We start from the raw sequence: 140776 nt of genomic DNA, 5'->3' as shown, positions 1-140776 counted from the left end.
AACAAATACTCATAGGTATATCATCAGTGTTAGCCACGCACAGAGGCGGAGCTCTGACCTTGTTTGCAGGTCTGCCTCCATCCTCTTGTGCCCCCTTGCACCATTATCTTGCTGGGATGGTGTTGGAATAGGGCACACTGATAAATCTGCTTCAGACGCGTTACTCTCTGTAGTATCATCTGTCATCCTGCGAAGCAGAGCAGTGCAAAATTAAACATTTAAATCTCATACAGATGGTAGGAGAAACTAGCTCCTCGGAAGGAAGGAATGCCAGAGGGGAGGCAAGGTTTCTTGGCTCTGCAAACCCGGCGCTCAACCCAGACAGGCCTCCAGACACGCTTGAATTGATTGAACAGGATCAATCAGCATGCACAGAAATGTCAGGAGGTATTTAAATGCATTCACAGTGTGCAGGAGTATCGTGTTCTGCGCTCTGCTAACCCTGGCATCGATGGAAACGGGGTTCCCTTCACCCTGTGGAACACTCACCGTGCGCTGGTTATAAACACACAAACACCACACACAAACACTGAAACCACCACAAACCAGCGCACACACAAAGGCAAACCGCACATACAGAGCAAACGCTAAGCCTGGGATACGAACAGTGCCAAGAAAAGCTGCCGACTTGCACTGGAGGAATCAGACTTCCCTGTGTCAGATGCCTGCGTTACCTGTTCTGCTCTCTTCAGGATGAGGAAAACAATGAGGGTTGCTTCCACTCCGTAATTAGAAGAAGCCCATGCAAGTGACCTTTACAACCTCTGAGTATAGAACTGCAAGATGTGTGAGTTTTCATACTGCTGGAGCCAACAGACACCAACCCCTTGGTGTGACACAGCCCCGTGACTGGTGACAGTGACACCTTTCCTTATAACCCACCCCTGGTTTCGTTGTAGGTGGCGCTGCCACGATGCTTCGCACTGACGGAAACCCCAAAGCAGAAAGAAGAGACCAAGTTTCTTAATTAGGTTTCTGTACTGGCCATTACAAACACGACTTCCTAAAATTGTCACCATGAACACCTTTGGAGGGTCCATTACAATAATACCCAGATGATAATGCAGACATGTCAGGGAATAAAAAGGACAGCATTTGGAATCTGATAAGGCATTTCTGTGGCTGTTATTGCTATCACCAACATCACTGCAAAGTCATTTAAATGTTTTAGACCACAAAAGGCCCTCCTTGGAGGTGGCACAGGTGGACAGTGATGGGTTTGTGTTTGCTGCATCGGGATGATGGTGTTTAGCAATGCTACCATCAGTGCTACTGCTGCTTCTGTGCATTCCCAGCTCAGGAAATGAAAACCGGTTCTCTCCACGGCAGCAGGGACAGGCCAAGGGGAATGGCTTTAACCTGCCCGAGGGGAGACTGAGATGAGCTCTTAGGCAGAAGCTCTTCCTGTGAGGGTGCTGAGGCGCTGGCACAGGGTGCCCAGAGAAGCTGTGGCTGCCCCATCCCTGGCAGTGTTCAAGGCCAGGTTGGACACAGGGGCTTGGAGCAAGCTGCTCCAGTGGAAGGGGTCCCTGCCCGTGGCAGGGGTTGGAGCTGGATGGGCTTTAAGGTCCCTTCCAACCCAAACCAGCCTGGGATTCTGTGATTCCATGATTTTATAACTCTGAGATGATTCCAGAGGAGGTGCAAAGGAACCTCCCTGGCAGAGGAGAGACCTTCTCCACGGGATCTGCTCCAGTGGGAAGCACTGGTTTAAATTCACGTTTCCCACAATGAGCAGGTTCTCAGACGGCTCCTCATGAGCGGCTCGGTGAAGCCCTCCCGGCTGTGTGCTCTACCTTGCTTTAATCAGATCATTAACTTTCATAAAGCTGTAGGAAGGAGGAGTGGCGGCACTTCAAAAGAGCTCAAAACAAGAGGAGTTTCAAACTTCAGACTTGTCATTGACTTAGCCTTTCATTGAGCCAATTATTCATGACATATTTGACGAAATCCAGAGCAGAAAGCAGCTGAAATCTGCATATCTGCTTGGCTGCAGCAGAGCTACTACTACAGCTCCAACCAGGACCGCGAGCGCGGGGCTCTGCTGGGTGCGGGAGCGCCCACAGCGCTTCAGTGAGCAGCAGCGGGGTTCCACACAGGTGCATTTGTTCACATCCCACTTTTCTTACACACACCATGTTTCAATGAGCTCTCAGGACATCCGCCTCAAGGCAACGTGCCCGACGGGTGCTGAGGGTGCTGGCACCCCATGGTGGGCCATGTCCATGGGGCCACGTTCAGCTCTTGCTCTCCCCTCGCTGCCAGGGGGCTGAGCCATGGGGATCCCGCCGGGTACCCACACCCCGGTAAGCAAACAACGGGGATCCTGCGGTTACCCCCGGTTCCCTGAGCTCCCCGGGGCAGGGGCTCTGGCTCCATGTCCGCACCGGGACGCGATCCCCCCCCCCCCGCCCCAATCCCACCCCGGCTCCGGCCCCGCCGCCGAATCCAGGTCCGGATTTTCGCAGCCGCCGCCGCCGCCGGGCAGCCCCTGCGGCCGCGCCGCCCGCCCATGGCCGCCGAGCGCCGCGGGCGCACCCGGAGCTGCCCGCCCGGCGCCGCGGGGGCCGCGTAGGCTGCGAGCCGGGGGGGGGCGCCGCGCCGGGCGGCCCTGCCGCCGCCATGGGCCCGGCGAGGGCGGGCGAGCACTGAGGGGCCGCTGCGGCGCGGCGGGGGCGGTGCGCGGCCCGGGGGGGGTTTCCCGCCCGCCCGCCCCGGCGGCCGCGGGCTGAGGGCGCGCAGGGCCGGCGGCGAGCCCCGGGCGCGGAGGGCGGGGAGGCGGCCGCTGCCCCCCCCCGCCCCGCTCACACGCGCACACGCGCAGCCGGGAGGCGCTCGGCGGCACCGGCGGAGGGGGAGCGGGAGCCGCCGCCTCCCGCCGCCAACCCCCTGCCTCGGGGGCGGCTGCCCCGGCGGAGCCTCCATCTGCAGCCCGGCGGCGGGAGCGGGAACATGGCGGACCTGGAGGCGGTGCTGGCCGATGTCAGCTACCTGATGGCGATGGAGAAGAGCAAGAGCACCCCGGCGGCCAGGGCCAGCAAGAAGATCACCCTGCCCGAGCCCAGGTACGGCCCGCCCCGGCCCGCGGGGCCCCGGCCCGGTGGCCTCCCCTCCGCGCCGCTGAACATAACGGTCTGGCGGCCTCGGGCGGCCCGAGCGGGGAGCGGGGCCGGTGGGTGCGAGGGCTTGGAGCAACTTGTGGGACGCCTGCGGGCAGGTGGAGGTGCGGAGAACGCGGCTTCTCCGGGGGAAAACGACCACCCCGCGACCGGGCGTTTGTTCGAGCCTAAACTTGATGCTTCATTGAGCGGGTGAGAGCAGCAGCGGTGAGCTCCATAGGATGGTAAACCCGAGCGGAGTCACGCTCGCTGTTGTGCTCCGCAGAGCTGTTTTCAAGGTGGTTTGACCACAGAGCAGGGAGATGCGGGGCCAGACTCGGCGGGAGGCTTTTCCCTTCGCAGGCAGCGCTCGGAGCAGAACTGGTGTGTGCTCAGCCATGAACCGGGGCACGGCTCGGGCTCACGGCCGGCTCCATCACTGTGGGTCCTGCCGGGCAGGGGTGGTTTGCTTGGGGCCTGGAGCAACCTGCTTTAGTGGAAGGGGTTGGAGCTGGAGGAGCTTTAAGGTCCCTTCAACCCAAATCAGGCTGGGATTCTGTGAGAAGCATCTTTTTTGCTGAACGACAGCCCTTGGTTATGCACGGGTTATAAAATCACCTGAGCATCGCTTAGTTATTTACTGCTGAAATGAAAAGTAAGCTTTCACGGCTCTCTGTGTGCGTATATATATATATGTATATATACGTGTATGTGCAAAATGATGTTTTAGCAGGCAAGCTACAGATTGCAGCAGAAAAAACCAACCCCCCCAATGCGCTGCAAAGCGTGTAGGCAGTTTGCATGGCTGCTGGTGGCCTAGCCCAGCTCTGCCGCGAGCGGGGGCTCACTGAAGCCCTCTCGCACTTGGTCACTTGTTTTTCTGCCTTTATGCTTGGATTTCAGGCAGTGTGGAAGGTGAGGGGCACGGGGGTGCTCGGCCTGTGTTAACCCCCCTTACAAGGGTGTGAAACCTCAGGCAGAGGGGTTTGGCAGTGGGTTTTAGGGTCCAGCTGAGGATGGATTGGGGAGCAGATGAAGGTGCCTGGTTTTCTCCTGATGTGTGGAGATGCTCATGAAAATAATGCCCATAACGTTTAGCCTGCTGTTAGCCTGAGGTGCTGTGTGTTTACTGGAGTGCTGGTAGCTTCACATTCCTCAGTGCTGCTGTCCTCGGTGGCAGGGATGTGCAGTGGGGTTCTGCCTTTGCAGCAGGGACGGGACCCCTCTGAGGAGGTAGAAGGTGGGATGTGGAAGGGTGCAGAGGAGGAAGGGTCCTTCCAGCACCCACATGAACAAACAGCAGCACTGTTGGAGCTTGTGGGGAGGCTCAGAAGCTGCTGCTGGTACCGATATCCCATTGCCCAGAGTGCAGAGCAAGCCTCGTAGCCCAGCACAGGCCTGGCGCACCCGCGGCACCGTGCGCTCCTCCTCCAGGACCCGCGTTTGGCCGATGTTTGGTCGTTGCCCTGAGATGGTTCAGCCGCGTTCGGGAAGCGGCTGCCCGGTGCAAGAGGAAGTTTGGTGGAGTAGGAGGAGAGGTGAAGGGTGAGGTGGGTGCAACGCCTCGCTCCCGGGGCTGCGTGTGGAAGAACCTGTTTGCAGCTTACATGCGATATTAAAGGAAAAGGATTGTTTGCCATCCCCCCCGGACCGTCGTGCTCTGCACAAGGCGAGGAGCCTTCAGCAAGGGATTGGTTTGTGAGCGGTGCCAGGGTGCTGTGGGACGGACAGGACAGCTCAGGAAATGAATGAGAGGAAGCGTGGACATAAATGGGAGCAGACTTACCTAAGCCTGGGACCGCAAACGGCTCTTAGGTTGCTTGAAATGACTGAACTTCTCAGCTTCTAACTGAAACCAGGGATTTCCTCATGCAGTAGGAAATTGTGACCGTTATTCGGGTGTCAGATGTCTTCCTGCTGGCTTCTGGTCGGGACGTTTTTTTGGTCCCTCTCATTAAAACAGACACAGTGTGTTGGCTATACTTAAATATTCTGTATCGCTGGCAAAGTGATTCATTTAAAATTACATAAATCGGCTGGTTAATGCAGGTTGATATAGTAACAGTAAAAAAATACAGCACACAACGTCCTCCCTTATACGAGTTTGAAATCAAACAACATTTCCAAATATACATTTTCATTTTGGGGTGTGAGAGCAGCTCCGCAGAGGAGCTCAAGCACTGGCTTGTAACGCTGCGAGCAGCATCCTGGCGTTCGGCTCCTGGCTGCCAGCGGGACAGATAGCAGGAAGGTCACTGGAATATCACATCCACGCCTGACAGTCCGCGGCTCTGCCTTATTGCAGCAGGAATGTGTTCCCTGCCGGTTTATCTCCAGCGGGCAACCACTGCCCAGGCACGGCATCCTGTGTGCTGACGTTACCTCCTGGGGATGTATCACAAAGGTTTTCCCCCCTGTGCTGCTTTGTCTCTTTGCTGGAGCCTGGCACACCTGTAGGCACCGTTTTATATCGCTGAGATAAGAGCAAATGAAGTAAATGAGTTTACTGTAATGCAAATTTGAGGGGGCTTCCTGTTTACAAGGAAATAGCTGTAGTGCAGCAGAATGAATTCCAAGGCCGCAGGCCAAGGCTTAGCAGCAAATAAACTATGAGGGTGAAGAGTTTATTGGCCGTGGGGCTGATTAGTGCTGAGTTTACATGGAGTATCCTCAGACTGTTTCTGTACCGAACATGTTAAATATCACAGTTTGGGAAGAAGAAGGCCAGCGAGCACTGATGAGACAAGAAGTGCCCAAGGAAGAGGCTGAGGGTGTTTTTGTTGTCTTAAAGCACCAAAACAAAACGACCCTTTTTCCATCCTCTGTCATCTGCTTTTCCTTCCCTTCTTGCGTTTCCTTTCGTTCCAAAGGGCCTTGCCAAGGCCTGGGAAAGCTGCGGTATCCTTGAGTTCTACGTTGTTCCTTGGGAGCTGCTTTGTGGGTGGATTCGCATGGGTGGACAGAAGGGTGTCAAAGGCAGAATGTCCTGCACAGATAGGACTGAAACGGAAAAGCAGATGTGTTGAAACATGAGCAAATCTGAAACCTTGATCATTTTCTGCACAATTAATGTCCAGTATTTTTAGCTTGGGGGGAAGGAGTAAATTCACTGCCTTCCAGTTTTTAGGCTATTCAGCAGAGTTCTGAAGGTCTTCACTTTTCCATGTAAATTTTAGATTTCCCTTATTTTGATCAAAGGGAGTGGAAGAACACTACAGAACAGCTCCTTTTATTTGCTAGCAGCTTCCTCTGTTCTGAGTAAAGGATTTTCATTATGTGAAATAGAGAAAAATGGTCCAAGAAATCCAGTAACTGGAATCAAAGAGGGTGCGGGGCTTGCAGTGGGTTCCATCCAGCTCTGCTGTCCTCCTGTATGCTTCTGAATCGTGCCCCTTGGGGAAAAAGGAGCATGTTGCTGTCGTTTCTGTAAAAGCCATGCTTTTAACATGTTTTTCCTCAGGTATCATCCATCCTCGCTTTACCTTTAGAGTTGAAGTGAGGCACTGGTACCCCGCTGCTTCTTCCTGAGGCAGGTTAGTCTGGGATGTGCTCTTTGCTTTCCTACCTGGTACTCAAAGCAACTCGTGTAAAACCAGTTGAGGTTCACTGAATGCATGGAGGTTGCTTTTTCTTTCCCAGTTCTATCCTGAGCTATTTGTGCTTTGCTTTCTTCATGTCACAGTGCTGAAAACCCAAGCACATCTCTAGCTGGGAGTTAAGCATCTCTATCCTCGATCCTTCTGGTTTTCAGTTTTGTTCTCTTGGCATTGCTGTACACTTTCTCTGAATTTCAGTTGTTTCTTCATGTTCCCTCCAGCGTTTTCTTGTACCTCTTGAAACCTCTGTAGCATCTCTAAGTTACAGGCTAAACCTCTGTCTCTGTCAGTCTCGGTTACTTTGATGGTGTTTTCTCTGGCTTTCTTTAACATTTTCTTGTGGTGCTTATTCATGTAGAGTGCTGTCTCTACCCAAATCTTCCTGGCAATTGTTTGTGTAATTTTCATCCTTGTTGCTATTACACTCGCGTCATCCCTTTCCATCTTTCTCTAGGTGCTTCTCTGTTGCTCCAAGCGTACCCCTGGGTTTGAGCTTCTGCTTTGGCACTTCACTCGCTGAGCATCTCTTGCTTAGTGTCACGGTACCGGGAACTGCTGCAGCTTCTGTTGCCCGATGCGAGGTGAGGGGCACAGGCTTTGGTCCCTGCTGATCCTTGCCTTCAGGTCTACAGAGCTCCTTCCTGAATCCCTCATTGAAACACCCTGTTTGTTATGAGGCTCTGAGGTTTATTGTGTTTAATCTCCCGGTGCTTGCAGTGCTGAGGCAGTGGTTGCTCTGTTTACCTGTGGTGTTTCCCTGTCGGCTTCTCTCTACACATTTGCATTTGCTTCCCTCCGATGGCACGTGTGGGACCTGGAACACCTTTTGTGTTGCTGGGCCGTGGCATGGCAGGGTCTCACCAGTGACATTAACACCAAACCCCTACTTTTTACACAGGTTGTTTAGAGAATGTGGCAGCTCCAGGAAGTCTTGTGCTGTATCACGCTTCTTCCCCACTGTCTGAATGCAAATGGTAGAAATCTTCAAAGTGCTGTTTTCCTGTTTGCAGAAGAGCACAGGCCCAGATTCTGCAAAGGCTTATGCATTTCCGGGGCTTTGCACAGAAACGTGCCAATGAATGCAGAATCAAACAGGAGATGCTATGGAGGATTAAGGATCTCATGCTTAATTCGGGTGAATTTAGCTCTGTAAGTTGATGGTGCTTCACTGGAGCATGTTCCATCTGCTTGTGCCAATAATGACTGTAAATTATTTGAATAGAATTTCTTAAGCTTGGCTGTGTAAAACTGCAAAACAGTTGAGGGTTTTGTTTGACATTTACAGGTTTTTAGTTAAGTGTTTCTTGGTATTTTTATGCCATTTCCAGGACTTACTAAATATTGAATTGAAAAATCTGAAGTGAGAAATTAAAACCAGCATGCAGGACCCTCAAACTGTTCAGTATGGTTCCATCGACACACAGTTGGTGAAATACAGAAGGAAAAAGGATTCTGAATGAAATGGGTTTAGGCACTCATTTATTGTCCTGCAGCTCTACTGCATCTCCTTGTTTGAGGTGAACATTTAAGTGAAGAATACAGGAGGCAAAGCTTGGTGAGAGCTGGGGATGGCTGAATGTGTGGTGAACACAAGGCAAGGATTCCAGCAAGTGCTGTAGGTGACCCTGGAGTAGGTGTGTGTTGGAGACAAGCAGTAGGGACTTTCCACGGCCAGAGTGTTGCTGTTAAATGGAGCTTCTCAGAGTTCACTGGGCACTGTCGTGAAACAGGTAGTAAACTACTCGTGTGGATGCATTATTCCATGCTACTGTACTTCTGCAATGCAGCTGACATTTCTGAGACGGTGTCTTCTCATTTCAGTGAGACAGCAGAGCATCTGCCCAGTTTTCAAGTGCTAAAAATACCCATGAGGGTGTATTTTTACATATTTGAGACACTCCAGCATGCCTTTTGTCCCCTGCCTCAAGCAATAATGCTGTTGGATGCCTGGGAAGCAGCGTGAGCTCTGCACTGGCCCATCCTGCTTGTCTTAGGCTATTTTTTATTTCCTTATTTAATGTAGTAAATTACTATTGACAAGTACGGTCAAGAAGGCAGTTGTTCATTTAGTTTAGTGCAATTCAAAGCGAGGTGTGTGTTTCAAAGGTTAGTCTTCCTGTTCAGCAGTGATGAAGTGTGTAGACCGAAGCTTCCATCTTACCTCGCTTGGCTGAAAAGGGATGCTTGAATATTCACATGGTAACTGGTTGAGGAGGGGTTAAAACATGTTTTTTTTCTGAGCTAGCATTACAAGAAGGACTGAACAGTTGTGGTTTTGTTGTGGAAGAGCTCAGCCCTGTGCGGGGTGAGGACAGATGACAGTAGTTAGATTTTCTTTAGTGCTTCAGCCTCCTAAGTGCTGTCAGTAGAAGTGTGTGGTTGGGAAGGTAGTAAAAAGATGGGTTTCTCAAAATAGTTTCGTATACATACGGGAGGCTTGGGGCTGCTGACAACGTGTGCTTGCTTTTTGTCTCAGCTTTGTGCTGCAGGACCGGCTTAGGGAAAACACAGGCTTTCAGGATGGATGTGGACTGTCAGTGCTGGAGCCTGTGGAGCAGGGCTGTGGATGCTGCTCCCAGCACCAGTTGGGTGTTCTCTGACTTGGGAATTCGGGCTATAATTTGTTTATCTGTTTATCTGCAGTGACACATTAATAAAAGACAGGCCTATGTGGAAGAGCATGGGAGGACGAAGGTCCTGTGGCAAGGCTTTAATAGATGAGAAGTGAGAGTCTGAAGGAAGGGCCCTGGTGCTACCTGTGCTCTACAGATCAGAAACTGAGCCTGACAGAAAGTAAACGTGTACCTTTGGTCACTTGTAGGACCTTTGGCAGATGCAGGGATTGCAGTTTGATTTTCCAAGCTTTGGATAAGCAGTGAGGCCCTGGACTGTCTCGGCTCCTGAGCACACTGTGCTCGGCGCATCTCTGTGTGCAGGCAAGAGAGCTCTGGCCTCGAGAGAGATGCTCCAATTAGCTCTCCTGTGGGGATGCTGTGAGACTGAAGCTTATGTTTTGAAACATAGACCTTCCCTCGGGTGTCATTACTTTAATTAAGAAAGAAGGTAAATGAGGTTGATCTGGGAAGGGATCAGTGTGCAATCTGCTGATGCTGTGCTGAAAAGAGGGGTGTTTCCGGGAGCGTTTTGAGAGGAAGCTCCTATGGTGTGATGTTGCATTGTAGCTGTGGTGCGTCTGACCAGCTGCAGCACACAGAGCGCACATGGTGTTCCTGGTGGGAGATGTGGACAGGCAGATTTGCCTCTCCAGTGAAATTAATAGCCCCTGCTCCTTGCACAGGTAGGACAGCTTTACAGGGCCCGGGCCTTCCCATGTGAAATGCTTGGCAAAGCTCTGGAACTATAACATCAGGACATGGATGTATGCAGCTCTCAGTTTCTTTTCAGGTGAAATCCTGTGGAATGGCCTGGTTTAATCTTCTTATCAATAACAATGTTATTATTTCTTTTTTTGTAATTAGTAGAATTAGAAAAAAGCCAATCAGGAGCCGTCAGGTCCAGGTGCGTAAACTGAATAACACAATTTAATTGAACTAAATTGAGATAAAAGCAGCAGTTCCTAGCTTTAGAAAATACAGCTGCTCCCCACAGCAAGAGCTTCACCCCATGCTTGTTAGTTTCTGCAAGAAAATAATCCCAGTACTGAGTAAACACCTATATAAATATGCCTTTCATAAATAATAATGTCTGAGAGGTTGGGATACATGTAGACACCCCCCCGGTTCATGCAGAACCCCCCCAGTCCCCTTGCAGTGTGCCAGGAATTCATCCTGTCAGCGTGTGTCATGTCCTGTGGAGAAGGGAACTGGGGAAAGGGCAGGTTTCTCAGGTAGAGCTCTGCAAATCAAAGCCTTTATTAGAGGCAAACAGCAACGCAGCCCGGCCGATGCCGTGTGTTGGTGATGCACAAGCAAGCACCAGCTCCTGTAGTTTGAACTTGTTTAAAAGACTTCTGGGAAGAGGTGATTCTTAGGCCACATATTATGTGAAAGGTTTCACTTTTGATCCGTTTTGCATTACTAAACCTTTTAAAGGCACTTCTCTAAAGAAGGAAGGGTTGGCTGCGCTGGCGGTGTGCCAGTCTGTCCTTGCTTTGAGTTGGGCTTGTTGACCCTGTCATGCTGGCAGTTCAGAGGCCTTTGGGGCAGGATCTGTGGTCCAGTTTTAGCAAGTTTCTGATGGGTTTGGATAGTGCAAATAAACACTGATGTCTCTGTACAATTGCATCCGGAGACTATAAATGAATAAATAAATCACAGGCGAAAGAAAACGTTGGCCGTAGTTTGTGGTAGCTCACTTAATGTTTATGGTTGCACACTGCATTTAAAGAAAGATCTAAACATTTTATAGATATGGGAAGATAAGATTAAAAAAAGATTGGCACGTCTTCAGTGTTTTGTATTTGTTTAAGAGCAAGAATGATGAGTGACAAATTACTTAATTGCAGGAGCGAGGAGATGCAGTTTTGCTCCAATTTCTCCTCCTTGTACTCTCTCAGTCGCAGCGTTCTGGTGGAAGGGCAAGTCGTTGACATTACCAGGCAGTGTAATTATTCCTGAAAAATTCATGTACTTAGAGGCTTTTATGTTAGTCTCAGATTCCAGCAATGATAATGCAGCCGATCCTCAAGGAACACGAGGATAGTGCATATTTTGACATCATCACTATGCAGCTCTTGCTTTTGGCTCTCTACTTGTGAACTTGCTCCATTACTACAATTTGCATAAGTGAAGCTGCTTCATCTCCTGGATGAGATGCATGCACTGGAGGGGGGGAGGTGGGAATGTGTGGCTGAGCTTCATTCCCTTCCATCATCAACAGGGTGGAATACGCTGTTAATTGTCCTTGACAGGTACAAGAGCATTAGTTGGCTGCAGTGAGTGACTTGGCAGTGGGCTTGGCATCAGCTTCAGAGGGTGCGGAAGGGCAGAAAATTGGGTGGAAGTAGGTGCCAGTTTCCTTCCCTTTCTGTTTTCTATCCCAGTTCTTGTCCTTTGTGACATCCATGCAGGAATGACCAGGACCCATGCTGCAGGTGCCTGTGCTGCTGCGTTGGTGGAGGGAGATGAAGTTTGGTTTCCTTCACGTTATCTGTCAGCTGATGAGACTAAGATTAGGATGAGTGTGTGCTCTAATTAATGTAGCACCAACCATCGCTTTTATTTCTCTATTAAATAATGAAGTCAACTGGATGTTGCATTGCCATCAAGGGTATTGCAGTAATAGGCTAGGATAGTATAGGATGCTCAGAAGCAAAAGAATAGAAGGAACATATATTTCCCATGTTATTTCATTGTTGTCCAAAAATGTTTGGATTTTGTTTTTTTTTCTACAGTCTTCTCATGATTTCTTTTCTCTCCGCATATGGAATTTTACAAGTAAGGAATACGTAGTTGGTCTCATGGTCCCTTCTAGCTTTACATGCTGGGACTTTGCCCCATTAACCGCTCGAACAAGTGTTGCGATGTGTAAAATACATTTTACAGGATCTGAGAACAAAATAATTTGGAGAAGTATTAACTTCTGCTGAACTTTGAGCTGGGTGCAAGGCTGAGAGGAAGCAAAATGAAATGGCTTGAGTGGTTTGTGATGTGTTCACCATCTCTTTTACCTCTTACACAGGAGGGAAGCTGATTCTTTTTTACTGGTTGCATCGAGTGTCTGCCCTTTGCCTTCACCCCTGAAGTGGAGCATGAAGCTGAGCTGGGGGCTGTGATCCAGCGATTGTTGCCGTTTAGTCTCGTTCACGGGGAATTTTCTGTTCAGTTGGAGCGATTCTTCATGCCAGTGATGAATATACTACAAGAAAATAACAGCACCCTTAGTAATCAGTCGCACAGATTTACTCATTATGTTGAGATGTTTCCTTTCTTCTCCCTGTCGCCTTCTGTTATGTGACTTGTTTTCTTTCCTTCTCCACAAAACCTCAGTAAAAATACTTGTGAGGAGAAGCTGTATTACTGATGATGCATTGGTAGGATTATACTTCAGGCTTCCAGATTTTCTCCTCATTTGAAATTGAGTCTTAAGTGAGCTCAGTTATTTTCTGACTGCAGCAAGCTCAGGTCTTTGGGAAACTTTACCTGCGGGCGCGGGCTGGAGTATTTGTGCAGAAAGAGAAGGCAAAGAGGAAAGCAGAGATGGAGGGATGGGATGAGGGGATGTGATGAACACAGTGAGCAAGGTGAGAGCAGGATGAGAGAGAGGTTGGGAAAAAGGAAATAGGGGGTAAGAACAAGAAGGGAGAGGAGAAGGCAGATGAGAATAAATGGAAGGTGACTGTCCAGCGTGGAAACGGGATGCTGGAATGGGGAGAGTGGGAAGGTGGTGCCTAAGGTCGGCAGCCAGAGGCAGTGGTGGTTTAGCTGCTGAATATCTTACATTCTCTTGAAATAATTATTAGCATCTAAGCAGTTCTTGAATGTGCCAGGAGCCATCAGGAACTTGTGCTGGGTACAGGATACGCACATGCAGAAGGATGCTACTGCCCTGACAACAAAGAGGAGGACGAAAAGAAACCCAGCTTAATTTACAGACTGGAGAGCTGAGGCAGAGAATGTTCAGGGCTTGCCCAGGATGGTACAGGAAATGATGGCAGAGTCGTATACTGCACTCTGCTCTCAGGCCAGCCTCCCTAAAGCTGCCATTTCATTCTTGGTTTGGTTTTCTGTTCCCCTTTTTCTGATTCAGCCTATAGGTGAATGTAGTAGTGAGTGTAACTGTGGATTCCTAACGTGGGTACGATTCTTTAATGCTTGCAATAAAGCCATTTTTCTCCTCGAGCTGTTGGGTGCATCTCTGCAATATATAATAGCCCACAAACCTGAACTGTTAGTGATTTATAAGAAAAAACAATGGCCTTTTATGATAAATAATTAAAAGCTCCTTTAAGATATAGTAAGGCCAATAGCAAATAGCTTCTTGATCGAGTTCCAGTAGTATGTATTCACACACGTACCATCACATTTTTCTTTACCCTTTTCATTTCCTAGGTGCAAGATTCTTTCAGAAGAACTCCTGCACAATGCAGTGTATCAGACCTGCAGGGAGAGAATCCATGCAGCTTTGAAATTAAGAGCACAACTTCTAGGAAATGCTAAAATGAATGCTGTTCATTTTGCCCTCCTCCCTAACTTCTGTTTCTGCTTATGCCCTCATCCTCACCCTGCTCTTCAAGGGACCTCCTGGTTTGCTACTGCTGGTGTAGCTCACCAGGGAGGGGGAGGGCTGTGGGTGAATGATGCCTGTTCCATACACATCCTTTTCTGTCTTAAATAGAACATAATGTTTTCTTCCTGGTTTTCAGATGCTGTGATTTGAAGTAGACAAGTTCCGCCTGTACCGACCTTGGCCCCGCGGCAGTCGGCTATGTCCTGTCAGACCATGTGCCACCACACATGCTGGTAGACAGCGAGAGCTTTTGAATTGCCAAATGTGTTTTAACCTGAAGGTTGCTTTTCAGTGTGTTTCTTTGATCAAGTCTGGAAGACAGAGATGCTGGCTGTAGTAACTACAGCTTCAAGATGTAGCTAAAAGCTCCTTTGAACAGATTCTTCAGCTCATGCTTGTAACAAACCCCTCTCCTGGGGCAGTGGAGGAGCTGACCAGGTTAGAGTGACCTGTGCTGCTCACAGAGTTATAGTTAGATATCACTGTCATCCACCTGCCTGCTCCTGGGCAGGCAGTACACTCAGAGCTGCTGGGTTGTTCAGCCTTTGCTTTAAGGGCAGCTTCTCCTGTGGGGCTGCCAGAGATGAGTGTGTCAAGTGCCTGCAGCATCCCGTTGACCTCCTCAACGTCAGCATGAGGCACTACGTGGGTATAGTCTGCAGTGCCAAGAATGGAGGTGACTGCCTTATCTGCAATGAAGAGCTCTCCCAAAACTTGGCTGGTGGGTCACCTCTGCATTAGTTGTCTCTGGCTGACCTTGGCACAGTGCAACTCTCTTCCCTGCCTCGTCAAGGGCAAAGGGCTGCATCATGCTCCCAGATCCCCACTTCAGTTCAGTGCTGGTTAAACCAGCAATGAAGTGTCCAGAGTCCCTGTTGCATTTCTCAGAAAATCTTAAACTTGACTTGTGATTTCCCCTAAATGGACTTGTTATTTCAGTTGCCCTGTGGTATGTGGACAGTGAACTGAACCTTTCTGATGTTTCTGTTTGCTATTCTCTATTTCAGAAAGGAAGAAGATACATGGACAGGTTTTGCCGCTGCGCAGTCAGATACGCTTTTGTTTCTGAATTTAATTTTTATCCAGCTTTTGTTTCTGCTTCTCCTGCGTGGTGCTATTAAAGTAGATCATGCTGTGAACTGAGATGAACTTGTGCAAAGAAGTCCACTTTCGCATTAGTGCGTGGTTTGTGCTGAAAGCACATGTGGGTATAGAAAGCTTTTCAGAAATGGTTACCTCTCTGTGAAACGCAGCTTTTAACCCAGATTGTTTGTGTGTAGGGCAACTGATGATTCAGTGTATGGAAGCAGAGAGGCTTCTTCCTTCCTGTTTATGGAATGTGCTAGGCTCCATTTCAAGATTTTCCATCCTTCTGAAGCATACGTGGACTCTGCTTCGTTTCTTTTGAACACAGAAGGATTTCTACCTTTGACGTCTGTGTGAGAGCTGAAGGTGGTGATTCGGGGTAGTCATAATCTAGTCCATGTCCTTTATTCCTCTTTATTCATCTGGATAAGGAGAAGTGCTTCTGAAGGGGTGGCAGTCTGTGTTCAGAGGCTGGAATGCAGTGTGGACTCCCGGAGCCTGTGATCATTTTACAGATTTGTTCAGATTCTGTAGCTGCCAAAACATTTTGTTCCTTTGACATGTTATCCACCAGACCAGAAGCGCTGCGTTTCGAGGGAGAGGGGGAGGCGCACTCCTTTGTGCCTATCACAATCAGAGTGTTTTCCTGGCCCCTTCAGTCACACGTTAAGTATTTCATTCTCTCCTCCTGTTGTCCAGACTGGGCTGTGTTTGTGTAGTTTCTTGCAGTGCCCTTGTTGGAGCAGAGAAAAGCTTTCTTGGTGTCATTATTATTAAAAGGGCTCATTCTGTTACTAACGGTCTAGTGGTCAGTGGGAACGGGACGTTGCACAAGAGTGCTCCAAGTGCAGGCGCTCTGATGGGCTCAGGTCAACCAGGAGAGAAGTTTGTGGTCTATGGTGATGCTCACCGTAGTCATTTATGAGCCCTCCGTAAGCATGGAGAAACAAGGGGAAGGGCTGGTTGGGAGAAGCGGGATGCAGAGCAGGCCATGCTGCCCGTGCTCACTGGCACATGGTGGTATCAGTTACAGCTGGAGGTATTTTGCCATCAATGTGCTCGCATTTTATGTATTTATGACAGAATTAAGTTTTACCATCACTATTTTAAACATGTTAAACTTGAATGTATATTTTTAAAAGCCTACCCATAGAACAGGCAGCCAAACTTGGAAGTTCTGCCACTTCTGTGAGAGATTTTCCTTTACTACCTTGCTTTTCCTGAGTACAGAGCCACAGTCTCTATCTACTGCTTCCTCTTTGCTTGGAATCAGTATTTTGTTTAGATTGTTAAAATACGCAGAGAGGAGGCATAGTTTTTAATGAGCAGATAAAAAGATTAGCAAGTTCGTCACTGAATAATTTATAACCTTGAACCCGATTAACAACGTTCAGCCCTCCCCGTTCTTGTTTAAGTTGACGTGGTGCTTACCCTCTAGAGTGCTCGCCTGGGATCACAGTGTTCGTGGAGCTGTGTTCCAGGCGGGGCTTTGAGATATACATAAAAACTATTCATAGAGAGATTCCCTACGCTGGGGTTTAAGCCTTCCAGCTAATTCTTGGCTTTTATTAGAGATGTTTTTCTGGTCAAGTCATGCAGATTTCATGCCTCAGGTCCTCATTTGAAGAGGATTGCAGCTACTTTCCTCCCTCAGAGATGATGGAAGAGATGCTGGTTGATATTTGATGGGTTTTCAGAAGCTCTGGTGATGGGTCCTTGTAGAGACACACAGGGCTGGGGATGGTCTCAGCCCTTTGCTTTTTCAGGCAGGGCTCTGCTGCTTCAGGTAACCCAGAGCAGTTCTGAGGCCACATTTTACAAGGATAAGGTGCTCAGTCTTTCTTCTGCAGGAACCTGAGTGATATTGAATAGTCTTGTTTAAGACATGAGCACTTTCTACAGGGCACTTGTGGTACTTCTCAGAAAAACAAATAGAACATATGAAAATAGCAATAGTAAAATCGGAACAGAAAAGGTCCAGTGGAATTTTGGCTTCGTGCTATGACAGGAGGGTTGGTTTACCAAGATGCTGCTGGGCTGCACTGATTCTCAAATTTATGAACTTGTATTGTTGCCCCTATGGAATTTTTATGGGCATTATATTGCAATGAATATTGAGGTTACTTGACAAATAAAGGAAATCTTTGTTAATGTGGTTTAAATGGGTGATTGTGACATTATAAATTAGGCAAAGTAGATGTTAAGTGCATTGCAGCCAAGCTAGGGGCCTAATGGAGCTTGTGTTGGCTCGTTTTCTGAATGATAGATGGCAGTTGCAGTGCTAACAGCCTGCTCTAGCTCTGAGTGACTTATACACTTGTTTTACATGGTGCAAGCTAAAACCTGATGCAAGAATACAGAAGTGATGACCAGAATGTCCCCTGGGAAGTGCTGTGACCCCGAGGCAAGGGTCCACCTGGTGCTGCGTATGAGTTTCTGCTACAGTTTCTGTGTCTGAGGAAGAATTGGTGCTCCTGCTCCTGCTGGCAGCCCTATACCACCCTTCAGTTCATCCCACAACTATCTAACTGGGATAAAAACTCTCATCTTGCATGAGTCTTCTACACTAATGTTTCATTTTAGAGATCTGTTTCTCCAAAGGATGCTAAAGGTCTGGTTTAAAATAAGCAGTTTCAAGTAACTCTTTTTTTTCCCCCCTTCTTTTTCAGTATCCGCAGTGTTATGCAGAAATACCTTGAGGAAAGGGGTGAATTAACCTTTGGCAAGGTGTTTCATCAGAAAATTGGTAAGTCATAGTTAAGTGAAATGTTCCTCATGTAAATACTAAGACCTGCTTGCCTGCCACCTCTCTGTAACGACTGCTGGAAACCAGTGTTGGAGATGGTCTGAGGAGCACTGGAGTAGGGACAGGACGCAGTCAAACAAAGGTCTTCAATAAAATGAAATGCTGTGGAAGGGAAGAGGATGAAGCAGAGCAATCTGTCAACTTCAGGGGCTGGAAAACTACTGGGAAAATAATTCAATTATTGGAAACATCAAGGAGAAAATTGTATTACGTGGTATGGGCTTGTCAGCAATGTAATGTGTCACATCAGTTACACTTTTCTGTTTTCTCTGCAGGGCTAATACACCTTCTTGATAAGGGAGCAGTAGTAGAAAAGATCCTGTATGTGTTGTCTTGACTATCTGACATTATGCTTTTGCTGGGAACGGAGGGAGATGTGGCCTGGGTGAACCTGCTATGTGATGGGGCAAGCTGCTGGGGAGATGGGCTTGAGGAACAGGTAGTGAGTGCTTCCATGGGAACGTGGAAGGAGTTTGCACCAGAGCATCAGGGATCAGTTACTATGCAGCATTTTACGTAATGGTGTAAAAGTTGGGATGAAGAACCTCTGTATGCTGTGTGTGTGACTCTGTTGACTAGAGGAGGGGGGAAAATGTGATGCTTCTCAATCAAAACCAGCAGTGCCCTCTATGTCTGTGCTGGAGAGATCACACAGATCCAGGGTGGAGAGCCGCTGCTCAGGTAGACGCTGTTAACTGCCTTGGCTGTTACACTGAGGTTGTATTGTCTGCGCTACATCATACGACTGAATATAAAAGCAGGATCATAGACAGTGAGGCATGTGAAGTAATCCTCTTTTGGCAGAGTATTGTGTCCATCCTGGCACTGGACTACAAAATATACATGGACCTGCTGGAGAGAGGCCAGGAAAGAGCAGTGGGAATGAGCAGACCTTACTTAGCAGTGTGCTAAACACAACCTACAAGGAAGTATTGAAAGAGGGTGTTAATATAGGCTATAAAAGAGAGAAGTGAGGTTGAACAATCTTCAAAACCAGAAAAGCTGTTGCAGAAATGGTGAGGTTGGTCAATTTTCCAGGGGCTTGACATATGAGTTATAGAAGAATCTGGATATGACTGAAACAGTTTTAGTAGTAGGATGGGTGGTGAAGCAGGGGAACAGATTTCATGAGGGGCTTGTGAAATCCTTGTCCTTTGGCATATGTCTGCTGGGATAATACAGCTGCTCTTGTCTTGCAAAATGGGAACAAAACCATAAAGCAGGCTGGGAAGATTTGAGGAGGTCAATGGATGTATTTCTGTCTGAAGTACACCAAGACTGTAGCTAACAGTGGAAGCAAATGCCCATGAGCAAGGTGCCATGCACATTGTTGCCCAGGGAGAGTGGTGCAATGGGGGCATCTTTGGGCTGGTTGAGCTTTAGCTGGGTTTCATGGCTGGAGCAGCAAGGTCCAGCCTTCCTGGTTGCCTAGAAATGTGCAGCTCAGTAGGTGGGAGAATATTCCAGAGTGGGAGTTTTGAGCATTGCCAGGTTGAGTATTTACAGATTGTCATTAATGGATTTAATTGCTTTGTGCAAAGAGGGTTGTGGAAGCACCAGTCTAAAGGATGCATTCGTAGCAGTCTCAAGGAGCTTTCCATTGTGTTACAGTAGCTGAAGTGTGGTCTGTCTTTTTGTACATAAAAGCTATCACTTTATTCTGGCCTGAAATGTTGCACTGTAAATACCTCGTTTGCTTGTACTGACGTCTCCCAGCGTGTGCTTCAGTTTAGATGTCTGTGCTGACTCATTAGGATTTGCTCTAGCATGACAGTTGCAAAATAAGTGGAATTTTAAGGAGGCCGACGCAGCCTGGCTCTGACTGTTCCATTCTCCTTGGTGGCAGTGAAGTGGAGTTGTCTTTTTTTTATCTCCTTAGACCCAGAGCAGCTTCACTGTAACCGGTATTTCTATTTCTGCAATGGGATACGTTTCGTTCAGCGTTGGTTCCAAAGAACAGTGAAGAATGCTGCTGTTATTTAATAAGTTAGGGCAATTACAGTTGGGTAACTGTAGCCTTGGAAGGATTCTAGCTTTGTGTTCTTCTGTCCCCCATTCTGGTGGCCATTGAGCCTGGCGTTTGAGAGCCCCTGGCCATTTAGAGACACCATTAACACACCAGTTCGTGTCCCTGGTCTCGAGGTGCACAGCTCGCAGACGTGCAGGGAGCTTTCCTCTCCTCTCCCCGTGGTACAAGCAGCGCTTGCCCTTGTTACCTGGCAATGGGGAGGGTGCCCGTGACCACTTTGGTGCCGTTTCGGTTACTTCTGCAGCTGCTTTCTTCTAAAGTAGGATTTAGACTGCAAGAAAACAAAGATTAAAGAGAAACGCGACTGTTTTTACCAGAAGACTTTGCATTGCTCTGGAAAATGTTGTATTTCCTTACTGCGGTGGTTCATTTGAGTTTGATTGCATTTTCTAGCTTGTTCTTTGCCATTGAATGAGTTCTTTTTCCAGACGTTAGCATAATTGCTTGTGGTGAAGTGCCTTCGTTTTTAGGCAAGCGTGGTGCGGGAGGCTGTGAAACTAAATCTGGTGAGGTCATTAAAAAGCCTGATCACTTTTTTACTCTCATTGTTACCTCTTGGCATGGGGGGGATGCGGCTCAGGCTGGGCCCCGGGCCCGGGAGGCAGCTCCTGCTCTGAGGAGTTTCAGTCAGCCGGAGCCGGATGAGTGTCGGGTCCTGAGCTGTAATTCTGCTGCTGCACCCCCTTGCTGCTGGCTCTTCCTGTGCCTTTATTTTCTCAGTTAAAGAGCTGTCTAGTATGCAGTGTTTTATCCTTGTACACTGATATAAAGCTTCATCAAGGCACCTATTCTTTCCTTCAGCAAGCATGTAGATAAGCACTGTTGGGCTGTTTTTCTCCCCAGAGCACAATTCTTTCTTGCAGCCCCAGGTCATTGTTTTCTCTGGTTTTCAGTCTCCTCCTTTCAAATGCAAACCCCAGGGCTTTGATCAGTTGTTTGATATGATTCTTTCTGATGTCCTATGTGGATGTTTTCCTACCAGTATGTCTAATTATGGTGCTGTTCTTATCAGGTGCAAGTGCTTATCTTTAATGAGCCCTTAAATCCTTTTAGGATCAGTGTTTTCCAGGGCCCACTCTAAAAGATTGGCCTAAATTCCCTCCCTGCCACCTTCCCCAGGTGTGCAACTGCAGGGACAGCTTGAGCTTGGAAACCAAAACCTTAGCTCTGCCCTTTGGAATCACAGTAAAAGCAGGAACTCCATCAGCAGGCAATGGCAGCAGCCTTCCAGGGGTGAAACTGGCCTGGAGGCTTCATAAGATCTGCCTAAACAAGTGTCTGTCCTCTGTATCTTTGTCTTCATGAAGGCAAATGGGTTGCTCTCCGCTCTCGAAGAGGGGATGACTGCTTGCAGGAGCGATGCTCCAGAATGATCTTGAACTCTAAGAATCTCCTAATGACTCAGAGGACATGAAGACACAGAAAAGCACTCTGGCAGTACTCAGTAGCCCAGCAGCCGGCTGTTCCCACAGAAGCTGCTTCCTCCACAGCAGAAGCTTCATGGGGGAAGTACAGGCTGCCTCGAAGCGGAGTGCGTAACCACCTCTAGCTAGTTTTCATTTTACCACATCCTGTTTGCTACACACCAGATTATGGGCTTGCTTTAGCAAGAGGGACGTGTTCTGGTATCCCCGTATCTATCACTTCCGTGTAGGACCCACTCTTGGTTCACGATTGAGTTGTCCTCGTGCTGCGGGGTGGGCATGCCTGTGACAGCGCCGCTTCCAGAGGGCAGTTTGGGAATGAGCTGGAACGAGTGTAGCTGCTGGGTGGATCAGGGTCTGCTCAGGCAGTGCAGCTGCCGAGCGTGAACTGGAGTGAATTAGGTCATAGTGTTGCTTTAGAACAGGATTATCGAGGTTATTAAAGTTAAGTGCTTTGGAGCAAACTTGTTGCTGGTTATAGTTCAGGGACTCTTATGTCTGACACTGGACTTACTGACAAATTGCATCTAGCTGGTAGGCAGTGAACAAAATCGGCTTAGGACTTACGGGATGTGACAGTTAAGCATCCTGCAGCTTCAGGTCCTGGTTTGGTTCAGCCTTGGGTTCTCTGGTAACGGCTTGGGAGCTGGTGGGTTGTGGCGGTTTGTCTACACCCATCTCGGTTTCTCATCGGTTACAGAGAGCCGTTGAGTTTGGGTCGTGGGGAACGATGAGACCAGAAGGTGTTTGAGCTGTTTCAGCAGCTGGTCGTGCTGCAGTTTCAGCATTCACCTTGCCTGGGAAGTGGCTTGCATGGGTTTTTTTTCCCTGAAGCTGGATCTAATTTCTGGTGTATTTTCTTGAAATACACTTGCAAAAAGAACCAATTAAAACCCGTGTAGTTGATGTAACAAGTTACAAACAGGGTTTTTTTTCCTATTTACCATCTCCTTTTGCTTAGTGAGGAATGATCGTTCTTGGGTGATTCATTTAACTGTCTTTCATATCCTCTTAAATCAGCAGGCTCCAAGTTGGAGGTCTTCCCAGCCAGGGTGAGCATTTTGCCATCTGCATCAGTGCTTCTTCCTACACATGCACGTCTTCTGCGGGGCTCTCGCTTCTTATCTGCTCCCTTTACACTGCAGCAGCTAAGTATAGCTAATGTATATTCCTTTTAGCTGAGTTTCCAGAGCAGATGAGCGTTGGGTCTCTTGTAGTTCCTCCTGCACAGACAACCTCCATCTGCAGGGAGGGACTTTTCTGCCTGCCCTCTGCAGTTAGAGGGAAACGTGCTCCTGGCCGTTGTGGCTGCTGTTTCCTCCAGCTCTGTCAGTGACAACGTTGAGAAAAGCCCAAACCCCTCCAAACAAGGGTGAGAACAGCTAAAGAGGTTTTTTTTTTAGGGCAGTGAATCACGCTTTCTGTTGCTTGTTTCTCTACTTATGGACCCAGTGTATTTGATTATTTCAGAATCTCAAGGCTAATCACTAGGTGGATCTTGAGTGAAAATCTGTTGAGAAAAACATTCTTGCTCTTCCTCTTTCTGTTGCCAGTGTGGTAGCACAGCGCACTGCGCTCCCCGAGATGCCTAAAAATAACAGGCTGGGAAAAGCACCTCCCTGGAGCATTATTTAAGCTATTGTTTAGTTTAAGCATCAGATCTATGTGCTGTTGGCATTCTGAACTAATTAAATAGGCCCCTGAGGACAGAACAACGAAAGCGGTAAAACTTGGTTGGGAGTAGAGAAAAGCACCTGAGGTTTTTACTGTTAAATGAGCAGGGGATGACAAAATTATTAGCAGATCTTGCTTCTAGTCTGCTTGAGATGGCTCTGAAGCTGCAGCTTGGACGTGCAAGTGGTGGGGCTGGCTTGGGCGTGCTGGGAGCTGGTGGTGGACTGAAATCCTCTGTCCTTCCGGGGAGAGGACTGTGGTGAGCAGGAGGGGCCACCCAAAACCCCATGCTAAGTGTTTAAAACCAGATTGTTTTGAGAGCCAAAGTCACCTACAGGTTGTACATTAGCTACTGACCTAAGACTTGAGTGAGGGGGGAAGTGTCAGAGCCTTGGGTTTCTTTCTTAACATTGTCCATGAGACTTGTAGCACTGTGATAATTTTACTCTGTTCCGGTATGTTGATGTTGAATGAAGTGCAGCCATATAATAGGGAAAATAGGTACATGCTTGGTGGGTTTTCTGTACAAGCAAAAAGGCAGGTTAGTTGTTGAAGTGCTTTTCTCCTGAGATTCTGTTTCTGACCTGGGGAAACAGCCACCATACAGAAGTAGGCACCATCAAAATTAGGAAGTAACTAGATGAGCAAAACCCCCCTATTTAAAACACTGCTTGAAGACTGATCTTCTTCTTTCTCATGTTACTTCTTATTTTCAGTTCAAGTTTAGACTAAAACCTGGATTCTGGAGAGCCTGCGGGAGGGTTTCTGAATCCGTTGAACTCGTGCTCTCCTTGCACCATTGATAGGATCAGTTAAAAACGGCACAAACCCCAAACCGCAGGTCGAGGTCGGAAACTGGGTGACTGTAAACTGAAACAGAAATGATTCATGTCAGATGTTTCATAGAATCATAGAATGGGTTGGGTTGGAAAGGACCTTCTGATCATCTAGTTCCAACCCCCAAATTCCAGCCAGTTTCACAGTGATTCTCCACTTGTATCAAACTGGGGTGTGGGCAGTGAAAGAGAGAAAATGCGTACTGTGTGCGGTCTCTCTTCACCAGAGTAGGGTTAGGTATGAGATCTAGTTTCTGTGTCATGATTTAAATGTTACTAGATGCTAAATTTCTTTAAACATACTTTGTTTTGTGGTAAAGTAAAAGTGATACTTGCATGAATGACACTGAAGATCGTTTAGAGGGATATTGATGAACATTCCCACTGCAGATTTTATGTGCAGGCAGCTTTAAGGAGAAGTCTGTCTTTTGTGTCAGGGTCAAATAGTATCCAAAGTCACTATAAAAAATGTATGTATTCATTTTGGGTTTTCTTCTGGTCATAAATAATTGAGCATTTCTTTGCTGGGATGCAGCCTGATGTGCTTCCATGCGTGCTGGTGCAGAGGGGTTGGAAATACTCAATTGTGTGATTTCCCAGAGGAGTTGCAGATTAATTCTGGGCTTTAAAGTAGAAAAAATATATATCCTGTCCTCTGGAACTTCGTATAATGGATAATGTACTGAATAGCTTTAACCTGCCAGAGGGGAGACTGAGATGAGCTCTTAGGCAGAAGCTCTTCCCTGTGAGGGTGCTGAGGCACTGGCACGGGGTGCCCAGAGAAGCTGTGGCTGCCCCATCCCTGGCAGTGTTCAAGGCCAGGTTGGACACAGGGGCTTGGAGCATCCTGCTCCAGTGGAAGGGGTCCCTGCCCGTGGCAGGGGTTGGAGCTGGAGGAGCTTTAAGGTCCCTTCCAACATAAACCAGTCTGGGATTCTGTGAAACTCATCTTTCGTATACTGCAAAGTGACTTCTGTACCAAAGATGGTTTTTTCTACCTTCTTGTTTGAGCTTTCTTAGCCCATTTCTGATGGGATGTTCTCCTCGTGTACCAGCAGTGATGGTGTGTGGTCATGATTTCCCCTCTCTCCTCCCCAGCAATTTCTCAGTCAGTCCAAAACGTTTGCACTCCCATGGAGTTTTTATCAACGTGCCTTGAAACAATTCACCCACTAATGAAGCCTCTGAACACCACTGGGAAATAGGTAAATATTAGTTTCCCATGTCTGTAAGGTGGCATGGTAACAACTTTAATGAGATTCACCTGCACAGCTCTCTACTCCTAATAAGCAGATTCTGTGGTCCTGCCAGTGCTACTCGTTCGTCTCAGTGGGATAACTCATTAGTAACAGGAGCAAAGCTCAGGAAGAAGGGAAGAAGTAAGTAGACCCTGAATTACTGAAGCTCTTAAGTCTTCTGACTTTCAGCTTTTAAGAGACAGAGCAGTTAGTCACAGAGCGGGGAAGCTGGAGGGCTCTGGCTGTCAATTTCCTCATCGATTTGTTTGTGGAGCAGATTTTACTGTAAACCTTTCAAACGCTTTTATTCTATACCAGTATCTGTCCTCTAACAGAATGAGGCATAACAGGACTTGCAAACCCCCTGGGGGATTTGTCCAGATTTCCAAGGTTCTTGCCGCAGAGCATCCCTTGGTGATGGTCAGGAGGTGAATAACACGCCATCAGAACATGAATCTTCACACTGTGTAGGGGAGCAGAGCAGTAACTTTGTGGGGTTGCTGCTTTTCTCTTTCCTGGCCTCCTTCCCCTGACAGCATCGTGTCCAGCCAGTGCCTCCATAACTTTCTGCTCTCAGATGTGTGCACGTCTGCAGTGGTTGGATAGAAAATCTGCAGTCAGAAATCTGCAAAACAGTTTCTTAATGCTTCTAGATGCCTCTGTCATTAATGTCTTTGATTTAATGGGGAAAGAGGCTGAAGAGAAGTAGAACCATCTGTTTCTGAACCTCCGGCTCTCAGCAGCTTTCTTAGAGTGCACAGAATGAACCAGAGGAAGGCTTTAAAATTCATGTAGGAGAATCATCTGTGCTCTGTCACTGTTGTTTTCGCGGTTTTGCTCCTCTTTACCTAAGTGCTGCGTGTATTTACTAACTGAATACTACTGCTTTTGTGTTCTGATTCTAACCACAGTACAACAGACTTCCTAGATGCTGTGGCAGAACGGTTTGGATCGTTGCAGAGGTTCACATCCTGAACAGTCCTGGCTAAGGTGAATACTGGCATCAGAAACTTGAGAATCCCCTTTTGCTGTGAACTTATTCCATGTCTTCAATAAATGGTGTTAGTGCCTGGCTCTTCCACAAGCAAAGCCGCACTCAGGCCCTTCCTCATAAGTAGAAATACACCTCCCAGTGGGCTTCGTGTGCTTAATAATTCATACTGGTGAGCGGCTCATGGTGTGGAGAGGTCAGAAGAGACAGTGTGCTTTCCAATAGTGAGGGATGGTGCCTTGCATTATGTAAGCAATTTGCAAAGGTTATATAATGGGAAAACACTGATCAAGAAAATGATGACTGGCACGTCCTTCGTGGGGACTGAGCATCCTTGTGACGTGGGGAAAGAGCTGCTGCAACAAATAACAGCCGTCGTGACGTTTTTAAGCTGCTCATGCTTGTTAGCTTGCTCATAGCTTGCTAGTAGCTGCTAATACCACTTCCAAAAGCGGTGGGAGTTTCTTCTATGTACAAGTGAAAAGAGAACAAAACCTCAAGTGCTGTATATTTCTTGATGAGCTTCAGTGAAGGAATTTAATCATGTTCTTTGCAATAACTGATGGATTGAAATGAAATGCTTCAACTCTGTGTTTAGTTGTCCTTTTAAAATTAGAATAGTTATATGTGATACTGGCCCATCTTTCAGAGGAAGGTTTTCTGATGTACAACCCTCTTTTTTCGTTCACCTTTGGTATGTGAATCCATACTTGACTTCCTCACCCCTGGCTTGTTCAAGGCCAGGTCGGACAGGGCTTGGAGCAACCTGGTCTAGAGGAAGGTGTCCCTGCCCGTGGTAGGGGCTTTGAACTGGATGGGCTTTAAGGTCCCTTCCAGGCCAAACCATTCTATGGTTCTGTGATTCTGTGACTTTAGTCAAGTGGAATTCTGGAGACCAGAGTATGAGAGATATGTCCTAATATGGTTCAGCTATAAGTTTTCCTTGTTCTTCTATTTTCATGGCTTTAAGTAGTGATTTATTGCATGTTAGGTATTCAGAGGTACATTTCATGAGGACATTAGGGTGATAACCTGGTGATTTTGGGGGTTTTTTGAGGTAAAGATCCAGTGGCAGTTGCCACAGTTGCTGGTGAAGCACAGACATGGCATTTTTAATGGTTTACAGCTGTGTGTTAAAGACAGAGCACATTCTCCTTTTGCTTAGGAGCCCTTTTATCCTGTGAATTGCTGTGCCGCCACTTGACATCTTGACAGCTGCTGGTCCTGCCCTTTGGAAGTGCTGAGCTCCTGGCTGCTGTCAGGAAGGGTATTTACAGTGCACCTTCTTGTTTGAGATGCAGGCTCTCTAATCCACCTCAGGTATTTAGCTCTGAGCTGCTCTGCGGGGCTACAAGCAGAATGGTGATTGAATGCTGTTGGTAAGACAGTGCATTATCTGCTTAAGATGCTCTACCTTGCGGGCCTGGATTGAGGATTAACACACAATCTGTGAATACTCCTCCATCGTGTCCAATACATGTGTGCTGGAGGAGGTGAAGGCACGCACAACTCTGGGTTTTTGGGACCAGGGCTGACCACATTGTAACAAGTGTTGGTGATTTCATAGGGGGAGAACTATAGGAAAACATGTCTGGAAATGAGGATTTTCTTTGAAGACACTTGGAACCTTGTAGCCAAAGTTTATTTTCATATAATGATTTATAGGCATCATTAAGCAAGCTACCTGGCAACTTAGTAATGCTGAGCTCAGTTGCGAGTCTGTTGTAGGGAGGTTGTTCTGTGCTCCTCCTCACTGTATGCGAGTCCTGTCTTGGAAAATACAATTTGTTCTTTCACCCTGCTTTTTATGCACACAGATATGTTTTAATTTGTTGTGATGTATTTTTAAGGAACAGTGAATGTACTTTAGGCTCTATTAGGAAAAATAGGTTAAGGACAAACAGCTCGTAATTGGAAAGTGAAGTAGTGAAATCTGTGGTGCCTTCTGGGCTGGGAGGATTTCTGTGGCTTTGTACCTAGCCCAAGCTGTGATTCCTACGCAGATGAGTTTTCCCTGGTAGTAGCAAGTCTCTTTGTTCCTGAACAAGGAAATCAGTGGTTCTCTCAATTCTGGAGCTTTTAGGTGGTCTTAATTATGCTGTGCTATGGCAACTGAGCGCATGTAGCGTACAGAACAAGATCCTGAACTTCACTGGATATGCCTTAACAACTGCAGCCTGGTTCGAATCACAGCTTTTACATGGTTTAGTAACAGAGTCTACCCCTAATGTTTTGTGTCCGTGACCCAGATCTGTTACTGCTACCTGTGGTGTTCACTGTGGAGTGTTGGTTGAGGTTTGCTGTTACTGCATCCTGCAGGTTCCTTGGCAGTCCTGCACAAGAGGCTTTGCTGGAGGCAAGTTGTCTGTGTCCCTGTGGTTCTGCTCCTCTGCTTCTTCAAGGTGTTGTCTGAATTCAGCCACATAAGAAATATCTGGAGATTCTTGGAGGGTCTCAGGATAGAGACATTTAAGGGCCCTAAATGAGGAAAACTCCTTGTGTTGCATGGTTCACACCAGCCTGGTGTTGGGAAGCTTGTGCTGAAGCTTCCTCTGCCTGGAGTTGGAGCCATTCGCTGCAGCCGAGGTCTGAGGAGCCTGGTTCTGGTGCAGATGTCACTGCTTGCTGGGTTGTCGTTATTCTCTATTTATACACAGCACATTTAGTTAGGATTTGGAAGCAGCTGGATATTTTTGTTTTCTAATTTGCTATTTTGCCTGCTTGAAAGTGTCTACATCAGCATTTTGGACCACATTCAGGTCTGCTGTAAATAGCTGCAGCTTCCTTTCAGTCAGTGACATTGTGAATACTTACATCAGGGCGGAATGTGCCTATTTTTAGCTCTGCTGTCTTACCTAGTTGTCTCTGTTTGTTTTAATAAGGTTGTTATTTACTCCCGTTAAAAGGGTATTCGGATCAGATATGAATAAAATTCCTGTTAGAATGAGATAAGTCGTTCTCTGCAAGGTTTGTTTCATTACAGAGTTCCGCATTAATTGTGTTATTATTGTCCCGTGCTCTCAATTAATTACATTCTGGTGAAGATCAAGGTACAGTGTTGTGAGTGCAGGAGTGACCTTGAGCAGGCAGAAGGCCAGCGCTGTCCCCTCGCCTGGCCTGCGGCGTGGCTCTGGCTGCTGTCCTGCTGCCCGGTGCTGGCAGAGCTGAACCTGCTGATGAGGCAATGCCTCCTGCTTAAATAGCACTGGTAGCAGGGCAGGAAGATGACATGGAGCTGTAAAATGAGAAGGTGGCTTTTGTCCCTGCAAGTGGAAAGGGCAGCATTTCTTTATTAAAACTGTAAGAGAAGGGTTTGACATTGCAGGGTGGATACAGCCCATGGGCATCGGCCTCACTGCAGAACAGGTTGTGAATGTTTGAATATTGCTGTGTTCCTTTTTAGAAGACATGGGTTAAGCTAAGTCCGTTCCTTGTCCTTTTCCAAGCTGGTGAAACCAACCTTGTCTGGTGGGGGATGAGTTCTGGGAATGGGCTGATGGATCGAGAGGATGCCGGGGTCATCACCTCAGTCTCCCCATCTGTCCAGTTAAGACTGAGCTGCAAACTCCAAGTGTTGTCTTTATCCCTCCTTGAAAGACATTTTGTCTTGGTTATTGGTTAGTGCAGTTAATGGCATTTGACAAACTTACCTGCAAAGGATTGCCCATCAAAAGATAAGGGGAAAAAGATACTGTCTGGAGAGTGGGGAAGTTGAGGCTTGCACTCGGTCTGTCTTGTACTCCAGTGTGTGCATTATGGGTACCATCCAGCGCTGTGGTGGTATCAGAAAAAGCTGTTAAGAGTTATTTTTCTTTTCCCTTAACAAGCAGTGATGTGGTTGTTGCAGAAATTACATAGTATAGAGGAAGAGATCTTTAAAGCTAAAGCTGTCAGCATCTTGATTTCATAAATAATTGCTGGTTCCTTTTATCTGTTACTTAACGCTATCATTTTTCTAATTCCTGCTTTCTGTTCTGGGTCTGATTTTTCGGTGTGTAGTTAAAGGTGCTTATTGTGCTCTGCGTCAGTTCTGCCTGAACTTCTTCAAACTCCTGTCACTTCTTCACTGCTGCATCTGTCAATTAGTTCTGCAATTATGTGAGAGCTGCAGTTTCTGGCTAGTAATTTTTCACTCAATCTCAGCACAGCAATTGGAGAGATTTCCTTTTTCCTGCAGTAGAAATGCAGACACGGGGAGGTCACAACACAAACACTTCCAGTGTGGAGAGCATCAGGCTCTCACTGGATTTGTTTGAGATCAGGATGGTGGGAAGAGGTCACATGTGCTGATACCTGGGGATGTGGATTGAACAGTCAAGACAAGCTGCACATGCAACAGGAGGGAGGAGTAGGATGTTTGTGTTTGCATTGCTGCTGTAAAAGAGTTTAAGGCAAATCATTCAAGGAAAGGTTAAAATCACAGAATCTCAGACTGGGTTATGTTGAAGGGAGCTTAAAGCTCCTCCAGCTCCAACCACAGGCAGGGACCCCTTCCACTAGAGCAGGTTGCTCCAAGCCCCTGTGTCCAACCTGGCCTTGAACACTGCCAGGGATGGGGCAGCCACAGCTTCTCTGGGCACCCTGGGCCAGCGCCTCAGCACCCTCACAGGGAAGAGCTTCTGCCTAAGAGCTCAGCTCAGTCTCCCCTCGGGCAGGTTAAAGCCATTCCCCCTGCCCTGTCCCTACGGGCCCTATGTTTTCATGCTATGATTTATTTTACTGCAGTATTGTTAATAATTTATTTTTTTACCATAGGCTTTAAAATGCAGCTGTAATAATTCTGCTCATGTTCACTGGAGCTGGGTAGCAGCATTTTCTCATACTTGTTATGGCTGTAACATATTATGACTATATCAATCATCTCTAAAGGTTCCTAACTTCTCATTTGGGATGTCTTTATTTTCTTGCACAGCAGCGCAGTTTAGAACAGAGCCCTGAAGAGAAGCAGCTTTGCAGCGTGAGCAGCATCAGCCTCCTCTTGTTCCCTGCCATAATGAAATTAAACAGTTTGGAGAACACTGAGCAGGGCTCCGATGTGTGCCAGGGCATTGTTGAGGGCGCGTGTTGGTGTATTTTCACACTCCTCCCACAGTTGTCTTTGTGGGTTGGGTTTTGTTGTTTGTGGGTTTGTTTGGTGACCAGCCAGTGGCTGGGACCTCGCCAGGGAATTTTCTTTCAGTGCATTCATTGCTGTTTGTGCTGCTCTTTAGTCTCTTAATTACACGACTGTAATCTTCTTTGGTTCGTTGTCCAAGGGAAAGTTCAGTCAATTCAGCAGTGTTTTGCTCGATGGTGCTGCCGCTGCTTCCATCCTGTGTAAAGTAAGGAATTGGATTTGTGCCCTCAGTGGCAGGTTTTGCTGTGAGCCACGTTTGTGCCGCGTTCACCTTGCTCTCGAGGTGCCAGGAGCAGCTTTAGGGTTTGGGCAGGAGAAGGGACAGTCTGGGACCTGCTCAGAGTCCTGCGGGAGGGACCCCTCGTGTCCTCACTGGGGACTGGGTGAGCAAGATCCTTCGCATGCAGCGTGGGGATCGCAGGAGCTGCTCTGGTGCTGCGCTCCTGTCCCTTCTGCAGCGAGAGAAACAGCTCCCCAAGAGTATTCCCAGCAGAACAGGAGCTGAGACAAGGCCTTAAAAGAGAAGAAAGCCCCAGTGTGAGCGCAGATTGCTGCAGGGAGTAGCAAATTCGGGGTGGGTTGCTTTGTTTTCAGAAAAGCGTTTTTCTTTGTGAAATATTTCAGGAATGATTCTTTTTTGTGAGAATAATGAGAAAGTTTGGAGGATCTCGGAAGGGAATCTCGTCATCTGATTTCTGTCCTCCTTCAGGGAACAAACCCCACTTTGTGTAACCTTTGAGATACCACCCTAACCAGCTAAATGAGCTGAGCGAAGTATGGGAGCTGCATGGTCATAATCCCTTTGCTGGTGTTCTGATTGTGGCAAAGAAATCCAGAGGACCCCAGGAAAACAGGTGCTTCCAATAGGAAATGTAACTTGGGATCTGGATGTATCTAGAGGGGCTATCAAAAAGCTGATCAGTGTTTTCATTATAAATAAATTAAAGCTTTTGTTTGCCTGATTAGCAGTGCTTTATCTGCTGGGACTGAGGGGTTTGCTGCTGAGTAGCTGGTGGATTTCTTCTTATTTAGGTCCTTGATCAAATCAGGTGATAGTGAGTTGAAAGGACACGATGCTCATAACTGACAGTTAATGCCCTCCTGTACATACTACAATGGAATTACTGGGTAGTATAGTCTGGAATACAGGAGATGTTGTAGGTGGTTGTATTATTTCTTAGTCGAGCGTATAATTTTGCTGTATAGTTCAAATTACAACGACGTTGTTAATTAAATCAGGTCTTCTGTATGTATAATCCCTTCTCTGTGTTCTTATAAATATTAATATTAAATATTGTGTATATTTTGAGTTGCAAAGGCGCATTTTCTGTCTCCACATGCTGCTTTTTTTGGAAGGAAAAGGAGCAGGGAAGCGATGGAGCGGTGCCCAGCCAGTGTCAGCCCTTGGCTCAGCCGCTCTGCTGCTTCTTGCTCCCTTTGCTATTCGAGTTCATGTTTTCCTGGTCTTACCTCCAAAAGATGGCTGTGATTTCCATAACCAGCAGTAACTCTAAATAAGGAAAGGTATTGCCTGGTGTGGTGGAGTGAGACCTGGTTCATTTACAGCTCTGAGGGGCTGTAAACTCAAAGCATGAGCTGCAGCAGCAGATACCCATGTAAAGTCACAGGGTAGCAGGTACCAGCCCGGGCGTGCATAAGGACACCACTTCCATGAGACTCAGCTTGTCACGGTGCATGGAGATGCTTATAATGGAAAATACTCATCAGCAGGCTGCAGAGGTCATGCTTTAAATTACTTGTAAAGGAGCTATAAAGATTCTGATGTAATTTATTGTCTTATAAAACCTATTAGGGGTAACATTAACCAGTAATTTTAAACTGGGAATGCAGAAGAGGTTGTTTTTTATCAATAAAGTGTAGGTAACTCTATTTCAGAACCAAACCATGTGAATAGTATTTAGTCTTTACTCTGGAAAAAGGAACAAAATCTGATCCTTTGAGAGGAATGGGATATTCCAGTGCAGTATGGAAACATTTCATACAATTCTCAGCAGGTAGAAATTGGAATATGCTTTATGGGAGGTAAGTGAGGTTTATGATCCTTTTCTGTTCTGAATGCTGGTGATGGGAATTGCTGAGCCTTGGGACCAGGGGCTCTGTAGGTATAGATAATCCCGGATGTTACCTGGGGGCTGTATCCCTGTTGACAGGTTACTGCAGTGATGATATGGCATTTTCTGATTTTATTTTTCCCTTTTCTCTTTCCTTTCCAGGATTTTTGCTGTTTAAAGACTATTGCTTGAATGAGATTGATGAAGCTGTCCCTCAACTGAAGTTTTATGAAGAGGTAAGGAGGAAGGCTCTCCCTCTGCTCCTCGGGGATGCTGAAAGGGGAGGAGAGGCATCCAGGGGGACGCTGGGACCTTGTTCTCAGTCACTTCAGCTTCACAGTGGAATGGTTGGTTCATAAGAGACAATGTTTGATATAGTAACGATGGCACCTCAAAGGGACAAAACCATCACTTTAACCAAGCTCAGGAGGGTTTTAAGATAGCAGTGTAACTATTGACAAGTTGGCAATTTGGTATGGTCATGGTTGACATGGTCGGTCTTGCTCCATTGTCAGGAGATAATCAGTGGAGGAACCCACAGACACGGTGCCCAAGGCAGGCATCCCGCAGAGGGATCTGTAATTCGGGGGAGCACGTTGTATCCTTCCCATCTCTCCTTGGCTGGGGGGCCCCGGCAGCGTGGGGACCCTGAGGAGCCTCCTTGCTCCATTCATTCCGTGCTCTGTTTGTGAGGCTCTAAATATAAAAGTGTAGGTAATCCTGTCAGAGGTGCTGGTTTTGGTTCAAACATGCAGACGTGCTGGGAAGAAGCAGCCTCTGCTGCTCACTAGTAATTAGAAAAGCTGCCTGAGATAACCTTTTGTCTGGATTACTGTTAAGCTGATGAGTTGAATTTCTCTTACTGGCAGCACAGAATAGCTGGAGTTGGTCATTGGTGGGAGAGAACTCCTCAACAACACACAGCTCCCCCTCACATATTAGATACTGTCAATAAAGAAGGATCTTTTTCCTATTGTTTCCACCTTTTTATATCCTGAAGGTATCACTGTCACAGGTAATCAAAAAGGCACGTTGTCAGGGATTGTTTAGCAGGTATTTTTAGCTGCCTCTTTATCTCTGAAACAATTTTGAATTGTATTTTTAGGTTATTAACAAAGTGTGGCTTAAAAAGAACTTCAGTGCTTTGTCAGGTACTGCTCAGAAAGTCCCATTACAGGTATTCCAGGAGGGGTTTGGTGCAGCGTTGTTGGTGTCAGACCGGATTTCTCTTTTATTTTGTAATATTTGATGTACTTGCTGCATTTATTACATGTGGAATAATTTGAGTACCTCGCCCCATTAAAAAGCACTTGATGTAGAAGGGCCCCATACTCCAGGGATTTCATGTTACTGCAGCTGAAGTCACGATCAGGCATTTAGCTGGGGGAGTGATTCATCCAGCTCGGCTTTGGAAAGAAGGGGAAGAAAAGGAGAAAAAGAAGAAGTACTTCTGGGTGCTTGAAAACCGACCCATTCTGATTCCCATTTTCAGAGCTGTGTCTCGAGGGGAGCTGAAGTCGGCCAAGGAAGGGTTAAAATACAGTGACAGGGGCGGTTATCTCTGAGTCAGGAGCAATACTGCAGAGCTGCTGCTGACAGAGACTGGTGACAGCTCTAGACACTGGCACTTCGGCTCTGCCTGGTGCTGTGGTTTTTGGCATGCTACAGTAATGTTCTATTTAATGAATGTATAAAATTAGCTGTGAATATGTCAGGCACATGTGTTAAATGTGGTTTGTAGTAGAGGTGTCTCATGGAGTCACCTGTGATGAGCAGCAGCGGGCAGTGTGCAGGGGGAGAACCAGAATGAGGTGCCCCGGAGGGCATCACCAAAGTCACCTCCTGCTCCTTTCTCCAAAGCTTTACAAGACAAAGGGACTGTGGTTAAAAGGTGAGGGCAGGTGAGGATGTGCCTGTGAGGATGTGGTGGAGGGATGCTTTGCGTGCAGAATTAGGTGGTTTGAAAACCAAATATCAAAGGGCAGGAAATTGCATTCAAGTAAGACAATATACCATGTATCAGGCTTTCTCCTGAACTTCTAATTATTTTATGGCATTACATTAATTAAAAAATGTTTCCTTGGCAAAGATGGATTGAATCATTTTAATTATAACTGGGTACGAAGGGGAAGCAGTCACAGATGGCAGCTCGCGGGGGAACTGTTGCCTTATCATAGGCAGCAAACAAGGGGACTAGAAAAACATGGAGTTCAGTTACGGTGCTGCGCCTCCCGAGGTAGGCTGGTCTGAGTTGTCACGTGGAGACCTGCTCGAGAGCTGTGAGGAACAGCTCATCCTGTGAAAGGAGCAGGCTCGGAACGAAGGGACAAAAGAAAATGTATTGTGACAGAGGCAGAACACTGGGTTTTCACATCTTCGCTTTCTGAAGTCCTCAGGGATGTGCTTTCTGTTAACCACGGTGCTGCTCTGCTCTGAAGGGTCTGGCAGGACAGCAGAGCCCTCCCTGTGTCCGTGCTTCATGAGGAGATGCTCTGTACATCTTTTGTGCAGGGTTTATTCTGTAGGCTGAAGGTAAAGACAGCTCCTGTCCGTCCTGTTCCCTCTCCCACAAGCACTGAATGAAATCCAGCTGGGAACTACTGTGCCCTGGTTTTCCTGGGTCGGAGCAGGGCTGCATGCTTCATTTTGTTTGGATCCAGGAATCTAAAACGTTCCCTGGTTGGACGGGGCTTGGAGCAAGCTGCTCCAGTGGAAGGGGTCCCTGCCCGTGGCAGGGGTTGGAGCTGGAGGAGCTTTAAGGTCCCTTCCAACACAAACCAGGCTGGGATTCTGTTCTCCAGTTCTGTGATGCTGGGCAGGTCTCAGCAAGTCAGAGCTGAATCTGTTCCCGAAGGATCGTGTATGGGTTTTACATTCTGTCAGTCCTGAAGAACTCTTTCCCTCCTAAATAAACCCCAAAGGACCCCTGGACTTGGTGAGGGTTCTGGAAAAGGCCGTTAAGGTCATTGAGTCCAACTGTTAATCTGCTCTCAATGAAAATTAGTTTCAGACTTCTTAATTCCTGCCAGTGGGAGTGGCAGCAGAGCTGCCCTGGTGGGATTCCCTCCATACATGTCCGGACGCTTTTTTGCCAGGGGAAGTGATGAACTGCAAAGGGATTTAGCTGCAATGGAAGCAGGAAGGATGGTATCAGGCTGGGTTTGAGCTGCAGGGAGAGAAGTTTTCTGCAGATGAATCCAAGGGGGAACAAGAGCTGTTCCTCAAAAATAGCAAAGACTTCCTGAATTCTTCAGTGTTCTGAGAAGTCTCCTCTTCATTCTCGGAGCCAGGGCAGCACTTTTCAAGACAAAAAAAATGTTGTGAGCAAACGTGCTCCCTAAGCATTAGTTAAGAAAAGAACAAAGTAAAATAAACTTCAGCGGAAGTATTTGGGCTTTTTAAACCAAATAAGTGACAAATCATTAGGAATGTGCTGATCTAATGGACCTTTCTCTTGTATTGCAGATAAAAGAATACGAGAAACTGGATTCTGAGGAAGAGCGGCTGGCCCGGAGTCGGCAGATCTATGACACGTATATCATGAAGGAGCTCCTGTCCTGTTCCCATGTGTGTATCATCCCGATCTCACACTGCTCTTTGCCTCATTTGAGTAGCTTGACAGCGGAATAATTCAAAATAACCGTTGTTGCATTCAGAGAACAATTAAGATTATTACTGAAGGGATTGTAACTGCCAGTGCTTGTAGTGCTGGGGAATTCCATTTGAAGCCAGTGGGACTGCGTTTGGCTGAAGTCAGCGTAGAATCCCAGCCTGGTTTGGGTTAGAAGGGACCTTAAAGCCCCTCCAGCTCCAACCCCTGCCACGGGCAGGGACCCCTTCCACTGGAGCAGCTTGCTCCAAGCCCCTGTGTCCAACCTGGCCTTGAACACTGCCAGGGATGGGGCAGCCACAGCTTCTCTGGGCACCCTGTGCCAGCGCCTCAGCACCCTCACAGGGAAGAGCTTCTGCCTAAGAGCTCATCTCAGTCTCCCCTCTGGCAGGTTAAAGCCGTTCATCTTGTCCTAATCCTACAGGCCCTTGTCCAAAGCCCTTCTCCAGGTTTCTTGTAGCCCCTTAGGCACTGGGAGCTGCTCCAAGGGCTCCCAGAAGCATGTCTTTTTCAGTTTATTTTCAGTAATGAGAGGTGTGTGCCAGTTATTGTTAAACTTGGTGGTGGCAAAGGAAATATTTGGAGATTGATCTGGTTGTATTTCTGCAAACAAGATATTTTACAATATGATAGCGTGAGTGCAGTTTGTGTGTGTATATACTTGCACACATTAACCAACCTCCCCTCACCCTGCAACAAGCCTGCCCCAAAACCCCAAAGGAATGGAGCTGCCAGGGACTGTTTGGATGTGGAAGTTTGGTGTGTGGGAAAGCTCAGAGTAAAGGTTGAGATGATTGTGTTTAAAACTGGTCACACACAGCTTGCTGGGGGTTGTGTTATGATTTGTTTGGCCATAAAGCAGGCTTTCATACTACACGGAGACAAGGCACTCTTTAGCCTCAGCGTGGTGAGTTGAAGGCGTGGGGCCACGTTGGGACAGATGCTGCTTTGTTACAGCCCATGGAAACACATGTTCCTTCCAGCTGAGCTCTTGCCCTATTGATCTGTATTTATCAGTTTCATTTGCTTTCACTTTAAAGAAGGATCTGCAGTAGGTTTTAATATATTATATTAGTTATTATATTATTAACCTATGATAAGCTCTGTAGTGGTAGAAGATCCATGTCTGCTGTCTCTGGAGCTGTACCCGGATAGGGCGTTTTTCACTGATTTGTTAAAGGAGCATCATGGGGCCCTTCTGTCTTTGCCTTTCTCCTCCTCATCTTCCCCTCTCCGGCCTTCCTGCTTTAGAGTAATTGTTTCACTGTGTTACTCTGCATGTTTCACAATGACGTGCTGGGGGGGTGGTGTTGCACCCATTCACTCTGAGGACCCCCTCTTTCTCACATGCGTAAAAGAACAACAGTGCCGTAGGCCTTCCATGAAACTTTTACATTTCCAGCTGTTTGAAACGTTTCTCTTTCTTTTCCAAAAGCCTTTCTCAAAGCAAGCTGTAGATCACGTTCAGATGCATTTAGCCAAGAAACAAGTGCCAGCCAGCCTTTTCCAGGTGAGCCTGACACACTCGGAATGGTCTTGTTTCCTTCACTTCTGTGACAGTAAGCGGCTTGGTGCATACTATTTCAGGAGACAGAATAAACTGTACTGGTGTATGTTCTTCGCTGTAGTAGTGATAAAAATGCTTTTTTTAAGTCAAAAATTACAAATTATCTAAAATACTGTAAGCACATTTAATGAAAGCGAACTGTACCTTGGTGCGTATGAACAGCATCATTCTTAAATCCATGCCATTTTAAGCCATTAAATGATTTAGAGTAAATCACTTTCCATCAGGAGGATACACATCCTGTCAGGCTAATCTGAACTGAGAAATAGCCTTAATGTTTCAGTAATGTGAAACCTTTGAAAGCATTTTTCCTTTAATTTGCAAGTGTATTAATTCCCAGCTGATGCCGGTGTGGAATCCAGCATTTGTACCATCTCACATGTTCTAGTGTTCCTCTAGAAAAAGCCGCTTGTGAATGGAAGGTGCTGATTTCTTGATAAGGGCAGAGAGGAGATGAAGCGAGAGGACAGCTCTGGGAGTACAGGCTCCACAGCAGGGACCATTTACTCTGTTTAAGTACATTGGGGAAGTAGAGCTGTGCTGTGATTGATTTCCCAGGCCTGTTGTCCATAGGCAGGTGCTTCACACAGGTTTCATACATTAATCGGATTCCAAAAGCTAAATGAAGCTTCAGTGCTTCGTTCAAAGTGTCTCCTTCAAAGAAAACACAGTAAATGCTGTTGTTGTATAGGGCCAACATGAGTTAAATGCAGTGGGTAGTATTGCATCATCAGTTTATTGTATGCTTAAATATTAATTGTGTTTCTTATCCCTCTTCAGCCATATATAGAAGAAATCTGTGATAGTCTCCGAGGAAAAATATTTCAGAAATTTATGGAAAGGTAGGAACATGGCACATTATCCAAGCTTTCTGCCTCATGGAGCGGGAAGCCAGGCCCTTAAGTGTTGCTGTAAAATAAGGCTGAAAATGTTTCATAAACTTCATTTAATTAATAGTGTATTATCAGCGAGCTTCCGCAAATGAGTGGCTGCTTTGTATATAGTGATGAATGTCAGAATGCCCGAGTGGAGAAATAGTAAAACTGATTTTCTCTTGCTCCATACAGCAGCAGTAACAGGCTGCAGTTTGATCTCAGGGGTTTACAAACACAGAACTGTATTCTTGGGGGAGATTCTCATGAGAAACCAGCTCTTGAGTGTGACTGAAAGACCTGGTTTATATCTGGACACCTCGCAGTTAAGCAGGAAAGGTCTAGTAAAGAACACAAGACAGAGATGATGGTAAAAATCCCTCTGTAGAACTATTATTTCTTACTCTGAAGATAAATACTTCATTATTTGTGTAGAAATAAGAAATGATTTTTTTCTTTGCAACAGCTTGTGGTATTATCAGTGTTTTTCCTATTTTAAGATAAAATTAGTTTAAAATGTTCCTTGGAGTATATGGAGACTCATTAGCATGAATCGAGCTGCCTCTGTTTTCTTACAGTTATCTTACAATTACCTTCCTCTTTCTGTAATTTAAATGTTTGTTAGTTCCAATTTTAGTTGGTTTTAAAAGTTAAAAACCATCTGAAGGAGAGATGCGAGGACACAGCGAGCACTTACAGTTACAGGGATAAGATTATCTGATGTCTTTCTCCTATAAGGATGTACAATCTGAAGCATGCACTGCTAGTAATTGTTTTTCTTGGTGGGGGTAGGATTACAATGTTTTGAAAGGGAGACTGTCATTTGCTAAGTAGCACCACATACCCTGGTTATTTTACACAACAAAGTCTTGATGCTTCCTATGATGCTTCACATAGTGTCTCAGACCACTTTTAAACTTCTTTTCCCTACAGTGACAAGTTTACTAGATTCTGTCAATGGAAAAACGTAGAACTAAATATTCATGTAAGTACCTCTAAGTATATTTATCTTGTCAAAGGAAGAACATGTTCCTTTTTGAGTAATTGCTTGCAAGTAGGTTGAAATAGAAACAATAAGGAGCTCCTTCTTCCAAAACAATGCATGTTATATGAATTACACTTGTTAAATATCCTAACACATGAATAAGTTCTTTAGATGGTTTTTTACAGTAAGTTTTTGTAATGCTGCAAATTGAATCTGGTTTTGCTCTGGTTTGTTTTTTGCATTTACAGCTGACCATGAATGATTTTAGTGTACATAGAATAATAGGAAGAGGGGGATTTGGTGAAGTGTATGGTTGCAGAAAAGCAGACACTGGAAAAATGTGAGTATATACCCGCTTTATTATAGAGGCAATGCTAAGCTCTGAACTAGTAAGGAAATCCTTCCAGTTGTTTCTTACCAAACCACTGGGAAGCAGCGTCACGTTACTCTGTAGTTCTTTGTAATTAAATGTTATCCCAAGAGGTTCCGATTTCTGGATCATCTTTAAGCTTAGTTTGATATTTGATCCTGTTACATGCCATGCAGTGGGGCTTCAGTCTAGCAGAGCTCTTAAGCACATCCTGCATTTAAATGGTCTTTGCAGAGGTAATGGAAAGGGCAGATGTGTTTAAAATGAAGTGTGTGCTTAACTGATTTCCTGGCTTGGCACATGACCGTGTCCCTGTGGAAGCCATGGTGGTGGTGTGAGGTGGTGCCTCTCATCTGCTGGAGGTTGCTCCTCTTGCAGTGAAGCCCATCCCGTAGCTGGTGCTGATGTAAGGACATGACCTCATTGATGATGTAGGGACAGGACCTCAGTGCTGTGCAACTTGCAGGGTTGGGCCTGAGCAGGTTCTGAACACAGAATTCCAGCTATGCGTGATTGCATGTTTGTGCCCTGAAGAGCACGTTTCACTGGTGAAAGCAGTGATCCTTATTTACATTTGGTAGAATATAGTTCCAGTGTTGAAGTTCTCTTTAACAAAGCTCTCTGTGGGAACTCCAAGATCAACCCTCTGTGGCTTTTATCCTTTTTCTGGTCTTACCATTCACACGCTTCCCTTGATCATCAGATTTCAATTTCTAGGCATTAATTGCCCCATTATGTTCTCTTTGGAGCATGTGGGCACTGATTTAACAAAGCATTCTCAATATCTCTCTGTTTATTTACATTCCACCCCACCCCTTTCAACTTGCTTTTCTCCTAACAATTTTAGTCCAGGGACCATCCTTACACATTCCTCTTCTAAGTAAGCACTGGCATGTTGGACGTGCCAAGTGTCTGCGGTTACAGTTGGCTTCACTGGCAGTGCTGTGTGCTTGGCATCCTTGATAATAATAAACTTCTGAGCTATTAACAAGTGGAAGACATCTTAACGTTGCTGTCATGCTTGGTATTTTTGCAGCGACTTCAAGAATTAATATTATTACTAACAATACTGTCTCTGTTCTTGCTCGGGGACTTTTTTGTCCATGTACAGTTTGTTAGTTTGTCCATGTACAAAACTAAAGATCTTATTTAACTTGAGCCACAATAAGTAGGTGTCCACCCTGAAGAGGTAGTTGACAGATTCCCAGGCTTTTTCATGTCTCAGGAGGTGGATAAACCTCAGGACTAGCAAGTGAAGCAAAGGACAGGTTTTATCGGATATAAATAGAGTGAAGGGAAGTGCAATGGGGGATAAACCAACCTATTTCAATTTGAAGCGAACCTTTAGATTAGGTTCAGTTGCTGGGTAAAGGTTTGGTTTAGTTCTTTCTTAATCCAAACCTGTTTACCCATCCCTAATCCAGATCCCGTCCACTCTAGATGGCTGCCTCTGCTGCACTTACTGCCTGCAAGGAGCTTGGGAAGCCACCCCTCGAAGGTAAATGCCATCGGTGTTTCACTAACCCACAAAGACACACCTGAGGCTTCTTTCACATCACCTCCTTCAAGGGCATCTAAATAGGGGCCAGAAGCATGATGCAGAAAGCAGTCTAAAGGGGGAGGGATTGCAGTGCTTTGTAAGCATGCAGTTCCAGATGAGGATGAGGTTCCCTGTCTCGGTCAGCCCTGAACAGCCCCTGTCGTTCACTTGATCAGTGGAGTCAAAGCGTAAATCAAGGACAGCATGTGCAGTGTTATTTATAGTCATCGTCTGCAGACTCCCCAGCAGGAGCACGTGCTGTGAATATATTCCTTGTTTTGGAAACGTAGAATCCGGGATGTTCACGCTCACTCTTCCCCCACTCAGCACACATGCACGGCAGGAATGACGTGGCTTGCCGAGGGAGTGCAGGGCGAGGTGATGCGAGGCCCCGTGGCTGTGCAGAGCTGGCAGCGTAGGCAGTTGATGAGCATCGATGCAGTGCTGTAACACGGTGTTCTCCTCAGCGCAGTTTAACACCAGTGGCCTGAAAACCTGCGTTTGCCTGTGTCTAGAAATCGTCTATGCAGGAGCACACGTCCCCTCCTCAGCTGTTGTCTAATAGTGGGCTCACCTACTGTCTTCACCAAATAGCCAGACTATGTAATACCCTCCTCTTGTTTGATGGTTGTTAGGGTAACGTTCTGGGTTTGAGCAAAATGTCATTAATTTGTGTAATACAGATGGTAGAAGATTAAAAAAAAGCTTTCCTGTGTATATCTGACCTTTGAGTAGAAAGAAAACTTCAAATCAAAACTCAACGTGTGCAGGATGTTATTTTCCTCGCAGAAACTGTTAGAATTACCTGTAACTGTAATAGAGGGTCTGCTGCTTAATTCATACCTCAAAGCCCTGCTTGTAGGTGTTAATAAATGGATGTATGATATGTAATACCTCAATCTCCGTGGTTGTTTGGACACAGAATTATTTGTTAAAGCACATTTCTGTCTTAGGAGGCTTCTGCTGAAAATGTCTTAACTCTGAGATGTTGGAGGTTTGCTTGTTTAGTCGTGTAATGATGTTTTTAGTACCAGGTTTAAGTCTTTAAAGAGCTTGCTTACAGGATATTGAAATATGCATGGCATAACTGGTAGTGGTAACTCTGAGTAAGGAGGAAGTGTTTTTGGTGCTTTTTCTGAACGCTTAATATTTTCAGGTATGCAATGAAATGTTTAGATAAGAAGAGAATCAAGATGAAGCAAGGAGAAACATTAGCCTTAAATGAAAGAATTATGCTGTCTCTTGTCAGTACAGGAGTAAGTATCATTGATTTATTATTCTTTTATTTCTTCTTTTTCTTCCATGTAATATAAAAGCTGTTACATGTAATACATATTCCATCAATTCAGTTGAGTGACGTGGGAATATTAACTCCTCCTGGAGCCTTCCCCCTGATTCCAGCAGTGTGTCTGAAATGAGAATGGAATGTGCTCCAGGCCCTGCACCAGCTCCGTCGCCCTTCTCTAGCCCCGCTCCAGCACCTCTATGTCTCTCTTGCAGTGAGGGCCCCAGAACTGAATACGGGATTTGAGATGCAGCCTCACCAGTGCCCAGTGCAGGGGGACAACCAGTGCCCTGGCCCTGCTGCCATGCTGATGTTAACACAGGCAAGGATGCTCTTGACCTTCGTGGCTGCCTGGGCACAAGTTCATATTCAGTGGCTGTAGATCAGCACCAGCCAGGTCCTTTTCCTCAGGGCAGCTTCCCAGCCACTCTTCCCCAAGTCTGGAGCATTGTGTGGGGTTCTTGGGACTCACCTGCAGGACCCAGCCCTGAGCCTTGGTGATCTTCATACAGTTGGCCACAGCCCAGTGATGCAGCTGGGATTTATCAGTTAGACTTTTAATCAAGCGAACTGTTTCACCAAAGAGAAGTTGTGGCTTCTGCAGAAGTGTCAGGAGTTTCCAGAGCTGGAGGGTGAAGTTCTGTAGCGGAGACTAGGCAAGAAATCTGGGCAAATTAGTAATAATTGTCCTATTACCTTCAATTTGTAGTTCTGTTGCAGCAGAACTGACTGTGAATTCTCATGTCTAGCAATTCAAAGAGAAAATTGCTCCCGAGGCTGCTAATGGTGGGGGTAGTTTTCTTACCTGACAGCACAGAGCTCGTCATTGAGCAGCAGAAAAGCAGGACAACCCATTTATTTTTTCATTGAGGATTATCAGCTCAGTGGAGGGAAACTGGTTTTAGATTCTCAGGAACTTGAAAGTGAGTTTGAACACAGGTTTTGTACAGAATGCTGCCCATTCAGGGACATGGGTACATCAGCCAACACGAGATGCTGGAACGTTCTGAATATGCAGAATTCAATAGGTTTGCAAGGGGTAGAACAAGGTAATTCATTTAATTCCTGAACCCGAGCTGTTAGGTTTGCGTGGCGCGTGCTGTGCCCGGTGACAGGATTGGTGTGCTGCCCGGAACAAAATGGAACTGGGAAGTTCATTGCAGTACAATTAGTCATGAAACTGGGAATCCAGATGTCTCTGCAAAGCACATAATAACAGCTGCGCAGATTACACATACCTTTGTGTAATCAGATTTGGTAATCCACCTCAGATGCTGGCGCTGACAGCCACTTCTTCAGCAGGGAGCTGCCAGACTTGAGTCCATCACGGCTGCCTTGTGAGAGCAGCTTCTCATGGTGACGTTGCAGATGAGCGCAGCTCGACAGTGGGATGGACACCACTAAGGAGACAGGGAGCTGATGGGCTTGGCCACATAACACCAAATGGGGGTTCCCCACCGTGGCATGTGCTTTGTCCCTGATGGTTGGTGTAACACGGACAGACTGTTGGTGAGGTTTGTGTTTCCTCTGCTGCAAGATACAGGCCCTGGCTTCCTGTGCCATGGAGATGTTCAAGCTGGGCGCTGGGAATAGGTTTTGAAGTTCTTGGGAAATAGCGGAGTATGGAAAATATTTTACTTTCGGTTAAAAGAAAGAAAAATATTTACTTTCTGCAGTAGCCAATGTTTGCCTAACTTCTGTTCAAACCCAGCGCATCGAGGTCACTGGGACCATGGCTGCTCATGGGCTATATAGCAGCAGTGTGCCAAAAGGTGCAGTTTGTGTTAGGAAGTAGGGGCTCTGCACTGCTGGGGTTCCATCCACTCTAGTGTCTTCTAGTTCTCCTGTTCTGAGAACACTAGGCAGTCAAGCTCTCTTATTAAGCGTAGTGATTAAATTAGGAAGGCTTACACAAAAACAAATTGTGCATCACATTTACACCTGCAGAGTTCCTTTAACAAATGAGATCCATAAAAGTACAGGTGCGCTGGTATGGAAACGCCCTTCATTTTGCTGTGTCTGGTGTTTAAATTCTGATCCTTCTGGGTAATTAGGTTGCTCTAAGGCTCTAGGAAGCCTGCTTGGGGACACTGCTGAATTATCCAGTGGATTTAGAAAATCAAGTTAGTAATTCTACTAAAGCTTTTGCTGTGAAGTTAAGCTGGAGCTGCAGAATACGGAGTTTGTAACGAGAGGTAATGTCTTTTGTTAGATGCCATACAGCCTTGCCTAGAGCCTCCTTGTTTCTAGGACCATTTAGCAGTTATTTTCACACGTTTCAGACACGTCTGCCTTCTGCATTGAGGATTGGTATAGGCACAGTAGCAATAAAACACAGATTTGAATGGTGCAGCAGGCTTGGTCCATGTAGTGTGGGAATCACTGGAATTCAGTCAAGTATGGGAAGGTTCACATTTCAACCTTATCTGGTTTTGCCCTGTGGGAGGATGAGCTGACCTGGGCTGTCCCAGTGGCTGGTGGGGATGGAGCGTGTGGCTGTTCCCTCCCTTCCGGAGCTGGCTCCGCGTCCCCCGCTCTGCCCAAGGCCACTGTGTTTTGCTGCATCTAAATTGGGAAGGAAGCGAGTTCCTGTTAGAGATTCCCAGAGCTTTCACTATCAGTCCTGCAGTAATTAACTCGTTGTTTAAGTCATGGTAGGTCACATTCATGCTTCCTGCCTGCTGACCTGGCTCATCAGCAGTTAAGCTCATCTTGGCCCATCTTCCCATCAGTGCTTTGGGGTCGGAACGTTGTCTTTTGGCATTACTGTGCAGCCCAGTCTGTTTCAGTAGCACAGCCACTTAAGCTTTCACTATAGACTAACCAAACAGCCCTGGTCTCATATGGCTTTGGAGAAGGGATTGACAAGGTAATAGCCACCCCCTATTAATTAACATCCAGTATAGGCCTGATGAAGAGAGGATGTTATGCCAGCTTTCTGCCATGGCCTGTGCAGTATAGAGGTACCAGCACACTGAACAGATGAGTGGCAGCACAGAGGTGTTTTCCCAGCTGTATTTTCAAGGGCTGCTTGTCTTAAACATCTGTGTGAATTAAGGTTCAAGCGCATCAAGCAGTGGCAATATAATCCATCCCCGAGCACGGCCACCCTGCAGTGACACTTAAATCTGCACTCACCACACTTGTTTTCTGGGTTTTGCATAGTCTGGAGCTTGCTGTTCCTGCTTCCCGGGCATCACATACTCGTCAGAGGTATGGCTTCCTTCCTGGTGTATTATGTTCCCTTTAACCATCTGCTGCGAGTGCTGCTGGGGAGCTGCAGGGCAGCAACGCGTGGCTGTCCCCCTGCTTGCAGCTCTGCAGGGGCTGGCACCAGTGTGGCTGCATTTAATGTCTAAGTGAGGATAACACCTTTCCTTTGGGATGTGGTACGGGACGTGACTCAGATTCTCAGTCAGTGTTCCAACAGCTGAATATTCACCATGCAATTGTGAGAAATAATGTGTGTCCTTTACACTTCTTGGGATCAGCTTTATTTCTCCCTGAGCTGGCTTAGAGCTTGTCAGCTTTGATGTACCTTTCATGTAAGTCTCATGCATGCTCAGGTAAACTGAATATTTGTAGCTGCTGTAGGTGCAGGTCTTCAGAGGATAGTGATGGTACCTGCACTTTTTAAGCCTTTGGCTCCTCGTAGCAAAATCTGAGATCTCTAAAGTGCAAGTGAAACATCAGAGTGTGTAGATGAGATTGCTTTAGAAGACTATTATGAATATGGGCAGATATCACAGGAAGAGCATCCCATGTATTTTTAGCTTGTCTAAATGGTACTTATTGCCCAAATGAACTCTTTGCTCCTTTCCTTCTAGGACTGCCCTTTTATAGTGTGTATGACCTATGCCTTCCACACCCCTGACAAACTCTGTTTCATTCTGGACCTGATGAATGGTAAGCAAGACTCATGCAGATGCTGGTGGTATTGCAGAAATACTGATGGGAAGACTTGTAGAGATCATGGGGAGAATGAGGGAAAAATAACTCGAGGTGTGAAGCAGTGGCCTGCAAGCACCAGGGGTGAATTGATCTGAGCCAGGGGATATGTAGAACAGACTGGAAAATCTCTGTAACCTTAAAATATTGACATATTTAAATAAAGGTACCAAAAGGCCCACCAGGCTGGAAGCTTGGGGAAATGCTGGTCGTGTGGAGAAATGTGGGAGGACATCAGGGACTGGTGACTTTCAGAATAAAAGTAAAAGGGCTGCTGTACAGAGATTTGCAAAGAGGTGATGGGGAAAGCATTCCTCAAAGGGAAGAACTCGTATCTAGAAGCCTCAACATACCTCTTGTGAGGACACACAGAGGAATTGGTGGAGTTAAGAGAGAGAAGGTGCTGCAGTGCCCGTATTTGCTGAGGATGCTCAGTGCTTGTGGGACTTGGACTCTTTCCTAGGAATACTCACAGTTTGATGTGGTGATGGCCTGGCTGAGCTCACAGAGTGACGTTATCTTGTGCCTGCTCTTACACCGCGTTTTACTTGCTGTGTAAATCTTTTGCATTGAGACTCAGTTGCTGGATTAGTCACTGAATGCAGATGTACATGAAATAGATGTATTCTTAAAACAGAGTTTCAGATTGATAAGATTTATTTATTACCTTTCTCAGGTATTTTGTCCCCATTGGTATTTGCAGAGTGTAGGGCTGGGTCTCTGTGAGCTCCACAGGTTCTAAGAACCTACAAATGCTTCATTGCTCCCCATGGCATCCTGCTCTCTGCCTGTGAGGCAAGGTTTGGCTGTTCCTTTAATGGCATCTCAATTCTGCTCGTTTCAGGAGGAGATTTGCACTACCACCTCTCCCAGCACGGAGTGTTTTCTGAAAAAGAAATGAGGTTTTATGCTACTGAAATCATCCTGGGTTTAGAACACATGCACAATCGCTTCGTTGTATACAGAGACCTCAAGGTAATTGTGAACAGAGCAACTGCTTTTACCCTGGTGCTAGACAGCAGCAAGTATACCCACAGGTTCAATTATCCTGCCTTAAACCTTTTGTGGGGAAGAATACAGGTTATTTGTTCATCTTTGGCTGATTTTTCTAATAATGTTCAAAAGAGTTCTGAGCTGAGCTGTTACTCAATTTAACCTGCCTGGAAGATGCTTCCTTTGGGTCAGAATGACTCCTGTGCAGTGTTACTCATCTCACCAGCTTAATGATGCTATTAAGTTAGAGGCTATACCAAAGTGGCGTGGACTTGAGGCCAAATGGGATTTATTCTGTCATGTGCTTTGTTCTTCTTCAGTCTTTCATAATCTGTGGGGTTGGTGGTGCTCCATTAGAATGTTGATTAGAGCTAGAAAGTGACTGTTACATTGACATAAAAAACCCCAAAAAGCAATTACCAGTTACAAGAAAGTATTGATGTTTGAGGATGAGTTACTGTGGTCAGAGAACGTGTAGTTCGGAGAGCTGTAACATACCAGGCAGTAACCTTTCTGTGCCTCTGGCTTTCCAGCCTGCAAACATCTTGTTGGATGAACACGGGCATGTGAGGATATCAGACCTGGGGCTGGCTTGTGACTTTTCCAAGAAGAAGCCCCATGCCAGTGTGTAAGTATTACATCTGGGGGCTTTGCTGCACATACGGCTACTGCTGAGTCCTTAAAGAAAAAAGATGACACTTGTGTGGCACAGGCTTGCTTTGGCACGCTGCTGAGCTGGGTTCAGCTTTAATAAGGTTTTTCAGTCTCCTCTCTCTGTTTTCCTGCACAGTTGTAGCAGCTGATGTGTAGGCATGGCTGGAAGATGACACATCATTTTGAGATGATTCACTGCTCAAAGAAGAACTGAGTTAAAGTACCAGATTGTTTTAATTGTCCTAAATGGATAATTAAATATTCCTAAACTGACTAAAAAACAGGGTTTATTTTGTCTTTTCTGTCTCTGGATCTTTGTAGAAATGGAGGCAAATTGTGTTCCTTTCTGCCTCTTGACATCAGGTCATAACTGGGATCTGAGTTTCTTGGGTTGTGTGTGGATTCCACTTTGTATCTGACAAGTTTTATTCTTAGGTCCTCATTAGCCCTGATTTAGTCTCAGAATTTATGCAAAAAGGAAAGCTTCATCCTGTCATACCTTCAAACATCTGCAGTTCAGTGGGTTCTTGGGAAAATCCCTATGTTCCAGTTGCAACAAGGGTAAAAGCAATGCACGGTGACTGCTTTCTAGTGGTGACCGGCCATGACTTCTGGTGGAGGTGCTCTCCTGTTACATCGTGCTGTTAGTTGGAAAGAGAGATGTGGAACACCTTGGGAGAGCAGGAGGCAGCTCTGCTCACCTCTGGGCTGGGGGCAGGAGCAGGTCTCAGCCTTACTTGGGCCCAGGACTGGAGTGATCTGGTACTGACTGTGTCCTGGGATCTGTCTTCCCTGTGAACTGAATGCACAGAGTATCTCTTCCTATCTCTCTGTTGTGTCCACTCTTAGATGGAAGCTACTTATCGACCCCTGCACTTGTTCTGCTAAATCTCTGCTTCCGTTTGCCTAATCACCTCTGTTCTGTTGTTCATGTTTGAAGGTATTTCCTCGATAGATACACACAAACAAAACACGCATATATATGGCCACAGAAAAAGCAAAGTAAAATCAGGTTTAAAAAGAATTCTTTTTAAATTAGGCCGTCTTACTGAGTTTTGAATTTTGAATTATTTTGTGAGTGGTAGTTCTGGTTGTAATCAAGATTTTGTCCCTTTCTGCTTCTCAGAGGTACCCACGGCTACATGGCTCCCGAGGTGCTCCAGAAGGGAACCGCGTACGATAGCAGCGCAGACTGGTTCTCATTGGGCTGCATGCTTTTCAAACTCCTGAGGGGGTGAGTGAGGTTTCGTGTCTTGTGTGCTTTTTAGCCTGAGCCTCGTCATTGTCTGTCCCTTGAAGTACTAATATGTAACGTATTACACAGCCTCTGAAATGGTATCTTACTGCCATCTCTGCAATGTGGACCATGTCTGCACGCGAGGCTAAACCAGGCTTTTTGCTTCCAAACCAAACAAGGAACAAGCCCTGCTTCCTTTAGTAGGTGCAGGTATGGGGCAGGGAGGAAAGCAGATATTCTAATCCACTCTTTTAACTTCTACTGATACATAGTTTACTCATCTCTTGGCAGTTGTTAGTATTTTAAATGGTAGGATGTTCTTCATTGCTTAAATACACCAGCAGCCCTGTTAAATGATGGGCTTCATTTTGTGCTTAAGACCTGCTGTTGTGATGAAACTGTTCCCTTTTTACATGAAGTCTTTCCTCCTGTAGTTATGTGTGGAGGCTTCCACTTGTTGAATCTGGCCTGTTACCATATTGGTGTACAAAAATACATGATAATTACAGCTTTGTCAACCATTACCTTCTCACTAAAGTGGCTACATAGAATTTATTAAGATTATGGGATTTGTCTGAATCAATAAGCACTGATTGGCAGGTGTTTGATGGAAGTAGCATCCTCAGTATTAATGGTGAAACAGAAGAAATGTTCTAATGTTTTTTAGTTAGATCACCCTGTGTCCTTGCACCTAATTAATTATAAGCTCTTACCTCTATCCCAGACACTGTACAAAAGGTGTGTGGCTTCTGAGTAGAACTACAGAGCTGTATCCCTTTAACAGTAATGGTTCACAAACTAGGCTGAATGTAAGTGTGCAAATAAAGAAAGCAACAGTGTTTAAATTGCCAGGAAACAAAGTATTTCTAAGTACAGACAGCATCAGGCAGTTGGAAGCAGTCTTGTGTCTGTAATCACCCACTGAAGTAGGTAGCAGGACACACAATGGTTGGGGTTTGCTGGGAGCAGAGGAGAGAGCATCCTTCATTTGGGACCACTGTGGGCTCTGCATCTTTCCTTCTGAGACCTCCTTTTGAGTCACTTGGGCACAGAGGATTGAAACCACTGACTGCTGTGGTTCTTCCTTCGCAGGATTAAAGTCATCTGATGAAAGAACTAGCACCTAGGGACAAGCAATGCCATCTCCTACAGGCACTCAGGCTTACAGGGTGGGGAGATCTCAGTCCTTATGGGCTGCAGTTCCTCCTGACAGAGATGTGTGGGGTGGTATTGGTGGGCGGACAGAAGCCAAAGCATTATTCACTGTGAGCTCTCCTTCCTCATCTGTTCTGAAGGCAATTAAACATCTCACATCTCAAAACAAGGGGTGGGCACATGGTGCCGTTTCTTGGTGTTTGGTAAATTTAGTCTGGCACAAAATCTGCCCATAAGTCCCCAGTGAATCATTTGCTTCCTTGATCTGCTCACAGCCTCACCATCACAGTACCTGAGGCTGTTACTCTTGCCTTCTTACTTGTCATGCTTAAATCCAGAAGAATGGAATTCCTGGTCCATCCATCAGATCCATTCATCAGAAACAGTTTTGATGATAAAAGGGAAGTAACTCTTTGAATAGCAGGTCTCCAGTTGAAACAAGCTGGTACCCAATGCCATGTGGCCAGACAAAATGGTTTCTGATACAATAATGTATTGATAAGTAAATTACATCTTAATTTTGAAAAACACCGCTCCCTCAAGGTTTTGAAGAAAACGGAGAAACGGGGAATATATCCTAAATCTAATGAAAAAATCTCATACTAAAATGTTCCTGCGTTTGTGGTTGTTTAAATCTGTAAATATTTGAAGGTCTTCTGTAGCTAAAAGGAAAAGTTCAAACTCAGAGCTATGGAGCAGGAAAAGAACAGAGCTGATAATTTACCAGGTAAATTGGAGGTAGCTAGTAGGTACTGCATGCCAGTGTTGGAAATGCTCAGTGTGTTACTAATCGTTCCATGTTCTGCAGAGCAGAATTAATGAGGTGGAAGAGTGAGGCTAAGGGGATGCTATGCTCTCTCCTGCTGCGATAACCTGATGTGTTATGGCTTTCCATTGACTGTGCATTCTCTTATTTCTACAGTCACAGTCCTTTCAGACAGCACAAAACCAAAGATAAGCATGAGATTGACCGGATGACGCTCACCGTGGTAAGATCTTGGTGAGGGTGGCACTTCCATTGTTCTGGGTTAATAAATCCCCATTTCCTTAAAAACTGGAGCTCTGGAGCCTGCTTTCTGCTAAAGCTGTATTTGCACGTGGAAGAGTTGCTTACAGGCACTATCAAAGAAAAGCTACTCTCCTCTGTGGGGAAAGCAGATCACGCCACTTGTATAATGAAATGTCGCTTCTTGTGCTTCTGTTCTTTATAGAATGTGGAGCTCCCGGATTCATTTTCTCCTGAACTGAAGTCCCTTTTGGAAGGGCTCCTGCAGCGGGATGTTAGCAAGAGGCTGGGGTGCCAAGGAAGAAGGTAGGTGTTGTCTTCTCCTTGGATTCCTGCCTTGAAAAATTTCCACTTCTCTGTAAACGAGTGAATTCGTTTCATGTCAAAATCTGCTTCCTGTTGTGATGACTTTAATTTTGGAAAGAGAACATTCAGAAGCGTGGTGCATGGAGTAACGTTTCAGCTTCCTTTGGTTTGGACAAGTTCTGTTCCTGAAGGCTTCCCTGAGGTCCCTGCAGTCATGCTCACTGGTGGTGTTTGTGCTTTTCATCCCGGTGTTGTTTTCATGGTTTTGCCTGATCCGTTTTGGCAGGAAGTCACATTACTTGACTCAGACTTCCTGATAGCTTAGAATTTATTGCTTATCTTGCATCTGTAATGATAAATTGCGCACAGAAAACCCCAAACCCCCAAGCACAGAAAGCTGTGAACGCTTGTTTCATTTTGGGTTCCTCTCATTCTGTGACTGTAAGGAAAGGGGCATTTTTTTGCCTGTTGGCTACAAAACCTGCCTTGCTCCAGCCGAAGCTTACCTTGCTCATAGCTGCTCGCTGAACCTGGTGTTATCACCTAGTTAGAAAGCCAGGGTGAAGCCAGAGAGAAAGAAATGGGAGGAGTAAACTGCTGAGAACCCATTGGCAAGGTGTGATAACCGCTAATTGAGAGTCACACCTGAGGCTGGGCTGGCTCTGATTCCAGAGGGATAGGCAGTTTTTATCACAGAGCCCTCTGAGGGTGACCTGAAGTTGCTTTTCAGCCTGGGGCCTATCCAGAGGAGCTGCTTATTTTGCCGTAAAATATGTACGATATGAAATGGTGTGGAGTAAACTTGTTATGTGGAAGTAGTATATGGGATCTGACAGATGGGTGTTGTTTGAAATGATGGACTAGCATAGCAAACCAGTAGGGATTGCTTGCCAGCCCTGTTTCCACATACACGTCTGTTGTTTGCTTAGGAAAACTGATTTCTTTCCTTGAAAAAGAAAAAGAAAACATTTTCCTGATGTTTTCAAGCAATAGAAACATGGCCTTTGAAGGCTATTCCTCAAATACATTTGAAAAGTCCCATCTCTTTGTTAACTTCAGTTACTTTTCTTTTGCAGTGCACAAGAAGTAAAAGAGCATCCGTTCTTCAAGGGCATTGATTGGCAGCAAGTCTATTTACAAAAGGTAAAGGATTGAGGTAGATTGTTTGGTAAAGCAGTAAAGGAAAAGAAGCCCAAACAGGTCTTGAACTCACTTGCATGAGTATGTGGAGGGTGGTTGAGGCAAACTGCTGTATGCTCATTACTACAAGTCTTCCTCATCATTACGGAATTATTCAGGGTTAAATGACTGCGTGGTGACTCCTGCTTTGCTGTCTCTAAACTATAGGCTTCTCTCCCTGAATTTTTTGGGGGAGCATTTGTTAAAGGAGAGCAACTTTGGGCTGAAGCTGAATTTTAAGGGACATATTTTTGCAGTCAAGTGTAATCTGTGCAAAAAATAAAAAGGCTTGGATATATTATTGTTTTCAGTAACGTCCATGAATTTGTCTTTAATTCTGCTGCTTTTAATTCCTAGTATCCTCCACCACTGATTCCTCCTCGGGGAGAAGTAAATGCAGCGGATGCTTTTGATATAGGGTCATTTGATGAAGAGGACACTAAGGGCATTAAGGTACACAGCTTTAACTGATGGGTACAGAATGGCTGCCGTGCTTAACTTGCCATGTGCATGCCATTCCTTTGCTCCCGGGCTACTGAGTGTGCAAGGGATTACTTTCAACCTTGGGAACTTAATCCATGCTGTTATGAAAGAGGTAGCTCAGGCTGCTTGGCTGCTTTGTTGTTGCATGCTGAGCCGTTACATTTTACTTTTTAGATTGACTGAAATCTACCTTCCTATCAAAAGTTTCATGGGATAAAGCAAATATTCCAAATGGTCAGATGGCTTTTGGGAGATCCTGAGATTTTCAAGAACTCGTAATGGTTTGTAGTTTTAAAAACTGTAATTTGTTCCTGGTAGCTTGGAGAAATGGAACTAACCCTTATTTTAATAGTGTTACTTCATGGTCAGAGTGGACACTGGGAAGCTCTTAAAAATGAATCAATGAATGTGTCAATGGTAGCACCTTTACAGGTTAGAAAAGTGATAAAAAGAAACTTTCAAGTTCTGATAGGATCCAAACTAATTTTTCACTTAAAATAATGTAAGTGAAGAAAGGGAAGTTAAAGCTGCTGGCCTGTTGCTAACACATGGAGGGGGTGTGATGCACCATGTGTTTTCATCCTGCTCCCGGAGCTTCCTGGGCCCTTGGAGACAAGAAGTGAATCGATGCCTGTCTTGGGTCTGTCCTGGTCTTTCTTCTTAAAATGCATTTCTTGAGTAGATCAGACTTTATTCTCGTTAGCACAGAAGTGAGTCAGGAGGAAACTAATTGCTCTAAACTTTTTGATCAAAACCACATGTTAAGTACTCAGTGTGCCGAAAAGGAACTTGTCTGTCAGTGTCACCTGCTGTAATTACAGAAGTTGGCACAGAAAAGGTTTTACGTGTTTAAAGAGCAGCTCAGAGAACCCAAGATGTTCTTTATCCCAGAACATCCACGTTGTCAATGTTAGACTAACAGGATTCCAGCTTCCTGCAATTCTGGAATGCTGTAATTCAGAGGAACATTTTGCAATGAGAAACTGGGTGGTCTTTTTCTTTCTTGTGGGGATCAGATACTCTCAGCAAGGCCTGACACCCGTGTAGCCAGATCGCTTCCAGGTAATCTTTGTTCAGGCTGCCTATAAGAGAAGTTTATTCTTAGTCATGAGTCAGTGAGGGGTATCATGTACAGCTTCTTTGCGCTCACGCTGGGACGTCACAGCCTTTTAGAAGGGACTGAATAATTCCTGCCTCTGAGTCAGCTGCAGCCGGAGCTCCCACTGAGGTGTCAGGAGCCGCCTCTGCCCATGAGGATGCCAGTTCTGAGTGCCTTGTCTCCTCCCTTGCCACCGAGGGTGATATTTATACTGCAGTGTCCTGTGACACAGAGAAGAACATGTGTTCTTTGAGGTTACAAGCGGGAAAGCCAACAGTGGATGCCCACAGCTTTCCTCTCTTACTCAGATGCCGTCAGGAGTCCCTGTAAACCACGTGCACCCAATTGCAGCGCGGTCTTCTGACTTGAGATCCAGCATGGATTTTCCTGCTGTGGTCATAGAATCCCAGACTGGTTTGAGTTGGAAACGACCTTAAGATCATCCAGCTTGAAACCCCTGCCACGGGCAGGGACCCCTTCCACTGGAGCAGCTTGCTCCAAGCCCCTGTGTCCAACCTGGCCTTGAACACTGCCAGGGATGGGGCAGCCACAGCTTCTCTGGGCACCCTGTGCCAGCGCCTCAGCACCCTCACAGGGAAGAGCTTCTGCCTAAGAGCTCATCTCAGTCTCCCGTCTGGCAGGTTAAAGCCATTCCCCCTTGTCCTACCTACATGTCCTTCCTGAAGATCCAGTAATTTCAGCTTCCTCCAGTGCAATTCAAGTACTGTAGTTGGGGATTAGGGGAGAAAAGAATTCATGTAACTTGGAAACTGAAGTGTGCAGCATGCACTGCTGACTGTTGAAGTTTAATGATTAAGAATGCAGAATTTGGCTGTGGAAGCATGCAAGGCACTCTGGTGTACAAGGTGTCTTTTCGTTTATTCATGGGACATTTGTGCTGAGAAACTTTTTATGTAGCCAAGTTAAGAACAGTGCTTATGTTTAAGGGTTTATATAAAGGTAGGGTCTAGAGAACATGATGGGGCAATGTTGAGTGAGGCTTTTAGAGCTATCAGACCAAACAAGTTTTGAATAGGTGGCCTGTGCTCTGTGTATGAATATCTTTGTGTTTATACGTTAATATCTTCGCTTAAGTGGGTATTTGTGTTTTGTTTGTACCTGTTTGTTTTGTTAACATTAGAGCTCATCTTTTAAAATAATGCTATTAATATGGGTTACTATTAACTATTAGGGATAAGAATAGTAATAAGTTATTAAAATGTTGGTGTTTTTATGTTGTTTTTCTCTTGCAAGTTGCTTGATAGTGACCAGGAATTATATAAGAACTTCCCTCTGGTAATATCGGAGCGTTGGCAGCAAGAAGTAGCAGAAACTGTTTATGATGCAGTAAATGCAGACACAGATAAAATTGAGGCCAGAAAAAGGGCTAAAAATAAGCAGCTTGGCCACGAGGAAGGTAATCTGTCAAATACACTTGTCTCCATCTTTTGCTGCGAGGTAGTAATTCATATGTTTGAAGTTTCACACGGCAGACTCTCATATTACTGTCATTCACCAGTAATTGTTAGAATTCATTTAGTCAGTGTCGTGTTTCTTAAGATGGTTCTTAATGTTTTGAAATGCTGTATGATGACATAATGTTTTGGAAAACCTTTTGTACTCTCTTTTAAAGAATATCATGTACAGCCTTTCATCGCTTTTGTTGGTGGTGTGTGCTCAGAAAAGACTATGTGGGATTTGGTGTCATGACAGAGAAGCTGAGAAAGCAAATGGGAGGTCCTTTACAGCAAACCTTGCTTGTTTGCAGGAGGGTGTTCAGCACAAACTGAACTTTGGATAGCAATACATAATTCTTTTAATAGTTAATGCTTAAGAACTGAATTCTGCTTCTGATTACTCCACTGCAGCAGCAGCAGCAGTGCATGTAGTTAGGGCAGAATGGGCTCTGTCTGCCTGTGCACATGAAGCACTACTGCAGACCTGTTGAGGGCATGTGGAGTCACCCTGTGTTCAGGGCCGTGCCCTTTCTTAACGCAGCATGTTTGCAGGATGCTTTCGGCAGCACTTCGTTCTGCATACTAATGCTTCCTCTTGTTGTAGATTATGCACTGGGGAAGGACTGTATCATGCATGGGTACATGCTGAAACTGGGGAACCCCTTCTTGACTCAGTGGCAACGTCGTTACTTTTACCTCTTCCCAAACCGACTTGAATGGCGAGGAGAAGGAGAGTCACGGGTAAGTGGGGTCCTCTGGAGAGCAGCAGCAGGAAAGGCAGGTGGATGCTGGGGCAGATCTGATGAGCTCCTGCTCAGGCGCATACCTCCTGTGGATTTGTCTGAGTCAGTGACCGGTGGATTTGGGTAGCTTATCTTGAGTATCACCTTAGTTAATGGGTAGCTACAGTGCACTGAGGAAACAGCAGACTTGAGAAACCTGTTTACTCTGTTTTGTCGTGTTTTGAAAGGAATTTGGTAGTTCATGGTGTTGTTTTTCATTTAGGACCTCTGGACTATTTATACAAAAAAACATAAACTGGTAAGGTCATAAAGGCTATAGCATTTTGTTTCAAAGCAAATGCTATAGGAACTTTAGTTTAGTCCAGCTGTGGTGATGTGCTAGGCAGATCCTGTGTGTAGTTAGTTAGGTAAGGTTTGGAGTTTCAAAACATTGTTGTCCATAGGGAAAGCTTTTCTACACACTGTTGTGTATGTTTGCCTCTTTGTAAGTATAGAGTGCTTCAATATTCATTCCCTTTCAGCTCTTTGAAATAGTCAAATTGCTCTTTATTTATAACAGCAGTAATACTTGGAAAATATAGCATTATTTGCAACTCTCGTGAAGGAAAATAGTGACTATCTGGTTGTAGACACACCTATTTGTGGATTCTTATTTTGTGCTGTCATTCCTGGCTTTCTTAGCTTGTATTTTGCTGCATCTGTTGGAGCAACCAAGCCCCTTGCTAAATCCCTCTCTTACCTTATAGTCTATCTTTAGTTGATGACCCCACTCTTCAGAAATAAATGTTTGTGTAATGATTGTTTGTGTTCATAACTCGATTTACGTGGGTAGCCCAGAGAAATGAGGTAGTGGTTTTGTTTGATGGGCAACAGGGTTTTTTCAGTCATCTCTTTGCTTTTTTGCGAATGCTACAGCAAAGCCTTCTGACAATGGAACAAATAGTGTCTGTTGAAGAAACACAGATTAAAGATAAGAAATGCATCTTACTGAGGATTAAAGGAGGAAAACAGTTTGTCCTGCAGTGTGAGGTGAGACCCTTGTTTTTCAGTCACTGTTAATCAGGTTGATTTTGCGTATGATAAAACGATTGAAGTTTTTCAGGTCCTCCCATTACATATTAGCTAAGGGTACTTTATGAAGCTAAGCAGAACTGGGAGGTTCTTATCCCACTGGAGTTTTGGAAGCAGGAAACCATGCAGCTCCTGTCCTGGATTTCAGTGGTTAAATAGTTTAATAGTAAATAGCTAAAACCCTCAAAACTTCTCAACCTCCGTGGCCTTGGAAAGCCTTGTTGGCACATGTCGGTTGGTGGTAGCTGATGTGTTTGCAAGGGAGGAAGTACACCAGTGCTCAGCATGTTTTGACCGGCTGTAGTTGCTGCTGCCTTGCCCGGCTTTGGAGAAGCAAGGGCTGCACGTTTCAGTGCCCAAAGTTCCTCATTCCTGCAGAGAAACTAAACTAAGTTGCTCAAAGGGCTAACTAAAAGAGCAGACGCTATTGGCAGTTTGCTGTGAGGTGCCAAACGACTTCTGTATCTCTTTCAGAGTGACCCAGAATTTGTTCAGTGGAAAAAGGAGCTGACAGAAGCTTTTACTGAGGCACAGAGGTTGCTGCGCCGGGCTCCAAAGTTTCTCAATAAATCTCGCTCCACAGTTGTAGAGCTTTCCAAGCCACCGCTCAGCCACAGGAATAGCAATGGTCTGTAGGAGGAACAGCAACCCAGGTTCACTTGGGGCAAGCTGCTTCGTGAACATGCCGAGTTTCACAGAATCCTTACGAATTACTTTGTGCAATCCTGCACGCGGGATGCGCTTAGAAGAGGAAGAACTTGATGTTTACAGCGTGGGCTATGTCAGAACTCTGTGTCTGGAGGTTGTGAGGGCTGGAAGTATGGCAAGTGAATTCATGCTCCTAGCAGCGGGGGAAATTGCCGAGCGTAGAGGCTGCATGTTGCTCCCATGCATTCCCCACCCTGGCGGTGTCGGAACTGTGGTCCGTTACCTGGAACTACTGATGGAAGGAAGATCCTGTTCTCTCTGCAATACTCTCCAAGCCTGGAGACTGGGATGGTGACTGCTGGCTGGGAGCACAGGTCTGTGCAGGACCGACGAGCCCCTCGGCTGCAGGAGGAGCTGCAGACTCGCTGTGTTGGATAACCTTCAGTCTGTCGTGTTGCCATGTTCTTTCTGACCATTACTGATGACTTTGTAATAACCTTTCTCCATACTGCTGATGATCAACAGTGTGACTCTTATGCACTTCAAAGTACTGAATTCTAACTGTCCTGTGGTTTAAATGTTATTGCTACTTCATGGAAGCATTGAACTCAAATTATTCACTTGGTTTGTTGTACTCACTAATAGTAGCTACCACCGTTTTGCTTCTTCTACGTATATGCAGTACTATAACTGACACCATAGAGTAATAATTGGTGAAGAGGAATTTATGGTAGCTTCATCTAGTGCTCTGTTGTATAAATTTGACTATTTTAGCACAGTTTTTAAAGAGCAGATTCCTTTTGACAAGTTTACAGTGAACATAAAGACAGTTCTTTTCCATTTCAGGTCAACTGCACTTTTTAAAGATTAAACAGAAATTACTCAAATCCAATGCATACTAGTGCATGTACTGGGTTAAAGTGTCTGAGTACCTCGGTACGTAGTCGGGATCCCTCCTCAGTTATGGGACTTGTGGAGCCCTCTCTGTTGTACACAAAACCATGAAGCAAGTGTGTTCTCATAGCGTAGGTAGCCCGGGCCATCGCTGTAGCTCAGCTCAGGAGCTTTGTGCACCCATCAAACAGCTCAGCTTGCAAAAGGATTTTCAATTGTCTTTTCTAGTGAGTTCAAACTGTCCACATTGAAAACAGTCTGAAAATACCGGGATGGAACTGAAAAACAAGCTGATCAAATGCCAGGTTTATATTAATTCTGCTTGAGACGTCAGTCCTGTCATGTGGAAACTCTTGCTAAAGTAAAGATATAATCTCTTAGCTGTTAGACAACTTCAGGCATGTCAGGTCAGCTTTCCCTGGCTGTGCTGGTGTTCTGTAAGAGGGAGGTCAGGGCTGAATTTGAGCTTTCCTTCCGATTCAGTGAACACCTGAACATGTTCTGCCTGGCTGTGGTGGTACCAGTCTCATAGTCCCTAAAGACCATGGGAGTTGTACCTGCATGGATGGGGACAGCCGCACAGGCAGCGTGCTTTGTCCCCTGGTGTGTATTATGTGTCTGGCTGGTGTCACTAACAGATTTCCATGGAGTCTGGGCCTGTTTCCGTGTAGAAAAGTACAAATTGGCAAAACCAGGAGAAATATTTTGAACGTACGATTTTATCCTGAACACACTTGTGATAAAATTGGATGCATTTGCTTCTGGAAGTGGCTTAACCCCCACAGCCTGTGCTTTGACCATCCTGTGCAGTGCGAGTGGAAAATGCACTTTGGAGAATACCCCTGTGAATCAGGTGATAGCTTTTAATGATCCCCCCATTTATTTTTCATGTTATTCAGTATAAAGAGTACCAGCTTCTGCCATCCTTACTGGTAAGTGATGTTTAGCACCTCAGCATCCTCTGTAAGGAGTAGGGGTGGTGCTTATGACAGTGGAACAGGAAAAGTCTCATCTCACTGGCACTGCCTCTGCACTGAGTGTTGTTAAGCTTTTCCTACAATACCATGCATTGGGCTTATTTTCCTTCTTGATTTGGAAAAATACCCTCAGATTGTGATGAAAACCGCTCTCAGTTCTCATGTAACTTGTTTGGATGTCCTTAGTTCACGATCGGTTCCATTCTTCTCTTTCAATTGTTTTCCATGGTTGCTTTTTACTCTAAATTCTTGTTGGAAGCCTTTTGCAGCTCCTGATGTGTCTGTGAGGAGGGGGAGGGACACATCTGCAGTTGGGAAATTGTGCCTCAAACCCATAGATTTTATATGAAATGAAGGCTGTGTGTTGACTTAGGGAAATAGGCACTTTTTGAAGTGTAATGGAGTTGGGATGCCCTGGAGCGCACTCGTTCATGGGGTCCTCCTTGCCTCGTGCAGGCTCAGGGCAGCCCCGCTTGCGGTGTCAGTTCTTCAGTCAACTGATTTATTGACCGTTTGTAAAAGCTTTATGTTGGTGACGTACACATGACTGTGCTGTAAGGAGGGGAGAGATTGCATCAGATCCTAGTAACAAGTGGGGTTCTGCATGGAAGGGAGGGAGAGCTGGAATTCCACATCTCAAAGCCAGTGTTAGATACTGCTGCGGGCAGCTCGGTCCTGGGTTAGGCACCGGATTCTCTGAGGTTTCTTGCACAAGATGCTCTTACTTGATGGGGAAGGTCTTTAACTGCGTGCGTGGAAAATGTCGTTGAACACAGAGCACCTGGGGCACGGTGTGGTCTTTGGTTCATTTTGAGCACACCTCTAGGACTGGGGTTGGGGGGTTTTGGGGTTGGGGTTTTGTTTCTTTACTTTTGGGTCTGGGTGGGGGGAGCTGGTGGGTTTTTTCCTCCATGATTCAGGGAAGTGAAGATAAAAGAAATGAGAGCGTCAGGCAGCAGCAGTGAAGGACTGAACATAGACTTTTACACAAGGTATCTGAATGTCCTGGCAAACATGGCCCCTGTGCTGATGTTCTGCTTCATGTTCAGGAGCGTGTGCAGGAATTGTTTCTTATGTTCCAAACCAGAGAATTCCAAACCAGAGAATTCGGTGCCACGTTCAGCACTCGGCAGACACATCCACACGCCTCCAGTGCCGCAGGGATTGTTTTCCAGATATTCCTTGTGTCTGATGTATGAGCTGACAAATGACTGGATCCTGGAAAGGAAGCGCCTGAGTGACGTGATGGGAGAGGGATGTGTAATTCCTGCCGGAGCTGGGCTGGGGAGTCACAGCGACTGCTCAGGGAGCTGTGACTGTTCCATGTCCTTTCCCTTTCCACTTTCCCTTCCTTTTCCCTGCCCTTGACGTAGGATGATAATTTTTGTCAGATGGGAGTTGCTGTAAATATGGGGAGGGGGGGAATAAAGGAAGTAAATCCCAGCCTGGTTTATGTTGGAAGGACCTTAAAGCTCCTCCAGCTCCAACCCCTGCCACGGGCAGGGACACCTTCCACTGGAGCAGCTTGCTCCAAGCCCCTGTGTCCAACCTGGCCTTGAGCACTGCCAGGGATGGGGCAGCCACGGCTCTGGGTTGGTTTTGCTCTGAATACAATGCAGGAGTTTGATGGCGGTGCCCAGGTAACAGGAGATGTGTTTGGTGCTAAAAGCAAAGCTGTTTCTCTCAGTTGTGACCTGCACAAGCTGAGGCTGTTGGAGTTGGAGCAGCTCGAGGTGTGATGGTGTGCGGCACCACGGGTGCCATCAAGCCCCAGTGCATGTGATGAGGTTTGCAGTGCGTTAGCTCATGGGCAGAGAGGTACTTGGAGCCTGGTGCGTGGCTCTTTCCCTGGCAGCTGCTCAGCCTTAGGGCTCAATTTAATCCCATACCCATACCCGTAGCGCAGCCACTTGCAGTTGGATATGGGTTTCGCTGTCCCCACACAGGGCAGGGACGCAGGTATTTCACTCTGCTCGAGGGGTGGCTGGAATGGAGGAAGGACTACTCTGAAGTGTACAGTAGCAAGTAAATAATTCTCGTTGTGTTGATTAATGTAAGGAATGCGTCAATTCCACGAGTGAAAGAAAAAACCCAGAGAAGTGTATTTTGGGAAAGCAGAGTATTAATTTTAATATTGTAAAAAAACAAAGGAAATATCTAAAGTCTACAGAGAACAGATGTATATCCAGATGTCTGAGGAATTTCCAGGTGATCTCTTTTGTTTTCTGTTGATTTCTGTTCCATGGTGTACATATTGTGTGGACTGAACATCAGCTGCTTTAATCCTGTTGTTCAACTGTATTTTATTTTGTGTTAAGCCGATCCCCCCGGACTCAGCTTTATTTTGTTGATGTAAAGGTCGCTGTGCTCTGTAGCTATAAACCCAGAATTCTATTTTAACAAGAGAAAAAGCATTTTATATTATTTATTAAATACGTGTCTCTCCGACTTCTGACATTCCACAGAATCTCTGCTCCGTACACGTATGGAATCAGCGGTTCCTTTCAAGCAGGATCAGCTTTATTCTGGTTTTCGTAATAAAGGCAACCCAGTTTCCCTCATCTGTGCAGCCTCTGTTCCCAGCACGGTGATGCCAGGCGCCGTCGGGACCATGTCCAAGTGCAGAACCCCCCTCGATTTGCTGGGTTTCAGTTTCCCCGTTATCCCTCAGCATTCCAGAGAGGAAGCTGGTGTTCACGTGAGTCTGCGCTGGGTGATGGGCGAGAGTGAATGACCTTAAATGGGGGCAAGGAGTTGGTGTTTGAAAGAGCTCAGGCATCTGCTCAGGGGTCTCAAAGTGCTTTGGTTGTGGCTCACTCAAGCAGTGGCTATCACCGGGCTGGTCTGTGTAGGGCAGAGGTGGCTGCTTGGCAGCGGTGATGGCAAAATGCCTTCACTGGAAGGGATTTTTGCTGTTTCAGGGCATTACATGGTTCTGAATGACCTTGGTTCAGGGTTATCACTTGGCTAGAGCTGTGAAGACAATGGAGGTGTCCTGGCAGATGCCTGGCCATGGAATCCCAGCCTGGTTTGGGTTGAAAGGGACCTTAAAGCTCATCCAACTCCAACCACGGGCAGGGACCCCTTCCACTGGAGCAGCTTGCTCCAAGCCCCTGTGTCCAACCTGGCCTTGAACACTGCCAGGGATGGGGCAGCCACAGCTTCTCTGGGCACCCTGGGCCAGCGCCTCAGCACCCTCACAGGGAGGAGCTTCCAAGCATGGTGCAGGGCTGTGCCCGAGGATGTTGGGAAGGGGACCCTGTGCTCCCTGAGGCTTGCCCGGAGCAGGGGCTGGCAGGAGCTGCAGCTGCCACTGAGCAAGGCTGTAGGTGACCAAACCTGGCAGCTCCTTCCCGAGCAGGGGACAGGAATAGCACCAAATTCATCGCATAACTCATTGGCTAAAAATAATCCCAGCCGCCGCCCCTGCAGCCTGGGGAGTGCTCGAGGCATTGAAGCGCCTGCCTTTGATTTCCACCACGGTGCAGCCCGAAGTGCGCGTTCATTGCAGCTTAACCCAGGGTGAGGTTTGGCTGGTGCCAGCCCTGCCACTGAAGCTGCCTCTTGTTGAGACGCGTCCAGTGCAGGGATGGGGGTGGCTGCTTTTCCACCATCACTTTCCCTCCCCATTTCCCATTTCCCCTCCTCACTCCTGCCCTATGGTGGTGTATTCCAGAGCTGAGGAGCGGGCTGCAGCACTGAGCACCGGCAGCAGGGATGAAACCGTGCTGATGCCAGGGGGATTGTGGTGTCTTGGGTGGTTGGGATCCCAGTGCTGCAGACCCTGCGTGTGCCCATGCAGGGCTTCATTGGAAAACCTGGGAGTGGGCTTTGTGTGCTGGTTGTTAGTGCAGGGTCAGGATTTATCCAGGTTGGTGTCACTTGGTGTGTTACCAGCACGGAACAGGAGACAAAGCTGCGGGCTTACCTGGATGCAGGGCTGGGAAGCGGCTTTCCCAGTTGTATCGGGCAACTTTTCCTTAAGGAAAAGGAGGGAGGAGAGAGCAGGTGAGGTGGCAACTGAAAATGAGTCTGAAAAACAGAATAAAGCGAGAGCATCCTGAGAGAGGTGTTTTATGAGCACTGTTTCAGTGACTGCATTCAGTCCTTGACAAACTAAAAGGAGCAGATTCACATGAGTAGCTACGAGTCGTTTAAAGAGCTATATTGAAAGAGAACCTGTTTTCAATGTGTAATTTAATGGTCAGACAAGCCAGTGTGTGTAAATACCTTTAGATATTGTATCTATGAGAATCACTTTGTTTTATGTACTTGACTCTGTTCATATTTATTGTGCAGAGGAGGGGGTGCCCCGTGTTCGCTGCTGCACGCGCAGGGTTCTCCTCCCAGGGGTGATCTCCAGGTCCCCGCGGATTTGTGATGTGCCACTCCTGGTTAATCCCACCGTTCTTCTGTTTTAGAAGGATTCTCTTGGCACAGCTAAGCTGCTTCTGTGTGTTGGTCAGTGCAACTGCTCTCATACCACGAGAACCCCAATAAAAACCGTCCTTTGCGTGTGTGCTGCCGCCTGGTTCTTTCGGTCTCAGCGGTCCCTGCCCGGCTGGATGGATCCCTGCATCCCCACATCCCTGCCTGCCCTTTGCTCACTAGAGGAGCCGTGGTTCTTGGTGCTTTTTTCACTTGTGGCTGCGGATGGGACGGTGCCTGCTGTGGTGAGGAGGGTGCTGGGGGACGATCTCCGGCCTGGTGTGATGGAGCAGCACAAACCCTGGCCCTGGCAGGGCCCATGAGGTGGTTTGGGTGATGAACAGCAGCTTTCTGAAAGCTCATGCCCAGCCGTGAGCCCTGCAGGGGCTCCCGCAGGGCTGTGGTGCCATCAGGGACCATGGGAAGGATCAGCTGAAGCTGCACGGCCTCGTCCTGCTCTGGGGTGGAAATGGAGCAACTCAGCCTCCTGCCAGGGAGCTGCAGAGCAGCAGTTGCCTCCTTTCCTAACAGCTTTCCCAGCTGTCGGTGCTGATGCCCTGGGCACATCCATGGAGCTCTGGGGGGATGCTGAGCAGCGGTGGGTGGGTTTTGCCTTTGCAGGTTGGCTTTGGCCTGAGCCCCAGGCTGGGTGGTGGATGCTGGTGGCACATGGATCCTGCTGGTCACTGTGGGCTCATCTGGTGGCACTTCCACGTGCTCTGTCCCTGGCAGAGCTCAGCGGGGAGGTGAGGCTGGGAACGGTGGTGCCAGGGACCCCGGGCCCCTGCCTGCTCCCTGCCCATGCTGCTGATGGCGCTGCCATTAGCGCCGCGGTGACTTCTTTCCATTGACTGGAGGCTATTTTGGGCCCTGCTCTCAGGTCCCTCCCCAGCTCATCCTCCCCATATCGGGATGTGAGGAGCCGGGGTGCTCCCGGAGCCCAATGCCTGAGCCCTGACCCGTGGTACAAGGGGGACATCCTGGGGGCCCCTCCTGCAGCAGCAGAGCACCCAGGGCTGGCTCGTGTCACAGAACCACAAATTGGTTTGGCTCGAAGGGACCTTAAAGCCCATCCAGCTCCAACCCCTGCCACGGGCAGGGACCCCTTCCACTGGAGCAGCTTGCTCCAAGCCCCTGTGTCCAACCTGGCCTTGGGCACTGCCAGGGATGGGGCAGCCGCATCAGCCCAGAGCAGGTCCCCGCTGCTGCTGGGTGCAAACGCGCACGGTGAAGCCGCTGACAATGGCTGGGGGGGACCCGGGCGCACCCCCAGGAGTGTGCGGGGGGCTCAGGGGCGGGAGGGCCCCGCGTTCCCGGTCGCTGTCGCGGGGGTATTTTTAGCAGTGACACGTGGGGCAGCTCAGCTGCCGCGGGGGGAGGCGCCGCTCCCGCCCCGGCCCGTCCCGTCCGGCCGCGCTCCGCTCGCTGTCCCGGTGCCGGTGCCGCCGCCGCCGCCGCCGCCAGGTACTGGGAGCTCAGGGGGCCCGGGTGCGGGCCGGGGGGCGCGGGGGCCGTTGGGGGGCGCGGGAACGGGGCCGCAGCCGCTCCGCATTCCCGGCTATTTTTAGGTGGGAACGGACGGCGATAGCGGCGGGCTCCGGCCGTTGTTCTGTGCCGGGAGGGCTGCGGTGGGAGCGGGGATGGGAACGGGGACGGTGCCTCCTGCCCTGTGCAGCGGGGTGGTTGGGGACCTCGGATCTTGGCCCCCACCGCGATGGCAGCGGGTCCTGGGTGCCAGCAGGAGCAAGTCCCCAGCCGGCTCCCGCATGGGGACCAGACCCGCATGGGGCCGCATCCCTGAGCGGGGGAGCCGGGGTGGTGCTGGTGGTGGTCCCCAGCCCTCATTCGTGCCGTGCTGCGTGCTTGGACCTTCCCCCTCCGTGCCTCAGTTTCCCCCTGCGTGGAGCAGGACTGAGGATCCAGCCCCGGGTGTTGTTGGCCTCTCGCAGGCACCCCCGGGCTCTGGCCACGCTGTGTGGGGCCGGTTCTATCCCGTGGCCGCCGAGCCCTGGCCGGGGGCACAGCGCTGGGGCAGTGCCTGTCCCCGCTGGGAGCCAGGGCTTGTGGCACCCGGGGCCGCTGCCCCAGGAGGCAGATGACATTCCTGACCCGGCTCCTGGCGCTCCTGCCCTTTACTGTACAAGGAGATGCGGCTGCTGGAGCGAGCGGCTGGGCCGGACGAGCCCCGACCCGCTCAGTGCATGAATGATCTCGACAGGTGAAGCCGGGGTCAGCCCAAAGCGGGGCACGGGCTGGCTCCTGCAGCCGCCCAGAGCCACCAGAGCCACTCAGCCCCGGGCAGCGGGGCCCCAGCACCAGTGCCACCAGCACCTTGTGCCATCACCTCCCTGTGCCGTGGCAGGGGCTGGATGCGGCTGCTCACGGCTGTGCCCTCCCCAGCACACCAAAGCCCCGTCCCTTCAGTGCACAGCCCGGATCATGGCCCCATGGCCAGCGGTAGCCCTTGGCTAACTTCGCTCTCTCTCTGCCCGTGGCTCTCCGTGCAGCCCCATCGCTCGCCGGCATGGCCATCTCCTCACGTCTGGCGCTCTGGGAGCAGAAGGAAAGTCTTGGTCCGGGGTGGTACCAGCGGTGTTTGGGGCTGGATGCTCGCAGGGTGCTGGGGGGGCCGCACTGCAGCAAGCCCCCGCATGGCTCCAGGGTTGGTGTCCCTCCACATCGCTCGTGCTGTGTCCAGCCCTGCAGGCCCTGGGCACCTTTGCAGCCTCAATGGTCTGGTTTGAGCATTTCTGCTGTGGTTTGGGGCAGGGCTCTGCAGGTTTGGTGCTGGGGGAGCCCTTGCTGTGGGGGCTGCAGGAAATGGGGTTCAGCTTGGACCCGGCTTGGAGGGACCCGCATGTGGCCGCGGTGATGCTGGGAGCTGCTTCTGGACTCTCTGCAGCCGGAATGGTTCCTGCCATGGCTGTGCTGGAGCTGCTGGTGCTGGGCAGAGCTGGCAGCGCGGGCAGAGCTGCGGTGTGGAAACCTGGTGCCTCCCTGCAGGGCTTCTCAGTGCTTCTCCTGCTGCTCACCACAGCCCGGTGCTCACAGCATCACCAGCATCCTGCATCCTGCAGCTGCGGCTGCTGCGCTGGCCCTGCATTGAGCTGGTGCTCGGCTCCGTGCCCGTGCTGCTGCCCATGGGGTTGGATTTGCCAGGGCTCCTGTCCCTGTCCATGCCCGTAACCAGCCTCTGCTCCTGCAAACAGATCCGGGACGAGGACCGGGGGCCAGCCCCTGCCGCTCCCCCCCTGCTCCTGTCGGTCATCCCCGGGGGGTTCATCAAGCAGCTCGTGAGGGAGACCGAGAAGGAGGCCAAGGCGGCCAAGCTGAGGAAGGAAAAGGCGAGCGGCAAAGAGGAGGTGAGAGGAGCCCTGGCATCGAGGGGTGTCCCCGTCTGTGCCCAGCCAGAGCAGGGCCTTGGGGACTGGGGGCTGCGGGTGGAAGCCTGAGGTGGTCTTGGGGTTGGGTGGCAAGGCCTCAAGCATAAATCAACTTGGTGCTCCTGACTGGCTTAATTAGAAGGTGAGTGATTAAGCAGAGCATGAGGCTCTCTGGTTCAGCAGGAAGGGATGTCCCTGGGCATGGCACCAAGTGGTGACCCAGGAGGTGGCCAGGGAGGAGGGAGGAGGATGGGGATGACGCCGAATGCACCCATGCAGCCAGGTCCATGCAGCACCCGCAGCCATCGGCTGTGCCTGGAGTGAGCAGGTCAGGGCTGGGGCTCTGTGTTCAGCCGGGCTGCGCCTGGCGCGAGCATCCCTTGTGGGGCTGGGGCAGGGGCCGGGTCCTTTGCCCTGTCCCTGTCGGACCCAGCTCCCTCCTTCACTTGCAGCCCGCGGCAGCAGAGAGCGGGGCCGGAGCCGGGGTCACCGCAGCGGCTGGAGCAGAGGGGACCAAGGACGGGCGGGCGCTGCCCAACGGGCTGCAGGCAGAGGGGCCGGGGGGCAAGGGGGTGACCCCCCCACCACACAAGGAGCTGCCATCCGGGAGGGCTGCGGCAGGGCCCAGCGCCGGCAAAGCCCCATCCCCAGCACCCAGCCCCACAGCAGCAGCCCCAAAGCCAGCGGAGACCCCTCGGCCGGAGGCTCCCAAAGCAGCGCAGCCGCTGTGCCCCAAGAGGAGCCCCAAGGACCCCCAGCCAGGGGGCAGCCCCCAGCCTTCAGCCCCTGCGCCCAGCAAGGGCCCCCAGTGCCCCAGCAAAGCCCCAGCAAAGGTGGGGGACACGGCCAAGGTCCCTGAGAGCACCAAGAAGGAGAAGAGGGCACCCCTGAGCCACGCAGAGCCTCCAGCCAAGGCAGGAGCCAAGAGGGAGCTGGGACCGGGCAGGAAAGAGCCGGAGAAGATGAGGAAAGATGTTGGAGATGGGAAGAAGGAGCCAAGGGAGATCAAAAAGCCTGGAAAAACTGTGAACAAGTCAGAGGGGCCCAAGGAGGAGCCGGGAGGGACCCAGGAGAAGTCCGACGATGTGGCAAAGGAGGTGGGGAAGGGGAAGGCAGAGCTGGGAGAGGGGAAAGAGGCACCAGGAGAGAGCAAGGAGACAGGCGAGAGCAAGGACAAGGAGCAGGTAAAGTACCGAGGAGCTGCTGGGCCAGGCAGGCAGAGGAGTGCAGGGCTCCTGCTGCTGTCCAGGGGGCAGATGCAGTTTGTCCAGTGCAGTTTCCACTGGGTCCTGCAGGATTCCCTTCTCTCCCCCCTGCAGGCTCCCAGGGATGCCTGGTATGAAGCAGAGAAGGTCTGGCTTGTCCAGGAGGATGGATTCACGCTCGGTAAATGCCTTCCTCTGCCCTCACTTTTCAGCACCGAACCTAGGTGGTGTCTCCAGCCAGGCTGTGACTGGGAGCAGGGTGGGCACCGGGAGCTGCTCCATGTCCCGTTGGAGATGGCCCCTCTGCAGCCCCCCACGATGCAGCCCCCTCCATTGTACCGCACCGGGGGACTCACGGGCCTCTCATCGCAGCCACGCAGCTGAAGCCGGACGTGGGGACACCGGAGCTGCCGGCGGGGAGGGTGCGGGTGCGCCGGGACGCGGACGGCAGCGTCACCGAGGTGGACGAGGACAGCGTGCAGAGGGTGAGGGATTGGACCCAGGGCAGCCCCAGTGCTCGGGCATTGCCCCGGCTGGATGTGCCCGGTGCAGCCCGAGGCGCGGTGGCGTTGCTCGAGGGGGGGGGCTCCATCTCTCTTCCTGCAGAGCAACCCCCCCAGCCTGGACCTGGCCGAGGACCTGGCCGCGCTCCTCAGCCTCAACTCCTGCAGCGCCATGAACACGCTGCAGCAGCGCTACGGCGCCCGCCTGCCCTGCACCTTCGCCGGGCACAGCCTGGTGTCCATCCGCGACAGCGGCACCGGCAGCGGCACCGCGGGCAGGGTGAGCGCGGCCACCGCACCCCGAGCGGACAGAGGCGGGGGGCGCCGGGCGCGGCGGGGCCGGCAGGTGGCACCGTGCGACCGCCGCTGCCGGGGCCCGGGATGCGCGGGGCGGGGATGCGCTGAGGACGCTCGGGATAAGGGATGCTGAGATTGGGGATGCTCTGAGGACGCTGGGGATGCTCAGAGCGGGGATGTGCTGAGGACACTGGAGATTGGGGATGCTCTGAGGACACTGGGGATTGGGGATGCTCAGAGCGGGGATGTGCTGAGGACACTGGAGATTGGGGATGCTCTGAGGACACTGGGGATTGGGGATGCTGAGATTGGGGATGCTTTGAGGACACTGGGGATTGGGGATGCTCAGAGTGGGGATGCGCTGAGGACACTGGAGATTGGGGATGCTCAGAGTGGGGATGCTCTGAGGGCACTGGGGATTGGGGATGCTCAGAGTGGTGATGTGTTGAGGACACTTGAAACAAGGGATGCTTGGGCTGAAGATTGCTCTGAGGACATTTGAGACCAGGGATGCTCCAGGCCAGAGAAGCTCTGAGGACACTCGGGACAAGGGATGCCCAGGGTGGGGGAGTGCTCTGGGGATGCTTGGGGCTGGGGATGCTCTGAAGACACTTGGGATCAGGGATGCTCAGAACCATTGCTCATGGGCAAGATGGAGTGGGTTTTGCTGCAGGTTCCCCGGGTCAGTTCCCAACCGTCTCTCTGGTACTGGTGTAGCAAGGCCAAGCTGGCCAGGCTGGGCGGCATTTCCCTTTCCTCTGGGAATCTCGTGGGGTTTTGCACCCTGGGGAGAAACCATTGCCCGAGTGTGAATGTTGTCAGGATTTCCTGTGTAAGGAGCCTGTTTCGGGCTGTGCTGTCCCCCTCCCGCAGGCACTCAAGGGGAAGCGGGACATGCCGCCCCACATCTGCTCGGTGGCACAGCGAGCCTACAGGAACCTGCTGCTGCAGCGACAGGACCAGGCCATCGTGCCCCTGGGGCGCAGCGGGGCTGGCAGGACCTCATGCTGCCAGAAAGCTCTGGAGTTCCTGGTGGGCTCCGCTGGCAGCGTGGACGGCAGCGTCTCAGGTACCAGCTCCGAGTCCCGCTGCGGGATGCGGGGCAGAGGCTGCGGGATGCGGGGCAGAGGCTGCGGGATGCGGGGCAGAGGCTGTGGGATGTGGGGCAGAGGCTGTGGGATGTGGGGCAGAGGCTGTGGGATGTGGGGCAGAGGCTGCGGGATGCGGGGCAGAGGCTGTGGGATGCGGGGCAGAGGCTGTGGGATGCGGGGCAGAGGCTGCAGGCTGTGGAGTGCAGCAGACATGAGGGGGATGCCGTTTCCATCTGCTGGCCTCTGTCTGACCCGTTCCTGGTGTGATTCATGCCCTTGGGGTGGCTCCCGCGCAGCCGGTGTGAGCGCAGCGAGGGCTGGCAGGGCTGCGGGTGCTGCTGCATCCCAGACCCAGCACGTTTACTATTTCGATAAAGAGCAGGGCAGGCACCAGGAGGGAACTGGTGGCGTGCTTGGGGCAGCGCTTTTCCCCCTGATCAAGTTACCGGTGACGCGAGGGGAAGCGCTGTTCAGCAATCAGTGGTGTTAGAGGGCAGGTTCGGGTTTCGGAGGACTGGGTACACCGTGCTCCTGCAGCAAGGGTGGCGCATGGCCTGGAGCAGTGTGCTGCTGTGGTCAGGCTGGCACAGCCCCTTCCCACCATGTACCCATGCTCTCATAGTGCAGGATGCTGACCCCATGCCTGGCTGGTCCTGTGCAGGCAGTGGTGCAGGCAGGAGGAGAAGCCTCCATCAGGGCCTGTTTGCAGTCTGGGGCTGCGCTGGTGCAGCAGCAGCATGGTCTGGCTCTCTCCCGGTGAGCACCACAGCAATGCAGCGCTGCAGCCATCGGGATGGCTCAGGGGGCTGCCGGTGCTGGTTTTGCAGTGGAGAAGATCCAGGCGATGTTCACGGTGCTGGGAGCCTTTGGGTCGGTGACCACCGGCCACAGCAGCAGCTCCACGCGCTTCTCCATGGTCCTGTCGCTGGATTTCAGTGCCACCGGCCAGATAACGGCTGCTCACCTCCAGGTACCCCATGGACCTCGTTGCCTGGTGAGACGGGAGGGCTGTGGCTGAACCCGGGGTCCTTGGGATGGGGCAGGCAGTGATGCTCGGCTCTGCTGCTCCTCCTGGACCAGAGCTGCCCCAAACTGCAGCGGAGCAGGAGCCCTGTCAGTGGTGTGGGGGTGCCCGTAGCACATCACCCGTCCCCAGGCAGGGAGAGCAGAACAGGGCTGGAAAGAAACGTTGATGAGGAGATGCATAATTCAGCGTTTCGGTAGCACCACTTTCCACAGCAGCCTCGAGCTGGAGCCTCTGAGGGCTTTTATCACCATCAGGGCTGTGATGCAGAGGCACTTTAAGCATTGCTGCTGGGGCCTCAGCTGATGGAGGAAGGGGCTTGAGCTGGTGTCTGCTGTGGGTAACACCAGGGCTTCCTGTGTGGGGAACACTGGGTCTTCCCACTGCTGCATCCCTCTGCATTTGCTCTTTGGACCACTGGTACCACCCTGAGGTGCTGGTGGGAGCAAGGGACAATCAGAGAGGGGAGCCCAGCTCTGCAAGGACTTGTTCCTGGTGTCAATGCTGGCACGGAACAACCTTGACGAGGCTGGAGGCTGATCCAGCCTTCCCTCAAGCTCAGGCAATGGCTTAGCTGGAGACTGTAGCATCTTTGCTAAGTCCATCACACTGCCCAGACCTCCAGAGGTGGGGAGAGACTGTGGATATTGCATCCATGCACTGGAATGTTGCCCCTTGATGCACGCCTGGGGCACAATCCAGCTCCTGCTTGCACACCCTGTAGTGCACAGCATCCAAAGCCAGTCATGGTCCTGCAAGGGGAAATCCAGCCCTTCCTTGGCAGCTCCTGGCAGCATCTCCATGTCCCTGGGTACCACTGTGCCCCCTCCTGCCTGCACTGGGGCTGTCCCTGACGCCTGCCTCCGCTCCCTCCCCAGACCATGCTGCTGGAGCGGGGCCGTGTCGCCCAGCAGCCCCCCGGAGAGAGCAGCTTCAACGTCTTCCCCCTGATGCTGGCGGGGCTGGATGCGGCGCAGAGGTGGGTGTGAGGGTCCCGTGGGTCCGGGTGGCTCCGCTCCGTGCCTGGGTGCTCACCTGATGGGTTCCCCACTGCTGAGGGGCTCCCCATGGTCTATAACCAAGGTGGCTCCAGCAATGTGGTTTTTGAGACCCCTCTGATAAAGAGCATGTGAGGGGGATCCCATTAGTGATGCTGCAGGGATTTTATACACATATATAAGAGATTTTCTAGGAAATGGGTGTTTTCTGCTGCTTTTTGTGCCCTTTCACCAAAACCAAAATTGGGCTGATCAAATAGAGGTCCCTTTCCCTGCTCGTTCCTGGTTTTCCCCCAAAGCTGCATGTCCCCAGGCTACCTTGGACAAAAACGGGTCCTGGTGTGTCTGGTGCTGGCTCCAACCCCTATGTGGGCAGACCCATGGCAGCATTCCCATCAAGGCCCCTGGGATGCTGCTGTAAAGGGGCTCTGTGGGTGTCCCCAGGGAGCAGGCGGGGGTTTGGGGAGTGCTGGGGCAGACAAGGAGGGAGCTTGACTCTTGTCTCCTGCAACTGCTTCCAGGACGATGCTGCACTTGCACCAGGTGTCTGAGAACAATTCCTTTGGGATCAAGCCGTTCACAAAGGTGAGGGGAAACGCTGGAGCCGTGCACTGCCTGCAGCGGGATGCTGCAAGTGTGTGCTCTTCATCACCCCGGGTAGGGGATGTGCTGGGTCCTCGGCTGATGGGTGACTCGGGACGGTGCCTCTGTGCCGTGCACATGGAGCGAGAGAATGTTGGGGTGTGAGGAAGCATCTGCCCCATGGAAGCTGCTGGGACTGGGGCTACCCCTGCCTGGGGTCTGCACCTGGGTTTGGACCCCCCCATCCATCCCAGGGACAGATCCTGTGATCCAGGACCAACAGCCCCTGATGTTTCCCTGCAGTGGCAGCTCCTGGGTGGGGGAATGCACCCTTTGGAGAGACCAGAATGCGATTTTTAGGGGCTACAAGAGCCAGCACTGATTCCCAGCCCCTCATTAGTCTGAGCTGTTTGCAGAGATCAGGCAGATCGTGCCAAAGCACCACGATGCATGGCAGCAATTTGCAGTTGCATCATCTGGTGATGGATTCAATGTTCAATCTTCATCAGCGAGCTCCTGCTCCAGTCCAGCGGCCAAAAGGTTTGGCTGTTGGAGCAGCAGTTCCTGTGCAGAGCACAGTGAGGTACCCCGGCACCCGATTCCTGAGGGTTCCCCATCCCAGCATGGAGGGGTTTCCTGCTGGGATGCAGAGGATCAGCAGGAGCTGGGCAGCACTGGCCCTGGGCAGCACCTCTTCAGTCCGGGGAGTGCATGATCTGCAAAAGGGACAAGATGAGCACTGCCCCTGCCTCTGCTTCTCCATTGAAGCCTTACTGTCCTGCTGGCCACCCAGTTTCCACCCGCCCCATTGTGTTCCCCCTGTATACCCTGTTCCTGCGATGCTCTGGCAGAGGCAGTGATATCCCCCCTGTCTCTCCCCCGCTGCAGCCCGAGGAGAAGCAGAAAGCCTCGGCAGCGTTCGCCCAGCTCCGGGCGGCCATGGGCACATTGGGCATCACCGCGGAGGAGCAGGCGGCCGTGTGGCGCGTCTTAGCCGGCATTTACCACCTGGGAGCTGCCGGCGCCTGCAAAGGTGAGCGGGCTCCGTCCCTTGTACCTTGTTTAAGTGCCGAGGTTAGAGGAGGGAGCCGGTCCCTGCGGTGCTCAGTGCTGGGGTGCGTGGCGAGGCGGGGGGGAGCGATGCTCACCCAGAGGCTGTTGCATGGTCATGGTGGCTCTGAGCTCTTCGCTGCCCATGGAGGAGCTGGGTGATGCTCAGTGCTGGTGTCCTGCCCTTGGGGGATTCTGGAGCGGGTCCATGCCCCGGCTGTGTGCGGGCAGGACAGGAGCTGCAGGGCATTGCCTTGTGCCAGCTCCTTGGGGAGGACCGGGGGAAGTAACTCGCTGGAACAAGGTGCCCAGAGAAGCTGTGGCTGCCCCATCCCTGGCAGTGTTCAAGGCCAGGTTGGACACAGGGGCCTGGAGCAAGCTGCTCCAGTGGAAGGGGTCCCTGCCCGTGGCAGGGGTTGGAGCTGGAGGAGCTTTAAGGTCCCTTCAACTCAAACCAGTCTGTGAATTGATGATCTCATTTGTTTGCACATTGTCCCCAATGACACTGTGAAGGGACAGCTTCAGGTAGCAATAACTCTATCACCTCCTGGGTGCCTAATACAGTAACTGAATTATAATAGGATGAGTCTGGATGAAGATTATATTTATAAAGACTTTGTTAATACAGGTTGTATAGAAATTGCCTTATCCCTTATAAATTATTTTAAGATGTGCTCAAACCCATTTTAGAGGCAGCCACATTGATTTACACACTTCAGTTTATGAAGGCTGCATAAAGGCTGCTATAAACTAAACCATAGACATTTATAAACGTCTCTGCAACATGTCATAACACATCTTATGGTAATTTATGCCATTAATCATATATTAATTATTTTAAAAGGATGAATGCTCTTGTCACTTAACGTGAGTTCTCTTTCTCCTTCTCTCTGGTGTTCTCTTTCCCCATCTCCATCTCCCCTAACTCCCTTCCAGCTTGCACAGTATGACCCTGCTGTCTCAGGCTGAAGTGTGGGATGAGGCTCTTAGCAAAGGGATCAAAGTCCTTGTGCCTCCGGGGTTTGCAGGAGAGCAGGTTTTGGGACGTGTGTGTCAGCTCCAAGGCAGAGGGGAATGGTCACTGTTGGCTGCAGAGGGTTTGCTGAGCTGCTTTGTGTTAACTTCCTGAATGTTCCGTCCCCATCATCCCATCGCTCAGCCGGGGAGCGAACCTGGGGCTGCATTCAACAAACCTTGTCACAATTGCTCCAGCACGAACATGGATGTTAATGGCAAGCCCAGGCAGGGCTGTGGCTTTCAGGCACTCGGGTACAGGATTAACAACCAGAGCATGTCTCAGCATCACTCGCTCTGCTATTGATTCCCCCATCGTGTTTCAACAAAAGCGGAGAAATGAAAGGAAATATGGATAAAAAATGGATCAAAGCTGCACAGAGCAAAAGTCTCAGTGGGGGCGATGACTCTTTTAATGTGGTTAAACCTCTCTCCTGATAGCCATCTCTTCCCTTCCCCTCTCATGCGCTTTGAAGCTGTATGTTCCAAATCCTCTCCTTGAAATCTCACCCAAGGGAGCCTCGTTGCTGGGGCTTCACTGGCATTGAGCAGCGCAGCCGGGCACCGCGGCCACCGCCAGCCCCGGCACCGTGGCCGCACTGCAGCAGGTGCTGATGGCTGTGCCCTCATTGCAGGTTGGGTTTGTGCAGGAATGAAACAGGAGGGGAGCAGCATCACCTCCCTCTGCCTGAGGTGGAAAACACATCTGCGGGTAGAAAAACACAGAGAAGGAAAGGTTGTGTTTCAAAGGCTGGCTCCAGGCCGGTGTCAGTGACTCCTGTTGCCTTTCAGTTGTGTTTGAGCTGGGGTTTTGTGTGGATGCAGCCAGGGGCCAGCGGGGCATCCCGGTCCCCATCCACCTGAGTGCTCCCAGGCCCTTTGTGGCTGCAGAACATGGCATATTTCAGTCATTCTTTGCCTCTTTAACCGGGAGGGAGGGTTTGGGTGCAGCGGGGGGGCCGCATTCAGCTCGCTCTCAAGCTGTCCATTCTGCTGACTGTTATAACAATAGAGCATTGCTGCTCCCTGCTTCCCGCGGGCTTCCCACCATGTGCCTTTCAGAGAGGGAATTGGCTTTCCAGTGCTGGCAAGTCATTAGAGCCCTCCAAGTGCTGTGGTCAGTGTGCGCCAAGTGTGGTTACCCCAAACCCCACCATGCTCCAACGCAGCCACAAACCCAGCGTCCTGAGCCCCTTGGTAGAGGGAAACCATGAGGGCAGATGTGCAGGATGGGATGGAGCAGGAGGGGCTGAGCCTGGGTCCCAAGTGCTGGTGCCCAGTGCCCTGCTGTTTCTCAACCCCCCTTGAAGACCCTGTGAGCTCTGGGAATGGAAAGTTTCCAGAAGGCTGGAAGCCATTTAGCCAGGTATTGTAATGGGAATGTCCATCACGATGTGAGAGGGAGAGCAGCCAGCAGGATCCTATTGGCATTAATTATGCAGCTTCCTGAGCATAGATATCTATCAGGAGTGGACTCGGTGACTTATCGCTTTCTTGCCAGAGCTGAGGAAAAAGCCTTGGACCTGCATTATTTCTGCTGCTTTGCAGCCTCTGAGATGTACTGACCTTTCCTTAACTGATATGGAAATGGCACTTTTGTTCTCGGTTCCATCCAAGCTCAATGCCCAGATTTACCCTGTTTTTTTGTTGCTGCCTGCTGCTAAAGGATCCCTTGAACCCAAACAATTCCATGGTTCTGTAAGAGGAGGGAGCAGGAGGCCAATGCAGAGCCTCTGCCCCTGCTGTAGCTTTGTTTTCCCTCACAGAGCGGCTGTCCCGGCGCTGGCACCCAGCCGTGGCCTTGGCTGTGGTTAAATCACTGCTCTGCCACAGCTCGGTGCTGCGGGTGAGTGAAGGCCACCTCGCTCCTGGCGGGAAGCGCTCCTCTGCTTCCCTGCATCCTTCATCAAAATGCCTCTTGGAAAGGACTGCACTGGGGCTGCCCTCTCGATCTTGCTCATTTTTCTCTCTCTGTTAAAGACTTTTGCTTTTCAGCACGTGGCTTTTCCTGCTGCAGAGGGAAGCGCAGCTGATGCTGCGGCGTTGGCAGGATGGTGGCTCTTTGTCCTAGAGCTCAGGAGCAACAGTTTAGTCCTGATGGAGCCTGATGGCTTCCTGGGAAAAACCCAACCCAAGGTGATGCAGTCTCCAGGGCCTGGATCACAGCACAGTGACCACCCAGCCACAACCCTGGTTGGTAATGGCTGGACCTGATCTTACAGGTCTTTTCCACCCTAGTTGATTCTATGATTCTAAGCCCTGTACACTGTCTGATGCCCTCAGGATTTCTTTTCCCCGGGCTGGAGGATTGAGGCAGGATGCTTTGTGTCCCAGGGCAGAGGATCCCGGTTTGGAGCATGAATTGGGCAGAGCTCCATGTTCTGCCGCCCAGGTCTGCAAAATGAGGAGGATTTCTGGGAACTGTGCTTTGCAGGGAGCAGGGAAGAGATCCAGGCCTGTGGGCAGTGGGATGCTGGGGGGGGTCTGCACCCCAGTGCATCTCTGCTCAGCATGAGAGCTGCTTTTCCCCTGTGTCCTGGCCATGGTCCAGGGTTCAGAGCCAGGGAAGCAGGAGCAGAAAGCACTGGGAACAGCCAAGTCCTGGCTGGAGCCTGGCTGGCTGCTGGGAGGGTCTGGGAAGCTCGTGGGGATCCTGTTAATGGTGCATCTCCTTCGTGTGGTCACAGCACTGCCCCGGTCCAGGCGGGCTGTCTCCTGCGTTATGGTTCTATCTGTTCAGTGCTCTGACATCTTTATTGCAAGCAGTCGGGGAAATGCAGCCAGAATGGCAGATTTCTTTAATCATGCTATTACACAGCTCTTCCCTTTGTTATATATAGGCTTTAATATGTCATACATCAGGCAATGGGTCAACAGAGAATAGACTGGAGAATTTAGTGCAGGACAAATGGATTAACCGTTCAAGCCAGGAGGAGCCTCCACTGTCTCCCTGTCCCCTCCCAGGGTAATAAGGAAAAACAAATGGGCTCTTTTATTTGTCCCATTAGCAGGGCAAATGTTTTAATGGTAAAATAAGTGGAAGTGAATGGGCAGGCTGAGCAAGCGTGCCTGCTGACTCAGCACTCACCGGCTGCTTACAGTGAGGGGGCAATCTGGGGAGCACCAAAGGGCCCCCCTCAGTGGGGATTGGAACATGTCCGACCCCGTGTGCTGGTCAGACAGCAGTGGTTTGGTTTTGTGGAGGTGTGAAGCACGGAGCTGCATCCCTCTGCCCAGAGCAGCAGGATGTGTTCCATGCTGGAGCAGCCTGGTGGGGTGAATGGCTTCTCCACTTGCAACTGCTCCATTGGGAAGAGTTTGCACTGGGGCTGGGCTGAATGGAGCCCCTCAGTTGTCTCAGGGATGCTGGAGTGACCAGCATAGGATGCTGGAGTGGTTGGCATGGGATGCTGGATTGGCCAGTGCGATGCTGGAGTAGGCAGTGTGGGATGCTGGAGCTTGCAGCACAGGATGCTGCTGCTGGAGCTGGGCAGTGGGGCAGGTCTGGGGCAGCCCTGGCCCTGCAGCCCCTCTGCTTCCCGGATCTCCTGTCTGCCAGGAAGGAGCCTGTGTCCAACCAGCTCAGAGGAAAACAAGTGAAAACAAAGTCAATCCAAGCCTGCGTTGTTGAGGCGGTTCCTGTGCCTGCTCCAGCACAGCCCTTGATGTTGGAGGCCTTCAGTCAGAATAAGAAATAATGGGGAAAGATCAAAGGGGAAGGGGGGGATGACTCTCTCAGGTGTGCTGTGAACCCCCCAGGCCCTGCCGTGGGGAATATGTCCTTTAGCTGCTTTGTGCATCACCTCATCCTGGAGCAAGGGACCCTGATCCCCCATGGGGCTGGCCAGGATGTGGCCATTTCTTGCTCTCCATCCCAAACCCCTGTCACCAGTTGTGTTCTAAGGGATCATCCTATATGTGATCCCCTGGCTGGCTCCTCATCCACCACCATCCAAAAGCCCTGAGGGCTCTGGGCGGCTTTGCTTGTCTCTGCTCATCCTGCCGGGTGCTGGGCAGCTGCCTCCGCAGCACTTTCTTTCCTGGAGCTGTGAAAGGATTTATCCTGCAGATTCTTTCCCTGTTGACTTTAATCATGAAGCTGGAATCGCTGCTGCTGCTGGATGTAAATATCGTGTGCAGGCTCCCTTTGCTGAGGCTGCTCTCGGGCACGGCAAACATCACCAGAGGTGGAGAAGGTGATCCCGGAGTTTGAGGGATTAGTTCCTGATCCCATCAGCTTCTATCAACACATCTGCTGGTTTGCTCCATTGATGCTCTTGAAAAGCACAATGTTGCTGATGCCTTGCTGGCATCTGGGTCCAGACTTGCTCTGAGTTGCCTTAAAGCATGTCCTTGGAGCTGCCTCTTCTCTGCCCTGTCTCACCGGGCAGGAGGGATGCTCTGAGCACCTGGGAGCACTACATTGGGGAAAATAAGTTCAAAAGCACCTGTTGGAGATCTTTAGAGTTTTGAACCCTGTCCTGACCAAAAAAAAGGTCTTCTTGTGCTAAAGGATTACCCAAGGGACAAATCTGTCTGCCTTTGTGGAGTCAGCCAGCCTTTAATATGGTAATTACCCTGCGAAGCTGAGAAAAGCCTTACAACTGTTGCTAGCTTAAGTGTGTGTGTAGGGACGGCAGCCCCGTGTGCTGCACATGGGAGCAGAGCCGGGCAGGCCACTGGGATTGAGTGCTGAGAGGTACTGGAATTGCCCTGAAGGAGAAGGGGTGGCAGGAACAAGCAGATGGGCTTTAAGGAGGAAAAAGCTTTTTGGTTCAGTGTGATGTGATGCAGGTGGGAAGCGAGGTGATTCCTACCAGCCATGCCTTCGAACTGGAAGGGTTGATTTGTAGCTGGTTTGCACCCTGGTCTCAGTCAAGCATCAAAGTGCTGCTGGGCCCTTGCTCTGAGCACCGGTAAGGGCAATGCCTGGTCTGGAACTGCCTGTTAGGGATCATAGAATCCCAGCCTGGTTTGGGTTGGAAGGGACCTTAAAGCTCCTCCAGCTCCAACCCCTGCCACGATCAGGGACACCTTCCACTGGAGCAGCTTGCTCCAAGCCCCTGTGTCCAACCTGGCCTTGAACACTGCCAGGGATGGGGCAGCCACAGCTTCTCTGGGCACCTTGTGCCAGCGCCTCAGCACCCTTGAATGAGAGGATGTGAGGAAACGGCTGATCCAGCGTCCTTGGGGGATGGAGGGAAGCTGGGGCGCGCTGGTCCTGCACCTCCACCCACCCTTGTGGTCTGATTTGGGGGTTGTTCACGGGAGCAGGCAGGGTGTCTGCAGCCGGCTCTGCTGAGCCCATCCTGCCCCGTCCCCTCCGCAGCGGGCAGGAAGCAGTTCATGAAGTTCGAGTGCGGGAGCAGCGCGGCGGCGGCGCTGGGCTGCGACCTGGAGGAGCTCAGCACAGCCACCTTCAAGCATCACCTCAAGCACATCCTGGCGCAGGTCACGGCGCGGGGCCGCCGCCTGCCCCCGGCAGAGGAGAGCCCGGCAGGTACCGGTGCTGCAGCCGTTGTCCTTTGCTTACGGGTGATGGGGAATCGCGGTGCTCCCTGCGCAGGAGGAGGGTGGAGGGCGGCTGCAGGAGAGGAAGCACCCCTCTGCTTTGCAGGCAGTGAGGTCCTTTCAAGTGTGTTCGTGTTACTTTAGTTATTAACTGCGCTCTGTCAGGTCGATCCATGAAAACAGGTGAGTTCTGATAATGACCCTGGCACATAAGTAATGTGGCTGGTTCTTCCTAGGAAAGGGAGGGAAAACCCCAAACCGGGAGGGCAGCAGGGTGGGCTCATTTCTCCCTGCCCACAGATGAAGCTGTGCTGGTGTTGTGCTGTGGGCACACATCTCCTGAAAGATCCCCAGCCGGACAAACTGCTCCTGAGCTGCTATAAACCTCAAGTTAACGCATGAATCTAATTCCAAGGCAGACCCAGCATGTGAGATATGCCCACCTTTAAAGCGAACCTTTCCACACCCAACTCATCCTCAGCAGCAGAATTACAGCCAGGCCCCTGCAAGTTATTCTGATAAAAGCAAGAACTGGCCTTTAACATAGCAATAGTTTTCTCTCTTCAATGCACGTTAGGCAGGAGGCATGGGGGGAGCAGGAAGCAGGTGGGTGACACGCAGTGATTGTGAGGGAGTGATGCTGTGCTTGGGGCTGCTATCGGCCAGGCTCCGTGTGTGCTGTAAGTAGATGATGTGTCTTTGTCTCCTCTCCCCTCTGCCTGTGCCAGGGCCGAAGATGACGGGTGTGGAGTGTGTGGAGGGGATGGCTTCGGGTCTCTATGAGGAGCTCTTTGGGGCAATTGTCTCGCTGATCAACAGGTACGGAGCTGCCGGGTGCTGCGGGGGACAGCTCCTTCTCAGGGGCTGCTCAAGAGGAGCCTTCGCTAGGGGAGGCATGGAGCTGGCAACTGCTGCCTGCTCAGAAAGGAAGCGATATGGAGATGTCCATATGGGAGATGCGCTGTGCTCGGATCTTCTTTGGGCTGAGCGTCGGCACTAGGGGCAAAAGGGCCCTTCGGAGCATCAGTATCTGCAGCTGGGTGCTGCACAGGGCAGCAAGTGTCCTGGTCCTCTTCCCAGCACGTGCAGCCTGGCACAGAGACCTTGCCCCTCTCCTGCTGCAGCTTCTAAGCTGTGCCATGAGCAGACATATAGAGTAGGGCATCACAGTGCTGAGAGGAGCAGCCCGGCTTCCTATTAATAATAGATGTGACTTTGCAGACTGAAATCAAGGTTACCAGTACAGGCAGAGCAGCAAACCAGTCCAGGAACCCCACTGTGAGCCCTGCAGATGCGTGCTGGGACTCGCTCCATCACAGGGGAGGATTCGGGTGTCAGTGCAAGGCTCTGGTACCCAAGTAGCTGCCGAGGTGCCCTGGGAGCTGTGGCTGCATCCCAGTGCTGGTGTGGCCAAGCAGGCAGCACTTTCCTCTGCCCCAGGGGCTTATTTCCATCTGGAGAGCCAGGGTGGGAAGTTCATCCTCTGTGGGCTGATGTATCTGCTCGGGTGCTGCGAATCCAAAATTGTCTGTTGGGATAAATGGAATAAGGTAACACCCAGGTGAGGATCAGCCTCCCAAACTGTTCCATTTTCTCAGTTCTGATGTGCAGCTCAGTTTGTTGAAGTCAGCATCCACATAAAGGCTGGTGCCCAAAATACTCCAGGTTTATTTTAACCTGCAGTTATTTAACCTGCAGAATATTTTTATTGTAATTCCTAGCAACCACACTCCAAAGGGAAATTGCTGATGGGACTCAAAGGGCTGACAGAGAAGCAAAATGCTGCTGGTTCTCCTAAATAATAGCATTAGCTTGGGATGTGTCCCTGGTCCCTTCTTCTCTTTAAAGCTAGCTTTGCTTTGCTCAGCTTTATTTTCCATCTCAGCCCACCGAAGGCTGTTAAACCACTGCAACAGCAATCCAGACACGTTCCATGAAAATGATGGTGAGCCTGAATGTTTCAACCCCAGCTGCAGGAGGATGCTGCAATGGAAATCTGCAGGCAACACTTCATAAATATACATCCATTTCTTCATCCCACCCTGTTTTTCATGGAAGCATCCTCGCTGCCCCATGCCACCGAGGAGAAATCCTTTAATCTCGCCCTGCTGCAGGGCTGCTGGGGATGGAGCAGCACGGTGTGATGGTGATTCAGAATGTGCATTAAAACACTCCTGGAGGTTTCCCAGGGCCGGACTCCCCTGCTGCCCTCTCATCCCATGCCACTGTTAAGGGCTCATTAGGCCAGGTCAGGAGAAGTCTGTGCCTTGTGCTTCCATCCAGGCTGGGAGGAGATACTCGGCTTGAATAGATCAAAGACAAGAGAGAAGGGAGAAGCAAAGGGACAGTGTGAGGAGGTGTGGGTGCTCTCTGGCAGGAGACATGGGAAGAAGGGGAGATGGGAAGTGCTGGTCACTGCTACATGGGATGGTGCCCACCCAGGGATGCTGCACATCTGGAGGAGGAGGCAGCAGCGTCACCTCCACAGGGAGAGCTGGGGCATGGCCATGGGTAAAACCTATGACGTGAGTCCTCTTTCTGCAGGTCTTTCTCCTCCCCACACCTCTCCATGGCCTCCATCACCGTGGTGGACACCCCCGGCTTCCACAACCCGCGGCATCAGCACCGCGAGCGCGCGGCGACCTTTGAGGAGCTCTGCCACAACTACGTGCACGAGCGGCTGCAGGCGCTCTTCTATGAGAAAACCTTCGTTTTGGAGATGGAGAGGTACAGAGAGGTGAGGAGCAGGGCCTGGGGCTGCTTCCCTCACACGGGATGGGGCTTTGACCCAGCGGGTCCCTGTGCCCTGCCATGGTGTGGCCAAATAACTCAATGCCTCTACTGAGGGGCTGTAGAAATGAGGGGTCTGTTTGGAGCAGTCGCCTTGAGCCAGGTCTCTCTTCTCCTCACTGCCCCAGTCACAGATCCTCTTGGGTATTCCTGACATTCCCGAGGGAATCCCGAGGTGTCTCATCACCTCTTTGGAAATGCTTCCTCCAGCTCAGGGACTTTGTGCCCTTCTGGTGCAGCTGAGTTTTCCCTCAGGTGATGAATAATAGAGGATAGAAAGGAAGATGATAAATTATTGCAGAAATAAGCTGCCGAAAAACCTACCAGCAGAGACGAACTTATTAAGCTTGCAGGAGTTACTGTAATACCTCTAGCCCTGGGAAAAGAGTTGAATTCCCATGGCTTAATATTCACACAGCACTTGCACCAAGTAAGTATCTGTGTGCTCTTCGCTAGTGATGAATATACAGGTACTGGCTGAGCTTGAAATGGCTGAGGGCTCAGCAGGCTCCACTTTGATGCTCCCTGACCTGGTGCAAGCACATTCCCTTTGAGCCATGGGACTGCCACTGTGAGCCGGAGCCCCAGTGACCTGTTTCCTCCCCAAGCTGGGTCACACAGAGCTGGCTCACACATGGGGTGATGCTGGCACGTGCCCTGGTAGGCAGAAACTGCAGCTCCACCGCTGCTTTCTCCACTCTCACGCTAAGGCTGCAAACCTGAACCTCACCGTGTTACCATGGAGAGACACCGAAGCTCCGGCTCTTGCGGAGCGTCTCTGGTTCACACAGGAGCAAGGGCTCCCCCTGCCCATCCCAGGGGCTCCCCCTGCTCCAGGGCACATGTGGGGGTGCCAGGATGGGGTGCGGGTGGTGGGAGACCCTGCAGTGGGGTCACCCACTGCAGCCCTTGGTTGAGGAAGGGAACCCCACAGGGTTGAGTGAGAGCAGCATCCATGCCACCTTCCTCCCCCTCCATGCAGACCTATCTCCTCTTGGCTTTCCGATGCCAGAGTGTGACTGAAGTAGGCTTTTACATAATGTTTTCCAGGAAAATGTTGAGGTGTCTTTTGATCTTCCAGAGCGCTCTCCTCTGGACACGCTGTCCATCCTCGACCTGAGCTCCTCACAGGTAACCTGGTCCCATGGGAGCTGGTTGCTCCAGTCACACTTGGAGCAATCTCCTGCTCAGAGGAGGGAGGGATTCAGAGGCAGAGCAGGGCCTCATGGTGTGTTTGGCACAGAGCAGCCTGTGGGGTTGCAGTGGAGGCTGCAGCATCACCCTAAAATACAAGCACCCATCCTGTCCAAGCCCTGCACCCTCAGCCCATCTCCCAGCCCGGCTGCAGAGTGGGATGACTGGTCCCTTTGGGATACTGTGTGGCTGCGGAGGTCTCAAGGGTGAAGGTGTCCAGAGCTGGATGGGGCCAGGAGGGTTTCCCAACCCTGTTCTGGCTGGTCTTGGGCAGGGGACACAGGACAGAGGTGATGGGGAGCAGGATGTCAGCGGAGGGGGGAGCAGGCTGGCACGGCTGCCACATTCCCAAGCCCAATCCCTCTGCAGCCACAGGTGCTGCCGGGCAGCCCAGGATCCGACCGCAGGGGACTGCTGTGGATCCTGGATGAGGAGGCACTGACCCCTGGTTCTGGGGATGGAGCCGCCTTCGACCGCCTGTGCTCCTACTTCACCGCAGAGGGACCCGACCAGGAGGGTAAGCTGGGACCAGCTCTGCTGCCCGTCCTTTGGCATCACTGTGTAGCTGTGGGAGCTGAAGAGACCATGTAGCCAGTTAAACAGCTTTTCTCCTGGGGTTGCTGCTGCAGGGGACAGCCACATGCGGAGGTGCGAGCAGGGGCTGCACTTTGAGATCAACCACAGGCTGGGCACAGACCCCGTGCGCTATGACCTGACGGGCTGGGTCAGCAAAGCCAAGTTCAACCTCTCGGCGCAGAACGCCCTCCAGGTGCTGCAGCAGTCCACGGTGTAAGTACGAGCGAGGTGCCGCGGTGCTGTCATCCCTGTGGGAGTGGGATTGGGATCCCATGGCAGCGGAGTGGGTTGGGGATGATGCCAGTGAGAGCTGAGATTGCAAACCTGCCTGAGCTCTGGGAGGCCGCCTGTGGTGGGGAAGGCAGAGGGTTGTGTGGGGCATCTCAGCAGAGAGGAGGGGACCTGCAGCCTCGGTGCTGGCTGTCCCCACACCTCCTGTCCAATGTACAGTGCAGTGATGGAGCTGATCTGGCTTTAGATGGGCACGGAGCTGATGGGATCCTGACTGCCAGGCAGCCTCAGGCACATGCTGACACCAGTGCAAGAAAGCCAGAAACCCCCACAGCTTCAGCCCAGCTTTGTGGGAATCCTGAGAGCTTAGCTGAGGTGTGGGGAGCAGATGTCAAGTGATTTGACTCACAGCCATCAAGCCCTGGGGCTCACTGACAGCAGGATGTACACATTGTGATCACAGCAGACACTGCTGGACGAGCTGGGGAATAGTACCGCAGTGAACAGCTTCCCATCAGAGCTGTCTGGCTTCTTCCAGTCAGCACATCCCTGACATTGGCCTTTCAGTGGGGATCTCCTCCTGCAGGCGTGGGGAATGAGGGGCACCAGGGAGATCCCATGATGTCCTTGGTTCCACAGTGCCACAGGGTGGGCATTCAGTCGTGAAGCATCACTGCCTGAGGTCAGGTCCCCGTGTAGCAATGGGGCAGGTTTTCCCCACCTCCTCAAGGAACCTTGTCCACTAAATTGGAGTTGAAATGTAACCGAGCTGCTCATGACAGGACTTTGACTTTGTGCTTAAACATTCCCAGCTCCTTTTAGTTCAGGCTTCAATTCAGGGAAGTTTCAACAGAAGTGAGCAGCTCGGTGCCCAAACCAGAGAGGAGCAGAGGGGTGGGAGGTGTCCTGGCACCCTGCTCCGCTCCTTGGCTGGGTGCCCTGTGGCAGCACCGATGCTGAAGTTGGGATGCTGGGGGCTGCATCCCCATGGAAGGGGCTTTGAAGCAGAGGACCCCAGCACTGACCACGCTGCTCATTGCTCGCAGCGAGGCCGTGCGGGAGCTGGTGGAGCCGCGGGTGCGGATGCCGCTGGGCTGCCGCGCCGTGGCGGGGCTGGAGGGATGCTCGCAGGCAGCCTTGCACCGCAGCGCCTGCGTCAGGAAGAGCTTCGCCAGCAGCTTCGCGGCCGTGAGGAAGCGCTCGGTGTGTGCCCAGCTCAAGCTGCAGGCGGTGAGTGCGCGGGGACCGCCGGGGTCAGCACCGTGGGGCTGTGTTCCACAGCGCCCTGAGCCCGGCGTGCTGCTCTGGGCATGCGGGAGCATCCCAGGCAAACGTATCATGAAGCAGATTACACACGCACCTTGCTGTGCACCGCTTAATCCTCTTAAGCACTCGGGCAACTGGAGCAGCCTCCGTGCTGGGCACGCGCCAAGCTCCTGCTGGCCTCAGCCATAATTAGGTGCCTAAACTCTCTCGAGGAGTGTAGCACAGTCTCTGCTGACTCCTCTTCCAGCCTGCTTTGAGGTGCTGGGTGTCTCTGGCAAACCCTCACCCAGCAACCCTCAACCCTGTGACATTCAGTTGATGAGCCCATCAACTGCGAACGTGGGGCATTAGTAGGAAGGGCCTCACTCAGCCTCTGCGACCTGTATGCTGGGCTAGCATCTCGGACCGAAGCTGTTCCTAACATGCACCGGGCTCTGAGGGTTCTGAGGATGAGTGCAAGGGGCGCCGGGGGGTCCCCACCACCGCTCCATCCCTGCTGACCTCTGCTTGCCCGGCAGGACGCGCTCACGAGCCTCCTCGGCCGGTCCCGACTGCACTTCGTGCACTGCCTGCTCCCGGGAGCGGGGCCCGAGGGGCCGGCGCCTCGTCCCCCCGCGCCGCCCGACGCAGCCCCGCAGCTGGATGTGCCGACCCTGCGGACACAGCTGGAGGGGACCCAGCTCCTGGATGCCCTGCGCCTGCACCGCATCGGTACGCCCGGCCCCCCGCCGCTGCTGTGTGCTGGTGCTGCCCTTCCACACCCTGCTTTGCTCATCGTCTGCCTCTCTCCAGCCCCACTTCAGAAAGCCCTCGAGGTTTTATCGCTGCTTTCTGTAGGGGATCCCAGCCATTTTCTTGCCTGCATGTTCCCTTTGGAGCATCCGTGCATCAAGCTAGACCTGCACCTACCATGGTCACAGTCACTGCCGGGGGAGAGGGATCCATGCAGGCAGCCCAAGGCATCTACTGCATGACAGGAGGTTCTAGGGTGGTGTCTGGCCACCTCAAGTGCATCTCTGCTGCTTCCCTGCTCCCTCTACCCTGCCCTCACTATAGCTCCCTGGTCCCCATCACCCTCGATGCCTTTTGGTGTGCACAGGACATGCCCCTGGGGTGAGGTACCCCTCACCTCAGCCCCTCACTGCCTGTTCCCTCCCCAGTGTTTGGTGAGAGCCACGTGCCTCGAGGCTGGTGCAGCCCCCAGTGATGTCTGTGTGTCCCCAGGGTATGCGGATCGCCTGCTCCTCACCCAGTTCCGAAGGCGCTTCCAGGTCTTGGCTCCGGATGTCATGAAGAAGCACACCTCTGCCTACGAGGTGCCAGATGAGAACAAGGTATGTGCTGGGTGGCATGGGGAATGTGGCCTGGGAGCCCCTCACTGGGCTGTGCTGGTGCTGGAGCTCCTCCAGCCTTTCCCAATGCCATAAGGGCTTTCTTTGCACGGAGGAGCAACTCCTGCAGCTCCCTGCAGGCAGTCCCTGTGCTGGCATTGCCTGTGCACTGCGTGAGCCCCACTGTCCTCTCTCCAAAGAGGTCATGCCAGCATCTCCCTGCCCTGGGTCAGGAGTTGCTTACCAGCCCCTGCCTCACTCAGGCATCTGTTGTTGCTGGGATGCAGGGGTCCCAGCATGGCAGCACCCAGCTCATGCCCTGGCTCCTCAAAAACTGGCTGGCTGAGGACAAGCCAGGCAGCATTCCCAGGGACTCATCAGAGCAGGACAATGGAGGTTCTTGGGCATGGGGCATCATCTGTCTTCAGGCCCTTGTAAAGCAGGACCCCAGGGTGGCTCCTCACCTCATCCCACAAAGCCTCAAATTGAGGGGAGCTCAGGAATGAAGATGGAGATTTGTCAGTTTTATTTGTTTCATAATAAATGTATAGCAGAAACTTGGGAGACCCCCCCCGTGTTCCTGGAACAGGCTGCGAGAAGCACTGAGAGCCGGGAAGAGCCGTGAGGAGATGAATTAAACATGGGCACGTGCTCTGTTGTGCAAACTGCCAGCCAGGGTGTGCAAATTCAGTTAAGACCTCGGGATTTAATAAGACAAGTTTGACAGCCAGGAAAGGTCAATATTGTTATTAAATGCTGTAAGGAGGCAGAGGGTGCCTTGTCAGCACGCTGTAAGCTGGGGATTTGGAAAATCCCGGCCTCCCTGGAGCTCGCTGCCATGCGCTCTTAGCGGGAGGCTGCTTCCCAGGAAGTGCATTAACTCGGCCACTGCAGCACCAGAGATGCTTGTGTGGAGTGAGGGTGGTGGTGCAGCAATGACTGACCCTGTCCTCATGCTGGCCCTGCTGTTGGGGGTGGGATGGGATGCGATGGTCCTGCACTGTTTCAGCAGCAGAGCAGGAGCAGGCACTTCCTCACCTCTGGCACACTGTTTCATGCATGGTGCTGGTCCATACCCCCATGCGCTCGCATGCTCCATCCCAGTCTTGCCCCAGGGCTTGCAGGGCTGCCAGCTGGGGTGCAGTTCTGCTGCCGCAAGGTGCTCCAGAGGCCATTGTGAAATGATTCTTCATGGAGGAGATGTGTGTGGCCTCCAGAGGCTGTTGTATGAGTGAAGCATTAGCAGAGGGGTTTTGTTTCAATTTCAGGAGCTCTGGGGTTTTCACATCATCAATTTGCCCAGATAGTGTTGGCTGCCCTGGGGAAATGTGTGGTGCTCCTGGTTGCTACATTCATGTGCTGGGCCAAAGCTCAGAGTAATTGAGTTCAAGCTTCTTTTCCTGCTTGCCTCCCTGCAGGGGCTCAGCTCTGCACTGCTTGGCTCCAGGGGGAACTTGGTGCTTTCAATCCTGCTTTCAGCTCCACAGGCAGAGCTGTTGGCTGGATGGACTCTCACCTTCCCCTCAGTAGCCTCCAGCCACAGCCACCCATGCATCGGGGCTCTTTACCCTTCTCACACCAGGACTTGGGGCTGGATGCACCCTTACTTGGGTGCCTATAAGGACCAGGGGTCTCTGCCCTATTTCAGCAGGCTCACACCAGACTGTAAATGTTTTCTGAGCAGTTCAATGATGTGCTTCTCCTCCACAGGCCATACAGGAGCTCTTCCAGGCACTGGATCTGGAGAAGAGCAGCGTTGCCATCGGACGCAGCCAGGTACAATGGCTCCGGGCTCTGCTTCCCTGTTGCTCTCGATGTGTACAGGCAGAGCCAGTCCCATGCCAGGCACTTCCAGCTGCCCAAAGCTTCCCAAAGTGGAGAGAAACTCTCTCTTCTGCTGTGCCCAGTGGGCTGGGAAACCAAGCTTCACCAAGCATCAAAGCAGAAGGCCCCTAATTCACATTTGAAAGCATTCAAAATGTGACTGTAAGTGTGGTGACGTGTGTACCTTGTTATCGAAATCCAGCCCTCGTGGCACTGATGCTCCTCTTTACCTTTGATATCTCCTGGGAGTTAATGAGCATTGGGCACCCGTGGTTTTGGTGGCCTGGGGTTAACACTGCACAGCCGGGCAGCTGAGGCATCGCAGCAGCAACGTTTGGACTTAAATGTAATAATCTCAAAGCAAACTGAGTTTTGCTTGCGTGCTTACCTGCAGCTCCTGGAGCCTGCGAAGAAAGGATTCACGACACGGTTCTGTGGCACAAAATAACTTTCTTTTATCCTGCACAGTGCAGTTTACCATTACCTCTTCTATGAAACCCTTGTACTTAATCAATAGCGCAATAGCAGCTCCAGTCACATCTTGTTATGGAGAGTTAGTTCTGCCGTTGCTTTGAGCATTGATTTTGCACTAGCTTCTAAAAGTTACTGTCTTCTGAAGTTAATACAGACATTAATGAGGCAATCAGACAGGTGCTGGAGCAATCATAGCATTATCTCTGGAAAGGGAGTTTCCTTGGAATTGTTCTTTGATTCAATTTAGCATCTTTCAAATGCAGCTCTAAGTGTGCCACTGGCTTCACAAGTGTAATTCAGTGTTTATTAGAGCTGTATTCATACAAATGGGGCACAGGAGTGGGGAGCGATCAGTCCCGTGTGCCGAGAGCTTCCCCAGGCAATGACAGGGATCTCACACTGAGAGATCGATACGGGCTAGATTCAATGGCATCAGCAAATCTGTATCAAAGAATCCCAGACTGGTTTGTGTTGGAAGGGACCTTAAAGCTCCTCCAGCTCCAACCCCTGCCACAGGCAGGGACCCCTTCCACTGGAGCAGCTTGCTCCAAGCCCCTGTGTCCAACCTGGCCTTGAACACTGCCAGGGATGGGGCAGCCACAGCTTCTCTGGGCACCCTGGGCCAGCGCCTCAGCACCCTCACAGGGAAGAGCTTCTGCCTGAGAGCTCAGCTCAGTCTCCCCTCTGGCAGGTTCAAGCCATTCCCCTTGGCCTGTCCCTACAGGCCCTTGTTCAAAGCCCCTCTACAGGTTTCTTGTAGCCCCTTTAGGCACTGGGAGCTGCTATAAGGCTGGTGCAGGGTCTCATGCACTGGTCCAAGGACCTTCTGTCTCCTGCAGGTCTCTGGGGAGGCTGCTGGGTGTTTGCCATAAATACATCCCGCTGGCTGCGGGCAGCTTTCACACCCCATCCTGAATGTCCATTCCTTGCTGTCAGGTATTCCTGAAGTCAGGAGTCATCTCCCGGCTGGAGAAGCAGCGTGACAAGCTGATAGCCCAGAAGATGATCCTGCTCCAGGCTGCGTGCAAGGGCTTCCTCAGCCGCCAGAAGTTCAAGAGGTTGAAGATCCAGCGCCTGGCCATCCGCTGCATCCAGAAGAACCTGGTGGTGTTCCAGGCCATCAGGCACTGGCCCTGGTGGCAGCTCCTGAGCCATGTGCGGCCCCTGCTCAGTGTTAACCTCACAGAGGAGCAGCTCCGGGCCAAAGAAGTGTGTAGCAAGGGATGGGATGGGATGGACGGGATGGGATGGACGGGATGGGATGGATGGGATGGGATGTGATGCTTTAGGGGCTCTGTCTGGTAGGTTGGACAAAAGTCACTCCTGTCAGAGCAGAGATGTTTTACTGACCAGCAGAAGCTGTCATCTGTTCTTGGCACTGCATTTTTTGCCCTAAGTAATGTGTTTTGCTGTGGAGGGAGAAATAACTCTCCTTTAGGGGGGCAGCAGCAAATGCACCATGTCTCCATAGCCAAAGCCCTGTTCTAGGGCCGTGGCTGCCCCACTGCCCTCCCCATGCCCCCTGTGAGGTGCTGGGTCTGCTAAGCCAAGCCCCTTGTGGATGGATGCCCCATGTCAGTCTGTAGGATGATGGATGTTGAGCAGCCAAACACATCCTTGGGGCAGGGAACTGCTCTGTACTGTCACCAGCACTGGGCTGGCTTTCCCCTGTGCTGCCACTGGTGATGAAGGTGGTTAACGGGCATCTGCTGACCCAGGACTGGAACCGTCTGCACCGTCTGAGACCTGCACTAAATTCTTAGTCTGTCTTCCTGGCGTCCTGCTCCTCCTTTTGCCTCAGTGAGGTTTTAACAAGGTGTTTTCAGGCTGGTTCAGATGAAATAAAAGCTGCCCAAGCCTCTGTTTCTCTCTCCAAACCCGCCCGGGATCCATCAGGCCCCATCACCCGTTAACCTCTGTTTTTATCAGAGCTCCGCACGTTTTTCTTCTGCTCGGTGCTGAGCAGGAAATCAAAGCAGGACGAGGCAGCACCGAGCAGCTCTCGCTGCTGTTACAGCCGGGCTGTCTGGAAAGGAATCACAGCAAACAAGGTGCCTTTGCACCCGCGCTGTGATAGCCTGCCAGGGCCCCAGGAAGGCTCCTCGAGCAGGATTCCAGCGCTTGGCTGCTCATCCAGGCCTTTGAGGGTTGCTGCTTGCTCATAAAGCGTGCTCTGTGTGCACAGCAGAGCTGACGTTCCCTCCGATGGAATTCATGTCAGGAGCTGCAGTCCCGGCAATTTGCAGTGAGCAGCCTTCAAAGCTGCCTGGTGAATTGTATTAATAAGGCAGCCGTGTCTCTCCAGCTTATTTTGAACAGCAAACCAGGTTTTCATCAATAAGCTGGGGAGGCAGGAGCTCTCCATGTGTGCTGTTTTGCAATCTTCCCTAGGAGGAGCTGGCAGCGCTGAGAAGGAAGCTGGAAAAATCCGAGCAGGAATGCAGCGAGCTCAGGCAGAATGCAGAGAAGCTGGAGAGCAAGGTAGAGCCCTAAACACTGCTGTAGGACCCCCAAACTGCCTCTGTAGAGCCCCAAAACACCTCTGCCACAGCCCTGCGTTGCCCAACTGCAGCACTCAGGACCAGCATCACTGCTGGGTCCATGCTGGGTGGGATCCTGCCTGCCTCAGCAGTGAGGGGTTGCACCCAGAGAGCAGCCCAGATGCCTTGGGAATGGGCTGTTCCCGGGGGTGTCCCCTGGGAAAGCCTCATGTCCCCTCCAGCAAGGGCAGATGTCACCCTGTGCCACCACCAGCGCAGTGTAAGAGGCTGGAGTGTGGCGATGTGAGTGCCACCCTTTCTGCTGACAAAAGGCTGCAATTAGAATGGGAAATTACACACTGATGCAGCCCATGGTGCTCTCAGGACTGCGGGCTCGCTGACCTGTGCAGGCACCACAAGTGACTTGGCTCCATGGGATGAATGCTAGTCCTGAGGAGGTGGCATGCAGAAGTGTCTTGCACATCCCCTGCAGGGATGCAGCCACGGGCTCCTGCAGTGGTTGCTTTTTGCTGGGTGCTGTCAATGGGAGCCTGGGGTTCTGCTGACACTGGTTGGTGATGATGTGCACTTACCACGTCCCCTAAGCACAGGCAGTGGGAGCAGCTGGGACGCTCAGGATGATGCCTGCACAGCAATACCCAGACTGACTCCCTCTTGCCCCCCAGATCATTGACCTGAACATGGAGCTGTCGGATGAGCAGTACAAGGGCGATGTCGCCTGCCAGGTCCTGGATGGGGAGCGGGCAGAGAGGCTGCGGGGAGCCCGTGAGCTGCAGGAGCTGCAGGTAGGAGAGCCCCGAGGTGTTGGGCCATGCCAGTGATGACGCTGCTTTCAGACCTGAGTGCCTTGGAGCCAGGTAAAGCTGCTCCCTCCTTCCCCACTTCCCCCAGAGCAAACATGACCAAGTGCAGAAGAAACTGGAGTCAGTGGAAAAGCAGCTGGAGGAGGCCCAGCAGCTGGTTCAGTTGCGTGAGATGAAGATAAGTGGCTCTGGAGGAGGTAGGGGTGTCCCTTCAGGGTGATGCATGCTCTGGGCATCCAGCCTGACCTGTTTCTGTAGGGCAGCAATGCCTTTTGGTTTGCTCCCTCAAGCAGTGCTGCTTTCACAGTGTGGTTTTGGCACCCTGTCATTCTGCATTGCTTGCCCAGAAAGGAGCTGGCAAGAGCAGGAGCATGCACGGCTCCGCTGTTGCATGGAGCTGGGACGCAGGCAGGGATTCTGCCTAAGGGCACTGCCGGCACTGACTGGCACTACCTGGCACGCCTCGTAGCTCCAAGTGTGGTTGAAGCATGTTGTGGAGTGATGAGGAGGATGGGATCCGATGGGATGGGATGGGAGGGGATGGGATGGGATGAGCATGCGTGCTTTACTGAAGGTGGGGGTACCTGTGCTGTGTGAGCTGGAGCAGAGCTGCACCCCCACGAGCTTGATGCTGACATTTGTGCCATTTAGGAGCCATGGTGCTGTTGTATATTCACCCATCCTGCCCTGGCATGGCTGGTCGGGCCTGAGCATCCCCTGACCCCTTGTGTCTGTCTCTGTTGGCAGAGGACGAGTGGCAAGTGCGCTTCGAGTGCGCGCAGACGGAGATCTCCTTCCTGCGGAAGCGGCTGGTGCAGCTGGAGCAGCGCCTCGAGTCCGAGCGGGGCACCAGGACCGGGCTGGAGCAGAAGGCAAGTGCTGCTGGCCATGGCGCAGCGATGCTGGTGGAGCTGGGGGTCCTCTCCCTGCTCCCTGGGCAGGCTGAGGCTCAGAAACGCAGCCGCTTGGTGCTGCTGCTGCTTTCGCTGGCCACTGGTTTGAGAGTAAATATCCCCAAATTCCTCCAAGCCTATAAAACCAGTTTTGCACCAGAACGTGGCAAAATTCAACCATGGTCAAGTGTGAGCATGAGCACAGGGTGGGGAGGGGCTCAGTGATGGGTCTTGGTGCTGAGCTGTGTTTTGGGTACCATGCTCACATCATCTCTCATGCATAGAGCTGGCAGTTCCCGAGCTCTGCCATTAGGAGCGAAAGAGCCACTGTGCTTCCCTGAGCAGGCACTGGGAGTCAGGTCACTTCCCATGAGGATAAAACAAATAAATTGGTATTATTCATGGTACATTAAGAAGTAATAAGAAAAGCAGCCCGGTTGTTGGAGCTTGGGTAAAGCAAAACAGCCCATTTGCTTCCCGATAGTTGATTTGGAATTACAGGCTTCATTAATGCAAGATTTTGCTTGTTTAAAGTCATTCCTAAATGGCCCCATTCTCTGGCCGGCGAGAGCTCTGTGTGTATCCATATCCCAAACACGATGTGATCCCTTGAGGGATGCAGCGCTGCTTTTTGCGGAGCAGGGCTGGGATGGTGCAGGCGCAGGGGGGGTCAGGGCACCTCTGATTGTCCTTGTTTAACGGCTCTGGGGTGACCCATCCCTGGCGCCGGGGGGTCCATGCTGTGGGGTCTCACCCGCAGCTCGGCGCGGCGCAGGCAGCCTGCGAGGAGGCCAAGAAGGCATCTCAGCAGCTGCGGCGGCGGTGCCGGCGCCTCGCCTGTGAGCTGGAGGATGCGCGGGTGCTCGCCGAGAGCCAGCAGAGCCGCAGCCACGAGCTGGAGAAGAGGCAGAAGAAGTAAGGCTGGGGGGGAGGAAGGGGGGATGCTTGGGGAGGCGGCGGAAGCAGGACTGGGGCTGTTTCTGCTTTGGCCGGTGGAGGGTGCACGGAGCGCGAGGTGGTTTTTGTGTCCCGTTGCTGTGTGTCTGTAACCTCCTTCCATAACGGAAATCGCTCTCAGTGTGATGCTCTGGGGAGGCATCGCAGGGACGGATGCTGGGGCTTGGGGCATCCTCGTGCTGGGGTATCCCCGGCTTCCGTGTGCCCTTGGTGTGCACGTGCAAGTGCTGGGAGCACTGCTGGCAAACATGGTGTGCAACAGAGAGCATAAGAAATCATCCCCAGTGTTTCAGTGCTGCTGTTCGAAGGAAGCGGGTTTTCTGCCCAGAAATGGGATACCAGGCAGGCACAGAAAACATGGGAAAACACCACCTGCTTTACCATTTCGTTTAATTTACCCTTTGCTTCTCATGTTCCCTGCTGTCCTGTGCTGAGATGCTGGCTGTGGGCTGGGGGTCGCTCTGACCCAGAGATACAGAGGTGCTGAGGTGACCTGTGTTTCCCCATCCAGGTTCGACCTGCAGTTAGCCCAGGCCCTGGGGGAGTCTGCCTTTGAGAAGAGCCTCCGTGAGAAAGTGTCGCAGGAGAACACCAGCATCCGCTGGGAGATGGGCAGACTCCAGCAGCGCTTGGAGGTAAGAGGGGAATATCCCACTTTGCGGCATTCTATCCAGTTTTGGGAAGAGCTCTCAGAGCTAAGCCGTTATCTTTGCAACTATAGCTGAGGCAATCAGGCACAAGCCCAGCAACTGGATTCCAGTTTCTTTCAGTGCAGTTCTAGGATGTGCCTAATGTACTTAAATGCCACCATCCTCTGCCAGAAGAAAGGCTGTCATTGTACATGAGTGATAGCCATCCATGCTGAGCTAATTACCAACCCCTCGTTTCCACTGAAGCCACTTGTGCTCTTCTCCATGCCTCTACCCACAGCCTCACCTGAAAGAGACCACAGGGACATGGTGTGCTGGGGCTGGGGGAGCTGCAATGCTGCTGCAGCCACCCCAGGGCTTGTGATGGGGCTGCTGGTGCAGGGAGAGTCTGAGGGTGTTCCTGAGGATGCAGTTGGGAATGGTCTGGGTGTTAGGAGCAGGACGCAAGTGCAAAGGCCCTGACCCCCTGCTCTGCCCCCTCGAGCAGCAGAAGGAGGCAGAGGTGTCTGGCCTGACGCAGAAGGTGTCGGTGCTGGCCGGCCGGGTGGAGGAGCTCAGCACCCCCAGCACCATGGATGCCAGGGCAGTGCCCGCCCTTCGGAAGCAGCTCTGGGACATGGAGGCCAGCGCTGCCGAGCAGAGGAAGGAGCTGGAGCAGCAAACGGCCGCTGTCGATCACCTGGAGCAGGTACCGTGGCTGGGGATGTTCATCCCTGCTCGTGTGTTAAACCTGCAGCATCCCCATCCCTCCGGGGCTGTCTGCAACCGCCGGGCAATCCCCTGTGGGTCCTACAGCAACACCAGCGCCTGGAGCTGGAGATAGAGAGGATGAAGCAGATCCATCAGAAGGAGCTGGAGGACAAGGACGAGGAGCTGGAGGATGTGCGGCAGTCCTGCCAGAGAAGGGTAGGTCGGCGATGGGGTGGGGATGATGCTGGGTGCACAGGGGTCCTTCCTCCTGGCTCCTTCCCCACCAGCACCCCAGCATGAGCCCCAGCCTCAGTCCAAGGGTGCAGAATCAGGGTCTGGGTCAGATGTGGGTCCCTGTGTGCTGGAGGGGCTGCAGGGATGGTGCACAAGAGCCATGTGTGATGCAGCACATGGGATGCTGCTACTGGTAGCACCAGCATCATGCTGAAGGCACAGGTCCAGCCAGACAGGGCTAATGGACAGAAAATACCACTTCAACAAGGCCAAAGGGTCGGTGGCTTGTGAACAGGAACTCAAAACCCCCGGGGTGTTTGATGTAGGGTGTGTGGTAGCAGCCAATTCGCATTAGGCCTGGGGCATACCTGGCTGTCCACAGTGAATTAGCATTGCTGAGGCTCAATGAAGAGCTCAGTGGGGCTTTGCATGTGCTATTTTAGGAAGGCAGGACAAGTGGAAAGGCAAATGAGGCAATCTGTGCTCCTCCTGCTCCTGTCAGCACACAGTCATGCCCAAAGCCAGAAAGTCCTGTGTGCTATGGGGGCTGCCATTGTGCAGGCACCACTTCCCCCTGTGCTCCCCTTCCGCTGGATGCTGGAAGCTCTGGGCTGGTTGTGAGGATGCATTGCTGAGGGATCCTCCCCGGGTCCTCCCTGTCCTTCTGCACCTCTCTGCCTGTGTAATTGCCCTGTGCAGAGTGCCAGCATCACTAGAGATGCTGTGCCTTGCGGCTCTCTCAGCCAGCAGAGCCATTCGTCCCTTCTCTCCCTCACCCTGCGTGGCCTGACTATTATTTTCCAAATGAGTAAATGGCAGAGACACACCAGAGAGCAATTGATCCTTAGCAGCCTGCTCCTGTTTGCTTTCTGAGCCCTGTTTCTGAGCAGTGGCAGGGATTGGAGCCAACTGCTCTTTTAGGTGGCTGAAGGCCCTGTGTTACTGCTCCAGAGCTGCAGGGGCACTCCTTGGGGACCTCTGGGTGTGGGTTGGCTTAAAAAGCCCAGCACGTCCCCAGAAATCCTATAGGTTCCTGGACTGCTTCCCCTTGCTCCCCCGGCCATTTCACTGCCTTTGGGTAGCAGATGCTCCAGGGGATGTGGCCCATCCCTGGTCCCCAGCGCTGGCTGCAGTGATGGGAGGTCTCAGTGTGCCCCATCCTGGGGCTGCTGTGGCTGTGCCAAATGGAGCCTTGGCAGGGGATGCTGGGCTCTGAGCACGGCTGTGGTTGTCTCCCATGCACAGCTCCGGCAGCTGGAGATGCAGCTGGAGCAGGAGCACGAGGAGAAGCAGATGGTGCTGCATGAGAAGCAGGACCTGGAAGGGCTCATCAGCACCTTGTGTGAGCAGGTAAGAGCACAGAGCCCACCCCAGGGGCTGCTGGTGAGGAGAAGTTCACTCTGCTACCTCCTGGCTGCTACCTCCTGGCTGCTAAACCCATGCCGTGGCTCAAAACACATAACAAAAGGGTTGTGAATGCGAGTGTGTGTGTGTGCATGGGCAGCAGCTTGGTTCTTCACGCACAGCTGGCAGCGATGCCCTTCCAAACGCTGCCCATCCGAGCAGTGGCACGTGCTGCAGCAGGCACTGGGTGCTGGGAGGGCTCTGGGGCTGCAGGCATCGTGCAGGACCCAGCCAGCCCCATGGAGGGGAATTGAGGGTTCTCTAAGCTGGGGGAGTCATCTGCTTTTTGCTGGTATTTTCATGAGAGCCAAACTGCCGGAGCAGCTCCAGCTGCCCAGAAAGGCAGTTCATCCGATTCCACTCCTTGCAGAGGAGTTCTACCCCAGACACATTTGTTGAACAAATCCTTTTTCACTCTCTAATGTGTCTGTGGCAGTGATTGAAGTGCATGTAATGGGAAAAACACACACAGCTGCTCCCTGTTAAATTAGAAGGCGAGGGGCTGAAAGCAGCCTCATTGAGCAGCATTTATTGGCTTGGGCATCACTTAGCATCACCCAGCAGCCAGGCTCAGGGGCTGCCTCATGCACAGCTCCTGTTGAAGGAGCTCTGGAAACCAAGCAAGGTCCCGCCTGGCCCTTCCCTGGGGTCAAGGGGCTGCTGGGGCTGAGGGTGGCAACAGAGCAGTGTGTTCAGAGTCCATCTCAGTGCTGCTGCACCCCAGGGCTCCCGGGTGCTGATGCCTCCATCACACTGCAGCCCCCCCCTGCACGCAGGAGAGGAGGAGCTGGTTATCCGGTCATTAGGCACCGTGTCCTCCAGCCATTGGCACAAGCTGGGTTTCACCAGCTCACCAACCCTGGCAGTTGCATGTGTTCATCACACGGGATGGCTCCGGGAGCACTGGAATGCTGGGCATATTTCACATAGACACAAAATGATCCGATGAGGTTTATCCATAACATCGCCCCTGCTCCTGGCTTATAAAGTGTTTTGGGAACTGTCAGTATAAATCTTGCTGTTATAAAAGCAGGATATGATTACAAGTGCCTCTCAGTCCAGCACGTCCCTCCTGCTCAGTGGAGGAGAACTAAGATGGATGACGAGAGGGCTCTTGAGGAAGGGCACCTTCTCCTGAACAGGACTGGCCCCACTGAGGGCAGTGGACGTGGTAGGGGAGAAAGGGATGGAACAGTGCAGCTAGGGAATTGCCACAGTGCTTGTGAGCAGCTATTGAATGAAATCCCAGCTTTTTAACCTAAAAAGCACCAGGCTGCAATGGTGGGAGGTGGTGGCAGCTGCCATTGATGACACAAAATCCATCAGGGTAGACCCTGAGCTACAGGAAAATGATGCTGAGCGGCATCCAAGAGCCCATCCATAGGGATGGCAGGGATAGCAGCAGCCTGCTGTGCTGCAGGGTTGCTATGAATGCTCTGTGATTTACAGAGGATGCTGTGCTTCAGAGCAGTTTATTAAAACAGAGGAAAGAAACTCAGCAAACTAATTGAGGAAATGGAGCTGGGTTGGTTTCTGGTTCCATCACATGCAGCCGGCTCTGAACCGGGTTATGGGGTCAGAGCCGCACAATGAATTTTAGCCACTGAACAGAAAACAGGAGAAGAGCTTTGAAACAAGAAGAGATGTGGAAAACAGGCTCGGTGGAGATGCTCTCGTACCTCAGTTGGGCTGAAATCCAGCACTGAAACCACGTCCCTCTTTATTTGCTGTCTCTAATTCTCTCATACTCGTAACCATGGTTGCTCTCAGCTTCAGTGGGGAGTGGAAAGGGTTTTTTTTCCAAGGTGCTTCCCACTTCCCTTCTTTAAAAGGCTTCAGAGTAATGCGGGGACACCACATGCCCGGGATGAGCATCCAGATCACCCAGCAGTGGTGCTGCAGCAACAGCAGCAGCATCAGATACATCCCTCCGCAGCTGCCGGGGGACTCCAGAAGCTTTGCAGTAGAGGCGTGTAAATAACTCCTATTGGAGCTTTCCTTGCTGGCATTTGGTGTTTTCTTCCCTTCCCCCTTTGGGCTGGCTTTCTCTTGCCTTGGGCACTGGTTTCCCCAGAGAAGCAGAGGGGTTTTTCTGGCTGGTTTTGCTTTCACACCATGACTTTTCCGTGCCAGCTCTCAATGCAGGCACTGGACACTGCCCCTCTCTGGCCCTACTCCTTGCATCATGGGGGATGACATGCTCAGTGGCAAGAGGACAAGGTGCTTCAGATCTGGGGACCCGCAGTGCCCACCTGTCCCCCTGATCTCATGGCCAGGCTGTGCATCGGTCCTATGGGTGGCCACAGGGCTGGCACGTGGCTGACGGACACCAGTGGAGGGCAAATGCTTTCAGAGGAACAGCTTTTTGGTAGGGAAAAATGTGGTGTTTTGGTGGAATCTTTTAATTTCGGTGTTTACAAAGTGTATTTTCTCCCTTTCACCAACTCTTAAATCATTTTAATAATGAAATTAATAATGAAATTAAATAAAATAAATAATATTAATTAAAAATTAACTAGGATTTTAAGAATTAAATTAATAAGATGGAAGAGAGGGGGATCGAGATGAGCTCTTAGGCAGAAGTTCCTCCTTGTGAGGGTGCTGAGGTGCTGGCACAGGGTGCCCAGAGAAGCTGTGGCTGCCCCATCCCTGGCAGTGTTCAAGGCCAGGTTGGACACAGGGGCTTGGAGCAAGCTGCTCTAGTGGAAGGTGTCCCTGCCTGTGGCAGGGTTTGGAGCTGGATGGGCTTTAAGATCCTTTCCAACCCAAACCAGGCTGGGATTCCATGATTTGATAGATGGAAAATGGTAATATTTGCACATAGATATTTGCTATCTTCTTGCATCATCTTCAGCATTACCAACGTGTTTCCCTATTCTCAAATTGTGCGGGGAACACCTCGGCATGGGGTGGACGGGTCCAATGGAGGCTTTGCGGGGTGGGATGGGGCAGCAGTGCTCAGGACAACCCTTTCTCCCTCCCCAGATCGGTCACCGGGACTTCGACGTGGAGAAGCGGCTGCGGCGGGACCTGCGCCGGACACGGGCTCTGCTCGCTGATGTGCAGCTGCTGGTGGCAGCACCTGCAGAGCCCAGTGCCAGTGCCCAGGACATGGAGCGGCTGCGCAGGCAGGTGGGTGCTGCCCTGGGGCATCGCCTCGCAGTGGGACCCTGCGAGAGGCGTTCCCGCATCTCCTGGGTTTAATGGTGGTGAGGGGACCCTGTGCTGTGTCAGGCCATGGTGAGAAGTGCCTCTTGCACTGCTGAGGGCCTCCTTGTGAGGAGCACTTCTCTGTAATGAAGCCAACAGTGGTTAAGTATCTTTTTGCCTCCTTTTTTTTCCCCGCATCCCTATTAATTACCTTCTGTTGAATGTGTTTTCTCTCTATCTAATAAGGAGGGGTGTCTCGTACAGGAGGCGTTGCCATAGGGATGCTGTAAGGCAGGAGCAGGGATTGCCATGGATTTGCTGTAGTTTAAGTGCAGACAGCCCAGGTTCACAGCCGTGTGCCACACTTTGCCCACCATGCCAGGGATGGCCTCAGTCCTGGGACGAGCTCAGGGTCCCATGGGGTCCCTACCATGGGACAGGGGTGGCATGTGGCTGTCCATCCACAGGCTGGCCCTGCATGTGCATCCCGTTATGCTGGGACTGAGTGAACAGTGCCAGTCCTCCCAGCCCACCCAGTAATTAATCTGTACTGTACATTTCCCCTGGAAACAAACTAATGGGGAAGCCTGAGCAATTCCAACAACACACGTACGTAATTGAGATAATAGTTCTGCATAAATAACATCTGTGAGCAGCAGCTGTTCCCACCTGTGCTGAGGGAGAAGGGGAAGGTGAGCTTGGCCTGATGCAGTGTCCGTGCCCATGCCCGTGCTCACATCCGTCCCCATGCCTGTGCTACTGACCCAGACAGCCAGGGCAGGCGATGGCATGGCTGGGGTGGGCAGTGGGAATGGCCATTTCTGGCACTCCTGTGCCAGAACTCTTGAACATTACTGAGCTAATGGTGCAGTGCTGCACTTAGCAATTAACCCCTCAGTACCTCCTGAATTTGCTTTGGGGCTGGAGGTAATGCACAGCCCCTGCTTTGCTCCTTCCCAACCATAGGGCAGTGCCTTACTCATCGCTGTGAGCGATGGAGCTCACAGCAGTGGGCTGGAACTGAGGGACCCTTCCACAGGTTGATCTGAGAGACCAGGCAGTGATTGCATTGGTGGAGCATGGCCATACCCTTGGTATCCACCCCATCTTGTTGTGGGAATACTGCCTTGTTCCCTGAGCAGCTTGGGCCCTGCAGCCAGGCAGGCTCCTGCAGGACATCATCACTTTCTCTTCCTGTGGTGCCTTATGGCCCACCCCAGCTCCCTCCCAGCCCCTGCCCGGCTGCCTCCTGTTTTGGAAGAGAGCAGAAAGCCTTGGGGATGCTGCCCTTTTACTGCACCACCAGCACCGAGGCTCTGCCTGTGTTAAAATGCCGCATGATTCTTTATTCCGCCCTTTAAATTGAGCCCATTTCTAATGGCATTCATGACGACTCTCTCAAAAGCCAATGCATCCTCGCACCAGCCCACAAACCTCCTCAGGAACGAGGACTTTGCTGAAATGCTGCATTTCCGTTAATCAAAATCCATATGGCTGCGAGTGCAGCATTGTTTCTTAATAAGGCTGAAGCATCCATTTTACGCAGGTATTTAACAGATGGTGCAGCACAAACTCCTGTGGTTCTGGAGTTCATACATTATGCATTTTGGGGGGGGGTGTGGAATTTCAGTTTATTCCTCCCAAGTGGGAAAATTCCATTACACGAAGTGAAATGGAGGCTGGGATTTAATGAGAGGTGCTGGGATGTGTTTCTCTCGGATTAAAGTATCTGGAGTTTCAATGTGATCGTGGCAAGGGAAATGCCATGGTTGGTGTGGATGGGGTTGATTCTGGAGGAGCCTGCAGCTGGGCAGGTGGAAAAGCCCTTGGTCACAACACCAGCAGTCAGTGTGCTTGGCATCTTGAACACCTCTCAGCAGCCATTACTTGGTTCATTTTGGTCGTGCCTGAGCCTTATGCAAACCCAAGGGCTATTTCTCAGCACCTGGAAGGAAGGGGAGCCCAGCACATGGCTCTGCAGGTGTATGAATAGACCGACCAGACCATCCATTGGCACATCATTTCTGTAGCATCCAAAGTGCCAAATGCCCCCCTGCCAGAGCTTTGTCTTTCCCGCAGTGAGCAGCTTCTGGCGGGCTCAAAGCTGGAGACACGAAGATGTTTGCATTTATTTCTTCCCATCTGTTCCTTGGGTCGTGCAGGGGTGACCGAAGGGCTCAGGGATGGAGGTGGTGGTCCCAGGAGGTGGAGATTTTCTCACCAAAGAGGTTAAAGATAGCGAGAAGGGGATGCAGGGCAGGAAAGGCTATTGCTGAGGCCCGGGGATGGAGAGGGAAGAGATGCTGTGCCAGGAGTATAAAAACAATCATTGACTTTAAGGGACTTCCATTTCCCCTGCAGACTGGGCACTGAGGAAGCGAATTACCCTCTCAACTTCTCCGAGTAGGTCTCAATCACCCCAAACAACCGAGGGAGATGAGCCGAGGATTGCTCCTGTTGCAGTGCTTCATAATCCCCCTTTGTTCTAAAGGGAGGGAGCTAAAAACCACAAGTAAACCCGGAGAAAATAGCCTAAAAGGCTCCAACTCTCCTTCTTGGGAGCCTTTGGTTTGCTGGGAGCCGTGGTGTGCAGCGGCTCCCATTCCCTTGGGAGCTTTGCATCCTCTGCAGGGAAACCGGGACCGGGTGTGGGCAATGGGAAGCGAGCAGAGGGGTTTAGGCTTCTTTATGGTAGAGAAGAGAAAGAAACCCGACCGAGAGAGAAGGAGCTGGCTGTTCAGGTACAGCCGCCTCCGCCCTGGCACTGTGGGCTTAGGGGATGGTGCTGTATCTTCCAGATGTTTCGCAGCCCATTTAAGACCATTGTAAGTCTTAACGACTGAGCTGTAAAAACCGGGAGGAAAATTAGCATTTATAAATGGGGGATTTCGTGTGTCTTTGCAAATGCGATTTACGCCACGTGAAAAGCCCATTTGCAAACTGGAACCGTGAATTGCTCGAATCAGGAATTACACGCAATTCCCATAATTTTGCAAATTAATGATCCCGGCTCTCCGCGTGCCGCGGCAGAGCGCGGGAGCGCAGCGAGAGGTGCAATAGCAGGGGAGATGCTCTGGGGGCGAAGAGCAAACGAACCGTGAGGCAAGGGGAAAGCCGGGATCTGCGCGTGGATTCTGCTCCTTTCATTGTGCTCTCTCCCGATTTCTCCCAGTTGGAAGAGAGCGAAGCCAAGTGCGCAGAGGCCCAGAGGACACAGCAGGCAGCGGCCCAGCAGCTGGAGAGCTTGCACATGGAGCTGGAGACCCTCAGCAGAAGCAAGGCCCTGGTGTGTGCATGGAGATGCAAGTTTATTAAATCACAGGGCAGGGTGTTAGGGTGAGGCCAGGTTGGACACAGGGGCTTGGAGCAAGCTGCTCCAGTGGAAGGGGTCCCTGCCTGTGGCATCCTGAGCTGGATGAGCTTCAAGGTCCAACCAAACCATTCCATGATTTACTAAATCACCCACCCATCAACAGCCCCAGGGCGGTTTAATGGGTGGATACAATGACTACAAGGGTGCAAATGCACAGGGCTCCCTTTGCCTCTCCTGGTAAAGCACAGGGTTGGAGGCTGGTGTATCCCAGAGGATTCCATGGTCTGGGCAGTGCTGGGATGCACTGGTGGGATGCTGAAGTGGCCCGGTGGATCCTCCCACAGGTGGATGAGCAGCTCAACCAGCTGCAGCACGAGAGAGCCGACCTCCTGAAGCGCATCGATATGGACCAGGAGGACCTGAACGAGCTCATGGCAAAGCACAAGGCTCTGATCGCCCAGGTAGGAGCCGGGGCAGCATCGCCCTCCTTGGGAAGGTGCCCGGAAACCCCAGAGCCTGGCTGGGGGCAAACATCAGCTCCCATTGGGGCACAGCGGGATGGGGAACCTGACACTGGATGCTGTGATGAGAGGAAGGGATGGGTCACAGCTCCACCTCCTCCCACCCATAGCTTTGATCCTTCTTTCAAGGGGAGTCTTTAGTTTCACTGTACAATCCTACACAATCCTATAGCTTCTCTTCTGGATCCCTTTCTATTCTTTCTTTATTGATTTCTCATGCAGAGCTCAGAAAGCGCTGACAGTCAGCCTGGGGCTTTCCGGGCTATATCCTGACTAAGGCAGGCTCTCCCAAAGGATTGTACCCTGGAGCTGAGGGACCCCAAGGCTCCTAGAGGAGCAGGGGGAGGATCGTGAGGCTGACAATTCACAGTCGTGAACTGTATAGAGCCACGAGCCTGCATCTGAAAGGACTCTGAGGACAGAAATGACCTTGACAACGTCTGTCCAATGCAGGGAAGCTGCAGTCAAGTCAGGAGAAGGAAGCTCCTCCAGCTCAGTGCAGGAGGGGCTCTTTAGGTGTAGGAGGTGCAGGCAGGAGCCAGCCTTCAGCCCCCACCTCCCTGCGGCGTGGGTCCTGTGCTCCAAACCCCCATCTCTGACCCACTGCTGCGCTTTCTCCTCCCGCAGTCAGCAGCAGATATTGCTCAGATCCGGGAGCTGCAGACGCAGGTGGAGGATGTGAAGAAGGAAAAGCAGAGCCTTCAGGAGAAGGTAAATCCTGCCCAGCCCATAGCACTCAGAGCTGAGGAGAGAGAGCCACCCGGGTGCCCTCTGATGCCTGTGCCCAGTGCAGACGCTGTGTTCTTGTCTGACATCAGACCAAGTCTCTACCCAGGGGTACAAAGCCACAAGGGGAATGGCTTTAACCTGCCAGAGGGGAGACTGAGATGAGCTCTTAGGCAGAAGCTCTTCCCTGTGAGGGTGCTGAGGCGCTGGCCCAGGGTGCCCAGAGAAGCTGTGGCTGCCCCATCCCTGGCAGTGTTCAAGGCCAGTTTGGACACAGGGGCTTGGAGCAAGCTGCTCCAGTGGAAGGGGTCCCTGCCTGTGGCAGGGGGTTGGAAGTGGAGGAGCTTTAAGATCTCTTCCAACACAAACCATCTGTGATTCTATGATTCTAATGCAGTCAGGTTCATCTCTTCCTGACGTGCTGTGAGTGCCTTGAGAACAGCATGGCCCACGGGCAGGATGGGGCCAGGGCCACTGCAGGGCTCTGTCAGCAATGGCCTTGGGCTGGAGAAAGCTTTTTCTGGCAAGGTTTCTCCCTCATCCCTTCCTGAGCTGCCAGTCCCATGGGACGGGGTGGACCCCGGGATGGGGCTGACTGCAGGATGGGTGCCGGTGGGTGCTCACCGCACCTCTGTGGCTGCACCGACCCTCCCAGAGTGGATTTCATTTTAAACATGAGTAATCCCATTAACTTCAGTTCTTTGCTGGAGCATGTTAAGCTGCTCAGCATCGAGCAGGACTCGCTCCCTCTGAGGCGGAGTGGGTGGTGCTTTAGAAATAGGGCAAATAAAAGAAAATAAATCCCTGTAGTTTTAGGTCAAATACGGAATCTGAACCAAGTTTTCAGCAGCATCGCTAAGGGGCAGTTTGCTTTGGAGAGCTCAGTGTGAGCACTGAAGGAACAACTTGGCCCAGGCAGATTTCCTCATAGGAGTAAGTTGCACAGTTTTAAGCTTCCTTTCCTCAAAGTGTTTGTGAGAAGAGGAAATCAAAAGAGCCCCAAACACGTGTGGTGTGGTCAGCACCAGCGTGCTCTTCACTCAAAGCCACACGTTCCTGTCATGCCTCTACTGTAGATACCAGCAGCAGGAATCCTTCAGGAAGCCCAAGGCAGTGCTTTTCATAGTGCCCCATCAGTCAGCTCAGGGGCCATGAGGACCCCAGGACGGATGTGAAGGACTGGTGGGGCTGTGGGGAGGGAGCGGGTCAGGGCAGGAGGTGCTGATGCTGCCTGTGCCCCCAGCTGCAGGCAGCGCAGGCGAGAGCAGCGCGCATGGAGCAGTGCCCGGCCGAGCGCTCCGTTGTCAGCCGACAGGAAGCCCGGATCCGTGACCTGGAGAGCCAGCTGGACTTCCAGGCCGTGCAGATGAAGCGCTTCGAGGTACCACCTCCTCACTGCTCCTGGAGGGAAGCGGAGCTCTGAGGCAGGGATGCTGCCACCTCGCCTTTGGGAAAAGGCACTTAGGGAGGGCTGGGGAGGGATAGGTTGGGTCTTTGGCCACCTCTGCTGTGCTTTTGGACAGCCCATATAGCTCCTGCCCCTGCCATTATCTATACATGCTTCACTGTGGCATCCATTGAAAGCCAACAGTGGGTGCAGTGCTATAAGCACCCAGAGGAATAGACAGTCCCTGCCTCTGGATATGGAGCATGGTGCTGCCTGCTCAGCACATCCACCACAGCACCCCTCCAACAGGCCCTGGCACTGTCCAGATGTCAGGACACCAGGCTCAATCACAGTACTTCACTGTCCCCATTAATCAGCACATCTACAGGCACCTTGCAATCACTGGGGTCTGCACATTCGCTTGCTAACTCCTCACCTCCACCTCCCTGGCTTCACCTCGCAATCTTCTCCCCAGGTGCTGGTGCTGCGCTTGCGAGACAGCATCATAAAGATGGGTGAGGAGCTGGAGAAGGCGGCCGAGTCAGAGGCACGGGAGAAGGAGAACACCAGGTACTACCAGAGGAGGATGGAGGAGATGAAGGCTGACATGGACGAGCTGGTGCAGAGGGAGCTGGAGTCCAGTCGCCGGCGCGTGGAGCTGGTAAGGGGGTGCGGTGGTGCCAGCAGCTTTAACCTGCCAGAGGGGAGACTGAGATGAGCTCTTAGGCAGAAGCTCTTCCCTGTGAGGGTGCTGAGGCGCTGGCACAGGGTGCCCAGAGAAGCTGTGGCTGCCCCATCCCTGGCAGTGTTCAAGGCCAGGTTGGACACAGGGGCTTGGAGCAAGCTGCTCCAGTGGAAGGGGTCCCTGTCCGTGGCAGGGGTTGGAGCCGGATGAGCTTTAAGGTCCCTTCCAACACAAACTACTCTGTGATTCCCTGATTCACCTCCCTATGGCTGGGCTGGCAGCAGGGGCAGTCCCTCTGCTCCATGCATTGTTCCAAGAAGGAGATTTCTTTGATTGCTCTGCTCCAAGTAATGCTGAGGAGTTGCTCAGGTCATTCCTGCGCCTCCATGTGCAGCTTTTCCTCACGCTGGGCACTATGGCAGTGGTGCTGCATGTTCCCTGGCATGGGGGAAATACCCTCCTGCAGGCCCCAGTGTGCCCAAGCCTGTTGTGCAATGTGTCTGTTGGGCTCCTCATGGTGTTCCAGGGGGCACAGTGGTTCATCGGAGGGTGCCAACAGGCAGCGAACCTGCTCTGCACACACAAAGCCCCAACTGGAAGTAGACAGAATAGCAGAAATAGATTCACCTTCATTTTGCAGTCCTTTACGAGCATCTCTTCATGTTGGTTGTTCCCAGTAAACAAAAGGAGAGCCGTGCTTCCAGGCAGTAATTGAAAGATATTGCATTTCTGCTGGCAGCAGAGCCACATTAGAAGCAGTTATTTTATCAATAATCTTTAATTTAACAATCAAGGAGATTTCAGCATTTATTTCACCCGATGCTGCCAGCCTTTCTAAAGGGAATGGTGCTTTAGTGTGAATGATTCCACATCCCCCGCCTGCTGGGCCATGAACAGGCTTTGTCCTCGCTCTGCCAGCCTCAATCCTCAAGTGCTCACACGCAGCTCGGGCTGCCGGTCACCCACCTGGGCACGAGACAAAGCCCCTTGCTGGGTGGGAGCCATGCAGGCATTGATGCTCTGCGGAGCCAGGAGATGTTCCCGTGCAGGGCTGCAGCATCCCACCCTGGGGCTGCATCCTGCTGCTCTCCCTGTGGGTACCACCGCACACGGCTTCAGCGTTGTGATAGCTGTGTGTTTATTGCAGCTTTGTTGGAATGGGATGTTTTGGAACATGGATGCGCTGTTTGTTAGGATACGGATGGCTTCTTTCAACTGCATTTCTGTGTCTGTGCAGGTATTTTTAGAAGCTCTTGGAATGCTTCCTGTGGGGATGTGCATGGCGGGTGGAGCAAGACACTGGTCTTCTTCACACGCTTCTGTTCTCACAAATGATGTTTGCAAAGAAGCCTAAAATGGATTTTAGAGGCACCTCCCTGGAATAAGACACAAAACCCTCATAAACAGACAAACTCATAAGCAAATACAGAAGGGTCTGGGCTTACGCAGGCACCCAGACATTTGTGGTTATCTGGGATCTGCTGCAGGAAGAGGGAGCCAGACCCATCACACCCCAGGTTTATCCCCATGGCTGTTTGTGGTGGATGGTCCATGTGATCCGGGCTCCATGAGCCCACCATGGGAGCCAGGGGTGTCTCAGCATTCCCAGGAGCACAGCGGTTCTGCAGACTGTGTGTGCTCTTAACAGTGCTTAAATAAAACATCTTGGGAGAGCTGTGATGGCAGAGCTCAGCCCTGCTTGTCGAGAGGCTGGCGGGGAGCATCAATAGTTAATAGAAAGCCACTTCCATCTCTGCTCCTGATAAATCCCCCATCCATTATAAATTCTGCATGAATTATTCACTTAACATTACTTAAGTCATGGTCTGCACCTAACAGGGGTTTTTTAATTCATTTAAATACACAGCGGTGATGTTGTGGACCTATCACTCACTGTCAGGCTTTAAGAGGGGCATCGAAGGGACAAATTCATTGTACAGATTGGATTAGAAATCCCGCCTTGTTTCCTGGGTTCCCAGGAGCTGGTGCTATGTATAAGGTGTTTTGTTCTCACTGCTTGTGTTTATCGGTGCTGGTGGCACTGCACAACCCAGCCCCACCATCCCTGCACCTTCAGCCGGGCTCAGGGCAGCTGTTTCCATCCCTCCCTCATTTCAACCCAGCTTTGGGCAGCGGGGAAGCAGCCTCCTGCCATTTGCAGGGAGATCCAGCGTGAAGCGGGGCTGGGAGCCGGGAGCTGCGTGCCAGGCACATGGCTCTGCTCTGCCGCATGAATTTTGTGAGCATGGGTTTTGAGCACTTTCCAAGCCCGGTGCCATTGCAGCAAGGGAGGCAAGTTTCCTATCGGCGAGGGTAGTGCTTGGCCCTGCCTGTCTCTGTCTTTACTCTGGTTGCATGTCCAGGGTTTCCTCTGTGAAGCTGTAGCTGCTCTTCCAGTAAGCTATGGATCCCAGCCTGCAACACCAGCTCCTCAGTTCCCTGCTGCTGTGCTGACATCCAGAGCCTGTCAGGCCAGACCCAGGCGCCTGGGCAGAGACTGAGTCACAGCCAGAAGCAGGAGATGCATTTCCAAGTTGGAGTCAGTTCTGGGGAGCCTCAAACCAAGCCCCGGTCTCTGCTCATTGTGCATGTGCATGAGCTTGTGCCTGTGCTAATAGAAGCATCCCCTGGCAAAGCTGCCCACTGCAGTGTGGGGAAGGATGGAGCAGGGGCTGGGAGCAGGCATGGGGCAGGGGTGCGGAGGGTAATGAGCTGGGACCAGCCACTGGCTGGGAATTCCCTCTTGAGGCTGTTTGAGGACAGGATGGTGCTGGGTGCTGGGCATGGCTCCTGGTGTCGGTGCTCAGGAGATGATTGGATGCTCAGGAGCCAGGTTGGAAGAGGCTTGGAGCAACTTGCTCCAACTGAAGGTGTCTCTGCGCATGGCAGGGGGTTGGAGCTGGATGAGCTTTAAGGTCCCTTCACCCCAAACCATTCTATGATGCTGGAGAGGGGTAGATGGTCCATCAAGAGCACCAGGGGAACAAGGCTGTTTGCAAGATGCCTCATCTCAGGTCCTTTGGGTGTCCACAGCTACCACTAAAAGCCCTGGGCAGGAACAGGGATGCTGTGAGAACCCTGTCCCCTACTTGCCTTTACAGGGCTGTTTTCACATAGCTTCTGGCAGAGCATCCTTCTCCTTACCCGCGGGTTTGCTGCAGCAGAGTGGGGAGATGTGAGCTGCTAACAAGCCAGGATGGACGCGTTCCACATTTTAGACACTAATTCTTCCAGTAGGTGCCAAGAAATAACTAAAAAGCTTCAAAGAGGCTCATGTTTCTGTAAGGGGGGACCTGCAGCTGTGCTGCTCATGGCTGAACTGCCTGAACAGCTCAGGTTTCATGGGAGGAACCAAGTGGCTGCCTGATGATGGGATAGGAGATGTGGGATGGGAGCTCTGGGATGGAGCGCAGCGGCAGCAGGAGCCCCGGGGTCCCTCCTGCCCTGGGGAGCGGGGCGCTTTCACCTTGCGTTGGGATGCCCATGGAAAAGCAGGGGCTGCTCCTGCTGGGATGAAGTCCCAGTTGGCAGTCTCATGCTGGAGAGGGGGTCGGATTCATTGCATCCCCTCCCTGCCACCCTGCACCCCCCGGGGCCCCGCTGTGCGCCACAGGGGCTTGGCGGGCACTGTGCTAAAATCCTGTTTCTTTACCGAAGATGGGAAGTTCATCAATACAATAATTAACTTTTTTCACCGCAAACTCAAGTGCAGGTGTGAAGTTTTTTTTCACACTTTTGGTTTTCCTCTTTAAGGTGAGAGTCACAGTGTAAATAACCCTTTTTTTCTGGCTTTTATGCTGGCAAACCCCCTTTGTAGAGCAGCCCCGTTACCGCCTCGCACCCAAACGTGCTGCAGCACATCACAGCCTCAGCTCTTTCATCTCATTTTTGTTTTCATTTACAAGCTTTAAAGGTTTTTCTGGCGCTTTCAATGAACTTGAGAAGCGAAGCGGGAGCTGTTTGTGCCTCCAGCCGGGAATGCCGCGCTCCCAGCCGGGCAAACCCGCAGCTCCCAGCGGGGTCCCAGCCGAGCCCTCTGATGTCTCTGCGTCCCTCGGCCCAGCCGCCCCCTCCCGGCTCTTCCTGAGCTGCTCTTTTCTTTACGATCTGATGGCTTTGACAAAGCGTAACGACAATGAGCATCAAAGGAGCCGGTCCTCGGAGGTGATGGAGGAGCTGCAGATGTGCTAATTGCCAGTGGAGCAGGGTGTGATTCCCGGTGTGCGGTTCCTTTGCCACTAAAGCAGTGAGTTCTTTAGGAGACCATCAGCACTTTGGCTGCTCACACCAGTTACTGGCTCTGCCGCTCGCCCCGACTCACTCGAGACTTCAAGCGCCTGGATTTTGTCACTTCAAGCTTCCTGAGAAGCCGCCAGTTAATTGCTTAATTAAAAGTAATGACGATTGATGAACGGTGCAGGTGCACTGCAGTGACTCCAAGAGGCGCAATCCAAGTGGGACTAATTAGATCCCACTTCACTCGAGGTGGAGGGGAGCTGTTGGGGTTGTGTTGTGACAGCAGAGCTGCAAACAGCAATAAAGGTGGCTGCTCTGCGGTGCCTGCCCTGGCATCCTTCACAGCCCCCCAGGTTGTCTCACTGCTGCTTTGGTTCAGCGCTTTTTAACTGATTCTCATATGTTCCTGGGGCAAAATCAGTTGGAAAGGAAGCTCTTGAGACAAAGAGGGTTTAGAAGGTGTCCCTGTCCCTTTTCCCCCTCCTTTTTCTGCTCAGAGGAAACAAAAAGCCAGCCATGCTGGGCAGTTCATCCTGAGTGAGGATGCACATGCTCAGACCAGTTACTGTATTAAAAGGGAAATGCTTCTGGCATTTACATTTAGATTGAAAGGGGTGTCAAAGATGTCTGGTAGCTCCCTGGGATAACAGTGCCTGATGCTGCAACTATTCTTGCCAGTTTATATTATAAAAATAGGGGTTTTTTTTTTGCATTTGAGATGTTATGACATTGGCATAATTATTCTTTTCCTTTAGACAATTGTATGTTGCAGTGTAAAACATAAAGTATCTGTGCAGGAGAGCTGGGATGGAGCATAGAGACAGGTGGGATGTGGGGTTTGCAGCCTGCTCCTCACCATATTGCTGCCATCAAGAGCACAGCATGATGGATGTGGCTGCTCTGTGGCTCCGTACGCAAGAGCCTTTCACTTTTGCACTGATTTCAGCCCAAAATGCTGAGCAGCACATTTACTTGGAGCATTTCTCCTTGCTCTGCCTCTGGCCAAGCTATGGCTCTGCCCTTCTCCTCCTCCTTCTCCTCTTCCTCTCTGGCTGCAGCATCCTCTGGAGCCCATGCTGAAAGGCAGGGCACAGAAATCGAGCAGTATCTCTTCTCTTTCGCACATCTTGCTGCAGATTTATATCACCAGAGTTCACTTTACGGCAGTGCCCCAAGAGCTGAAACTCCCTTTCTGAACAGGCTCATGCAAGTCTCTTGGCAGGGACCGAGCATGGAGCAGCCCCGGATCAGTCTCTGAAGGAGGCTGGTGCTTCCCTCTGCATCCACCCAGCGCAGGTACGTGGGGTGATGTCCTGGTGGCACTACTTCTGCTGGAAGGAGTCTGGTTCAGTGGCATCGCTGTGCTTGAGCTGTGTCAACTCCCATTAAGAAACTGGTATTTCCAGGCTCACATTGAAATTGTCACTGGGGTGGCTTGTGGGCAGGGGACACCAAGGTTACCTGCAGTGCCGTGCAGTCTCCAGAGTGCTCTGGTGCCCTGGGCAGCCCCTGCCATGCAATGCGGGTGCCATGGACCATGGGTGCCCAGTACCTGGAGGGAGCTGAGCTGAAGCCCCAGCTCAGCAGCATCATCCCCTCGGTGGTCCTGCTTCTTTTGCTGTGCCCATGGCTGTGATGCAGCAGGGCTGGGGGGGACCCCCCAGCCTCTGGACATGCTGTTTGCTGCTCTTGCAGCTGTACCCAGGGCAGCAGGGTCAGGGTGCAGGAGGGGAGCACGCTGCTCTGTCCTCCTTGTCACTCACTGCCAGGTTAATAACAGCAGAACAGAAGAAAGGAATTAAATGCAGCCACTGAACTATACTTAATTTGTGCAGTGTCCTGGAGCTGAGGAACCACGTCAGTAGAGGCTCTTATCAGCCTGTTTGAAGGGTTGAGCTTTGTAGCTGGTGGCTGGTTTACTGCCTGGTCTTGCATTATACAGACACAAAGCCATCAGGAGCTCGGGGCTCTCTCAGGGGTTACCCTTTCACCGTGTCCCTCCTCCCAAGCCTGTTTGCAGGGTCAGCCCCGGTGTGGGGAGCATCTCCATGGCCCCATGCGCCTCGGAGCAGTTTCCATGATGAAGCAGGTCCTTTCCACCCCCTGTGTTTGCCCGAGCTGGGAGGGAAGCAAAGGGCTGGAAGTTTCCAGTAGCTTTTGGCAGTGTTCTGGTTTTTACCAATACCAGTGTGTTCCCAGACCCAGCTGATGCTGCGCAGCACGAACCGGGCTGTTCCTTTGCGTGTTCCCATGAACTGGAATGCTCTTCCCTGCGGGCCCGTGTGCCTGCTGATTCCAGGGCTCCCATTATTTACCCTGACAGGCTGCCGGCCTCGGCGCCATGGCCTGTCACAGCCTGCACTGCAAATCATCTCTCACCTTGTCACCGCCGAGATGGCAATTTTACAGCTGGCAGCTCCCATCACAGTGAATGTGCAGCCCCGTCTCCCTGTGCCGTGTGATGGTCTGGAAACAACACCGAGAAAGGACCTGGCAGTGCCGGGTCAGCATTCCCGGTGTGCCGCAGGTGATGCTGGGTCCATGGAGCCGTGCGGGTTGTGCTGTTTGTTCAGCTCTTCCTCCTTGTAGTTTAAATTATGAATGGAGTCTCTGGTTTTTCTTATCAGCTCTGGTGTTTCTGGAAACGGCTTCATTTCCAAGCAGGAATGTGAGATGTGTGAGTGAAGGAGCAGCCCTGAAGTGCTTGGGAGCATCCCTGCAGGCTGTGCTTGCTCCATCCCTGGCAGGGATGTGGTGCTCTCACACCAAGTGCTTTTACATGTTCCACACAGGGTTAATGTTTAATATCAGAGTTAGTTACTTATTTAGTGCATTAGTGTTAAAGTTTAATTTACCCTTGTCAGTACATGGATGTGATGCTGTCCTCAGTCCCTATCCACTCACCACCCCAGCACTGGGCATCCCCAGCTGCAGGAACTGATGTGGAGCTGAAGCCAGCTCAATCCTGTTGCTCTCTTCAAAGATGATTTTCTTACTGACCCAGGTTTTATACTCTGTGTTGGCTGAGCCACGTATTTGCTTCCCCCTCACTGGCCTGGCTGGCTCAGGAAGGCATCACTACTAATTATCTCCGGGAAGGCTGCTTGTACAACCCGGGATGCCCTGGTGCAGCCGTGCACCTAAAGCCAAGGTCACCCTCCCCTCCCCGGCATTCACTTCAGTTTCATCAGTAATTGCTGGTGGCTCCTCGTGTTCTTGCCTTGTGCCTGTGGCTTTTGGCTCATCCCTGAGCCTTTTCCCATTGTGTGGGGTGTTGCCTGGTCATGGAAGGGTTCAGCTTCATTTGCTCCTCTTCTTGTGAAAGCAGCATGCATTTACAAGCTGCTGCAGGCACAGCAGGGTGCAGTGGCAGGTCGCAAGCTCTAGCAGGGTGCAGGGAGCACTGGTACGGGGGGGGCTTTCACAGACCCCTTGCTGGCCTGCTCCAGGATTTGGGGTGCTGTGTCGGGTACCAGCAGTAACATGGTGCTGTGTCAGGTACCAGCAGTAACATGGTGCTGTGTCAGGCACCAGCAGTAACATGGTGCTGTGTCGGGTACCAGCAGTAACATGGTGCTGTGTCAGGTACCAGCAGTAACATGGTGCTGTGTCAGGCACCAGCAGTAACATGGTGCTGTGTCAGGTACCAGCAGTAACATGGTGCTGTGTCAGGCACCAGCAGTAACATGGTGCTGTGTCGGGTACCAGCAGTAACATGGTGCTGTGTCGGGTACCAGCAGTAACATGGTGCTGTGTCGGGTACCAGCAGTAACATGGTGCTGTGTCAGGTACCAGCAGTAACATGGTGCTGTGTCAGGTACCAGCAGTAACATGGTGCTGTGTCGGGTACCAGCAGTAACATGGTGCTGTGTCGGGTACCAGCAGTAACATGGTGCTGTGTCGGGTACCAGCAGTAACATGGTGCTGTGTCAGGTACCAGCAGTAACATGGTGCTGTGTCGGGTACCAGCAGTAACATGGTGCTGTGTCGGGTACCAGCAGTAACATGGTGCTGTGTCGGGTACCAGCAGTAACATGGTGCTGTGTCAGGTACCAGCAGTAACATCATGGTGCCACCCATGCAGGAGCAGCAGCTGGCGGAGCTGGCAGCAGTGCGGCAGGCCCTGCAGGCTGACCTGGGCACTGCCATCCGCCGCATCGCACATCTGCAGGCGGCCCTGGAGGAGCGGCGGTCCAGCGATGACAGCGATGCTGAGAGGTGAGGAGAGGAGCACAGGGAGCTGTGGGGGCTGTGGAGCAGGCTCGGGTGTGTTGTGCTGCAGAAGGATGCTGCCCTGTGCAGAGGGGATGCTGGGGTGGCTGTAGCTGCATCCTCACGTGTTTCCACTGCAGCAGCATGGGCTTATGAGCAAGGAACTTGGTGTTAATAGAAGGTTTCATGAAAAAGCATCCCCTTAAAATCATGCTGCCTGGCCCAGCTTAAAGTCAGCGAAAGGAGTGGGAGTACCCCCATTTGCAGAGCAGGCTCCAGTCTCTCACACAACGTGCTGCTGTGCATCAGCACATCCCCAGTGCTGGGCTTATTGATGATCTTGCACTTTGATCAGCTGCAGAAGCTGGGGGCTGGAGGAGCTGGTGAAGCAGCACAGATTGGGTAGAGGATTTTACTAGGAAAAAATGGGGGAAAAATTCCAGCCAATTTTCCAGGTATTATTTCCACAGCCTCTCAGTTTCCCCTCTGCCTCATTGCTAAAGGGAAATTGTGACAAATAGAGATAAAACAAATAAATGTATTTTAAAAAGATAGCAGAGATGTGCCCACCACTTGAGCAGAGATTCTTTATGTGCTCATCAAGCCAGGGCAGGGTGAGAGAGAAACCACGAGCTCAGGGATTCACCTTCCATCAAAGAAAGTGATTTCCAACCCAGCCAGCATGCTCACAGGGCGGTTGAGGGGCTGCCTGCAGGGACCCCAGTTGTTTTGCTGCCTGCCCCCCTCCAGCCGGGCACCCCAGAGGTGTTCTGTGATTGCAGACACTGCAGCAGCAGTGATTGCTGCACAGGGGGCCCTTTGCAGCCTGCAGTGTGGGGAGCAGGGGGAGACGTCTTCAGCCATGCAGCGCCACTGGCTCAGGCAAAACCCTGCTCTCAAGCTCTGGCATTGTTAGACAGGGGAGGTTTTCATCTCATCAGGCTCAGTGGCTTTGGGGAGGCCCTGTGGGTGCTGGGGCTGACTCTGGTTTTGTCTCTTGCAGCGTGCAGACGACGCAGGAGTCCCTTTGCTCCAGAAGAGAGACGTGAGTGAAGGGCAGGAGCCTGTGCCTGGTTGTGCGCTGGGTTGCAGACCACAAGCTGAGGGCAGGGCTGAATGGGCTTTCGGATGTGCTTGTTTTGTGTCCCAGTGCCCACCGACCCCCTCACTTTCCCTTTGAGCTCTGATAAACCAGCGGGATGCTCTCACTGCACTTGGGGACTACGAGGCTGATTTGTGGCTTTGAAGGAAAACTGAGATCCTAAGGGATTTCACCCACTGCAGCTGGTCTGGGGGCTCTGGGTGGGTGGGCAGGGGTAGCTCTGGCCCCAGAGGAGCCCAGGGGTGCATAGGGCACAATGGGGTACCCAGGGTCTCACTGGGTCTGTCACTGCAGCTCCGGTCCTGGGCACTGCAGGCAGCAGTGGGGTTTTCCTGCCTACAGTCTACAGGCAGGGTGCTTATAAAAGCATGAAGGAAACATCAGTGGCAGCCACAATGGCACCAGGGCCAGGTTAGCTGGAAATGTTTGTTTTACCCCATCTGTGCTGGTGCCACAGGGCAGAGCCCATCGGCTGCAGCTGTAAGGGAGTTCCCAGTTTGTGCTCTTCACACATGCTCCAGGACCCTTCCCTGGTTGCTGCCAGCCCTCCTGCCTGCGCTTGCAGAGCTCATGGGGCCTCTCCTCTCCCCACAGGGACGCCTGCTCCAGCATTGGATCCACACTGGGTCTGGAGCCTGCAGAGAGCATCAAGTCCTGGCCGGGTTCATCCACGGGCTGGTCCTCCCCTGCGGGTGGCAGCGTGGCCGGGAGCATTTCGGCACAGTCCATCGGCAGCCGCAGCACCCAGAGCCCCAGGTGAGGGACCCAAAGCCCACGCTGGGCTGCATCACACAGGGCACCCACCACAACCTTTATGGTAACAGGTCCCACCGTGATGGCACCGCTGCCATGCCTGTGGTTCATGAGGGGATGCTGCAGGAGCTTCACCTCTGCTCCTTTTGGGATGCGCAGAACGGAGGGTCCTGTGGTATTTAAGGTCAAAACACCAAATCAAGGAAGGTAGTCGCTGCCATGCCAGGATCAGTAAAACACTAGATGAAAGTCGCTACATCAAAACCATGCTTCAAGCAGTATAATATCCCTTGATGTATTCCCTAGAGACAACTTAAAGAGGCGAGGCAGCCTATTTGAGGGTGTGTGTGCCATATGCTTGCCTGTCGCTGCTGAGGAAACAGGCTGCATTTATACAGTTCTAATATAAAATATGTTAATTTCTGACAGTAATGCTAATGGGCTACGAGGGAGCTGGAGAGTGGCCCCAGCACTCCTATGGCCAAACTGCCTCCCTCAGCTCCTATGGAGCTCCAGGCACCCTCCAGCCTATAGACAAACCCTGCATTTACAGCCACCCCCAGCACTACAGGGTCACAGAGAAGCTGGTTCGTTGTGTTTGTCCCGTGATGCACAGGGATGGTGTACTGGGACATACACCACTATTTTCCCATCTTTTCCCCCATTCCTTCAGCACCAGCGAAGGTCTGGACTGACGCTTGGCACAGCTCACTGTAGCATCCTGCTCACGTGCGGGTCCGTAGATAGATGCTCCAAGCCGATAGTTTAGGGGGTTGCAGATTGCCATTGCACTGCAGACACTGGTATTAAGCTCCCTGCTCTGGTTCTGGTGTGATCTGTCCCCACCACATGCACCATTTGGACAGTCAAATAGCTGGTGCCAGAATTGACTGAGGAGCAATTCCCCTGGCAGCGGACACCTCGGCTGTGCTGGAGGAGCTGGAAGTGTCCATTGCAAATACAAGGCAGAGATTAAGAGCAGCCAGGCAGGGACCTGCTGGGAAGTGATGAGTGGGATCCCTGAGAGCTCTCTGGGACCTCACAGCCCATCCCAGCACCCAACAGTAAAGCAATTCCTAGGTACTACCAGGCTGCTCCAAGCCCTGTCTGACCTGGCCTTAAACACTGCCAGGGATGGGGCAGCCACAGCTGGACCAAAGACTCCTCGGTAGCACTTAGGAATTGTTCTACTGATGGGTGCTGGGGTGGGCTGTGAGCTCCCTGTGCTCTAGTGGAAGGGGTCCCAGCCCATGGCAGGGGTTGGAACTGGATGAGCTTTAAGGTCTCTTCCAAACCAGACCAGGCTGGGATTCTACGATTCTATATAGGCTGGGCTGACCGTCACCACTGTGAGAGGTAATGTGCACCTAGACCTGGAAACCTTGTGACAATCTGTCTCTGTCCTGGGGGTGATGAGGAGGCGGATTGCAGATGCTGGTGTGGTGGCTGTGTTTGGCTTCAGCTAATCTAAGATGGAAATATTGGAGAGGAGGCTGCATGAAATGCAAACAAACAGACAGGGAGACCGGTAAAGTAATAAAAACGAGATCAGGGAAACAAGCTCTTCCTTATTAAGATTCCTTTGTCTTACACAAGCACCCAGAAATGAAAAATGAATCTTCCCAGCACTACATATGGGATATTTGCTGAACAAACAGCTGCCAGGAGCTAGAGGGAAGCAAAGCAGGCTGTTATCATCAGTGTGGCGTACGGGAATGAGAGATTTGATTAACGTTTCCTTTGACTCTCTGCTATTTAAATGTGTGTACAAGACACTGGCCAGCAGGGCTAAGCCTCCAAAATACAACTCGTTGCAGAGCTGGAACAGACTCTCTCTTTTACTATTTATTAAGAAGCCAATGCAAAACTTCATGCATTTTCTCTGCCCCTCACCAGGCAGGCTGAGGTTGCACTGTACTAGAGGAGCTGACCTTGAGGCACAGGCAGGGAGCAGACCTGCAGCACAGGGCCCTGCTTCTCAGCTCCTGCATCCCGCAGCATCATCCCAGCATCCTTCCCCTTCTTCAGCTCACAAAATGAGGATCCCAGGGCCCAAGGTTGGTGGGGATCCAGCACATCTATTTTTGAACATTACGGTGTCAAAAGCAAGTTTTGATATAGGGAAACTGGAAGTACTTGTGTAGATGACAGTGTGACAAAAGAATCCTCCTCTGACAGAAATGAGGCCAGTCTCTCTCCCTGAAATGGAGTTATCTCAGCTTTATTTATGAGCTCTCAGGAAAAGCATCCGAGCCAGACTTCCATCCCTGGTCATGTGTTGCATCGCATGTGTGGATTTTATTGTATAAATTATTTCAACTAGCATAATTGTAATCATGTTAATTGCTATGTAATCTGCACTAATTATTGTTGTATGTCATTTGCTTTGGTGTGAATGGCATATTGCAGAACTCCGTTTGGCTTACAGATGCCTTCCGAGTCAGCTCGGATGCTGTGGGATGGGATGGGACCATCTCACATTGTGCCCTGCCTTGTGAATAGGCTTGAGGATGGCCAAGAGAAGATCAGCCATGGTTTTGGGGTGGGTTTTCTTTGGACAAGGTACTGGTACAGCGGTGTAGGGTGCAGTCACGGTGTCACAGCTTGACTGGTGATAGAGGACAGCAGCCTGTTGGGATGTGGCAGCACCAGCTCCATCCTCTGGGCTTGTTCCATCAGAAACCTGTTGATGGGAGAAACTGCTCTGTGGTCCTCAGGCTCCTTATACAGAAATGAAGGTGTGATTTTGGTGTGCCTGTGGCAGGGCTGACGCCGGGGTGGGCTGCAGCTTAAAGCCACCACTGGAGGGTCTCTAGAAGCTGGTTTTTGGCTTCCTAGAAGGAGAAGCAATGACAGGTTTTGCTGGAAGGACCTGAGCTCTTTAGATGCTGGAAGGCGAGAGGAGAAGCATCAAAAGCAGTGAAATCCCTGCAGCGTTTCCCCATCACACGGTGCCTCTTGCTGCTCATCTAAACCCCAGGGAGGATTTGCGTTTTCATTTAAAATCCAATCAGAGCCTCACGCTCTCACCAGGCAGCTGATGCTGCTCCAAGCTAACACACCATGACCTTGGCACCGACCCACCGGTGCTGACACCACATGCACCAACCATGGGCTGATGAGCTGTGATCGGAGAGATGCGGCTTCCTGGGGCAAATTGGCCCTTTCCACGGTGGGTTTTGCTTAATGAATGCAGCTAATAGGAACTCTAGGGAGAGACAAGGGTGAGTTTGGGCTCCAGCTCTTCTGCTGAATACCAGGGCATGGAGAGCACGGGCAGAAGATGTTCCAAGAGGTCCCTGTGTGGACCCTGGGGGCTGCAGGGTCAGACTCGTAAGACCCATGGGAGCTGTAGGAACAATCCCATATTTGCAGCTTTTCTCCTATTTCAGGCTCTAAAGGTTTTCATAAAAATAGTAACTGTTCATCGTGCTGAACAGGACAATAAATAGCAGCGCACAAGCGCTCCGTGTTCACAGTCCATTAGTGTTTCTCACCTCTCCAGCTCACTTTTATCTCAGTCCTAACAACCAAAGGCAAATATGAGAGCTGGCTGTTTAATTTATGAAAGCTGGCCGTGCAGCAGGCAGCTTACAGTATTATTTGTAAACACAGAGAGTGTTCAGAGCCATTTCTGTACAAATTGCCCAGGAAGGATTACACCAGCTATTTGGATAAGATGCAATTTAGGATCCTAAGAACCAGCATTATCGAAATGTCTCCCACTATTAATCAGCTGCGATGCTTCCCGGGGTAGGCCTGGAGCTCGCCGTGTTTCAGGGAGGTGGAATCTCTGGTTAATTCATTTTGCAGTGAACAATCCCACAGTTTGGACTGGTTTCATGAGCTGTGGGCACAGGGCATGGTGGGAGCACTGGGGCAAGGTGGGTACCTCCGTGCTGGCTGTGCCAGCTGGTGCCGGGGAACTGAGGCTGCTCCATTCCCCATCCCTGCGGCACTCACTCCCTTCTCCCAGCCCTGGGATCTGTGTTCAGCCCATCTCGGCATGTAAATTATTTCACGGGTCAGCAGAGGCCGGGCCGAGCAGGTCCGGCGGTGGCTGGATTATCCGCTCTCACCCCGTTCCCATGGCAACACCAGCATTCCCGGGGCAGGATACTTCATTACTGCTATGTAGAATTGACCACTGCTCCCACACCTCGAAGCCTGCTGGCCTCCCAGAGATGTATTTATATTTGGATCCTGATGCTTTACTCTGCCCTTCGCTCTCCTTTTCCCTCCTCCCTCCTTTCTCAGGCAAATTCATGTCCCAGCAGCCGGTTCCCAGTCCCCCTGGGCTGAGCAATGCCAGGGTATCAATGAGTGGGGATAATCCTCCTGCAGGGTCAGCAAGAGGATTCCCTTTCCCTTTCCCTTTCCTTTTCACTTTCCCTTTCCCTTTCCTTTTCACTTTATTCTTTCCCTTTCCTTTTATCCTTTCCCTTTTCCCTTTGCTGTTTTCCCTTTCTCTTTCCCCTTCCCATGCTCTGGGGACAGTGTCCTGCTGTGATGGTGACCCCTGCGGCTCCTCTTTGGTGAGCCCACAGGGTTCCTGCACCAGCCCTTGTTTGCTGGTGAGGTCCCATCCCCACACCTCACTTCCGCCAGTCCCAATCCAAGGGGCAGCCCCTGCCCAGGCGTTATCGGGCTCCTGCAACCCACGGTGCCAGCAGCCTGGGTGAAAGATGCCCTGCAGTGCCGTTTGGATGCATTCAGGGTGCTCCTCAAACCACTCTCATGAAATTTTAGTGAATAATCTTTGGCTTTGACAGAACTGAAATAAATCCCACATCATTTTACTGCAATCTGTCAAGGAAAAGGGACGTTTGAGGTATGCGTTTGGCAGAGCTGAGCTCGACTGCGCCAGCTTGGCTGACCTGGAGTTATATAGATAAAATCTTTGGGCATTGCCCAATGCTTGATGCAGCAGTGGGAGCTCATTCTGGGACTGCCATGCCAGGAGCGGCTTTTCGCTGCGCAGCCCTGTCCTTGCTGAACGACACTGGAAATCCCACGGCTTAAACTAATGCCAATATCTCTTGTTTAGGCTGAGCAGAGACACCAAGGAACCCTCACCGAGCCGGCCGGCTTCTTCCCGGAGCACTGCCGTGTCCGTGGATGCTACGGATGCGGGGAGGATGGCGAGTCCCCTGCTCGGGGCTAGGAGACGGGAATATGGAAAACCTCCAGCGGATGAAGAGGAGCTGGGGAGCCTCAGGAAGCCTGCAGACAGGATGGGAGAGACGTCCCCATCGGTGCTGCGCCGGGGGGGGTCCCCTGCCCCGGAGGGGAGGTTCCCCAGCCCGCTGTCTCCCATCGTGCCGAGGAGGAGGAGGAAAGGGGGGCTCTCCCCAGGGGCAGCGCCGGTGCCCAGCTCCTCGGCTGCTCTCTCCCAGTACGTGGAGGAGCTGCGGCGGCAGCGGGGAGCGGAGCGGGAGCCGGGGCACCCGGTGCTGGGGGACACCTCTCCCCTGCCCATTTACCGCACCATGGGTGCCGTGGCCCTGCGGCGCTGCAGGGCTTTCCCAGCGGCAATGGGTAGTTCCATGGGGAAGCTGGATGGGAATGAGCCAGGGGAAGAAGGCGAAGGAGCAGGCGCTGGCCTCGTGCGCTCCTGCAGCCTGCGGAGCATGGCCTCGGAGCCGGCGCGCTCGCCGGTGCTGAAAAGAGCCTCCAAGTTCGGCTCCTACGACTCCCTCCTGCAGAGCGTGGATGGGTCTGGCCGCCGGCCCAGCTCTCCGGCTGCAGGGATGGAGGCGCTGGGAACGCTGCGGCAGAGCTCCTGGAGGAGCTACTTGGAGCCATCGCTGGAAGATGTGGAGGTGGGAACGGGCTCTGCGGAGGTGCTGAGCTCTCCCTCCAGTGACAGGCTGGGTGAGGGGAAGGGGAGCGACCCCTTCACCTGGAGAATCCCCACACTCAACTACGAGCGCAGAACCAACGTCGACTTCGATGACTTCCTCCCGGCCATTCGCAAGTCCCGCTCCACCAGCAGCCTGGCCAAGCCCGGGAGGGACAGGAGGGATGGACACCGGCTCCTCACTGTGCGCTTCGAGGATGAGGCCATAGCGGGCACCTCAGCATCCCCCGAGGCGAAGGGAGCCACCAAACGCAGCCTGGCCCTGCAGGAGGATCCCGGGAACGTCTCTGACTCCTCCTCATCCTCTGGATCCCACCAATCCTCCCGGAGCGCTGACAGCATCAAGCGCCGGCCGCAGCCGCAGAGAGGGGATGGAGAGGGATGCAGCAGCAAAGCCAGCACCCAGAGCAGCGGGGCAAGCCACCGGGCTGAGGCAGAAGGGAAGGAGGATGATGTCAACAGCATCATGAGGAAGTACCTGGGAAAAGAGTAAGGTAACCCCAGAGCTGGTCACACCAGCAGCTCCGAGTCCACTGGGGTCCCCAGAAATAGTGTTCCCCCAGGTCCTACCATGGCAGCAGGCAGACAGGTCCTCCCAAGCTCCCATCCCAATGCCCATGCTTGTTTGGTTAATGTGAAATTGGCTTTGGCTGGGTGCTGGACATCACCCCCCTGGTTCAGAAGGGCTTCCCCCAGTTAGAAACTGCCTTGTCGAGGCCTTGGATCCAACCCTTGTATTGCAACTGACACTGCAAGAACTGGGATTTATTACTGCGATGCAGATTTGAAAGCAAAGTCCCTAATGAATGCGCTGCAACTGTAATTAAGTGTTTAAAATAGATTAGGGAAACATTTTGTAAACCCATTGCCTTTAGACTAACTCACTGGGTGTCAAGCTGTGCCCAAATTGACTAAGCCAACACAAGACGGGCATGTGTGTTAATAAAACATTTCTTTCCAGGAAGCACAATTTGCATAATGAAACGTCCCCACTTGCTCCAGACTTGGTTTCAAGAAGCTGCAGCAACGGCCTCGGAGCTGCCCTGGGCAAGGAGCTGTGACCCTGCAAACTGCTTCCCTGCTCCTGTGGAAGAGCCCCTGGTAGGAACCTCGTCGCTTACACAGAGACTGAAAGGGGCTCCCTGGAAACCATGGGATGCCTTCACAGACTCAGACTCTCTCGGGGTTTAGACACGGTTTCTTTCTGCTCCTTCCCCCTTCCCCATCACCGCTGCCTTGCTCAGGGCCAGCCACAGGGACAAGGGACTTTCTTGTTCTCCTGCAGTTGTTTGACTCAGGAGTTGGTGCTGTCATTGAAGCCTAGCGGCTGCCGTAGGTGCCTAATAACATGGGATGACCCTGCTCTAGAGCTGGAGGAACACCAAACCCCCTCCTTTGTAACCCAGGAGGCCTCATCCCATGTAGCACTGCTCTGAAATCAGCAGCAGGATGCGTTTGGGTCCTGGTGTGACACCCACCACGCTCTGGAGCTTTCATAATTCCATAGATGTCTGAAGGCAGATCCGTACATGCTTTCACAGCTCCTGCCTGTTTGGGACATCTGGGCACCTGCCACTGGGCTGCAGGGGCTGTGGGTGGGTGGCAATGGGAGCTTGCCTTCAGGTGTCTGCTTGGGTTTTACAGAATAAAATATTTGCTTCTTTGACATGAGCATCTTCTTGTCCTTCCTCTCCCTGCAATGAGCCAAGTGCTCCCACTGCCACCTCCATCTCCCTGCACTCACAAAAAGCTCTTTACCCAGCCTCAACCTTCCTGCCTAGAAGAGACCCAGACTTGCTCAGTTATCAGAGATCAGAGCAAATCTCTCCCTTCCATCAGTGGAAGGTGTCCCTGCCCATGGCAGGGGTTGGAACTGGATGAGCTTTAAGGTCCCTTCCAACACAAACCAGGCTGGGATTCTGTGATTCTAAGTAATTTGCTTAACTGGGAAGTGTGCACCAGTTCCACATCCCCGCTGTACCCTGCGGGGCAGCCCCAGTGCAGCACTGCTCAGAAAGGCAAACTGGGCACTTGTCAGCATTTTAGTTTGCCTCTGGGATTCGTCCCATTCATTTCTAATTTAAACCAAAGCCTCGCCGCGAGAAGCATTTTCCTTGTCACAGATGAGCGCCAGAGCCCGGCTGGGGCTCACATCAGCACTTTGCTCTGCTGCCGGGAGGCTGTCAGCAATTCCCAGCAATTCCTGGATCCCGGCGGCTCCGTGCTGCAGACAGCGGGGCAGGCACAAGGTGACATTCCCCGCACCTCCAGGTCTGCCTTTTGCCATGTGTGACTCATGCAAGAAGACAGCAACTGAAGAAATTACCTCTAATTGGTTTAAAATTGGCATTTCTGATCATCCTCTGCTGTTTCTGGAAACCAAAAACAACGCGTTGTGTAGCTCCCGGGTGCTTCCTAAGTGAAACTGGGACCAGTTGGGTGATGCTCCTGGAGCTTCCAGAGGTAAAAAGCAGCTGGAAAAAAGGTGCTGTGCAACCATAACCAGGTCTGTGCTGTGGGAGAGAAGGGAAGGTGGGGTACAGGGCAGTAAGGTACCAAGTAGGACACGGATCAGGGGGTGAAGGCAGATGATGACCAGGAAGAGCATCACAGCATGACCTGCATGCAGCATCACAGCTCTGTCACTCTAATCCATCCCTGTGGCACATGGCAGGGGGGGTCTGCAGGTAATGAGACCCTCGGCTGGTGGCATGGTGGGGAGGGATGCCCTGAAGGGCACTCAGTACTCATGCCAGGCATCCAGCCCCGCTCAGCATCATCCCCACCTCCTGCGCCCGAAGGCTGACAGACCTACACGCGCCGGCAGGCCGAGGTGTCACTCTGCAGCTCGGTTTTAATCTCGTCTCAAAACGCTACATAAATTGCTCGTTATTTGGTGGCTGTAGCAAAATGATTCCTTTGACACTGAGCCTTTGATGTGGAATTACTACAGCGGTGGGTTTGCTTAACATGAAGCTGTTACTATTTAAGCTTGCAGCAGGAATGCAGATTGGTGGGTAATACACTGACTTCTATTCTTTTTGCCTTTTCCTCTGCAGGACACGAAGGAAATTGCTCTGTCACTAGGAATGGCTTTGCACATCCTTTAACAGCAAACCTGGGGAAAATGATGCTGGGGCTGGAGCTTTTCAGGCTGAGTCCAGAGAACTGTTTGCCCTTGAAGCAGCAGGAGAGCAACACTGATGGGTGGTGAGACCAAGCCATCCATCACCTCTGGACAGCAACAAATACAGTGGGTATACAGCACAGGGTGGGAAATGCCTGTTCCCTGCCCACTCTGAATGCACCGGAGACAAGTAACAGATGGCCAGGTCAGTTGAGTTTAGGACCATGGCAGTTTATAGCCTGGGGTGGCAGGAGAGGAGTCATTCTCTTTGCCCCTGAGTTTTAGCCACATTTACCTCTCTCAGCACAAGAGCTTTGCTGTGTGCTGCTGTGAAGGATGGTGCCTGCAGGGAGGAAGGATGCTGTGCCCTATGCCAAGCTGCTGACATGCAAACGGTGCCAGCCCAGTTTCAGGTCCTGTAAGGGCGATTTTCCCCTTGGGCATGTCCATGTCACCCACAGAGAGGGGAAAGTGCTGCCAGCTCAGAGCCCCCCCATTGGCATTCTTTACCTGGGTGCATTGCAGGGCCTGGTGCTGTGAGGGTACCCTCAGCACCCCACATCACCCAGCTGCCTCCTCTCCAAGGAAGGCAGGCACTGGGAAGGGGATGTATCTCCACATCAGAGGGAGAAGCACCAAGCAACTGAGGCTGCCAAGTTTGTATCTATCATAATTACAGCATGGATGAGCCTTTGGAGAGCCTTTGTCAGAGACATGATCTCTGTGAGGAGCTCCTTCGTTTGCAAGATGCTCATCATCACACTGAGAGTGCCCAGTTCATTAGCAGGTAGATAAGCCTCTTTTCAAACAAATAAACTGGTTTTCCCGGTGCCTGCATTTGGGAACACTCTGCTTTGATCCCTACCTCTGCTCAGTGGGACAGCACACACACAGTGGTGCACATCCTCACTGCATCCCTCCTGGGGATAGGACCTGACAGAGCAGCCGGGGCTGCTCCCACAGGCTGGTGGCTCCAGCAGCAGGGAAGGGATTGAAGAGCCTCCCCTCTGCCTGCACAAGCAGGGCCAGGCACCATTCTGCTCCTGCCCCACATGTGATAGGATTCAATTTCATGCCTGTTGGATGCAGGGAGTTAATGCCCTATCGCTGCCATGCACGGAGCTAAATGTGTCCATTCCAAAAGGGAGACATAATTGAAATCATTCTTCCTGCAGGTGGTTCAGCAGGCGTGGAAGCTCCTCTTGCTCTCCTCAGTGTTTGCCATTGTGAATGGTCTCGCAGCCAAGCCCTAGGCGCACTTTCACTGCAGTGATTCACTGGTGACCTTCAGACAGGCCTGGGCTGGGGAATTCCCTCTACAAAGAGATAAGTCCTTCTTGGCACAGCAGAGCTGGACTCACCAAGTCTGATCGCCTTGGCCAACCTCCCTCCTCCCTGTGTGGGTGGAAAGGGGGGCCAGTGCCCCCGCGAGGGACCACAGGGGTGACCCCAAAACTTGGGTCCCTCGAGGCTGCATGGTTCTGAGTCACCGGCTGGGCTTAAATCGTGACATCATCATATATCATATCATATCATATCACATCACATCACGTAATCATATTATTCTATTCTATTATATTAATACCTTATATTACATTCTATTACATTACATTGTATTACATCATGTAATTGTAATTACATCATTACATGTATTCCATATATCTATATATTATAGAGGTGCTTGCTATGTCATCAGATTACTGGCTTATTAGGGAAAAACCAGCATAATTGTCCTCATGCTATTTTCTAGTTCTCACTAAAAGGACTTCTGTTTTCCTTTTGTGCTGGCACGGGGTGCCCAGAGAAGCTGTGGCTGCCCCATCCCTGGCAGTGTTCAAGACCAGGTTGGACACAGGGGCTTGGAGCAAGCTGCTCTAGTGGAAGGTGTCCCTGCCAGTGGCAGGGGTTGGAACTGGATGAGCTTTAGGGTCCCTTCCAACCTAACACGATGGCCGTGGCTCTTGGGGAATTATTGCTTCTCCACAGCCCTCAGTCGAGCTGCTCACCTGAGCTGTAAATGATGAATTTCTCTGAATTGAAGACCTGAAAGAGCAGCGAAAGCTGACTTCCAGTGAGAGGTCCTTGTGCTCATGCAGCACATTGCAAACAAGCCGGGGAGAAACGTCTCTACAGTAGGAACCTTTCCCAAGTAACCTGGGACGCAGGGAGGTGTTTAAAGGGAATAAGAAAAGCCCAGCCAAAGCAAATCACTGGTGCGAGCTTCACCTGCATTCCTATTGCAGAGCTTCAGCACTGGCGAAACAAACTGAACCCACCCAGAGAGCACTGCAGGAACAACTGCAAAGCCCAGCACTGGGGCAAACTGTTGATGCTGAAAACGCTTTTCAACATCAATATTGATGTTCGCATTGGCAGGCTGGGGGGGCCGTGACACAGGGATTCTGCCTTGGGAAAGAGCCCCTCGGAGGTGGCTGTAACCCTGTGTTGTGAGAGGAGCTATCACATTGCTGCCGATGTGTTAAAAACAGCTCAAAGTCTTGGGGTTGCAATTAAGACAAAGGTAGGGGGGGTTGGTACCTGTCCATTTTAATTCCTTTCCAGCAGCACAGCCTTTGTCAGCAAGCATCCCACAGCATAAACCCACTCTGCTTTGCCAAGGTGGGATTTCAGTGGGAAGCTGCATGCAGAGCACAGGACAGCACAGTCCCAGCCTTTCCAAAGGCTCCTGTCCCTGGGAAGAGGGACCAGCACCAGGGTTTGCTGCTATCCCAGGTTTGGGATGCTCTAGGCAGGATGCTCGCAGGGACCACAGCGGCTCATGCGAGCACAGGGAGTGTGGGCAGGGATCCAGGGAAACAAGGCTCCGTGCTGAAAACGTGAACATGTGCTTTAGGGGAAGTGCCAAGAAAGCAACATTTGGAGGTTAAAGAATGGCAGAAAACAGACAGATTTCTGCATGTGAGATTCAGAAATGATGACTGCGAGTTCCACAGAGCGCAGGCTGTGCTGCTTGTAACTAATGGATGTTTGCAGAGGCTCTGGGATCCTCCTCTGAATGGTGTCAATTGTAATTGCTGTGATGGATGAGCAACGACAAAGGAGGGGATGAAGGTGTGCGCGAAGGGGAGCAGTGGCCAGGGCAAAAATGGGCAGAGATAGGGAGGAAAATCAAAGGTGTGCACCCAGACAAGGCCTCGAGGGCTTTGCTTGGAAAGCCCAAGCACAGGGAAGGTGAGGGGGGTCTTCGGCCCTGCATCTTTGCACTGATGTCGCCAATTACAGCTCTGAGCCGGAAACACCCTGTAAATTGAATTATTTATTCCTATGCAATGTGCTCACAATTGCAAAAGGGATTCACTTAATTGGAAGTGCAGCCAGCACGTTAATAACCCCATAGAGGGGCGAGACGTGCACGGGCGGGCGAGAAGTGTTTAATCTCCGAGCGATCGCTTGATATTACAGAGAGCATTTAGCTTCCAATCGCGCTGAGCAAATAGCACTGTGATCCCACGAGCAAGGAGCTATTTTTGTCCTTTTGCACAAGCCCTAGGTTTAAATTTGACATTATAATTGTGAATTATGTTCCTTCATTACCATAGCTACGGAAGGCTTTGACCAGTGACTGGATCACCTTACTAATGGCTGTCACAGGAATGCAGCAGAGCAGCGATGGCTGGCACGGGGCTGCTGTGACATCACTGAGCCAGCACCAGTTTCATAGGGCACATTAGGGATGCAGGGTCAACACAGAAAACACCCTGTGCTTGTGTTTAAACCACTTGGATTGTAGGAGGTTGCAGCTTTATGTGATGAACCTGGCTAACGAGGGGGGGCCGATGGTCACCTGCCACTGCTCTGCTGGCTCTTGTAGATCCCAGGGTGCTCCTATGATGAACATTGCAGCCAGCAACAGCTTAGAGGGTGAGAAAGGCTTCTGAGCACCTATTATTTATCAGCCCAGGGTGCTCCCTTCTCACAGCGGCTGTTTTTAGGAAGGAGCCTCAGGACCTGCAATGATTTCCCAGCTTGGAAGGTTCTGGAAACCCAAGGAAGAATGAAAAGGGGCAAGGATCTGCTGGTTCAGGCACCAAGGATGCTGCAGCGAGGCCATGCCCAGCCCTGCACATTCTCAGGGGACACAGGACCCAAGAAAGTATTTGCTTATAGAGCATCCACCATGGTCACGGAGCTGCATCTCCTTGTAGCAGTATTGTACTCTCCTGGGACACGGAGCTGGGAGCAGCACCCTCCTGTGTGCACTGGAGTGTGGGCAATGGCTGTGGCAAATGGGGTCCTGTGCTGGTCCACACCAGGTATAACAGCAGAGCATCCTCATTCCCACCTGCCAATTAATCCTTTGTCTTGTTCGTACCTGGGAGCAGCTTGTCTGGGCTGCTCCAGCCTGTCTGCTTCCCCATGAATAATACAGCCCAGCGGGGAGGCTGCTGCAGTGATTGCAATTAGTGTGGCAGGTGGAACAAGGGGAAATGTGAGGCATGGAGGGGATGTTCTCTGGGAGTGGGAGGGGAGGAGGGAGCCCGTGAGCTTTGCTCTAGCCCAGACTGGTACATCCACAGTGCGTGCTGCTACCTATTAATAGCACCTAGCTGCATGTCAAGGACAAGGCCATGAATGCTGGAGGAAGCATTTCTGCCCAGCCCTACAGTAATGCTACTGGGTGGTTTCCTGCCAGAAACCTCCTTTCCTTCCTTCAGCCATCTGACAGCAGAAGCCCTGGATGCTTGGCACAGAACTGCATCACCTCCTGCTTAGAAATGCCCCAAATGCCCCATCCTGCTCCTTGGGCTGTGCTGAGCCTCCCACATCAGGGTTTGTCCCTTCCAGGACAGGGCTTTGGGATGGACACGGTCACAGTTATGGTCCCAGGGGAACAATCAAGAGATCCTGGCTCTGGAGACATCCCTGTGCTGGTGCCACAGGGAAGGGTGAGGCAGTTCTTCACAAGGATGCTTAGCTGGCATCTGCTGAGAGGAACAGAGGGACAAGTCCCAAAACCAAAGCAGCAAGAGGCTGAAATGCTCTGCAGTGCTCTGGTCACAAACCTTCCATCTGAACTGCAAAAACTACCGGGCATTTCCCAAGCTGGTGTGAGCAGGGATTGCACTGAGGAACGTGCCTTGCACCCAGGGACAGCCCCATGCAGCAGTGCCTGAAGGCTGCACCCTTGTACTGTGTCTACAGGGACCCCCCTGCAGAGGACACAGTGATGGAGAACACCAGGAACCTGCTGGTGAATACAGCCAGAACCCACTCGTTCCCATACACAGGGCAGAGTATAAATATATTCCTGCCTATTTTGGAGCATGCTCCTGGGGAGGAAAGCCATTATTTAAACATTAATTCCTTGTGTGGGCTCTCCTGCAATAAAGCAGGAGTGCGGAGGTGTTGAAGGAATTACGCTTCTATTTAATCACGGAGTAATTACAGGACCACAGCTCTACGGAGCGGCTCTGATTGACTTCCCTGCCCAGCCCAGCCTCAGTGCACTCAAGGACTGAGCTGTTTGACACCAAACACACACAGGGATGACTTCACATTGGGCATGGCCTCTGCATCTCTGCTGCAGCATCCTGTGAGCTGCCTGGGCTCCTGCACACTGCCGGAACCACACCACCGCCAGCACTAACACAGGATGCTCAGCAGGGCCGAGGAGCTCATCAGGTTCCATATATGTATATCTACATGTGTATATGTGCAGATATACAGAGTCCTGCAAAGTGAGCCCCAGCTTGGACAGGGCTTTAGCCCCATCACACAGAACAGATACCCCGGGGCAGCCCATGGCAGTGATTTGAACCTTATTTTGCCTTAAACGTTCCACCATTCCCATCAAAATGCTGATTTGAAGGCCAGAGGGATTCGGCAGGGTCTGGGCTGACCTTCAAGCACGGGTTATTGAACTCCTCCATTTGTGTTTGAGTTTAAAGGAAAAAACATCCCATCTTAGTCTGAGAAGTGCCACTTCCCCTCGACAGTGTGTTCCAGGGGTGAATTACCCTCACTATTAGAAATGTGTCCTTTGTTCTCATCTAAATGAGTCTGGCTCCAGCTTCCAGCCATTAGTCCTGTTATACTTTCCCTGCCAGATTAAAGGGCCCTTTCAAAGCCGCTTTATCCCAGGGAAGGTTTTTCCACAGTGAATTCAAGGCATCCCTGGATCCTTGTTTTCCTCAGCCCCACAGAGCCCGCTCCCCCCTCGCCTCTCAGAGGTGTTTTTCCAGACCTCAAAGAATTTTCCTACCTCTTTTATTCCTCCTCTCCCATTTGCTCAAATTCCTCTTTAATTAAGCACCGCTCCCAGATCTGCCTGAAACTTTCCCTTCTGTCCCATGAGGATGGAAGGAGCGGAGCAGAGCCGCTGCCAGCCCCACACCAGGGCCATTTGCTCCAGCACACCGCATTGGAAGCACATCACGACCTGCAGCCCTAGAAGTGCCCATTGAGCTGCTCTTCTCCTACAGTCTCTAAATTCCTTTCACATTCACTGTTTTCTGGGAAGCAGCCTCTCAGTTTGTGAGCAGAGCCTGTATTTTCTGCCTCTGGATTGTAACATCATTTGAATTGCACTGAACTGCATTTTTCCTTGGATTTTACCACGTAATCCAAATCTCCTGCCCCTGATGGACACCAGCATTCCCAGGATGTGTTGCTCTTGAGCTGCTTTCCAGCAGCACCCAAGCCTTGCAGGAAGGTAACTGTGTCCAAGGCTGTTTCTTAATCCCACAGCAGCAGCAGCACCTCTGCCAGCAATAATAGGTTTAGCATCAGGCCCTATGACTTAAGCTCCTTAACAGGAGTAATGCTGGGTTTCTGGGGAGATGAGGGCAACGCTCCCACACAGGGATCCCTGCTCCCAGCCCCGTCAGCACAGGCAGCCTGGGAAGCACTGGGAGAACTCCCTCCCATCCCAGCACATCCATGGAGTCGTGCTCTTCATCCCGTATTGCACCGGGTTTGGTGCCAGCACCCAGCGCACCACAGAGAGCTCGGGTGAGGTTACTCCCACCTTGCTCCTTGTGTTGTGCAAGTGGCTGTGAACAGACCCAGCACTACTCCTGCCTCCTGGCTGGGTGACAAGCAAACAAGCTGAGACCATGCACCACCTACCACGGCACAGGAGGACATGCGGGGGGGTTCCTGCAGCAATGAGGAGGATCTCTGGCAGCCTGAGTGAGACAGAAGGTTCTGACAAGACCCCGCACAGCGAGGTTCATAAATCATGGATGACTTGCTCAGCCCTCCTCTCTTGGAGCCAGTTTCTTGTGGACCTGCTCCTCCTACCCAGAGGGGCATCAAGTGATGCCAGAGCGGCACCACGTAAATAAAGGTCAGATTCCTGCCCACGGCTGCCCACGTGAGTCATTGCTGGGTCCCACAAGGGCATCAAAGGAAACCCCTCCATGTTCCCAGGCCTCTGCACCCCCACTGACAACAGAACTCCTGGCTGTCCCCTCGCCCTTGCTCTGGGCTCTGCTGGCAGCGCCGAGCTGCCAAAGCCCCAGCACAAGCAAGCTCCGCCAAGCATCTGCAGCCAGTGCAGCCGCCCAGGACGCGCTGTGCACAGAACTGACTGTGCTTCCAGCAGCCTGCGCTGGGCTGCCTGCGCGGCCTTTGTTCTGCAGAGGCATTTGCACACAGCGAGAAGCACCAGTGGGAAAGGCACCCGAAGGAAGAAAACAGCCCCCGCGGCAGGGAAGTGACCTGGAGGCCGTCGGCTTGGGGTCCTGCTGCTCTCCTGCACAGCCACATGGCTGAGCTGGAGGGTGAGCAGGGGCTCTTGGCATCTGGATGGCTTCAAGCCCCAGCACAAGCCCTTGGTTGGTGCTGCAGGGCAGCAGCCACAGCCCACGATGCGCAGGGAGCACAGCCCCAGGGAACTGAGGGGCTGAAATGCTGCTCTGGGATGTGCAGCTTGGTAGAAGGGGACTAAGGGATGTGATCCTGGAGTGAAGTGCCCAGCACCAAGACAAGAATGCACCATCCTGAAGTAGCAGCCCAGACCACAGCTCCGAGCAGGTTTTATGGCTGAAGAAATGGATAAATGAGGGGTCTTGCCCCAGCAGGACTCCACAGACATCCCTGCCCTGGCTCCCAAGTGATGCTTTAAACACTGTCCATGTTAAAGGGCCCATCTGCTGCTGCCAGGAGCATCCTCCACCACCCCTAAGCCCAGCAAACATCCACAGGGCCCACGTGTTGCCACATGAGTGAGGGTTGCTCTGTACCGACCCAGGAGCTGAAATAAATTGCAGCTATACAATGAAGAGGCACTTTATTGCTAAGGCATTAGGCAAAGCTAATGTAATCTGAACTGATATTGAATACAAATCCTTGACTGTGAGTCACCCTGCTCTCACATTGTGTTCTGTGGCGGAGGAGCGGCGTGCCTTCAGAGAGCCAGGCATTAGGGGAAAATAAGGCAGGAATATGCTTTTCTTTCTCCCTGTGAAAGGCAGCTGCAATGACTGCCAAATCACCCAATCACTGCAGTAATTAATAAGTGTTTGGAACCTCCTGAGATTGATTGCATCATTATAACACCAAGTGAAACCTAAAGAGAAAGAGCTCATGGGGGAAGACGGTGCTGATTTCTTGTTCACTTTGGCTCTGCTCACTTGCAGAAAAAGCTCATCAAAGCCGAAGCAGTTCAGGAGACCACAGAGGGCTTTTTTTCCTGGATAATTCATTACAAGTGGCACAAGACTCTGCAACTGCTTCTGTTCTTAAAGCCCAACATGAGGCTGAGCTGCTGCATCAGGCAGCAATGAGCTGGTCAGGGATGCTCCTGCCACCCCCTCCGGTGCTCCATCACTGCTTTCCCATGCTCAAATCCTGCTGCCCGGGCTGAGGAGGTTCATTTTGCACGGCCCAGCTCAGAGGCAATCCCTCTCCCTCCATCCCTGAAAGCAGAGCGGAGGAGCTGGGATCCTGCTCAGCAGGACATTTGTTCTGCACAAGATGATTGCAGGTGCCATGTTGGTGCACGGCATACAATTAACAACCATAATAATGCTTCACAGTGACGGAGCATCCTTCACCTCCGGGTAGGAATGCATTTCTGCAGGCATTGATTAATGGAGCCCCTAAACCCTCCTCCGAGGCGGGTGCTGTCGATGCACACAGCAGTAGGTGATCGAGAGTCGAGCACGGCCTTGTGCTGAGTTAGGGAATTTCTGCTGCTCACCGTACCTGAGGTCAATACTAATGCAGTCCTCGAGCCCACGGCCAGCTGGAGGCTGAAAATCTTCTGAACCAGCCAAGAACCTTTCCCTGTTTGAGCTCTCCCTTTCCCGTTAGCTTCTTGTTGCAAGATCAAGCAAACTTGGGTAAATCAGAGCAGTGTCTGTTCTCCACCAAGGCCAAGAGCCCCAGAGCATCCCAGACAAGGAAAAGCTCAGCCATGAGGAAGGACAGAAGCATCTCTGCACAGGGGATACTCACACTGAGCTTCTGTAGCCCCCATCCCCTGCTGAAACCTGCACCCAGGCAGTGCTGGGGACAGCCCGCTCCTCCTCTACACCCTACAACAGGAATTCTTGAAGCGTGCCAAGAAAATAAACATGATCCCAGAATGAAAAAGCAAAATACCTCCCACTCATGCATTGGATCATCACCCTGTCAGATATCCATGCTGCGAGCACATGGGCATGAAATAACCATGAGTGGTTGAGCACAGAGATGGGGCTCCACACAATGAGGTGTCATCCTGGCTGCAGCACGCTGCCAGCCCCGTGACAGCCCAGACCCCTGTGCATCAAGCCCAGCACTGATGCCACGGCCCTGCAGGATGCTGAACACATCTGCTGCTTCCACTGGCTTTGGGACAGAAGGAATGAGCTGTGCCTCATGCTGGAGCAAAGCTGATAGCAAAGGCAATAAGTCATTTGCTCCTCTCCCTCTCGGAGCACCCCTGTTTAATGAGACTATCCATCACCAGGGGTTTTTTAAGCTATCAGCACAGTTCAGGGTGAAGGACTCAGCCATCTGTCACAGGGATCCACCAGTGGCTGCGGGCAGAGGCACCGGATGCTTCCCAAAGCTTAAAGCAGCATTGCACTGAATCACAAGCACTGATTTGGAGTGCAGCAAAGCTCCTCATCCCACCAACAGCACAGCCAGACCCAGAGAGGCACCTGCTGCTTGGTCACGTTGCTCCAGGCTCCCTGAGCCAAGGCCACTAATCCAGACCCTGGAATCAGCCACTTTTCCAGCACAGCAGCACTGGGAGAGCTGCACGCACTGGAACTCTCCCGGGAACAGCCTCTGCCTGGGCTGCTGGAGGCTGCATACTGAAAAGGTCAGGCTGACACAGGGCAGCCTTCAGTAGGTGATGCCCCAGCCCCGCAGCAGGACCAGCCCCTGCATCCCTCCCCTTGTTTGTCGCCTCTCCTGGAAAACTCAGGGGCAACAGAAGCAGCTCTGGAAGGAGAAGGCGCAAGGGCAGTGGGATGAAAGGGGATGAAAGCAGATGGCGAGATGAGAGGGACCAGAAGTACCTGGAAGGCTTGAACTGCGGAGAATCGCTCTAACACGCGAGTAAGTGCATTCTCCACAGTGCTGTGCACTGCAGGAGGACAGGCAGAGGCTCTGCTCCATGAAATCAATCCCACCCAGTGCTCACAGGCCCTTCTGCTGGAAACCACCCTCACGTTCCCTCAGGAACCCTGCCTGGGTCTCGCTAACCCACCTCTGATCAACACCCACAGCCTGCAAGTGGAATTAGAGCAGCAGTGAGTAATTGCGACCTTGCTTTCAGAGTGGAAGAGAGCTTCTGAAAGTGAGAAATGCCAGGAATGACTGGTTTGCAAGGAGGTGTGGGACACGCTGTGAGCCGGGAGGAAGCGTGCACAGAGCGGCGTTGGGAGCAACACGGTTCCATGGTGTGGAGCCTGGCGCTGCACCCTGAAGACAACAGCCACAGGCACTACACACCATTGCAAGTGCGTGTGTAAACAGCAGCTTGTGACAGCACACGAGCATCGCTCCGCAGCACCATTGAAGCACAGGCTCAGTGATCCCCAGAGAGATCTATTCCATGAGCATGGAGTTTTGCAGAGCAAGGGGCATCCTTGGCCAGGGCTGGATCACAGGCCCCTGGGCACATCCCAGTCCTGAATGGCTTTGCTGCACCAACCCAGCTGCAGGGCAGGGTGACGGACCGCACTGAGGCAGTACATTCCTGAGGTTCAGGGGTCCTGGGCAGCCCCTTTTGCCTACAGTCAGGCTTTGCAATGGCTGCTGGGATGTTCTTCAAGGCACTGGGGCACACAGAGCCTTTGCACAGGAGAAGCTGCCCTTCCCTCCAGCTCTCTCGTGCCATCAGGGCTTTTACCAGCTCCAGAAACTAGGAGAATGGGAGCCTGGAGCTAATCTGAGGCAGCCCCCATCTGGGGCAGAAAGGGTCTTCGAGGATGTTGGAGAGCATCATATAGGGGCTCTTACACACAGGGGAGCTTTTGATGCTCACAGAGGGTTTTGTAGGCACAGAACAGAGACGGCACTAAAGAGGGGCATGTACACTGCACAAATCTGCCACCACATGTACAGAAAAGGAAGCAAATGCAAAAGCTTTACAAAAAGTCTTA

General features: G+C 51.5%; 2 protein-coding genes across 2 annotated transcripts; both read left to right on the top strand.

Moving 5' to 3' along the window:
• The first annotated feature begins 2940 nt into the window (after positions 1-2940).
• Positions 2941-59429, top strand: GRK3 (G protein-coupled receptor kinase 3). Its single transcript, XM_080628383.1, has 21 exons — positions 2941-3065; positions 17638-17714; positions 33317-33390; positions 36620-36721; positions 38200-38274; positions 39112-39173; positions 40137-40188; positions 40437-40528; positions 43255-43354; positions 47211-47289; positions 48176-48306; positions 48858-48952; positions 50105-50212; positions 52293-52359; positions 52582-52682; positions 53759-53825; positions 54219-54314; positions 56698-56860; positions 57505-57641; positions 58559-58672; positions 59189-59429. The coding sequence occupies exons 1-21, from the start codon at positions 2953-2955 to the stop codon at positions 59348-59350; spliced, it is 2067 nt and encodes a 688-aa protein (XP_080484509.1). The 5' UTR covers positions 2941-2952; the 3' UTR covers positions 59351-59429.
• Positions 59430-68185: 8756 nt separating this feature from the next.
• On the top strand, positions 68186-126575 carry MYO18B (myosin XVIIIB; the record flags this gene model as incomplete). Its single annotated transcript, XM_080628802.1, has 41 exons — positions 68186-68323; positions 68871-69023; positions 69497-70228; positions 70364-70430; positions 70622-70734; positions 70856-71032; positions 71923-72118; positions 72968-73110; positions 74043-74143; positions 74684-74747; positions 75633-75777; positions 82138-82308; positions 83048-83138; positions 84864-85056; positions 86160-86240; positions 86673-86820; positions 86933-87092; positions 88157-88340; positions 88895-89087; positions 89601-89710; positions 91418-91483; positions 92942-93214; positions 94397-94486; positions 95172-95291; positions 95398-95506; positions 96057-96181; positions 96963-97117; positions 97671-97794; positions 98297-98497; positions 98605-98715; positions 99979-100083; positions 103123-103269; positions 106460-106573; positions 106945-107061; positions 107749-107832; positions 109091-109228; positions 109710-109895; positions 118240-118373; positions 119371-119412; positions 120064-120225; positions 125270-126575. The coding sequence occupies 41 exons, from the start codon at positions 68186-68188 to the stop codon at positions 126573-126575; spliced, it is 7269 nt and encodes a 2422-aa protein (XP_080484928.1).
• Between the last annotated feature and the right edge of the window lie 14201 nt (positions 126576-140776).

The sequence above is a fragment of the Psittacula echo genome, assembly GCF_963264785.1.
Source record: "Psittacula echo genome assembly, chromosome: 13".
Lineage (NCBI taxonomy): Eukaryota > Metazoa > Chordata > Aves > Psittaciformes > Psittacidae > Psittacula > Psittacula echo.
Note: the sequence above shows the minus strand (reverse complement) of the source record. Positions and strands in the feature narration are given on the sequence as shown.

Coding starts and splice junctions, on each gene's coding strand:
- GRK3 (XM_080628383.1), top strand. CDS start 2,953: ATGGCGGACCTGGAGGCGGTGCTGGCCGATGTCAGCTACCTGATGGCG. Junction 38,275..39,111: donor TGCCAGCCAGCCTTTTCCAG/GTGAGCCTGACA, acceptor ATCCCTCTTCAG/CCATATATAGAAGAAATCTG. Junction 48,953..50,104: donor AAGAAGCCCCATGCCAGTGT/GTAAGTATTACA, acceptor TCTGCTTCTCAG/AGGTACCCACGGCTACATGG.